Raw genomic sequence first — 144,179 nt, 5'->3', positions numbered from 1 at the left:
CCACTGTGTAGAGAAGGTAATGTTACTGAACGTAACTTCTGGAGCATAGGTAGCACAACCATAAAATTGGTTGCTGACAAGTGTAAACCATTTGGGTAGTGTCCTAACAATGTTTACATCATGTTAGCACATAGTAGTTATCAGCAAAATTGAACTGTACACTCCATTGAGTTGAATGCATTACTTTCTATTCAATGCATTCTGTGGTAACGTTTTGTACATAACTACTCAGGGTGATTTGGAACTGTATAGATATTGCATGTAGAGTGCTCAGTGTCATGGAATACTCCAATGCAAGCTGAATTCAGTAACCTACCTGGTACCATTTACAGTGGAACAGCCATTGACTTGGTTTAATTCTGTAAAGGCTAAAGTTCCACTGTGTAGAGAAGGTAATGTTACTGAACGTAACTTCTGGAGCATAGGTAGCACACCCATAAAATTGGTTGCTGACCAGTCTAAATAATATGGTTAGTGTACTAACAATGTTTACATCATGTTAGCAAATGGTAGTTATCTGCAAAATTGAATTATACACTCCATTGAGTTGAAAGCATTACTTTCTATTCAATGCATTCTGTTGTAAGGTTGTACACATAACTACTCAGGGTGATTTGGAACTGTATAGTTATTGCATGTAGAGTGCTCAGTGCCATGGAATACTCCAATGCAAGCTGAATTCAGTAACCTACCTGGTACCATTTTCAGTGGAACAGCCATTGACTTGGTTAAATTCTGCAGGCTAAAGTTCCACTGTGTAGAGAAAGTAATGTTACTGAAAGTAATTTCTGGAGCATAGGTAGCACACTCATAAAATTGGTTGCAGACAAGTGTAAACCATTTGGTTAGTGTCCTAACAATGTTTACATCATGTTAGCACATAGTAGTTATCAGCAAAATTGAACTGTACTCTCCTTTGAGTTGAAAGCATTCTTTCTATTCAATGCATTCTGTGGTAACGTTGTGTACATAACTACTCAGGGTGATTTGGAACTGTATAGATATTGCATGTAGAGTGCTCAGTGCATTGGAATACTCCAATGCAAGCTGAATTCAGGAACCTACCTGGTACCATTTACACTGGAACAGCCATTGACTTGGTTTAATTCAGTAAAGGCTAAAGTTCCACTGTGTAGAGAAGGTAATGTTACTGAACGTAACTTCTGGAGCATAGGTAGCACACCCATAAAACTGGTTGCTGACCACTCTAAATAATATGGTTAGTGTCCTAACAATGTTTACATCATGTTAGCACATAGTAGTTATCAGCAAAATTGAACTGTACACTCCATTGAGTTGAATGCATTACTTTCTATTCAATGCATTCTGTGGTAACGTTGTGTGCATAACTACTCAGGGTGATTTGGAACTGTATAGATATTGCATGTAGTGTGCTCAGCGCCATGGAATACTCCAATGCAAGCTGAATTCAGGAACCTACCTGGTACCATTTACAGTGGAACAGCCTTTGACATGGTTTAATTCTGACAAGGCTAAAGTTTCACTGTGTAGAGAAGGTAATGTTACTGAACGTAACTTCTGGAGCATAGGTAGCACACTCATAAAATTGGTTGCAGAAACCTCTAAATCATATGGTTAGTGTACTAACAATGTTTACATCATGTTAACAAATGGTAGTTATCTGCAAAATTGAATTGTACACTCCATTGAGTTGAAAGCATTACTTTCTATTCAATGCATTCTGTTGTAAGGTTGTATACATAACTACTCAGGGTGATTTGGAACTCTATAGTTATTGCATGTAGAGTGCTCAGTGTCATGGAATACTCCAATGCAAGCTGAATTCAGTAACCTACCTGGTACCATTTTCAGTGGAACAGCCATTGACTTGGTTAAATTCTGCAAAGGCTAAAGTTCCACTGTGTAGAGAAAGTAATGTTACTGAAAGTAATTTCTGGAGCATAGGTAGCACACTCATAAAATTGGTTGCAGACAAGTGTAAACCATTTGGTTAGTGTCCTAACAATGTTTACATCATGCTAGCACATAGTAGTTATCAGCAAAATTGAACTGTATTCTCCTTTGAGTTGAATGCATTCATTCTATTCAATGCATTCTGTGGTAACGTTGTGTACATAACTACTCAGGGTGATTTGGAACTGTATATATATTGCATGTAGAGTGCTCAGTGCATTGGAATACTCCAATGCAAGCTGAATTCAGGAACCTACCTGGTACCATTTACAGTGGAATAGCCATTGACTTGGTTTAATTCTGTAAAGGCTAAAGTTCCACTGTGTACAGAAGGTAATGTTACTGAACGTAACTTCGGGAGCATAGGTAGCACACCCATAAAACTGGTTGCTGACCACTCTAAATAATATGGTTAGTGTCCTAACAATGTTTACATCATGTTAGCACATAGTAGTTATCAGCAAAACTGAACTGTACACTCCATTGAGTTGAAAGCATTACTTTCTATTCAATGCATTCTGTTGTAAGTTTGTATACATAACTACTCAGGGTGATTTGGAACTGTATAGTTATTGCATGTAGAGTGCTCAGTGCCATGGAATACTCCAATGCAAGCTGAATTCAGTAACCTACCTGGTACCATTTTCAGTGGAACAGCCATTGACTTGGTTTAATTCTGTAAAGGCTAAAGTTCCACTGTGTAGAGAAGGTAATGTTACTGAACGTAACTTCTGGAGCATAGGTAGCACAACCATAAAATTGGTTGCTGACAAGTGTAAACCATTTGGGTAGTGTCCTAACAATGTTTACATCATGTTAGCACATAGTAGTTATCAGCAAAATTGAACTGTACACTCCATTGAGTTGAATGCAATACTTTCTATTCAATGCATTCTGTGGTAACGTTTTGTACATAACTACTCAGGGTGATTTGGAACTGTATAGATATTGCATGTAGAGTGCTCAGTGTCATGGAATACTCCAATGCAAGCTGAATTCAGTAACCTACCTGGTACCATTTTCAGTGGAACAGCCATTGACTTGGTTTAATTCTGTAAAGGCTAAAGTTCCACTGTGTAGAGAAGGTAATGTTACTGAACGTAACTTCTGGAGCATAGGTAGCACACCCATAAAATTGGTTGCTGACCACTCTAAATAATATGGTTAGTGTACTAACAATGTTTACATCATGTTAGCAAATGGTAGTTATCTGCAAAATTGAATTATACACTCCATTGAGTTGAAAGCATTACTTTCTATTCAATGCATTCTGTTGTAAGGTTGTACACATAACTACTCAGGGTGATTTGGAACTGTATAGTTATTGCATGTAGAGTGCTCAGTGTCATGGAATACTCCAATGCAAGCTGAATTCAGTAAGCTACCTGGTACCATTTTCAGTGGAACAGCCATTGACTTGGTTAAATTCTGCAGGCTAAAGTTCCACTGTGTAGAGAAAGTAATGTTACTGAAAGTAATTTCTGGAGCATAGGTAGCACACTCATAAAATTGGTTGCAGACAAGTGTAAACCATTTGGTTAGTGTCCTAACAATGTTTACATCATGTTAGCACATAGTAGTTATCAGCAAAATTGAACTGTACTCTCCTTTGAGTTGAAAGCATTCTTTCTATTCAATGCATTCTGTGGTAACGTTGTGTACATAACTACTCAGGGTGATTTGGAACTGTATAGATATTGCATGTAGAGTGCTCAGTGCATTGGAATACTCCAATGCAAGCTGAATTCAGGAACCTACCTGGTACCATTTACACTGGAACAGCCATTGACTTGGTTTAATTCAGTAAAGGCTAAAGTTCCACTGTGTAGAGAAGGTAATGTTACTGAACGTAACTTCTGGAGCATAGGTAGCACACCCATAAAACTGGTTGCTGACCACTCTAAATAATATGGTTAGTGTCCTAACAATGTTTACATCATGTTAGCACATAGTAGTTATCAGCAAAATTGAACTGTACACTCCATTGAGTTGAATGCATTACTTTCTATTCAATGCATTCTGTGGTAACGTTGTGTGCATAACTACTCAGGGTGATTTGGAACTGTATAGATATTGCATGTAGACTGCTCAGCGCCATGGAATACTCCAATGCAAGCTGAATTCAGGAACCTACCTGGTACCATTTACAGTGGAACAGCCTTTGACATGGTTTAATTCTGACAAGGCTAAAGTTTCACTGTGTAGAGAAGGTAATGTTACTGAACGTAACTTCTGGAGCATAGGTAGCACACTCATAAAATTGGTTGCAGAAACCTCTAAATCATATGGTTAGTGTACTAACAATGTTTACATCATGTTAGCACATAGTAGTTATCAGCAAAATTGAATTGTACACTCCATTGAGTTGAAAGCATTACTTTCTATTCAATGCATTCTGTTGTAAGGTTGTATACATAACTACTCAGGGTGATTTGGAACTGTATAGATATTGCATGTAGAGTGCTCAGTGTCATGGAATACTCCAATGCAAGCTGAATTCAGTAACCTACCTGATACCATTTTCAGTGGAACAGCCATTGACTTGGTTAAATTCTGCAAAGGCTAAAGTTCCACTGTGTAGAGAAAGTAATGTTACTGAAATTAATTTCTGGAGCATAGGTAGCACACTCATAAAATTGGTTGCAGACAAGTGTAAACCATTTGGTTAGTGTCCTAACAATGTTTACATCATGCTAGCACATAGTAGTTATCAGCAAAATTGAACTGTACTCTCCTTTGAGTTGAATGCATTCTTTCTATTCAATGCATTCTGTGGTAACGTTGTGTACATAACTACTCAGGGTGATTTGGAACTGTATAGATATTGCATGTAGAGTGCTCAGTGCATTGTAATACTCCAATGCAAGCTGAATTCAGGAACCTACCTGGTACCATTTACAGTGGAATAGCCATTGACTTGATAATTCTGTAAAGGCTAAAGTTCCACTGTGTAGAGAAGGTAATGTTACTGAACGTAACTTCTGGAGCATAGGTAGCACACCCATAAAACTGGTTGCTGACCACTCTAAATAATATGGTTAGTGTCCTAACAATGTTTACATCATGTTAGCACATAGTAGTTATCAGCAAAACTGAACTGTACACTCCATTGAGTTGAATGCATTACTTTCTATTCAATGCATTCTGTGGTAACGTTGTGTACATAACTACTCAGGGTGATTTGGAACTGTATAGATATTGCATGTAGTGTGCTCAGCGCCATGGAATACTCCAATGCAAGCTGAATTCAGGAACCTACCTGCCACCATTTACAGTGGAACAGCCTTTGACTTGGTTTAATTCTGACAAGGCTAAAGTTTCACTGTGTAGAGAAGGTAATGTTACTGAACGTAACTTCTGGAGCATAGGTAGCACACTCATAAAATTGGTTGCAGAAACCTCTAAATCATATGGTTAGTGTACTAACAATGTTTACATCATGTTAGCAAATGGTAGTTATCTGCAAAATTGAATTGTACACTCCATTGAGTTGAAAGCATTACTTTCTATTCAATGCATTCTGTGGTAACATTGTGTACATAACTACTCAGGGTGATTTGGAACTGTATAGATATTGCATGTAGAGTGCTCAGCGCCATGGAATACTCCAATGCAAGCTGAATTCAGGAACCTACCTGGTACCATTTACAGTGGAACAGCATTTGACTTGGTTTAATTCTGTCAAGGCTAAAGTTCTACTGTGTAGAGAAGGTAATGTTACTGAACGTAACTTCTGGAGCATAGGTAGCACACCCATAAAATTGGTTGCAGACCACTCTAAATCATATGGTTAGTGTACTGACAATGTTTACATCATGTTAGCACATTGTAGTTATCAGCAGAATTGAACTGTACACTCCATTGATTTGAATGCATTACTTTCTATTCAATGCATTCTGTGGTGGTTGTATAGATAACTACTCAGGGAGATTTGGAACTGTATAGATATTGCATGTAGAGTGCTCAGCGCCATGGAATACTGCAATGCAAGCTGAATTCAGGAACCTACCTGGTACCATTTACACTGGAACAGCCATTGACTTGGTTTAATTCTGTAAAGGCTAAAGTTCCACTGTGTAGAGAAGGTAATGTTACTGAACGTAACTTCTGGAGCATAGGTAGTACACCCATAAAATTGGTTGCTGACCACTCTAAATAATATGGTTACTGTCCTAACAATGTTTACATCATGTTAGCACATAGTAGTTATCAGCAAAATTGAACTGTACTCTCCTTTGAGTTGAATGCATTCTTTCTATTCAATGCATTCTGTGGTAACGTTGTGTACATAACTACTCAGAGTGATTTGGAACTGTATAGATATTGCATGTAGAGTGCTCAGCGCCATGGAGTACTGCAATGCAAGCTGAATTCAGGAACCTACCTGGTACCATTTACACTGGAACAGCCATTGACTTGGTTAAATTCTGCAAAGGCTAAAGTTCCACTGTGTAGAGAAAGTAATGTTACTGAAATTAATTTCTGGAGCATAGGTAGCACACTCATAAAATTGGTTGCAGACAAGTGTAAACCATTTGGTTAGTGTCCTAACAATGTTTACATCATGCTAGCACATAGTAGTTATCAGCAAAATTGAACTGTACTCTCCTTTGAGTTGAATGCATTCTTTCTATTCAATGCATTCTGTGGTAACGTTGTGTACATAACTACTCAGGGTGATTTGGAACTGTATAGATATTGCATGTAGAGTGCTCAGCGCCATGGAATACTCCAATGCAAGCTGAATTCAGGAACCTACCTGGTACCATTTACAGTGGAACAGCCTTTGACATGGTTTAATTCTGACAAGGATAAAGTTTCACTGTGTAGAGAAGGTAATGTTACTGAACGTAACTTCTGGAGCATAGGTAGCACACCCATAAAACTGGTTGCTGACCACTCTAAATCATATGGTTAGTGTACTAACAATGTTTACATCATGTTTGCAAATGGTAGTTATCTGCAAAATTGAATTGTACACTCCATTGAGTTGAAAGCATTACTTTCTATTCAATGCATTCTGTTGTAAGGTTGTATACATAACTACTCAGGGTGATTTGGAACTGTATAGTTATTGCATGTAGAGTGCTCAGCGCCATGGAATACTCCAATGCAAGCTGAATTCAGTAACCTACCTGGTACCATTTTCAGTGGAACAGCCATTGACTTGGTTTAATTCTGTAAAGGCTAAAGTTCCACTGTGTAGAGAAGGTAATGTTACTGAACGTAACTTCTGGAGCATAGGTAGCACAACCATAAAATTGGTTGCTGACAAGTGTAAACCATTTGGGTAGTGTCCTAACAATGTTTACAACATGTTAGCACATAGTAGTTATCAGCAAAATTGAACTGTACACTCCATTGAGTTGAATGCATTACTTTCTATTCAATGCATTCTGTGGTAACGTTTTGTACATAACTACTCAGGGTGATTTGGAACTGTATAGATATTGCATGTAGAGTGCTCAGTGTCATGGAATACTCCAATGCAAGCTGAATTCAGTAACCTACCTGGTACCATTTTCAGTGGAACAGCCATTGACTTGGTTTAATTCTGTAAAGGCTAAAGTTCCACTGTGTAGAGAAGGTAATGTTACTGAACGTAACTTCTGGAGCATAGGTAGCACACCCATAAAATTGGTTGCTGACCAGTCTAAATAATATGGTTAGTGTCCTAACAATGTTTACATCATGTTAGCACATAGTAGTTTTCAGCAAAATTGAACTGTACTCTCCTTTGAGTTGAAAGCATTCTTTCTATTCAATGCATTCTGTGGTAACGTTGTGTACATAACTACTCAGGGTGATTTGGAACTGTATAGATATTGCATGTAGAGTGCTCAGTGCATTGGAATACTCCAATGCAAGCTGAATTCAGGAACCTACCTGGTACCATTTACACTGGAACAGCCATTGACTTGGTTTAATTCAGTAAAGGCTAAAGTTCCACTGTGTAGAGAAGGTAATGTTACTGAACGTAACTTCTGGAGCATAGGTAGCACACCCATAAAACTGGTTGCTGACCACTCTAAATAATATGGTTAGTGTCCTAACAATGTTTACATCATGTTAGCACATAGTAGTTATCAGCAAAATTGAACTGTACACTCCATTGAGTTGAATGCATTACTTTCTATTCAATGCATTCTGTGGTAACGTTGTGTACATAACTACTCAGGGTGATTTGGAACTGTATAGATATTGCATGTAGTGTGCTCAGCGCCATGGAATACTCCAATGCAAGCTGAATTCAGGAACCTACCTGGTACCATTTACAGTGGAACAGCCTTTGACATGGTTTAATTCTGACAAGGCTAAAGTTTCACTGTGTAGAGAAGGTAATGTTACTGAACGTAACTTCTGGAGCATAGGTAGCACACTCATAAAATTGGTTGCAGAAACCTCTAAATCATATGGTTAGTGTACTAACAATGTTTACATCATGTTAACAAATGGTAGTTATCTGCAAAATTGAATTGTACACTCCATTGAGTTGAAAGCATTACTTTCTATTCAATGCATTCTGTTGTAAGGTTGTATACATAACTACTCAGGGTGATTTGGAACTCTATAGTTATTGCATGTAGAGTGCTCAGTGTCATGGAATACTCCAATGCAAGCTGAATTCAGTAACCTACCTGGTACCATTTTCAGTGGAACAGCCATTGACTTGGTTAAATTCTGCAAAGGCTAAAGTTCTACTGTGTAGAGAAGGTAATGTTACTGAACGTAACTTCTGGAGCATAGGTAGCACACCCATAAAATTGGTTGCAGACCACTCTAAATCATATGGTTAGTGTACTGACAATGTTTACATCATGTTAGCACATTGTAGTTATCAGCAGAATTGAACTGTACACTCCATTGATTTGAATGCATTACTTTCTATTCAATGCATTCTGTGGTGGTTGTATAGATAACTACTCAGGGAGATTTGGAACTGTATAGATATTGCATGTAGAGTGCTCAGCGCCATGGAATACTGCAATGCAAGCTGAATTCAGGAACCTACCTGGTACCATTTACACTGGAACAGCCATTGACTTGGTTTAATTCTGTAAAGGCTAAAGTTCCACTGTGTAGAGAAGGTAATGTTACTGAACGTAACTTCTGGAGCATAGGTAGTACACCCATAAAATTGGTTGCTGACCACTCTAAATAATATGGTTAGTGTCCTAACAATGTTTACATCATGTTAGCACATAGTAGTTATCAGCAAAATTGAACTGTACTCTCCTTTGAGTTGAATGCATTCTTTCTATTCAATGCATTCTGTGGTAACGTTGTGTACATAACTACTCAGAGTGATTTGGAACTGTATAGATATTGCATGTAGAGTGCTCAGCGCCATGGAGTACTGCAATGCAAGCTGAATTCAGGAACCTACCTGGTACCATTTACACTGGAACAGCCATTGACTTGGTTAAATTCTGCAAAGGCTAAAGTTCCACTGTGTAGAGAAAGTAATGTTACTGAAATTAATTTCTGGAGCATAGGTAGCACACTCATAAAATTGGTTGCAGACAAGTGTAAACCATTTGGTTAGTGTCCTAACAATGTTTACATCATGCTAGCACATAGTAGTTATCAGCAAAATTGAACTGTACTCTCCTTTGAGTTGAATGCATTCTTTCTATTCAATGCATTCTGTGGTAACGTTGTGTACATAACTACTCAGGGTGATTTGGAACTGTATAGATATTGCATGTAGAGTGCTCAGCGCCATGGAATACTCCAATGCAAGCTGAATTCAGGAACCTACCTGGTACCATTTACAGTGGAACAGCCTTTGACATGGTTTAATTCTGACAAGGATAAAGTTTCACTGTGTAGAGAAGGTAATGTTACTGAACGTAACTTCTGGAGCATAGGTAGCACACCCATAAAACTGGTTGCTGACCACTCTAAATCATATGGTTAGTGTACTAACAATGTTTACATCATGTTTGCAAATGGTAGTTATCTGCAAAATTGAATTGTACACTCCATTGAGTTGAAAGCATTACTTTCTATTCAATGCATTCTGTTGTAAGGTTGTATACATAACTACTCAGGGTGATTTGGAACTGTATAGTTATTGCATGTAGAGTGCTCAGCGCCATGGAATACTCCAATGCAAGCTGAATTCAGTAACCTACCTGGTACCATTTTCAGTGGAACAGCCATTGACTTGGTTTAATTCTGTAAAGGCTAAAGTTCCACTGTGTAGAGAAGGTAATGTTACTGAACGTAACTTCTGGAGCATAGGTAGCACAACCATAAAATTGGTTGCTGACAAGTGTAAACCATTTGGGTAGTGTCCTAACAATGTTTACAACATGTTAGCACATAGTAGTTATCAGCAAAATTGAACTGTACACTCCATTGAGTTGAATGCATTACTTTCTATTCAATGCATTCTGTGGTAACGTTTTGTACATAACTACTCAGGGTGATTTGGAACTGTATAGATATTGCATGTAGAGTGCTCAGTGTCATGGAATACTCCAATGCAAGCTGAATTCAGTAACCTACCTGGTACCATTTTCAGTGGAACAGCCATTGACTTGGTTTAATTCTGTAAAGGCTAAAGTTCCACTGTGTAGAGAAGGTAATGTTACTGAACGTAACTTCTGGAGCATAGGTAGCACACCCATAAAATTGGTTGCTGACCAGTCTAAATAATATGGTTAGTGTCCTAACAATGTTTACATCATGTTAGCACATAGTAGTTTTCAGCAAAATTGAACTGTACTCTCCTTTGAGTTGAAAGCATTCTTTCTATTCAATGCATTCTGTGGTAACGTTGTGTACATAACTACTCAGGGTGATTTGGAACTGTATAGATATTGCATGTAGAGTGCTCAGTGCATTGGAATACTCCAATGCAAGCTGAATTCAGGAACCTACCTGGTACCATTTACACTGGAACAGCCATTGACTTGGTTTAATTCAGTAAAGGCTAAAGTTCCACTGTGTAGAGAAGGTAATGTTACTGAACGTAACTTCTGGAGCATAGGTAGCACACCCATAAAACTGGTTGCTGACCACTCTAAATAATATGGTTAGTGTCCTAACAATGTTTACATCATGTTAGCACATAGTAGTTATCAGCAAAATTGAACTGTACACTCCATTGAGTTGAATGCATTACTTTCTATTCAATGCATTCTGTGGTAACGTTGTGTACATAACTACTCAGGGTGATTTGGAACTGTATAGATATTGCATGTAGTGTGCTCAGCGCCATGGAATACTCCAATGCAAGCTGAATTCAGGAACCTACCTGGTACCATTTACAGTGGAACAGCCTTTGACATGGTTTAATTCTGACAAGGCTAAAGTTTCACTGTGTAGAGAAGGTAATGTTACTGAACGTAACTTCTGGAGCATAGGTAGCACACTCATAAAATTGGTTGCAGAAACCTCTAAATCATATGGTTAGTGTACTAACAATGTTTACATCATGTTAACAAATGGTAGTTATCTGCAAAATTGAATTGTACACTCCATTGAGTTGAAAGCATTACTTTCTATTCAATGCATTCTGTTGTAAGGTTGTATACATAACTACTCAGGGTGATTTGGAACTCTATAGTTATTGCATGTAGAGTGCTCAGTGTCATGGAATACTCCAATGCAAGCTGAATTCAGTAACCTACCTGGTACCATTTTCAGTGGAACAGCCATTGACTTGGTTAAATTCTGCAAAGGCTAAAGTTCTACTGTGTAGAGAAGGTAATGTTACTGAACGTAACTTCTGGAGCATAGGTAGCACACCCATAAAATTGGTTGCAGACCACTCTAAATCATATGGTTAGTGTACTGACAATGTTTACATCATGTTAGCACATTGTAGTTATCAGCAGAATTGAACTGTACACTCCATTGATTTGAATGCATTACTTTCTATTCAATGCATTCTGTGGTGGTTGTATAGATAACTACTCAGGGAGATTTGGAACTGTATAGATATTGCATGTAGAGTGCTCAGCGCCATGGAATACTGCAATGCAAGCTGAATTCAGGAACCTACCTGGTACCATTTACACTGGAACAGCCATTGACTTGGTTTAATTCTGTAAAGGCTAAAGTTCCACTGTGTAGAGAAGGTAATGTTACTGAACGTAACTTCTGGAGCATAGGTAGTACACCCATAAAATTGGTTGCTGACCACTCTAAATAATATGGTTAGTGTCCTAACAATGTTTACATCATGTTAGCACATAGTAGTTATCAGCAAAATTGAACTGTACTCTCCTTTGAGTTGAATGCATTCTTTCTATTCAATGCATTCTGTGGTAACGTTGTGTACATAACTACTCAGAGTGATTTGGAACTGTATAGATATTGCATGTAGAGTGCTCAGCGCCATGGAGTACTGCAATGCAAGCTGAATTCAGGAACCTACCTGGTACCATTTACACTGGAACAGCCATTGACTTGGTTAAATTCTGCAAAGGCTAAAGTTCCACTGTGTAGAGAAAGTAATGTTACTGAAATTAATTTCTGGAGCATAGGTAGCACACTCATAAAATTGGTTGCAGACAAGTGTAAACCATTTGGTTAGTGTCCTAACAATGTTTACATCATGCTAGCACATAGTAGTTATCAGCAAAATTGAACTGTACTCTCCTTTGAGTTGAATGCATTCTTTCTATTCAATGCATTCTGTGGTAACGTTGTGTACATAACTACTCAGGGTGATTTGGAACTGTATAGATATTGCATGTAGAGTGCTCAGCGCCATGGAATACTCCAATGCAAGCTGAATTCAGGAACCTACCTGGTACCATTTACAGTGGAACAGCCTTTGACATGGTTTAATTCTGACAAGGATAAAGTTTCACTGTGTAGAGAAGGTAATGTTACTGAACGTAACTTCTGGAGCATAGGTAGCACACCCATAAAACTGGTTGCTGACCACTCTAAATCATATGGTTAGTGTACTAACAATGTTTACATCATGTTTGCAAATGGTAGTTATCTGCAAAATTGAATTGTACACTCCATTGAGTTGAAAGCATTACTTTCTATTCAATGCATTCTGTTGTAAGGTTGTATACATAACTACTCAGGGTGATTTGGAACTGTATAGTTATTGCATGTAGAGTGCTCAGCGCCATGGAATACTCCAATGCAAGCTGAATTCAGTAACCTACCTGGTACCATTTTCAGTGGAACAGCCATTGACTTGGTTTAATTCTGTAAAGGCTAAAGTTCCACTGTGTAGAGAAGGTAATGTTACTGAACGTAACTTCTGGAGCATAGGTAGCACAACCATAAAATTGGTTGCTGACAAGTGTAAACCATTTGGGTAGTGTCCTAACAATGTTTACAACATGTTAGCACATAGTAGTTATCAGCAAAATTGAACTGTACACTCCATTGAGTTGAATGCATTACTTTCTATTCAATGCATTCTGTGGTAACGTTTTGTACATAACTACTCAGGGTGATTTGGAACTGTATAGATATTGCATGTAGAGTGCTCAGTGTCATGGAATACTCCAATGCAAGCTGAATTCAGTAACCTACCTGGTACCATTTTCAGTGGAACAGCCATTGACTTGGTTTAATTCTGTAAAGGCTAAAGTTCCACTGTGTAGAGAAGGTAATGTTACTGAACGTAACTTCTGGAGCATAGGTAGCACACCCATAAAATTGGTTGCTGACCAGTCTAAATAATATGGTTAGTGTCCTAACAATGTTTACATCATGTTAGCACATAGTAGTTTTCAGCAAAATTGAACTGTACTCTCCTTTGAGTTGAAAGCATTCTTTCTATTCAATGCATTCTGTGGTAACGTTGTGTACATAACTACTCAGGGTGATTTGGAACTGTATAGATATTGCATGTAGAGTGCTCAGTGCATTGGAATACTCCAATGCAAGCTGAATTCAGGAACCTACCTGGTACCATTTACACTGGAACAGCCATTGACTTGGTTTAATTCAGTAAAGGCTAAAGTTCCACTGTGTAGAGAAGGTAATGTTACTGAACGTAACTTCTGGAGCATAGGTAGCACACCCATAAAACTGGTTGCTGACCACTCTAAATAATATGGTTAGTGTCCTAACAATGTTTACATCATGTTAGCACATAGTAGTTATCAGCAAAATTGAACTGTACTCTCCTTTGATTTGAATGCATTCTTTCTATTCAATGTATTCTGTGGTAACGTTGTATACATAACTACTCAGGGTGATTTGGAACTGTATAGATATTGCATGTAGTGTGCTCAGCGCCATGGAATACTCCAATGCAAGCTGAATTCAGGAACCTACCTGGTACCATTTACAGTGGAACAGCCTTTGACATGGTTTAATTCTGACAAGGCTAAAGTTTCACTGTGTAGAGAAGGTAATGTTACTGAACGTAACTTCTGGAGCATAGGTAGCACACTCATAAAATTGGTTGCAGAAACCTCTAAATCATATGGTTAGTGTACTAACAATGTTTACATCATGTTAACAAATGGTAGTTATCTGCAAAATTGAATTGTACACTCCATTGAGTTGAAAGCATTACTTTCTATTCAATGCATTCTGTTGTAAGGTTGTATACATAACTACTCAGGGTGATTTGGAACTCTATAGTTATTGCATGTAGAGTGCTCAGTGTCATGGAATACTCCAATGCAAGCTGAATTCAGTAACCTACCTGGTACCATTTTCAGTGGAACAGCCATTGACTTGGTTAAATTCTGCAAAGGCTAAAGTTCCACTGTGTAGAGAAAGTAATGTTACTGAAAGTAATTTCTGGAGCATAGGTAGCACACTCATAAAATTGGTTGCAGACAAGTGTAAACCATTTGGTTAGTGTCCTAACAATGTTTACATCATGCTAGCACATAGTAGTTATCAGCAAAATTGAACTGTACTCTCCTTTGAGTTGAATGCATTCATTCTATTCAATGCATTCTGTGGTAACGTTGTGTACATAACTACTCAGGGTGATTTGGAACTGTATAGATATTGCATGTAGAGTGCTCAGTGCATTGGAATACTCCAATGCAAGCTGAATTCAGGAACCTACCTGGTACCATTTACAGTGGAATAGCCATTGACTTGGTTTAATTCTGTAAAGGCTAAAGTTCCACTGTGTAGAGAAGGTAATGTTACTGAACGTAACTTCTGGAGCATAGGTAGCACACCCATAAAACTGGTTGCTGACCACTCTAAATAATATGGTTAGTGTCCTAACAATGTTTACATCATGTTAGCACATAGTAGGTATCAGCAAAACTGAACTGTACACTCCATTGAGTTGAATGCATTACTTTCTATTCAATGCATTCTGAGGTAACGTTGTGTACATAACTACTCAGGGTGATTTGGAACTGTATAGATATTGCATGTAGAGTGCTCAGTGCCATGGAATACTCCAATGCAAGCTTAATTCAGGAACCTACCTGGTACCATTTACAGTGGAACAGCCACTGACTTGGTTTAATTCTGTAAATTCTAAAGTTCCACTGTGTAGAGAAGGTAATGTTACTGAACGTAACTTCTGGAGCATAGGTAGCACACCCATAAAATTGGTTGCAGACCACTCTAAATCATATGGTTAGTGTCCGAACAATGTTTACATCATGTTAGCACATAGTAGTTAGCAGCAAAATTGAACTGTACGCTCCATTGAGTTGAATGCATTACTTTCTATTCAATGCATTCTGTGGTGGTTGTATAGATAACTGCACAGGGAGATTTGGAACTGTATAGATATTGCATGTAGAGTGCTCAGTGCCATGGAATACTGCAATGCAAGCTGAATTCAGGAACCTACCTGGTACCATTTACAGTGGAACAGCCAGTGAGTTGGTTTAATTCTGTAAAGGCTAAAGTTCCACTGTGTAGAGAAGGTAATGTTACTGAACGTAACTTCTGGAGCATAGGTAGCACACTCATAAAATTGGTTGCAGACAAGTGTAAACCATTTGGTTAGTGTCCTAACAATGTTTACATCATGTTAGCACATAGTAGTTATCAGCAAAATTGAACTGTACTCTCCATTGAGTTGAATGCATTACTTTCTATTCAATGCATTCTGTGGTAACGTTGTGTACATAACTACTCAGGGTGATTTGGAACTGTATAGATATTGCATGTAGAGTGCTCAGCGCATTGGAAAACTCCAATGCAAGCTGAATTCAGGAACCTACCTGGTACCATTTACAGTGGAACAGCCTTTGACTTGGTTTTATTCTGACAAGGCTAAAGTTTCACTGTGTAGAGAAGGTAATGTTACTGAACGTAACTTCTGGAGCATAAGTAGCACACTCATAAAATTGGTTGCAGACAAGTGTAAACCATTTGGTTAGTGTCCTAACAATGTTTACATCATGTTAGCACATAGTAGTTATCAGCAAAATTGAACTGTACTCTCCTTTGAGTTGAATGCATTCTTTCTATTCAATGCATTCTGTGGTAACGTTGTGTACATAACTACTCAGGGTGATTTGGAACTGTATAGATATTGCATGTAGAGTGCTCAGTGCATAGGAATACTCCAATGCAAGCTGAATTCAGGGACCTACCTGGTACCATTTACAGTGGAATAGCCATTGACTTGGTTTAATTCTGTAAAGGGTAAAGTTCCACTGTGTAGAGAAGGTAATGTTACTGAACGTAACTTCTGGAGCATAGGTAGCACACTCATAAAATTGGTTGCAGACAACTCTAAGTCATATGGTTAGTGTACTAACAATGTTTACATCATGTTAGCAAATGGTAGTTATCTGCAAAATTGAACTGTACTCTCCATTGAGTTGAAAGCATTACTTTCTATTCAATGCATTCTGTTGTAAGGTTGTGTACATAACTACTCAGGGTGATTTGGAACTGTATAGATATTGCATGTAGAGTGCTCAGTGCATAGGAATACTCCAATGCAAGCTGAATTCAGGGACCTACCTGGTACCATTTACAGTGGAATAGCCATTGACTTGGTTTAATTCTGTAAAGGCTAAAGTTCCACTGTGTAGAGAAGGTAATGTTACTGAACGTAACTTCTGGAGCATAGGTAGCACACTCATAAAATTGGTTGCAGACAACTCTAAGTCATATGGTTAGTGTACTAACAATGTTTACATCATGTTAGTAAATGGTAGTTATCTGCAAAATTGAACTGTACACTCCATTGAGTTGAAAGCATTACTTTCTATTCAATGCATTCTGTTGTAAGGTTGTATACATAACTACTCAGGGTGATTTGGAACTGTATAGTTATTGCATGTAGAGAGCTCAGTGCCATGGAATACTCCAATGCAAACTGAATTCAGTAACCTACATGGTACCATTTTCAGTGGAACAACCATTGACTTGGTAAAATTCTGCAAAGGCTAAAGTTCCACAGTGCAGAGAAAGTAATGTTACTGAAAGTAATTTCTGGAGCATAGGTAGCACACACATAAAATTGGTTGCTGACCACTCTAAATAATATGGTTAGTGTCCTAACAATGTTTACATCATGTTAGCACATAGTAGTTATCAGCAAAATTGAACTGTACACTCCATTGAGTTGAATGCATTACTTTCTATTCAATGCATTCTGTGGTAACGTTGTGTACATCACTACTCAGGGTGATTTGGAACTGTATAGATATTGCATGTAGTGTGCTCAGCGCCATGGAATACTCCAATGCAAGCTGAATTCAGGAACCTACCTGGTACCATTTACAGTGGAACAGCCTTTGACATGGTTTAATTCTGACAAGGCTAAAGTTTCACTGTGTAGAGAAGGTAATGTTACTGAACGTAACTTCTGGAGCATAGGTAGCACACTCATAAAATTGGTTGCAGAAACCTCTAAATCATATGGTTAGTGTACTAACAATGTTTACATCATGTTAACAAATGGTAGTTATCTGCAAAATTGAATTGTACACTCCATTGAGTTGAAAGCATTACTTTCTATTCAATGCATTCTGTTGTAAGGTTGTATACATAACTACTCAGGGTGATTTGGAACTCTATAGTTATTGCATGTAGAGTGCTCAGTGTCATGGAATACTCCAATGCAAGCTGAATTCAGTAACCTACCTGGTACCATTTTCAGTGGAACAGCCATTGACTTGGTTAAATTCTGCAAAGGCTAAAGTTCCACTGTGTAGAGAAAGTAATGTTACTGAAAGTAATTTCTGGAGCATAGGTAGCACACTCATAAAATTGGTTGCAGACAAGTGTAAACCATTTGGTTAGTGTCCTAACAATGTTTACATCATGCTAGCACATAGTAGTTATCAGCAAAATTGAACTGTACTCTCCTTTGAGTTGAATGCATTCATTCTATTCAATGCATTCTGTGGTAACGTTGTGTACATAACTACTCAGGGTGATTTGGAACTGTATAGATATTGCATGTAGAGTGCTCAGTGCATTGGAATACTCCAATGCAAGCTGAATTCAGGAACCTACCTGGTACCATTTACAGTGGAATAGCCATTGACTTGGTTTAATTCTGTAAAGGCTAAAGTTCCACTGTGTAGAGAAGGTAATGTTACTGAACGTAACTTCTGGAGCATAGGTAGCACACCCATAAAACTGGTTGCTGACCACTCTAAATAATATGGTTAGTGTCCTAACAATGTTTACATCATGTTAGCACATAGTAGGTATCAGCAAAACTGAACTGTACACTCCATTGAGTTGAATGCATTACTTTCTATTCAATGCATTCTGAGGTAACGTTGTGTACATATCTACTCAGGGTGATTTGGAACTGTGTAGATATTGCATGTAGAGTGCTCAGCGCCATGGAATACTCCAATGCAAGCTGAATTCAGGAACCTACCTGCTACCATTTACAGTGGAACAGCCTTTGACATGGTTTAATTCTGTCAAGGCTAAAGTTCTACTGTGTAGAGAAGGTAATGTTACTGAACGTAACTTCTGGAGCATAGGTAGCACACTCATAAAATTGGTTGCAGACACCTCTAAATCATATGGTTAGTGTACTAAGAATGTTTACATCATGTTAGCAAATGGTAGTCATCAGCAAAATTGAACTGTACACTCCTTTGAGTTGAATGCATTTCTTTATTCAATGCATTCTGTGGTAATGTTGTGTACATAACTACTCAGGGTGATTTGGAACTGTATAGATATTGCATGTAGAGTGCTCAGTGCCATGGAATACTCCAATGCAAGCTTAATTCAGGAACCTACCTGGTACCATTTACAGTGGAACAGCCACTGACTTGGTTTAATTCTGTAAATTCTAAAGTTCCACTGTGTAGAGAAGGTAATGTTACTGAACGTAACTTCTGGAGCATAGGTAGCACACCCATAAAATTGGTTGCAGACCACTCTAAATCATATGGTTAGTGTCCGAACAATGTTTACATCATGTTAGCACATAGTAGTTAGCAGCAAAATTGAACTGTACGCTCCATTGAGTTGAATGCATTACTTTCTATTCAATGCATTCTGTGGTGGTTGTATAGATAACTGCACAGGGAGATTTGGAACTGTATAGATATTGCATGTAGAGTGCTCAGTGCCATGGAATACTGCAATGCAAGCTGAATTCAGGAACCTACCTGGTACCATTTACAGTGGAACAGCCAGTGAGTTGGTTTAATTCTGTAAAGGCTAAAGTTCCACTGTGTAGAGAAGGTAATGTTACTGAACGTAACTTCTGGAGCATAGGTAGCACACTCATAAAATTGGTTGCAGACAAGTGTAAACCATTTGGTTAGTGTCCTAACAATGTTTACATCATGTTAGCACATAGTAGTTATCAGCAAAATTGAACTGTACTCTCCATTGAGTTGAATGCATTACTTTCTATTCAATGCATTCTGTGGTAACGTTGTGTACATAACTACTCAGGGTGATTTGGAACTGTATAGATATTGCATGTAGAGTGCTCAGCGCATTGGAAAACTCCAATGCAAGCTGAATTCAGGAACCTACCTGGTACCATTTACAGTGGAACAGCCTTTGACTTGGTTTTATTCTGACAAGGCTAAAGTTTCACTGTGTAGAGAAGGTAATGTTACTGAACGTAACTTCTGGAGCATAAGTAGCACACTCATAAAATTGGTTGCAGACAAGTGTAAACCATTTGGTTAGTGTCCTAACAATGTTTACATCATGTTAGCACATAGTAGTTATCAGCAAAATTGAACTGTACTCTCCTTTGAGTTGAATGCATTCTTTCTATTCAATGCATTCTGTGGTAACGTTGTGTACATAACTACTCAGGGTGATTTGGAACTGTATAGATATTGCATGTAGAGTGCTCAGTGCATAGGAATACTCCAATGCAAGCTGAATTCAGGGACCTACCTGGTACCATTTACAGTGGAATAGCCATTGACTTGGTTTAATTCTGTAAAGGGTAAAGTTCCACTGTGTAGAGAAGGTAATGTTACTGAACGTAACTTCTGGAGCATAGGTAGCACACTCATAAAATTGGTTGCAGACAACTCTAAGTCATATGGTTAGTGTACTAACAATGTTTACATCATGTTAGCAAATGGTAGTTATCTGCAAAATTGAACTGTACTCTCCATTGAGTTGAAAGCATTACTTTCTATTCAATGCATTCTGTTGTAAGGTTGTGTACATAACTACTCAGGGTGATTTGGAACTGTATAGATATTGCATGTAGAGTGCTCAGTGCATAGGAATACTCCAATGCAAGCTGAATTCAGGGACCTACCTGGTACCATTTACAGTGGAATAGCCATTGACTTGGTTTAATTCTGTAAAGGCTAAAGTTCCACTGTGTAGAGAAGGTAATGTTACTGAACGTAACTTCTGGAGCATAGGTAGCACACTCATAAAATTGGTTGCAGACAACTCTAAGTCATATGGTTAGTGTACTAACAATGTTTACATCATGTTAGTAAATGGTAGTTATCTGCAAAATTGAACTGTACACTCCATTGAGTTGAAAGCATTACTTTCTATTCAATGCATTCTGTTGTAAGGTTGTATACATAACTACTCAGGGTGATTTGGAACTGTATAGTTATTGCATGTAGAGAGCTCAGTGCCATGGAATACTCCAATGCAAACTGAATTCAGTAACCTACATGGTACCATTTTCAGTGGAACAACCATTGACTTGGTAAAATTCTGCAAAGGCTAAAGTTCCACAGTGCAGAGAAAGTAATGTTACTGAAAGTAATTTCTGGAGCATAGGTAGCACACACATAAAATTGGTTGCTGACCACTCTAAATAATATGGTTAGTGTCCTAACAATGTTTACATCATGTTAGCACATAGTAGTTATCAGCAAAATTGAACTGTACACTCCATTGAGTTGAATGCATTACTTTCTATTCAATGCATTCTGTGGTAACGTTGTGTACATCACTACTCAGGGTGATTTGGAACTGTATAGATATTGCATGTAGAGTGCTCAGCGCCATGGAATACTCCAATGCAAGCTGAATTCAGGAACCTACCTGGTACCATTTACAGTGGAACAGCCTTTGACTTGGTTTAATTCTGACAAGGCTAAAGTTTCACTGTGTAGAGAAGGTAATGTTACTGAACGTAACTTCTGGAGCATAGGTAGCACACTCATAAAATTGGTTGCAGACAAGTGTAAACCATTTGGTTAGTGTCCTAACAATGTTTACATCATGTTAGCACATAGTAGTTATCAGCAAAATTGAACTGTACTCTCCTTTGAGTTGAATGCATTCTTTCTATTCAATGCATTCTGTGGTAACGTTGTGTACATAACTACTCAGGGTGATTTGGAACTGTATAGATATTGCATGTAGAGTGCTCAGTGCATTGGAAGACTCCACTGCAAGCTGAATTCAGGAACCTACCTGGTACCATTTACAGTGGAATAGCCATTGACTTGGTTTAATTCTGTAAAGGCTAAAGTTCCACTGTGTAGAGAAGGTAATGTTACTGAACGTAACTTCTGGAGCATAGGTAGCACACCCATAAAATTGTTTGCAGACCACTCTAAATAATATGGTTAGTGTCCTAACAATGTTTACATCATGTTAGCACATAGTAGTTATCAGCAAAATTGAACTGTACTCTCCTTTGAGTTGAATGCATTCTTTCTATTCAATGCATTCTGTGGTAACGTTGTGTACATAACTACTCAGGGTGATTTGGAACTGTATAGATATTGCATGTAGAGTGCTCAGTGCAATGGAATACTCCAATGCAAGCTGAATTCAGGAACCTACCTGGTACCATTTACAGTGGAACAGCCACTGACTTGGTTTAATTCTGTCAAGGCTAAAGTTTCACTGTGTAGAGAAGGTAATGTTACTGAACGTAACTTCTGGAGCATAGGTAGCACACTCATAAAATTGGTTGCAGACACCTCTAAATCATATGGTTAGTGTACTAACAATGTTTACATCATGTTAGCAAATGGTAGTTATCTGCAAAATTGAACTGTACACTCCATTGAGTTGAAAGCATTACTTTCTATTCAATGCATTCTGTTGTAAGGTTGTATACATAACTACTCAGGGTGATTTGGAACTGTATAGTTATTGCATGTAGAGAGCTCAGTGCCATGGAATACACCAATGCAAACTGAATTCAGTAACCTACATGGTACCATTTTCAGTGGAACAACCATTGACTTGGTAAAATTCTGCAAAGGCTAAAGTTCCACTGTGCAGAGAAAGTAATGTTACTGAAAGTAATTTCTGGAGCATAGGTAGCACACTCATAAAATTTGTTGCAGACAAGTGTAAACCATTTGGTTAGTGTCCTAACAATGTTTACATCATGTTAGCACATAGTAGTTATCAGCAAAATTGAACTGTACTCTCCTTTGATTTGAATGCATTCTTTCTATTCAATGCATTCTGTGGTAACGTTGTGTACATCACTACTCAGGGTGATTTGGAACTGTATAGATATTGCATGTAGAGTGCTCAGCGCCATGGAATACTCCAATGCAAGCTGAATTCAGGAACCTACCTGGTACCATTTACAGTGGAACAGCCTTTGACTTGGTTTAATTCTGACAAGGCTAAAGTTTCACTGTGTAGAGAAGGTAATGTTACTGAACGTAACTTCTGGAGCATAGGTAGCACACTCATAAACTTGGTTGCAGACAAGTGTAAACCATTTGGTTAGTGTCCTAACAATGTTTACATCATGTTAGCACATAGTAGTTATCAGCAAAATTGAACTGTACTCTCCATTGAGTTGAATGCATTACTTTCTATTCAATGCATTCTGTGGTAACGTTGTGTACATAACTACTCAGGGTGATTTGGAACTGTATAGATATTGCATGTAGAGTGCTCAGCGCATTGGAAAACTCCAATGCAAGCTGAATTCAGGAACCTACCTGGTACCATTTACAGTGGAACAGCCTTTGACTTGGTTTTATTCTGACAAGGCTAAAGTTTCACTGTGTAGAGAAGGTAATGTTACTGAACGTAACTTCTGGAGCATAAGTAGCACACTCATAAAATTGGTTGCAGACAAGTGTAAACCATTTGGTTAGTGTCCTAACAATGTTTACATCATGTTAGCACATAGTAGTTATCAGCAAAATTGAACTGTACTCTCCTTTGAGTTGAATGCATTCTTTCTATTCAATGCATTCTGTGGTAACGTTGTGTACATAACTACTCAGGGTGATTTGGAACTGTATAGATATTGCATGTAGAGTGCTCAGTGCATAGGAATACTCCAATGCAAGCTGAATTCAGGGACCTACCTGGTACCATTTACAGTGGAATAGCCATTGACTTGGTTTAATTCTGTAAAGGCTAAAGTTCCACTGTGTAGAGAAGGTAATGTTACTGAACGTAACTTCTGGAGCATAGGTAGCACACTCATAAAATTGGTTGCAGACAACTCTAAGTCATATGGTTAGTGTACTAACAATGTTTACATCATGTTAGCAAATGGTAGTTATCTGCAAAATTGAACTGTACTCTCCATTGAGTTGAAAGCATTACTTTCTATTCAATGCATTCTGTTGTAAGGTTGTGTACATAACTACTCAGGGTGATTTGGAACTGTATAGATATTGCATGTAGAGTGCTCAGTGCATAGGAATACTCCAATGCAAGCTGAATTCAGGGACCTACCTGGTACCATTTACAGTGGAATAGCCATTGACTTGGTTTAATTCTGTAAAGGCTAAAGTTCCACTGTGTAGAGAAGGTAATGTTACTGAACGTAACTTCTGGAGCATAGGTAGCACACTCATAAAATTGGTTGCAGACAACTCTAAGTCATATGGTTAGTGTACTAACAATGTTTACATCATGTTAGTAAATGGTAGTTATCTGCAAAATTGAACTGTACACTCCATTGAGTTGAAAGCATTACTTTCTATTCAATGCATTCTGTTGTAAGGTTGTATACATAACTACTCAGGGTGATTTGGAACTGTATAGTTATTGCATGTAGAGAGCTCAGTGCCATGGAATACTCCAATGCAAACTGAATTCAGTAACCTACATGGTACCATTTTCAGTGGAACAACCATTGACTTGGTAAAATTCTGCAAAGGCTAAAGTTCCACAGTGCAGAGAAAGTAATGTTACTGAAAGTAATTTCTGGAGCATAGGTAGCACACACATAAAATTGGTTGCTGACCACTCTAAATAATATGGTTAGTGTCCTAACAATGTTTACATCATGTTAGCACATAGTAGTTATCAGCAAAATTGAACTGTACACTCCATTGAGTTGAATGCATTACTTTCTATTCAATGCATTCTGTGGTAACGTTGTGTACATCACTACTCAGGGTGATTTGGAACTGTATAGATATTGCATGTAGAGTGCTCAGCGCCATGGAATACTCCAATGCAAGCTGAATTCAGGAACCTACCTGGTACCATTTACAGTGGAACAGCCTTTGACTTGGTTTAATTCTGACAAGGCTAAAGTTTCACTGTGTAGAGAAGGTAATGTTACTGAACGTAACTTCTGGAGCATAGGTAGCACACTCATAAAATTGGTTGCAGACAAGTGTAAACCATTTGGTTAGTGTCCTAACAATGTTTACATCATGTTAGCACATAGTAGTTATCAGCAAAATTGAACTGTACTCTCCTTTGAGTTGAATGCATTCTTTCTATTCAATGCATTCTGTGGTAACGTTGTGTACATAACTACTCAGGGTGATTTGGAACTGTATAGATATTGCATGTAGAGTGCTCAGTGCATTGGAAGACTCCACTGCAGCTGAATTCAGGAACCTACCTGGTACCATTTACAGTGGAATAGCCATTGACTTGGTTTAATTCTGTAAAGGCTAAAGTTCCACTGTGTAGAGAAGGTAATGTTACTGAACGTAACTTCTGGAGCATAGGTAGCACACCCATAAAATTGTTTGCAGACCACTCTAAATAATATGGTTAGTGTCCTAACAATGTTTACATCATGTTAGCACATAGTAGTTATCAGCAAAATTGAACTGTACTCTCCTTTGAGTTGAATGCATTCTTTCTATTCAATGCATTCTGTGGTAACGTTGTGTACATAACTACTCAGGGTGATTTGGAACTGTATAGATATTGCATGTAGAGTGCTCAGTGCAATGGAATACTCCAATGCAAGCTGAATTCAGGAACCTACCTGGTACCATTTACAGTGGAACAGCCACTGACTTGGTTTAATTCTGTCAAGGCTAAAGTTTCACTGTGTAGAGAAGGTAATGTTACTGAACGTAACTTCTGGAGCATAGGTAGCACACTCATAAAATTGGTTGCAGACACCTCTAAATCATATGGTTAGTGTACTAACAATGTTTACATCATGTTAGCAAATGGTAGTTATCTGCAAAATTGAACTGTACACTCCATTGAGTTGAAAGCATTACTTTCTATTCAATGCATTCTGTTGTAAGGTTGTATACATAACTACTCAGGGTGATTTGGAACTGTATAGTTATTGCATGTAGAGAGCTCAGTGCCATGGAATACACCAATGCAAACTGAATTCAGTAACCTACATGGTACCATTTTCAGTGGAACAACCATTGACTTGGTAAAATTCTGCAAAGGCTAAAGTTCCACTGTGCAGAGAAAGTAATGTTACTGAAAGTAATTTCTGGAGCATAGGTAGCACACTCATAAAATTTGTTGCAGACAAGTGTAAACCATTTGGTTAGTGTCCTAACAATGTTTACATCATGTTAGCACATAGTAGTTATCAGCAAAATTGAACTGTACTCTCCTTTGATTTGAATGCATTCTTTCTATTCAATGCATTCTGTGGTAACGTTGTGTACATCACTACTCAGGGTGATTTGGAACTGTATAGATATTGCATGTAGAGTGCTCAGCGCCATGGAATACTCCAATGCAAGCTGAATTCAGGAACCTACCTGGTACCATTTACAGTGGAACAGCCTTTGACTTGGTTTAATTCTGACAAGGCTAAAGTTTCACTGTGTAGAGAAGGTAATGTTACTGAACGTAACTTCTGGAGCATAGGTAGCACACTCATAAACTTGGTTGCAGACAAGTGTAAACCATTTGGTTAGTGTCCTAACAATGTTTACATCATGTTAGCACATAGTAGTTATCAGCAAAATTGAACTGTACTCTCCTTTGAGTTGAATGCATTCTTTCTATTCAATGCATTCTGTGGTAACGTTGTGTACATAACTACTCAGGGTGATTTGGAACTGTATAGATATTGCATGTAGAGTGCTCAGTGCATTGGAATACTCCACTGCAAGCTGAATTCAGGAACCTACCTGGTACCATTTACAGTGGAATAGCCATTGACTTGGTTTAATTCTGTAAAGGCTAAAGTTCCACTGTGTAGAGAAGGTAATGTTACTGAACGTAACTTCTGGAGCATAGGTAGCACACCCATTAAATTGTTTGCAGACCACTCTAAATAATATGTTTAGTGTCCTAACAATGTTTACATCATGTTAGCACATAGTAGTTATCAGCAAAATTGAACTGTACACTCCATTGAGTTGAATGCATTACTTTCTATTCAATGCATTCTGTGGTTATGTTGTATAGATAACTACACAGGGAGATTTGGAACTGAATAGATATTGCATGTAGAGTGCTCAGCGCCATGGAATACACCAATGCAAGCTGAATTCAGGAACCTACCTGGTACCATTTACAGTGGAACAGCCTTTGACTTGGTTTAATTCTGTCAAGGCTAAAGTTCCACTGTGTAGAGAAGGTAATGTTACTGAACGTAACTTCTGGAGCATAGGTAGCACACCCATAAAATTGGTTGCAGACCACTCTAAATCATATGGTTAGTGTCCGAACAATGTTTACATCATGTTAGCACATAGTAGTTAGCAGCAAAATTGAACTGTACGCTCCATTGAGTTGAATGCATTACTTTCTATTCAATGCATTCTGTGGTGGTTGTATAGATAACTGCACAGGGAGATTTGGAACTGTATAGATATTGCATGTAGAGTGCTCAGTGCCATGGAATACTGCAATGCAAGCTGAATTCAGGAACCTACCTGGTACCATTTACAGTGGAACAGCCAGTGAGTTGGTTTAATTCTGTAAAGGCTAAAGTTCCACTGTGTAGAGAAGGTAATGTTACTGAACGTAACTTCTGGAGCATAGGTAGCACACTCATAAAATTGGTTGCAGACAAGTGTAAACCATTTGGTTAGTGTCCTAACAATGTTTACATCATGTTAGCACATAGTAGTTATCAGCAAAATTGAACTGTACTCTCCATTGAGTTGAATGCATTACTTTCTATTCAATGCATTCTGTGGTAACGTTGTGTACATAACTACTCAGGGTGATTTGGAACTGTATAGATATTGCATGTAGAGTGCTCAGCGCATTGGAAAACTCCAATGCAAGCTGAATTCAGGAACCTACCTGGTACCATTTACAGTGGAACAGCCTTTGACTTGGTTTTATTCTGACAAGGCTAAAGTTTCACTGTGTAGAGAAGGTAATGTTACTGAACGTAACTTCTGGAGCATAAGTAGCACACTCATAAAATTGGTTGCAGACAAGTGTAAACCATTTGGTTAGTGTCCTAACAATGTTTACATCATGTTAGCACATAGTAGTTATCAGCAAAATTGAACTGTACTCTCCTTTGAGTTGAATGCATTCTTTCTATTCAATGCATTCTGTGGTAACGTTGTGTACATAACTACTCAGGGTGATTTGGAACTGTATAGATATTGCATGTAGAGTGCTCAGTGCATAGGAATACTCCAATGCAAGCTGAATTCAGGGACCTACCTGGTACCATTTACAGTGGAATAGCCATTGACTTGGTTTAATTCTGTAAAGGGTAAAGTTCCACTGTGTAGAGAAGGTAATGTTACTGAACGTAACTTCTGGAGCATAGGTAGCACACTCATAAAATTGGTTGCAGACAACTCTAAGTCATATGGTTAGTGTACTAACAATGTTTACATCATGTTAGCAAATGGTAGTTATCTGCAAAATTGAACTGTACTCTCCATTGAGTTGAAAGCATTACTTTCTATTCAATGCATTCTGTTGTAAGGTTGTATACATAACTACTCAGGGTGATTTGGAACTGTATAGTTATTGCATGTAGAGAGCTCAGTGCCATGGAATACTCCAATGCAAACTGAATTCAGTAACCTACATGGTACCATTTTCAGTGGAACAACCATTGACTTGGTAAAATTCTGCAAAGGCTAAAGTTCCACAGTGCAGAGAAAGTAATGTTACTGAAAGTAATTTCTGGAGCATAGGTAGCACACACATAAAATTGGTTGCTGACCACTCTAAATAATATGGTTAGTGTCCTAACAATGTTTACATCATGTTAGCACATAGTAGTTATCAGCAAAATTGAACTGTACACTCCATTGAGTTGAATGCATTACTTTCTATTCAATGCATTCTGTGGTAACGTTGTGTACATCACTACTCAGGGTGATTTGGAACTGTATAGATATTGCATGTAGAGTGCTCAGCGCCATGGAATACTCCAATGCAAGCTGAATTCAGGAACCTACCTGGTACCATTTACAGTGGAACAGCCTTTGACTTGGTTTAATTCTGACAAGGCTAAAGTTTCACTGTGTAGAGAAGGTAATGTTACTGAACGTAACTTCTGGAGCATAGGTAGCACACTCATAAAATTGGTTGCAGACAAGTGTAAACCATTTGGTTAGTGTCCTAACAATGTTTACATCATGTTAGCACATAGTAGTTATCAGCAAAATTGAACTGTACTCTCCTTTGAGTTGAATGCATTCTTTCTATTCAATGCATTCTGTGGTAACGTTGTGTACATAACTACTCAGGGTGATTTGGAACTGTATAGATATTGCATGTAGAGTGCTCAGTGCATTGGAAGACTCCACTGCAAGCTGAATTCAGGAACCTACCTGGTACCATTTACAGTGGAATAGCCATTGACTTGGTTTAATTCTGTAAAGGCTAAAGTTCCACTGTGTAGAGAAGGTAATGTTACTGAACGTAACTTCTGGAGCATAGGTAGCACACCCATAAAATTGTTTGCAGACCACTCTAAATAATATGGTTAGTGTCCTAACAATGTTTACATCATGTTAGCACATAGTAGTTATCAGCAAAATTGAACTGTACTCTCCTTTGAGTTGAATGCATTCTTTCTATTCAATGCATTCTGTGGTAACGTTGTGTACATAACTACTCAGGGTGATTTGGAACTGTATAGATATTGCATGTAGAGTGCTCAGTGCAATGGAATACTCCAATGCAAGCTGAATTCAGGAACCTACCTGGTACCATTTACAGTGGAACAGCCACTGACTTGGTTTAATTCTGTCAAGGCTAAAGTTTCACTGTGTAGAGAAGGTAATGTTACTGAACGTAACTTCTGGAGCATAGGTAGCACACTCATAAAATTGGTTGCAGACACCTCTAAATCATATGGTTAGTGTACTAACAATGTTTACATCATGTTAGCAAATGGTAGTTATCTGCAAAATTGAACTGTACACTCCATTGAGTTGAAAGCATTACTTTCTATTCAATGCATTCTGTTGTAAGGTTGTATACATAACTACTCAGGGTGATTTGGAACTGTATAGTTATTGCATGTAGAGAGCTCAGTGCCATGGAATACACCAATGCAAACTGAATTCAGTAACCTACATGGTACCATTTTCAGTGGAACAACCATTGACTTGGTAAAATTCTGCAAAGGCTAAAGTTCCACTGTGCAGAGAAAGTAATGTTACTGAAAGTAATTTCTGGAGCATAGGTAGCACACTCATAAAATTTGTTGCAGACAAGTGTAAACCATTTGGTTAGTGTCCTAACAATGTTTACATCATGTTAGCACATAGTAGTTATCAGCAAAATTGAACTGTACTCTCCTTTGATTTGAATGCATTCTTTCTATTCAATGCATTCTGTGGTAACGTTGTGTACATCACTACTCAGGGTGATTTGGAACTGTATAGATATTGCATGTAGAGTGCTCAGCGCCATGGAATACTCCAATGCAAGCTGAATTCAGGAACCTACCTGGTACCATTTACAGTGGAACAGCCTTTGACTTGGTTTAATTCTGACAAGGCTAAAGTTTCACTGTGTAGAGAAGGTAATGTTACTGAACGTAACTTCTGGAGCATAGGTAGCACACTCATAAACTTGGTTGCAGACAAGTGTAAACCATTTGGTTAGTGTCCTAACAATGTTTACATCATGTTAGCACATAGTAGTTATCAGCAAAATTGAACTGTACTCTCCATTGAGTTGAATGCATTACTTTCTATTCAATGCATTCTGTGGTAACGTTGTGTACATAACTACTCAGGGTGATTTGGAACTGTATAGATATTGCATGTAGAGTGCTCAGCGCATTGGAAAACTCCAATGCAAGCTGAATTCAGGAACCTACCTGGTACCATTTACAGTGGAACAGCCTTTGACTTGGTTTTATTCTGACAAGGCTAAAGTTTCACTGTGTAGAGAAGGTAATGTTACTGAACGTAACTTCTGGAGCATAAGTAGCACACTCATAAAATTGGTTGCAGACAAGTGTAAACCATTTGGTTAGTGTCCTAACAATGTTTACATCATGTTAGCACATAGTAGTTATCAGCAAAATTGAACTGTACTCTCCTTTGAGTTGAATGCATTCTTTCTATTCAATGCATTCTGTGGTAACGTTGTGTACATAACTACTCAGGGTGATTTGGAACTGTATAGATATTGCATGTAGAGTGCTCAGTGCATAGGAATACTCCAATGCAAGCTGAATTCAGGGACCTACCTGGTACCATTTACAGTGGAATAGCCATTGACTTGGTTTAATTCTGTAAAGGCTAAAGTTCCACTGTGTAGAGAAGGTAATGTTACTGAACGTAACTTCTGGAGCATAGGTAGCACACTCATAAAATTGGTTGCAGACAACTCTAAGTCATATGGTTAGTGTACTAACAATGTTTACATCATGTTAGCAAATGGTAGTTATCTGCAAAATTGAACTGTACTCTCCATTGAGTTGAAAGCATTACTTTCTATTCAATGCATTCTGTTGTAAGGTTGTGTACATAACTACTCAGGGTGATTTGGAACTGTATAGATATTGCATGTAGAGTGCTCAGTGCATAGGAATACTCCAATGCAAGCTGAATTCAGGGACCTACCTGGTACCATTTACAGTGGAATAGCCATTGACTTGGTTTAATTCTGTAAAGGCTAAAGTTCCACTGTGTAGAGAAGGTAATGTTACTGAACGTAACTTCTGGAGCATAGGTAGCACACTCATAAAATTGGTTGCAGACAACTCTAAGTCATATGGTTAGTGTACTAACAATGTTTACATCATGTTAGTAAATGGTAGTTATCTGCAAAATTGAACTGTACACTCCATTGAGTTGAAAGCATTACTTTCTATTCAATGCATTCTGTTGTAAGGTTGTATACATAACTACTCAGGGTGATTTGGAACTGTATAGTTATTGCATGTAGAGAGCTCAGTGCCATGGAATACTCCAATGCAAACTGAATTCAGTAACCTACATGGTACCATTTTCAGTGGAACAACCATTGACTTGGTAAAATTCTGCAAAGGCTAAAGTTCCACAGTGCAGAGAAAGTAATGTTACTGAAAGTAATTTCTGGAGCATAGGTAGCACACACATAAAATTGGTTGCTGACCACTCTAAATAATATGGTTAGTGTCCTAACAATGTTTACATCATGTTAGCACATAGTAGTTATCAGCAAAATTGAACTGTACACTCCATTGAGTTGAATGCATTACTTTCTATTCAATGCATTCTGTGGTAACGTTGTGTACATCACTACTCAGGGTGATTTGGAACTGTATAGATATTGCATGTAGAGTGCTCAGCGCCATGGAATACTCCAATGCAAGCTGAATTCAGGAACCTACCTGGTACCATTTACAGTGGAACAGCCTTTGACTTGGTTTAATTCTGACAAGGCTAAAGTTTCACTGTGTAGAGAAGGTAATGTTACTGAACGTAACTTCTGGAGCATAGGTAGCACACTCATAAAATTGGTTGCAGACAAGTGTAAACCATTTGGTTAGTGTCCTAACAATGTTTACATCATGTTAGCACATAGTAGTTATCAGCAAAATTGAACTGTACTCTCCTTTGAGTTGAATGCATTCTTTCTATTCAATGCATTCTGTGGTAACGTTGTGTACATAACTACTCAGGGTGATTTGGAACTGTATAGATATTGCATGTAGAGTGCTCAGTGCATTGGAAGACTCCACTGCAAGCTGAATTCAGGAACCTACCTGGTACCATTTACAGTGGAATAGCCATTGACTTGGTTTAATTCTGTAAAGGCTAAAGTTCCACTGTGTAGAGAAGGTAATGTTACTGAACGTAACTTCTGGAGCATAGGTAGCACACCCATAAAATTGTTTGCAGACCACTCTAAATAATATGGTTAGTGTCCTAACAATGTTTACATCATGTTAGCACATAGTAGTTATCAGCAAAATTGAACTGTACTCTCCTTTGAGTTGAATGCATTCTTTCTATTCAATGCATTCTGTGGTAACGTTGTGTACATAACTACTCAGGGTGATTTGGAACTGTATAGATATTGCATGTAGAGTGCTCAGTGCAATGGAATACTCCAATGCAAGCTGAATTCAGGAACCTACCTGGTACCATTTACAGTGGAACAGCCACTGACTTGGTTTAATTCTGTCAAGGCTAAAGTTTCACTGTGTAGAGAAGGTAATGTTACTGAACGTAACTTCTGGAGCATAGGTAGCACACTCATAAAATTGGTTGCAGACACCTCTAAATCATATGGTTAGTGTACTAACAATGTTTACATCATTTTAGCAAATGGTAGTTATCTGCAAAATTGAACTGTACACTCCATTGAGTTGAAAGCATTACTTTCTATTCAATGCATTCTGTTGTAAGGTTGTATACATAACTACTCAGGGTGATTTGGAACTGTATAGTTATTGCATGTAGAGAGCTCAGTGCCATGGAATACACCAATGCAAACTGAATTCAGTAACCTACATGGTACCATTTTCAGTGGAACAACCATTGACTTGGTAAAATTCTGCAAAGGCTAAAGTTCCACTGTGCAGAGAAAGTAATGTTACTGAAAGTAATTTCTGGAGCATAGGTAGCACACTCATAAAATTTGTTGCAGACAAGTGTAAACCATTTGGTTAGTGTCCTAACAATGTTTACATCATGTTAGCACATAGTAGTTATCAGCAAAATTGAACTGTACTCTCCTTTGATTTGAATGCATTCTTTCTATTCAATGCATTCTGTGGTAACGTTGTGTACATCACTACTCAGGGTGATTTGGAACTGTATAGATATTGCATGTAGAGTGCTCAGCGCCATGGAATACTCCAATGCAAGCTGAATTCAGGAACCTACCTGGTACCATTTACAGTGGAACAGCCTTTGACTTGGTTTAATTCTGACAAGGCTAAAGTTTCACTGTGTAGAGAAGGTAATGTTACTGAACGTAACTTCTGGAGCATAGGTAGCACACTCATAAACTTGGTTGCAGACAAGTGTAAACCATTTGGTTAGTGTCCTAACAATGTTTACATCATGTTAGCACATAGTAGTTATCAGCAAAATTGAACTGTACTCTCCTTTGAGTTGAATGCATTCTTTCTATTCAATGCATTCTGTGGTAACGTTGTGTACATAACTACTCAGGGTGATTTGGAACTGTATAGATATTGCATGTAGAGTGCTCAGTGCATTGGAATACTCCACTGCAAGCTGAATTCAGGAACCTACCTGGTACCATTTACAGTGGAATAGCCATTGACTTGGTTTAATTCTGTAAAGGCTAAAGTTCCACTGTGTAGAGAAGGTAATGTTACTGAACGTAACTTCTGGAGCATAGGTAGCACACCCATTAAATTGTTTGCAGACCACTCTAAATAATATGTTTAGTGTCCTAACAATGTTTACATCATGTTAGCACATAGTAGTTATCAGCAAAATTGAACTGTACACTCCATTGAGTTGAATGCATTACTTTCTATTCAATGCATTCTGTGGTTATGTTGTATAGATAACTACACAGGGAGATTTGGAACTGAATAGATATTGCATGTAGAGTGCTCAGCGCCATGGAATACACCAATGCAAGCTGAATTCAGGAACCTACCTGGTACCATTTACAGTGGAACAGCCTTTGACTTGGTTTAATTCTGTCAAGGCTAAAGTTCCACTGTGTAGAGAAGGTAATGTTACTGAACGTAACTTCTGGAGCATAGGTAGCACACTCATAAAATTGGTTGCAGACACCTCTAACTCATACGGTTAGTGTCCTAACAATGTTTACATCATGTTAGCACATAGCAGTTATCAGGAAAATTGATCTGTACTCTCCTTTGAGTTGAATGCATTCTTTCTATTCAATGCATTCTGTGGTAACGTTGTGTACATAACTACTCAGGGTGATTTGGAACTGTATAGATATTGCATGTAGAGTGCTCAGTGCAATGGAATACTCCAATGCAAGCTGAATTCAGGAACCTACCTGGTACCATTTACAGTGGAACAGCCACTGACTTGGTTTAATTCTGTCAAGGCTAAAGTTTCACTGTGTAGAGAAGGTAATGTTACTGAACGTAACTTCTGGAGCATAGGTAGCACACTCATAAAATTGGTTGCAGACACCTCTAAATCATATGGTTAGTGTACTAACAATGTTTACATCATGTTAGCAAATGGTAGTTATCTGCAAAATTGAACTGTACACTCCATTGAGTTGAAAGCATTACTTTCTATTCAATGCATTCTGTTGTAAGGTTGTATACATAACTACTCAGGGTGATTTGGAACTGTATAGTAATTGCATGTAGAGAGCTCAGTGCCATGGAATACACCAATGCAAACTGAATTCAGTAACCTACATGGTACCATTTTCAGTGGAACAACCATTGACTTGGTAAAATTCTGCAAAGGCTAAAGTTCCACTGTGCAGAGAAAGTAATGTTACTGAAAGTAATTTCTGGAGCATAGGTAGCACACTCATAAAATTTGTTGCAGACAAGTGTAAACCATTTGGTTAGTGTCCTAACAATGTTTACATCATGTTAGCACATAGTAGTTATCAGCAAAATTGAACTGTACTCTCCTTTGATTTGAATGCATTCTTTCTATTCAATGCATTCTGTGGTAACGTTGTGTACATAACTACTCAGGGTGATTTGGAACTGTATAGATATTGCATGTAGAGTGCTCAGTGCCATGGAATACTCCAATGCAAGCTGAATTCAGGAACCTACCTGGTACCATTTACTGTGGAATAGCCATTGACTTGGTTTAATTCTGTAAAGGCTAAAGTTCCACTGTGTAGAGAAGGTAATGTTACTGAACGTAACTTCTGGAGCATAGGTAGCACACACATAAAATTGGTTGCTGACCACGCTAAATAATATGGTTAGTGTCCTAACAATGTTTACATCATGTTAGCACATAGTAGTTATCAGCAAAATTGAACTGTACACTCCATTGAGTTGAATGCATTACTTTCTATTCAATGCATTCTGTGGTAACGTTGTGTACATCACTACTCAGGGTGATTTGGAACTGTAGTTATTGCATGTAGAGTGCTCAGTGTCATGGAATACTCCAATGCAAGCTGAATTCAGTAACCTACCAGGTACCATTTACAGTGGAACAGCCATTGACTTAGTTTAATTCTGTAAAGGCTAAAGTTCCACTGTGTAGAGAAGGTAATGTTACTGAACGTAACTTCTGGAGCATAGGTAGCACACTCATAAAATTGGTTGCAGACAACTCTAAATCATATGGTTAGTGTACTAACAATGATTACATCATGTTAGCAAATGGTAGTTATCAGCAAAATTGAACTGTACACTCCATTGAGTTGAATGCATTACTTTCTATTCAATGCATTCTGTGGTAACATTGTGTACATAACTACTCAGGGTGATTTGGAACTGTATAGATATTGCATGTAGAGTGCTCAACGCCATGGAATACTCCAATGCCAGCTGAATTCAGGAACCTACCTGGTACCATTTACAGTGGAACAGCCATTGACTTGGTTTAATTCTGTAAAGGCTAAAGTTCCACTGTGTAGAGAAGGTAATGTTACTGAACGTAACTTCTGGAGCATAGGTAGCACACCCATAAAATTGGTTGCAGACAACTCTAAATCATATGCTTAGTGTTCTAACAATGTTTACATCATGTTACAAATGGTCGGTATCTGGAAAATTGAACTGTACACTCCTTTGAGTTGAATGCATTACTTTCTATTCAATGCATTCTGTGGTAACGTTGTGTACATAACTACTCAGGGTGATTTGGAACTGTATAGATATTGCATGCAGAGTGATCAGTGCCATGGAATACTCCAATGCAAGCTGAATTCAGGAACCTACCTGGTACCATTTACAGTGGAATAGCCATTGACTTGGTTTAATTCTGTAAAGGCTAAAGTTCCACTGTGTAGAGAAGGTAATGTTACTGAACGTAACTTCTGGAGCATAGGTAGCACACTCATAAAATTGGTTGCAGACAAGTGTAAACCATTTGGTTAGTGTCCTAACAATGTTTACATCATGCTAGCACATAGTAGTTATCAGCAAAATTGAACTGTACTCTCCTTTGAGTTGAATGCATTCATTCTATTCAATGCATTCTGTGGTAACGTTGTGTACATAACTACTCAGGGTGATTTGGAACTGTATAGATATTGCATGTAGAGTGCTCAGTGCCATGGAATACTCCAATGCAAGCTGAATTCAGGAACCTACCTGGTACCATTTACAGTGGAATAGCCATTGACTTGGTTTAATTCTGTAAAGGCTAAAGTTCCACTGTGTAGAGAAGGTAATGTTACTGAACGTAACTTCTGGAGCATAGGTAGCACACCCATAAAACTGGTTGCTGACCACTCTAAATAATATGGTTAGTGTCCTAACAATGTTTACATCATGTTAGCACATAGTAGTTATCAGCAAAACTGAACTGTACACTCCATTCAGTTGAATGCATTACTTTCTATTCAATGCATTCTGTGGTAACGTTGTGTACATAACTACTCAGGGTGATTTGGAACTGTATAGATATTGCATGTAGAGTGCTCAGCGCCAAGGAATACTCCAATGCAAGCTGAATTCAGGAACCTACCTGGTACCATTTACAGTGGAACAGCCTTTGACTTGTTTTAATTCTGACAAGGCTAAAGTTTCACTGTGTAGAGAAGGTAATGTTACTGAACGTAACTTCTGGAGCATAGGTAGCACACTGATAAAATTGGTTGCAGAAACCTCTAAATCATATGGTTAGTGTACTAACAATGTTTACATCATGTTAGCAAATGGTAGTTATCTGCAAAATTGAATTGTACACTCCATTGAGTTGAAAGCATTACTTTCTATTCAATGCATTCTGTGGTAACATTGTGTACATAACTACTCAGGGTGATTTGGAACTGTATAGAGATTGCATGTAGAGTGCTCAGCGCCATGGAATACTCCAATGCAAGCTGAATTCAGGAACCTACCTGGTACCATTTACAGTGGAACAGCCTTTGACTTGGTTTAATTCTGACAAGGCTAAAGTTTCACTGTGTAGAGAAGGTAATGTTACTGAACGTAACTTCTGGAGCATAGGTAGCACACTCATAAAATTGGTTGCAGACAAGTGTAAACCATTTGGTTAGTGTCCTAACAATGTTTACATCATGTTAGCACATAGTAGTTATCAGCAAAATTGAACTGTACTCTCCTTTGAGTTGAATGCATTCTTTCTATTCAATGCATTCTGTGGTAACGTTGTGTACATAACTACTCAGGGTGATTTGGAACTGTATAGATATTGCATGTAGAGTGCTCAGTGCATTGGAATACTCCACTGCAAGCTGAATTCAGGAACCTACCTGGTACCATTTACAGTGGAATAGCCATTGACTTGGTTTAATTCTGTAAAGGCTAAAGTTCCACTGTGTAGAGAAGGTAATGTTACTGAACGTAACTTCTGGAGCATAGGTAGCACACCCATAAAACTGGTTGCTGACCACTCTAAATAATATGGTTAGTGTCCTAACAATGTTTACATCATGTTAGCACATAGTAGTTATCAGCAAAACTGAACTGTACACTCCATTCAGTTGAATGCATTACTTTCTATTCAATGCATTCTGTGGTAACGTTGTGTACATAACTACTCAGGGTGATTTGGAACTGTATAGATATTGCATGTAGAGTGCTCAGCGCCATGGAATACTCCAATGCAAGCTGAATTCAGGAACCTACCTGGTACCATTTACAGTGGAACAGCCTTTGACTTGTTTTAATTCTGACAAGGCTAAAGTTTCACTGTGTAGAGAAGGTAATGTTACTGAACGTAACTTCTGGAGCATAGGTAGCACACTGATAAAATTGGTTGCAGAAACCTCTAAATCATATGGTTAGTGTACTAACAATGTTTACATCATGTTAGCAAATGGTAGTTATCTGCAAAATTGAATTGTACACTCCATTGAGTTGAAAGCATTACTTTCTATTCAATGCATTCTGTGGTAACACTGTGTACATAACTACTCAGGGTGATTTGGAACTGTATAGAGATTGCATGTAGAGTGCTCAGCGCCATGGAATACTCCAATGCAAGCTGAATTCAGGAACCTACCTGGTACCATTTACAGTGGAACAGCCTTTGACTTGGTTTAATTCTGACAAGGCTAAAGTTTCACTGTGTAGAGAAGGTAATGTTACTGAACGTAACTTCTGGAGCATAGGTAGCACACTCATAAAATTGGTTGCAGACAAGTGTAAACCATTTGGTTAGTGTCCTAACAATGTTTACATCATGTTAGCACATAGTAGTTATCAGCAAAATTGAACTGTACTCTCCTTTGAGTTGAATGCATTCTTTCTATTCAATGCATTCTGTGGTAACGTTGTGTACATAACTACTCAGGGTGATTTGGAACTGTATAGATATTGCATGTAGAGTGCTCAGTGCATTGGAATACTCCACTGCAAGCTGAATTCAGGAACCTACCTGGTACCATTTACAGTGGAATAGCCATTGACTTGGTTTAATTCTGTAAAGGCTAAAGTTCCACTGTGTAGAGAAGGTAATGTTACTGAACGTAACTTCTGGAGCATAGGTAGCACACCCATAAAACTGGTTGCTGACCACTCTGAATAATGTGGTTAGTGTCCTAACAATGTTTACATCATGTTAGCACATAGCAGTTATCAGCAAAATTGAACTGTACTCTCCTTTGAGTTGAATGCATTCTTTCTATTCAATGCATTCTGTGGTAACGTTGTGTACATAACTACTCAGGGTGATTTGGAACTGTATAGATATTGCATGTAGAGTGCTCAGTGCAATGGAATACTCCAATGCAAGCTGAATTCAGGAACCTACCTGGTACCATTTACAGTGGAACAGCCACTGACTTGGTTTAATTCTGTCAAGGCTAAAGTTTCACTGTGTAGAGAAGGTAATGTTACTGAACGTAACTTCTGGAGCATAGGTAGCACACTCATAAAATTGGTTGCAGACACCTCTAAATCATATGGTTAGTGTACTAACAATGTTTACATCATGTTAGCAAATGGTAGTTATCTGCAAAATTGAACTGTACACTCCATTGAGTTGAAAGCATTACTTTCTATTCAATGCATTCTGTTGTAAGGTTGTATACATAACTACTCAGGGTGATTTGGAACTGTATAGTTATTGCATGTAGAGAGCTCAGTGCCATGGAATACACCAATGCAAACTGAATTCAGTAACCTACATGGTACCATTTTCAGTGGAACAACCATTGACTTGGTAAAATTCTGCAAAGGCTAAAGTTCCACTGTGCAGAGAAAGTAATGTTACTGAAAGTAATTTCTGGAGCATAGGTAGCACACTCATAAAATTTGTTGCAGACAAGTGTAAACCATTTGGTTAGTGTCCTAACAATGTTTACATCATGTTAGCACATAGTAGTTATCAGCAAAATTGAACTGTACTCTCCTTTGATTTGAATGCATTCTTTCTATTCAATGCATTCTGTGGTAACGTTGTGTACATAACTACTCAGGGTGATTTGGAACTGTATAGATATTGCATGTAGAGTGCTCAGTGCCATGGAATACTCCAATGCAAGCTGAATTCAGGAACCTACCTGGTACCATTTACAGTGGAATAGCCATTGACTTGGTTTAATTCTGTAAAGGCTAAAGTTCCACTGTGTAGAGAAGGTAATGTTACTGAACGTAACTTCTGGAGCATAGGTAGCATACACATAAAATTGGTTGCTGACCACGCTAAATAATATGGTTAGTGTCCTAACAATGTTTACATCATGTTAGCACATAGTAGTTATCAGCAAAATTGAACTGTACACTCCATTGAGTTGAATGCATTACTTTCTATTCAATGCATTCTGTGGTAACATTGTGTACATAACTACTCAGGGTGATTTGGAACTGTATAGATATTGCATGTAGAGTGCTCAACGCCATGGAATACTCCAATGCCAGCTGAATTCAGGAACCTACCTGGTACCATTTACAGTGGAACAGCCATTGACTTGGTTTAATTCTGTAAAGGCTAAAGTTCCACTGTGTAGAGAAGGTAATGTTACTGAACGTAACTTCTGGAGCATAGGTAGCACACCCATAAAATTGGTTGCAGACAACTCTAAATCATATGCTTAGTGTTCTAACAATGTTTACATCATGTTAGCAAATGGTCGGTATCTGGAAAATTGAACTGTACACTCCTTTGAGTTGAATGCATTACTTTCTATTCAATGCATTCTGTGGTAACGTTGTGTACATAACTACTCAGGGTGATTTGGAACTGTATAGATATTGCATGCAGAGTGATCAGTGCCATGGAATACTCCAATGCAAGCTGAATTCAGGAACCTACCTGGTACCATTTACAGTGGAATAGCCATTGACTTGGTTTAATTCTGTAAAGGCTAAAGTTCCACTGTGTAGAGAAGGTAATGTTACTGAACGTAACTTCTGGAGCATAGGTAGCACACTCATAAAATTGGTTGCAGACAAGTGTAAACCATTTGGTTAGTGTCCTAACAATGTTTACATCATGCTAGCACATAGTAGTTATCAGCAAAATTGAACTGTACTCTCCTTTGAGTTGAATGCATTCATTCTATTCAATGCATTCTGTGGTAACGTTGTGTACATAACTACTCAGGGTGATTTGGAACTGTATAGATATTGCATGTAGAGTGCTCAGTGCATTGGAATACTCCAATGCAAGCTGAATTCAGGAACCTACCTGGTACCATTTACAGTGGAATAGCCATTGACTTGGTTTAATTCTGTAAAGGCTAAAGTTCCACTGTGTAGAGAAGGTAATGTTACTGAACGTAACTTGTGGAGCATAGGTAGCACACCCATAAAACTGGTTGCTGACCACTCTACATAATATGGTTAGTGTCCTAACAATGTTTACATCATGTTAGCACATAGTAGTTATCAGCAAAACTGAACTGTACACTCCATTCAGTTGAATGCATTACTTTCTATTCAATGCATTCTGTGGTAACGTTGTGTACATAACTACTCAGGGTGATTTGGAACTGTATAGATATTGCATGTAGAGTGCTCAGCGCCATGGAATACTCCAATGCAAGCTGAATTCAGGAACCTACCTGGTACCATTTACAGTGGAACAGCCTTTGACTTGTTTTAATTCTGACAAGGCTAAAGTTTCACTGTGTAGAGAAGGTAATGTTACTGAACGTAACTTCTGGAGCATAGGTAGCACACTGATAAAATTGGTTGCAGAAACCTCTAAATCATATGGTTAGTGTACTAACAATGTTTACATCATGTTAGCAAATGGTAGTTATCTGCAAAATTGAATTGTACACTCCATTGAGTTGAAAGCATTACTTTCTATTCAATGCATTCTGTGGTAACATTGTGTACATAACTACTCAGGGTGATTTGGAACTGTATAGATATTGCATGTAGAGTGCTCAGCGCCATGGAATACTCCAATGCAAGCTGAATTCAGGAACCTACCTGGTACCATTTACAGTGGAACAGCCTTTGACTTGGTTTAATTCTGACAAGGCTAAAGTTTCACTGTGTAGAGAAGGTAATGTTACTGAACGTAACTTCTGGAGCATAGGTAGCACACTCATAAAATTGGTTGCAGACAAGTGTAAACCATTTGGTTAGTGTCCTAACAATGTTTACATCATGTTAGCACATAGTAGTTATCAGCAAAATTGAACTGTACTCTCCTTTGAGTTGAATGCATTCTTTCTATTCAATGCATTCTGTGGTAACGTTGTGTACATAACTACTCAGGGTGATTTGGAACTGTATAGATATTGCATGTAGAGTGCTCAGTGCATTGGAATACTCCAATGCAAGCTGAATTCAGGAACCTACCTGGTACCATTTACAGTGGAATAGCCATTGACTTGGTTTAATTCTGTAAAGGCTAAAGTTCCACTGTGTAGAGAAGGTAATGTTACTGAACGTAACTTCTGGAGCATAGGTAGCACACCCATAAAATTGTTTGCAGACCACTCTAAATAATATGGTTAGTGTCCTAACAATGTTTACATCATGTTAGCACATAGTAGTTATCAGCAAAATTGAACTGTACACTCCATTGAGTTGAATGCATTACTTTCTATTCAATGCATTCTGTGGTTATGTTGTATAGATAACTACACAGGGAGATTTGGAACTGAATAGATATTGCATGTAGAGTGCTCAGCGCCATGGAATACACCAATGCAAGCTGAATTCAGGAACCTACCTGGTACCATTTACAGTGGAACAGCCTTTGACTTGGTTTAATTCTGTCAAGGCTAAAGTTCCACTGTGTAGAGAAGGTAATGTTACTGAACGTAACTTCTGGAGCATAGGTAGCACACTCATAAAATTGGTTGCAGACACCTCTAACTCATACGGTTAGTGTCCTAACAATGTTTACATCATGTTAGCACATAGCAGTTATCAGCAAAATTGAACTGTACTCTCCTTTGAGTTGAATGCATTCTTTCTATTCAATGCATTCTGTGGTAACGTTGTGTACATAACTACTCAGGGTGATTTGGAACTGTATAGATATTGCATGTAGAGTGCTCAGTGCACTGGAATACAATGCAAGCTGAATTCAGGAACCTACCTGGTACCATTTACAGTGGAACAGCCACTGACTTGGTTTAATTCTGTCAAGGCTAAAGTTTCACTGTGTAGAGAAGGTAATGTTACTGAACGTAACTTCTGGAGCATAGGTAGCACACTCATAAAATTGGTTGCAGACACCTCTAAATCATATGGTTAGTGTACTAACAATGTTTACATCATGTTAGCAAATGGTAGTTATCTGCAAAATTGAACTGTACACTCCATTGAGTTGAAAGCATTACTTTCTATTCAATGCATTCTGTTGTAAGGTTGTATACATAACTACTCAGGGTGATTTGGAACTGTATAGTTATTGCATGTAGAGAGCTCAGTGCCATGGAATACACCAATGCAAACTGAATTCAGTAACCTACATGGTACCATTTTCAGTGGAACAACCATTGACTTGGTAAAATTCTGCAAAGGCTAAAGTTCCACTGTGCAGAGAAAGTAATGTTACTGAAAGTAATTTCTGGAGCATAGGTAGCACACTCATAAAATTTGTTGCAGAGAAGTGTAAACCATTTGGTTAGTGTCCTAACAATGTTTACATCATGTTAGCACATAGTAGTTATCAGCAAAATTGAACTGTACTCTCCTTTGATTTGAATGCATTCTTTCTATTCAATGTATTCTGTGGTAACGTTGTGTACATAACTACTCAGGGTGATTTGGAACTGTATAGATATTGCATGTAGAGTGCTCAGTGCCATGGAATACACCAATGCAAGCTGAATTCAGGAACCTACCTGGTACCATTTACAGTGGAATAGCCATTGACTTGGTTTAATTCTGTAAAGGCTAAAGTTCCACTGTGTAGAGAAGGTAATGTTACTGAACATAACTTCTGGAGCATAGGTAGCACACCCATAAAATTGTTTGCAGACCACTCTAAATAATATGGTTAGTGTCCTAACAATGTTTACATCATGTTAGCACATAGTAGTTATCAGCAAAATTGAACTGTACACTCCATTGAGTTCAATGCATTACTTTCTATTCAATGCATTCTGTGGTTATGTTGTATAGATAACTACACAGGGAGATTTGGAACTGAATAGATATTGCATGTAGAGTGCTCAGCGCCATGGAATACACCAATGCAAGCTGAATTCAGGAACCTACCTGGTAGCATTTACAGTGGAACAGCCTTTGACTTGGTTTAATTCTGTCAAGGCTAAAGTTCCACTGTGTAGAGAAGGTAATGTTACTGAACGTAACTTCTGGAGCATAGGTAGCACACTCATAAAATTGGTTGCAGACAACTCTAAGTCATATGGTTAGTGTACTAACAATGTTTACATCATGTTAGCAAATGGTAGTTATCTGCAAAATTGAACTGTACACTCCATTGAGTTGAAAGCATTACTTTCTATTCAATGCATTCTGTGGTTATGTTGTATAGATAACTACACAGGGAGATTTGGAACTGAATAGATATTGCATGTAGAGTGCTCAGCGCCATGGAATACTGCAATGCAAGCTGAATTCAGGAACCTACCTGGTACCATTTACACTGGAACAGCCATTGACTTGGTTTAATTCTGTAAAGGCTAAAGTTCCACTGTGTAGAGAAGGTAATGTTACTGAACGTAACTTCTGGAGCATAGGTAGCACACCCATAAAATTGTTTGCAGACCACTCTAAATAATATGGTTAGTGTCCTAACAAAGTTTACATCATGTTAGCACATAGTAGTTATCAGCAAAATTGAACTGTACACTCCATTGAGTTGAATGCATTACTTTCTATTCAATGCATTCTGTGGTTATGTTGTATAGATAACTACACTGGGAGATTTGGAACTGAATAGATATTGCATGTAGAGTGCTCAGCGCCATGGAATACACCAATGCAAGCTGAATTCAGGAACCTACCTGGTACCATTTACAGTGGAACAGCCTTTGACTTGGTTTAATTCTGTCAAGGCTAAAGTTCCTCTGTGTAGAGAAGGTAATGTTACTGAACGTAACTTCTGGAGCATAGGTAGCACACTCATAAAATTGGTTGCAGACACCTCTAACTCATACGGTTAGTGTCCTAACAATGTTTAAATCATGTTAGCACATAGCAGTTATCAGCAAAATTGAACTGTACTCTCCTTTGAGTTGAATGCATTCTTTTTATTCAATGCATTCTGTGGTAACGTTGTGTACATAACTACTCAGGGTGATTTGGAACTGTATAGATATTGCATGTAGAGTGCTCAGTGCAATGGAATACTCCAATGCAAGCTGAATTCAGGAACCTACCTGGTACCATTTACAGTGGAACAGCCACTGACTTGGTTTAATTCTGTCAAGGCTAAAGTTTCACTGTGTAGAGAAGGTAATGTTACTGAACGTAACTTCTGGAGCATAGGTAGCACACTCATAAAATTGGTTGCAGACACCTCTAAATCATATGGTTAGTGTACTAACAATGCTTACATCATGTTAGCAAATGGTAGTTATCTGCAAAATTGAACTGTACACTCCATTGAGTTGAAAGCATTACTTTCTATTCAATGCATTCTGTTGTAAGGTTGTATACATAACTACTCAGGGTGATTTGGAACTGTATAGTTATTGCATGTAGAGAGCTCAGTGCCATGGAATACACCAATGCAAACTGAATTCAGTAACCTACATGGTACCATTTTCAGTGGAACAACCATTGACTTGGTAAAATTCTGCAAAGGCTAAAGTTCCACTGTGCAGAGAAAGTAATGTTACTGAAAGTAATTTCTGGAGCATAGGTAGCACACTCATAAAATTTGTTGCAGAGAAGTGTAAACCATTTGGTTAGTGTCCTAACAATGTTTACATCATGTTAGCACATAGTAGTTATCAGCAAAATTGAACTGTACTCTCCTTTGATTTGAATGCATTCTTTCTATTCAATGTATTCTGTGGTAACGTTGTATACATAACTACTCAGGGTGATTTGGAACTGTATAGTTATTGCATGTAGAGTGCTCAGTGTCATGGAATACTCCAATGCAAGCTGAATTCAGTAACCTACCAGGTACCATTTACAGTGGAACAGCCATTGACTTGGTTTAATTCTGTAAAGGCTAAAGTTCCACTGTGTAGAGAAGGTAATGTTACTGAACGTAACTTCTGGAGCATAGGTAGCACACCCATAAAATTGTTTGCAGACCACTCTAAATAATATGGTTAGAGTCCTAACAATGTTTACATCATGTTAGCACATAGTAGTTATCAGCAAAATTGAACTGTACACTCCATTGAGTTCAATGCATTACTTTCTATTCAATGCATTCTGTGGTTATGTTTTATAGATAACTACACAGGGAGATTTGGAACTGAATAGATATTGCATGTAGAGTGCTCAGCGCCATGGAATACACCAATGCAAGCTGAATTCAGGAACCTACCTGGTACCATTTACAGTGGAACAGCCTTTGACTTGGTTTAATTCTGTCAAGGCTAAAGTTCCACTGTGTAGAGAAGGTAATGTTACTGAACGTAACTTCTGGAGCATAGGTAGCACACTCATAAAATTGGTTGCAGACAACTCTAAGTCATATGGTTAGTGTACTAACAATGTTTACATCATGTTAGCAAATGGTAGTTATCTGCAAAATTGAACTGTACACTCCATTGAGTTGAAAGCATTACTTTCTATTCAATGCATTCTGTGGTTATGTTGTATAGATAACTACACAGGGAGATTTGGAACTGAATAGATATTGCATGTAGAGTGCTCAGCGCCATGGAATACACCAATGCAAGTTGAATTCAGGAACCTACCTGGTACCATTTACAGTGGAACAGCCTTTGACTTGGTTTAATTCTGTCAAGGCTAAAGTTCCACTGTGTAGAGAAGGTAATGTTACTGAACGTAACTTCTGGAGCATAGGTAGCACACTCATAAAATTGGTTGCAGACACCTCTAACTCATACGGTTAGTGTCCTAACAATGTTTACATCATGTTAGCACATAGCAGTTATCAGCAAAATTGAACTGTACTCTCCTTTGAGTTGAATGCATTCTTTCTATTTAATGCATTCTGTGGTAACGTTGTGTACATAACTACTCAGGGTGATTTGGAACTGTATAGATATTGCATGTAGAGTGCTCAGTGCAATGGAATACAATGCAAGCTGAATTCAGGAACCTACCTGGTACCATTTACAGTGGAACAGCCACTGACTTGGTTTAATTCTGTCAAGGCTAAAGTTTCACTGTGTTGAGAAGGTAATGTTACTGAACGTAACTTCTGGAGCATAGGTAGCACACTCATAAAATTGGTTGCAGACACCTCTAAATCATATGGTTAGTGTACTAACAATGTTTACATCATGTAAGCAAATGGTAGTTATCTGCAAAATTGAACTGTACACTCCATTGAGTTGAAAGCATTACTTTCTATTCAATGCATTCTGTTGTAAGGTTGTATACATAACTACTCAGGGTGATTTGGAACTGTATAGTTATTGCATGTAGAGAGCTCAGTGCCATGGAATACACCAATGCAAACTGAATTCAGTAACCTACATGGTACCATTTTCAGTGGAACAACCATTGACTTGGTAAAATTCTGCAAAGGCTAAAGTTCCACTGTGCAGAGAAAGTAATGTTACTGAAAGTAATTTCTGGAGCATAGGTAGCACACTCATAAAATTTGTTGCAGAGAAGTGTAAACCATTTGGTTAGTGTCCTAACAATGTTTACATCATGTTAGCACATAGTAGTTATCAGCAAAATTGAACTGTACTCTCCTTTGATTTGAATGCATTCTTTCTATTCAATGTATTCTGTGGTAACGTTGTGTACATAACTACTCAGGGTGATTTGGAACTGTATAGATATTGCATGTAGAGTGCTCAGTGCCATGGAATACTCCAATGCAAGCTGAATTCAGGAACCTACCTGGTACCATTTACAGTGGAATAGCCATTGACTTGGTTTAATTCTGTAAAGGCTAAAGTTCCACTGTGTAGAGAAGGTAATGTTACTGAACGTAACTTCTGGAGCATAGGTAGCACACCCATAAAATTGTTTGCAGACCACTCTAAATAATATGGTTAGTGTCCTAACAATGTTTACATCATGTTAGCACATAGTAGTTATCAGCAAAATTGAACTGTACACTCCATTGAGTTGAAAGCATTACTTTCTATTCAATGCATTCTGTTGTAAGGTTGTATAAATAACTACTCAGGGTGATTTGGAACTGTATAGTTATCGCATGTAGAGTGCTCAGTGTCATGGAATACTCCAATGCAAGCTGAATTCAGTAACCTACCTGGTACCATTTTCAGTGGAACAGCCTTTGACTTGGTTTAATTCTGACAAGGCTAAAGTTTCACTGTGTAGAGAAGGTAATGTTACTGAACGTAACTTCTGGAGCATAGGTAGCACACTCATAAAATTGGTTGCAGACACCTCTAAATCATATGGTTAGTGAACTAACAATGTTTACATCATGTTAGCAAATGGTAGTTATCTGCAAAATTGAATTGTACACTCCATTGAGTTGAAAGCATTACTTTCTATTCAATGCATTCTGTTGTAAGGTTGTATACATAACTACTCAGGGTGATTTGGAACTGTATAGTTATTGCATATAGAGTGCTCAGTGTCATGGAATACTCCAATGCAAGCTGAATTCAGTAACCTACCTGGTACCATTTACAGTGTAACAGCCATTGACTTGGTTTAATTCTGTAAAGGCTAAAGTTCCACTGTGTAGAGAAGGTAATGTTACTGAACGTAACTTCTGGAGCATAGGTAGCACACTCATAAAATTGGTTGCAGACAAGTGTAAACCATTTGGTTAGTGTCCTAACAATGTTTACATCATGTTAGCACATAGTAGTTATCAGGAAAATTGAACTGTACTCTCCATTGATTTGAATGCATTCTATCTATTCAATGCATTCTGTGGTAACGTTGTGTACATAACTACTCAGGGTGATTTGGAACTGTATAGATATTGCATGTAGAGTGCTCAGTGCCATGGAATACTCCAATGCAAGCTGAATTCAGGAACCTACCTGGTACCATTTACAGTGGAATAGCCATTGACTTGGTTTAATTCTGTAAAGGCTAAAGTTCCACTGTGTAGAGAAGGTAATGTTACTGAACGTAACTTCTGGAGCATACGTAGCACACTCATAAAATTGGTTGCAGACACCTCTAAATCATATGGTTAGTGAACTAACAATGTTTACATCATGTTAGCAAATGGTAGTTAGCTGCCAAATTGAATTGTACACTCCATTGAGTTGAAAGCATTACTTTCTATTCAATGCATTCTGTTGTAAGGTTATATACATAACTACTCAGGGTGATTTGGAACTGTATAGTTATTGCATGTAGAGTGCTCAGTGCCATGGAATACTCCAATGCAAGCTGAATTCAGTAACCTACCTGGTACCATTTTCAGTGGAACAGCCTTTGACTTGGTTTAATTCTGACAAGGCTAAAGTTTCACTGTGTAGAGAAGGTAATGTTACTGAACGTAACTTCTGGAGCATAGGTAGCACACTCATAAAATTGGTTGCAGACACCTCTAATTCATATGGTTAGTGAACTAATAATGTTTACATCATGTTAGCAAATGATAGTTATCTGCAAAATTGAATTGTACACTCCATTGAGTTGAAAGCATTACTTTCTATTCAATGCATTCTGTTGTAAGGTTGTATACATAACTACTCAGGGTGATTTGGAACTGTATAGTTATTGCATGTAGAGTGCTCAGTGTCATGGAATACTCCAATGCAAGCTGAATTCAGTAACCTACCAGGTACCATTTACAGTGGAACAGCCATTGACTTGGTTTAATTCTGTAAAGGCTAAAGTTCCACTGTGTAGAGAAGGTAATGTTACTGAACGTAACTTCAGGAGCATAGGTAGCACACTCATAAAATTGGTTGCAGACACCTCTAAATCATCTGGTTAGTGAACTAACAATGTTTACATCATGTTAGCAAATGGTAGTTATCTGCAAAATTGAATTGTACACTCCATTGAGTTGAAAGCATTACTTTCTATTCAATGCATTCTGTTGTAAGGTTGTATAAATAACTACTCAGGGTGATTTGTAACTGTATAGTTATCGCATGTAGAGTGCTCAGTGTCATGGAATACTCCAATGCAAGCTGAATTCAGTAACCTACCTGGTACCATTTTCAGTGGAACAGCCTTTGACTTGGTTTAATTCTGACAAGGCTAAAGTTTCACTGTGTAGAGAAGGTAATGTTACTGAACGTAACTTCTGGAGCATAGGTAGCACACTCATAAAATTGGTTGCAGACAAGTGTAAACCATTTGGTTAGTGTCCTAACAATGTTTACATCATGTTAGCACATAGTAGTTATCAGCAAAATTGAACTGTACTCTCCTTTGATTTGAATGCATTCTTTCTATTCAATGCATTCTGTGGTAACGTTGTGTACATAACTACTCAGGGTGATTTGGAACTGTATAGATATTGCATGTAGAGTGCTCAGCGCCATGGAGTACTGCAATGCAAGCTGAATTCAGGAACCTACCTGGTACCATTTACACTGGAACAGCCATTGACTTGGTTTAATTCTGTAAAGGCTAAAGTTCAACTGTGTAGAGAAGGTAATGTTACTGAACGTAACTTCTGGAGCCTAGGTAGCACACCCAGAAAACTGGTTGCTGACCACTCTAAATAATATGGTTAGTGTCCTAACAATGTTTACATCATGTTAGCACATAGTAGTTATCAGCAAAATTGAACTGTACACTCCATTGAGTTGAATGCATTACTTTCTATTCAATGCATTCTGTGGTAACGTTGTGTACATAACTACTCAGAGTGATTTGGAACTGTATAGATATTGCATGTAGAGTGCTCAGTGCCATGGAATACTCCAATGCAAGCTGAATTCAGGAACCTACCTGGTACCATTTACAGTGGAATAGCCATTGACTTGGTTTAATTCTGTAACGGCTAAAGTTCCACTGTGTAGAGAAGGTAATGTTACTGAACGTAACTTCTGGAGCATAGGTAGCACACTCATAAAATTGGTTGCAGACACCTCTAAATCATATGGTTAGTGAACTAACAATGTTTACATCATGTTAGCAAATGGTAGTTATCTGCCAAATTGAATTGTACACTCCATTGAGTTGAAAGCATTACTTTCTATTCAATGCATTCTGTTGTAAGGTTGTATACATAACTACTCAGGGTGATTTGGAACTGTATAGATATTGCATGTAGAGTGCTCAGTGTCATGGAATACTCCAATGCAAGCTGAATTCAGGAACCTACCTGGTACCATTTACAGTGGAACAGCATTTGACTTGGTTTAATTCTGTCAAGGCTAAAGTTCCACTGTGTAGAGAAGGTAATGTTACTGAACGTAACTTCTGGAGCATAGGTAGCACACTCATAAAATTGGTTGCAGACACCTCTAAATCATATGGTTAGTGTACTGACAATGTTTACATCATGTTAGCACATAGTAGTTATCAGCAAAATTGAACTGTACACTCCTTTGAGTTGAATGCATTCTTTCTATTCAATGCATTCTGTGGTAACGTTGTGTACATAACTACTCAGTGTGATTTGGAACTGGATAGATATTGCATGTAGAGTGCTCAGTGCCATGGAATACTCCAATGCAAGCTTAATTCAGGAACCTACCTGGTACCATTTACAGTGGAACAGCCACTGACCTGGTTTAATTCTGTAAAGTCTAAAGTTCCACAGTGTAGAGAAGGTAATGTTACTGAACGTAACTTCTGGAGCATAGGTAGTACACCCATAAATTTGGTTGCAGACCACTCTAAATCATATGGTTAGTGTCCGAACAATGTTTACATCATGTTAGCACATAGTAGTTATCAGCAAAATTGAACTGTACTCTCCTTTGATTTGAATGCATTCTTTCTATTCAATGCATTCTGTGGTAACGTTGTGTACATAACTACTCAGGGTGATTTGGAACTGTATAGATATTGCATGTAGAGTGCTCAGTGCCATGGAATACTCCAATGCAAGCTGAATTCAGGAACCTACCTGGTATCATTTACAGTGGAATAGCCATTGACTTGGTTTAATTCTGTAAAGGCTAAAGTTCCACTGTGTAGAGAAGGTAATGTTACTGAACGTAACTTCTGGAGCATAGGTAGCACACTCATAAAATTGGTTGCAGACACCTCTAAATCATATGGTTAGTGAACTAACAATGTTTACATCATGTTAGCAAATGGTAGTTATCTGCCAAATTGAATTGTACACTCCATTGAGTTGAAAGCATTACTTTCTATTCAATGCATTCTGTTGTAAGGTTGTATAAATAACTACTCAGGGTGATTTGTAACTGTATAGTTATCGCATGTAGAGTGCTCAGTGTCATGGAATACTCCAATGCAAGCTGAATTCAGTAACCTACCTGGTACCATTTTCAGTGGAACAGCCTTTGACTTGGTTTAATTCTGACAAGGCTAAAGTTTCACTGTGTAGAGAAGGTAATGTTACTGAACGTAACTTCTGGAGCATAGGTAGCACACTCATAAAATTGGTTGCAGACAAGTGTAAACCATTTGGTTAGTGTCCTAACAATGTTTACATCATGTCAGCACATAGTAGTTATCAGCAAAATTGAACTGTACTCTCCTTTGATTTGAATGCATTCTTTCTATTCAATGCATTCTGTGGTAACGTTGTGTACATAACTACTCAGGGTGATTTGGAACTGTATAGATATTGCATGTAGAGTGCTCAGCGCCATGGAGTACTGCAATGCAAGCTGAATTCAGGAACCTACCTGGTACCATTTACACTGGAACAGCCATTGACTTGGTTTAATTCTGTAAAGGCTAAAGTTCAACTGTGTAGAGAAGGTAATGTTACTGAACGTAACTTCTGGAGCCTAGGTAGCACACCCAGAAAACTGGTTGCTGACCACTCTAAATAATATGGTTAGTGTCCTAACAATGTTTACATCATGTTAGCACATAGTAGTTATCAGCAAAATTGAACTGTACACTCCATTGAGTTGAATGCATTACTTTCTATTCAATGCATTCTGTGGTAACGTTGTGTACATAACTACTCAGAGTGATTTGGAACTGTATAGATATTGCATGTAGAGTGCTCAGTGCCATGGAATACTCCAATGCAAGCTGAATTCAGGAACCTACCTGGTACCATTTACAGTGGAATAGCCATTGACTTGGTTTAATTCTGTAACGGCTAAAGTTCCACTGTGTAGAGAAGGTAATGTTACTGAACGTAACTTCTGGAGCATAGGTAGCACACTCATAAAATTGGTTGCAGACACCTCTAAATCATATGGTTAGTGAACTAACAATGTTTACATCATGTTAGCAAATGGTAGTTATCTGCCAAATTGAATTGTACACTCCATTGAGTTGAAAGCATTACTTTCTATTCAATGCATTCTGTTGTAAGGTTGTATACATAACTACTCAGGGTGATTTGGAACTGTATAGATATTGCATGTAGAGTGCTCAGTGTCATGGAATACTCCAATGCAAGCTGAATTCAGGAACCTACCTGGTACCATTTACAGTGGAACAGCATTTGACTTGGTTTAATTCTGTCAAGGCTAAAGTTCCACTGTGTAGAGAAGGTAATGTTACTGAACGTAACTTCTGGAGCATAGGTAGCACACTCATAAAATTGGTTGCAGACACCTCTAAATCATATGGTTAGTGTACTGACAATGTTTACATCATGTTAGCACATAGTAGTTATCAGCAAAATTGAACTGTACACTCCTTTGAGTTGAATGCATTCTTTCTATTCAATGCATTCTGTGGTAACGTTGTGTACATAACTACTCAGTGTGATTTGGAACTGGATAGATATTGCATGTAGAGTGCTCAGTGCCATGGAATACTCCAATGCAAGCTTAATTCAGGAACCTACCTGGTACCATTTACAGTGGAACAGCCACTGACCTGGTTTAATTCTGTAAAGTCTAAAGTTCCACAGTGTAGAGAAGGTAATGTTACTGAACGTAACTTCTGGAGCATAGGTAGTACACCCATAAATTTGGTTGCAGACCACTCTAAATCATATGGTTAGTGTCCGAACAATGTTTACATCATGTTAGCACATAGTAGTTATCAGCAAAATTGAACTGTACTCTCCTTTGATTTGAATGCATTCTTTCTATTCAATGCATTCTGTGGTAACGTTGTGTACATAACTACTCAGGGTGATTTGGAACTGTATAGATATTGCATGTAGAGTGCTCAGTGCCATGGAATACTCCAATGCAAGCTGAATTCAGGAACCTACCTGGTATCATTTACAGTGGAATAGCCATTGACTTGGTTTAATTCTGTAAAGGCTAAAGTTCCACTGTGTAGAGAAGGTAATGTTACTGAACGTAACTTCTGGAGCATAGGTAGCACACTCATAAAATTGGTTGCAGACACCTCTAAATCATATGGTTAGTGAACTAACAATGTTTACATCATGTTAGCAAATGGTAGTTATCTGCCAAATTGAATTGTACACTCCATTGAGTTGAAAGCATTACTTTCTATTCAATGCATTCTGTTGTAAGGTTGTATACATAACTACTCAGGGTGATTTGGAACTGTATAGATATTGCATGTAGAGGGCTCAGTGTCATGGAATACTCCAATGCAAGCTGAATTCAGGAACCTACCTGGTACCATTTACAGTGGAACAGCCTTTGACTTGGTTTAATTCTGTCAAGGCTAAAGTTCCACTGTGTAGAGAAGGTAATGTTACTGAACGTAACTTCTGGAGCATAGGTAGCACACTCATAAAATTGGTTGCAGACACCTCTAAATCATATGGTTAGTGAACTAACAATGTTTACATCATGTTAGCAAATGGTAGTTATCTGCCAAATTGAATTGTACACTCCATTGAGTTGAAAGCATTACTTTCTATTCAATGCATTCTGTTGTAAGGTTGTATACATAACTACTCAGGGTGATTTGGAACTGTATAGATATTGCATGTAGAGTGCTCAGTGTCATGGAATACTCCAATGCAAGCTGAATTCAGGAATCTACCTGGTACCATTTACAGTGGAACAGCCTTTGACTTGGTTTAATTCTGTCAAGGCTAAAGGTCCACTGTGTAGAGAAGGTAATGTTACTGAACGTAACTTCTGGAGCATAGGTAGCACACTCATAAAATTGGTTGCAGACACCTCTAAATCATATGGTTAGTGTACTGACAATGTTTACATCATGTTAGCACATAGTAGTTATCAGCAAAATTGAACTGTACACTCCTTTGAGTTGAATGCATTCTTTCTATTCAATGCATTCTGTGGTAACGTTGTGTACATAACTACTCAGTGTGATTTGGAACTGGATAGATATTGCATGTAGAGTGCTCAGTGCCATGGAATACTCCAATGCAAGCTTAATTCAGGAACCTACCTGGTACCATTTACAGTGGAACAGCCACTGACCTGGTTTAATTCTGTAAAGTCTAAAGTTCCACAGTGCAGAGAAGGTAATGTTACTGAACGTAACTTCTGGAGCATAGGTAGTACACCCATAAAATTGGTTGCAGACCACTCTAAATCATATGGTTAGTGTCCGAACAATGTTTACATCATGTTAGCACATAGTAGTTATCAGCAAAATTGAACTGTACTCTCCTTTGATTTGAATGCATTCTTTCTATTCAATGCATTCTGTGGTAACGTTGTGTACATAACTACTCAGGGTGATTTGGAACTGTATAGATATTGCATGTAGAGTGCTCAGTGCCATGGAATACTCCAATGCAAGCTGAATTCAGGAACCTACCTGGTACCATTTACAGTGGAATAGCCATTGACTTGGTTTAATTCTGTAAAGGCTAAAGTTCCACTGTGTAGAGAAGGTAATGTTACTGAACGTAACTTCTGGAGCATAGGTAGCACACTCATAAAATTGGTTGCAGACACCTCTAAATCATATGGTTAGTGAACTAACAATGTTTACATCATGTTAGCAAATGGTAGTTATCTGCCAAATTGAATTGTACACTCCATTGAGTTGAAAGCATTACTTTCTATTCAATGCATTCTGTTGTAAGGTTGTATACATAACTACTCAGGGTGATTTGGAACTGTATAGATATTGCATGTAGAGTGCTCAGTGTCATGGAATACTCCAATGCAAGCTGAATTCAGGAACCTACCTGGTACCATTTACAGTGGAACAGCCTTTGACTTGGTTTAATTCTGTCAAGGCTAAAGGTCCACTGTGTAGAGAAGGTAATGTTACTGAACGTAACTTCTGGAGCATAGGTAGCACACTCATAAAATTGTTTGCAGACACCTCTAAATCATATGGTTAGTGTACTGACAATGTTTACATCATGTTAGCACATAGTAGTTATCAGCAAAATTGAACTGTACACTCCTTTGAGTTGAATGCATTCTTTCTATTCAATGCATTCTGTGGTAACGTTGTGTACATAACTACTCAGTGTGATTTGGAACTGGATAGATATTGCATGTAGAGTGCTCAGTGCCATGGAATACTCCAATGCAAGCTTAATTCAGGAACCTACCTGGTACCATTTACAGTGGAACAGCCACTGACCTGGTTTAATTCTGTAAAGTCTAAAGTTCCACAGTGCAGAGAAGGTAATGTTACTGAACGTAACTTCTGGAGCATAGGTAGTACACCCATAAAATTGGTTGCAGACCACTCTAAATCATATGGTTAGTGTCCGAACAATGTTTACATCATGTTAGCACATAGTAGTTATCAGCAAAATTGAACTGTACTCTCCTTTGATTTGAATGCATTCTTTCTATTCAATGCATTCTGTGGTAACGTTGTGTACATAACTACTCAGGGTGATTTGGAACTGTATAGATATTGCATGTAGAGTGCTCAGTGCCATGGAATACTCCAATGCAAGCTGAATTCAGGAAACTACCTGGTACCATTTACAGTGGAATAGCCATTGACTTGGTTTAATTCTGTAAAGGCTAAAGTTCCACTGTGTAGAGAAGGTAATGTTACTGAACGTAACTTCTGGAGCATAGGTAGCACACTCATAAAATTGGTTGCAGACACCTCTAAATCATATGGTTAGTGAACTAACAATGTTTACATCATGTTAGCAAATGGTAGTTATCTGCCAAATTGAATTGTACACTCCATTGAGTTGAAAGCATTACTTTCTATTCAATGCATTCTGTTGTAAGGTTGTATACATAACTACTCAGGGTGATTTGGAACTGTATAGATATTGCATGTAGAGTGCTCAGTGTCATGGAATACTCCAATGCAAGCTGAATTCAGGAACCTACCTGGTACCATTTACAGTGGAACAGCCTTTGACTTGGTTTAATTCTGTCAAGGCTAAAGGTCCACTGTGTAGAGAAGGTAATGTTACTGAACGTAACTTCTGGAGCATAGGTAGCACACTCATAAAATTGGTTGCAGACACCTCTAAATCATATGGTTAGTGTACTGACAATGTTTACATCATGTTAGCACATAGTAGTTATCAGCAAAATTGAACTGTACACTCCTTTGAGTTGAATGCATTCTTTCTATTCAATGCATTCTGTGGTAACGTTGTGTACATAACTACTCAGTGTGATTTGGAACTGGATAGATATTGCATGTAGAGTGCTCAGTGCCATGGAATACTCCAATGCAAGCTTAATTCAGGAACCTACCTGGTACCATTTACAGTGGAACAGCCACTGACCTGGTTTAATTCTGTAAAGTCTAAAGTTCCACAGTGCAGAGAAGGTAATGTTACTGAACGTAACTTCTGGAGCATAGGAAGTACACCCATAAAATTGGTTGCAGACCACTCTAAATCATATGGTTAGTGTCCGAACAATGTTTACATCATGTTAGCACATAGTAGTTATCAGCAAAATTGAACTGTACTCTCCTTTGATTTGAATGCATTCTTTCTATTCAATGCATTCTGTGGTAACGTTGTGTACATAACTACTCAGGGTGATTTGGAACTGTATAGATATTGCATGTAGAGTGCTCAGTGCCATGGAATACTCCAATGCAAGCTGAATTCAGGAACCTACCTGGTACCATTTACAGTGGAATAGCCATTGACTTGGTTTAATTCTGTAAAGGCTAAAGTTCCACTGTGTAGAGAAGGTAATGTTACTGAACGTAACTTCTGGAGCATAGGTAGCACACTCATAAAATTGGTTGCAGACACCTCTAAATCATATGGTTAGTGAACTAACAATGTTTACATCATGTTAGCAAATGGTAGTTATCTGCCAAATTGAATTGTACACTCCATTGAGTTGAAAGCATTACTTTCTATTCAATGCATTCTGTTGTAAGGTTGTATACATAACTACTCAGGGTGATTTGGAACTGTATAGATATTGCATGTAGAGTGCTCAGTGTCATGGAATACTCCAATGCAAGCTGAATTCAGGAACCTACCTGGTACCATTTACAGTGGAACAGCCTTTGACTTGGTTTAATTCTGTCAAGGCTAAAGTTCCACTGTGTAGAGAAGGTAATGTTACTGAACGTAACTTCTGGAGCATAGGTAGCACACTCATAAAATTGGTTGCAGACACCTCTAAATCATATGGTTAGTGTACTGACAATGTTTACATCATGTTAGCACATAGTAGTTATCAGCAAAATTGAACTGTACACTCCTTTGAGTTGAATGCATTCTTTCTATTCAATGCATTCTGTGGTAACGTTGTGTACATAACTACTCAGTGTGATTTGGAACTGGATAGATATTGCATGTAGAGTGCTCAGTGCCATGGAATTCTCCAATGCAAGCTTAATTCAGGAACCTACCTGGTACCATTTACAGTGGAACAGCCTTTGACTTGGTTTAATTCTGACAAGGCTAAAGTTTCACTGTGTAGAGAAGGTAATGTTACTGAACGTAACTTCTGGAGCATAGGTAGCACACTCATAAAATTGGTTGCAGACACCTCTAATTCATATGGTTAGTGAACTAATAATGTTTACATCATGTTAGCAAATGATAGTTATCTGCAAAATTGAATTGTACACTCCATTGAGTTGAAAGCATTACTTTCTATTCAATGCATTCTGTTGTAAGGTTGTATACATAACTACTCAGGGTGATTTGGAACTGTATAGTTATTGCATGTAGAGTGCTCAGTGTCATGGAATACTCTAATGCAAGCTGAATTCAGTAACCTACCAGGTACCATTTACAGTGGAACAGCCATTGACTTGGTTTAATTCTGTAAAGGCTAAAGTTCCACTGTGTAGAGAAGGTAATGTTACTGAACGTAACTTCAGGAGCATAGGTAGCACACTCATAAAATTGGTTGCAGACACCTCTAAATCATCTGGTTAGTGAACTAACAATGTTTACATCATGTTAGCAAATGGTAGTTATCTGCAAAATTGAATTGTACACTCCATTGAGTTGAAAGCATTACTTTCTATTCAATGCATTCTGTTGTAAGGTTGTATAAATAACTACTCAGGGTGATTTGGAACTGTATAGTTATCGCATGTAGAGTGCTCAGTGTCATGGAATACTCCAATGCAAGCTGAATTCAGTAACCTACCTGGTACCATTTTCAGTGGAACAGCCTTTGACTTGGTTTAATTCTGACAAGGCTAAAGTTTCACTGTGTAGAGAAGGTAATGTTACTGAACGTAACTTCTGGAGCATAGGTAGCACACTCATAAAATTGGTTGCAGACACCTCTAAATCATATGGTTAGTGAACTAACAATGTTTACATCATGTTAGCAAATGGTAGTTATCTGCAAAATTGAATTGTACACTCCATTGAGTTGAAAGCATTACTTTCTATTCAATGCATTCTGTTGTAAGGTTGTATACATAACTACTCAGGGTGATTTGGAACTGTATAGTTATTGCATATAGAGTGCTCAGTGTCATGGAATACTCCAATGCAAGCTGAATTCAGTAACCTACCTGGTACCATTTACAGTGGAACAGCCATTGACTTGGTTTAATTCTGTAAAGGCTAAAGTTCCACTGTGTAGAGAAGGTAATGTTACTGAACGTAACTTCTTGAGCATAGGTAGCACACTCATAAAATTGGTTGCAGACAAGTGTAAACCATTTGGTTAGTGTCCTAACAATGTTTACATCATGTTAGCACATAGTAGTTGTCAGGAAAATTGAACTGTACTCTCCATTGATTTGAATGCATTCTATCTATTCAATGCATTCTGTGGTAACGTTGTGTACATAACTACTCAGGGTGATTTGGAACTGTATAGATATTGCATGTAGAGTGCTCAGTGCCATGGAATACTCCAATGCAAGCTGAATTCAGGAACCTACCTGGTACCATTTACAGTGGAATAGCCATTGACTTGGTTTAATTCTGTAAAGGCTAAAGTTCCACTGTGTAGAGAAGGTAATGTTACTGAACGTAACTTCTGGAGCATAGGTAGCACACTCATAAAATTGGTTGCAGACACCTCTGAATCATATGGTTAGTGAACTAACAATGTTTACATCATGTTAGCAAATGGTAGTTAGCTGCCAAATTGAATTGTACACTCCATTGAGTTGAAAGCATTACTTTCTATTCAATGCATTCTGTTGTAAGGTTATATACATAACTACTCAGGGTGATTTGGAACTGTATAGTTATTGCATGTAGAGTGCTCAGTGCCATGGAATACTCCAATGCAAGCTGAATTCAGTAACCTACCTGGTACCATTTTCAGTGGAACAGCCTTTGACTTGGTTTAATTCTGACAAGGCTAAAGTTTCACTGTGTAGAGAAGGTAATGTTACTGAACGTAACTTCTGGAGCATAGGTAGCACACTCATAAAATTGGTTGCAGACACCTCTAATTCATATGGTTAGTGAACTAATAATGTTTACATCATGTTAGCAAATGATAGTTATCTGCAAAATTGAATTGTACACTCCATTGAGTTGAAAGCATTACTTTCTATTCAATGCATTCTGTTGTAAGGTTGTATACATAACTACTCAGGGTGATTTGGAACTGTATAGTTATTGCATGTAGAGTGCTCAGTGTCATGGAATACTCCAATGCAAGCTGAATTCAGTAACCTACCAGGTACCATTTACAGTGGAACAGCCATTGACTTGGTTTAATTCTGTAAAGGCTAAAGTTCCACTGTGTAGAGAAGGTAATGTTACTGAACGTAACTTCAGGAGCATAGGTAGCACACTCATAAAATTGGTTGCAGACACCTCTAAATCATCTGGTTAGTGAACTAACAATGTTTACATCATGTTAGCAAATGGTAGTTATCTGCAAAATTGAATTGTACACTCCATTGAGTTGAAAGCATTACTTTCTATTCAATGCATTCTGTTGTAAGGTTGTATAAATAACTACTCAGGGTGATTTGGAACTGTATAGTTATCGCATGTAGAGTGCTCAGTGTCATGGAATACTCCAATGCAAGCTGAATTCAGGAACCTACCTGGTACCATTTACAGTGGAACAGCCTTTGACTTGGTTTAATTCTGTCAAGGCTAAAGGTCCACTGTGTAGAGAAGGTAATGTTACTGAACGTAACTTCTGGAGCATAGGTAGCACACTCATAAAATTGGTTGCAGACACCTCTAAATCATATGGTTAGTGTACTGACAATGTTTACATCATGTTTGCACATAGTAGTTATCAGCAAAATTGAACTGTACACTCCTTTGAGTTGAATGCATTCTTTCTATTCAATGCATTCTGTGGTAACGTTGTGTACATAACTACTCAGTGTGATTTGGAACTGGATAGATATTGCATGTAGAGTGCTCAGTGCCATGGAATACTCCAATGCAAGCTTAATTCAGGAACCTACCTGGTACCATTTACAGTGGAACAGCCACTGACCTGGTTTAATTCTGTAAAGTCTAAAGTTCCACAGTGCAGAGAAGGTAATGTTACTGAACGTAACTTCTGGAGCATAGGAAGTACACCCATAAAATTGGTTGCAGACCACTCTAAATCATATGGTTAGTGTCCGAACAATGTTTACATCATGTTAGCACATAGTAGTTATCAGCAAAATTGAACTGTACTCTCCTTTGATTTGAATGCATTCTTTCTATTCAATGCATTCTGTGGTAACGTTGTGTACATAACTACTCAGGGTGATTTGGAACTGTATAGATATTGCATGTAGAGTGCTCAGTGCCATGGAATACTCCAATGCAAGCTGAATTCAGGAACCTACCTGGTACCATTTACAGTGGAATAGCCATTGACTTGGTTTAATTCTGTAAAGGCTAAAGTTCCACTGTGTAGAGAAGGTAATGTTACTGAACGTAACTTCTGGAGCATAGGTAGCACACTCATAAAATTGGTTGCAGACACCTCTAAATCATATGGTTAGTGAACTAACAATGTTTACATCATGTTAGCAAATGGTAGTTATCTGCCAAATTGAATTGTACACTCCATTGAGTTGAAAGCATTACTTTCTATTCAATGCATTCTGTTGTAAGGTTGTATACATAACTACTCAGGGTGATTTGGAACTGTATAGATATTGCATGTAGAGTGCTCAGTGTCATGGAATACTCCAATGCAAGCTGAATTCAGGAACCTACCTGGTACCATTTACAGTGGAATAGCCTTTGACTTGGTTTAATTCTGTCAAGGCTAAAGTTCCACTGTGTAGAGAAGGTAATGTTACTGAACGTAACTTCTGGAGCATAGGTAGCACACTCATAAAATTGGTTGCAGACACCTCTAAATCATATGGTTAGTGTACTGACAATGTTTACATCATGTTAGCACATAGTAGTTATCAGCAAAATTGAACTGTACACTCCTTTGAGTTGAATGCATTCTTTCTATTCAATGCATTCTGTGGTAACGTTGTGTACATAACTACTCAGTGTGATTTGGAACTGGATAGATATTGCATGTAGAGTGCTCAGTGCCATGGAATACTCCAATGCAAGCTTAATTCAGGAACCTACCTGGTACCATTTACAGTGGAACAGCCTTTGACTTGGTTTAATTCTGACAAGGCTAAAGTTTCACTGTGTAGAGAAGGTAATGTTACTGAACGTAACTTCTGGAGCATAGGTAGCACACTCATAAAATTGGTTGCAGACACCTCTAATTCATATGGTTAGTGAACTAATAATGTTTACATCATGTTAGCAAATGATAGTTATCTGCAAAATTGAATTGTACACTCCATTGAGTTGAAAGCATTACTTTCTATTCAATGCATTCTGTTGTAAGGTTGTATACATAACTACTCAGGGTGATTTGGAACTGTATAGTTATTGCATGTAGAGTGCTCAGTGTCATGGAATACTCTAATGCAAGCTGAATTCAGTAACCTACCAGGTACCATTTACAGTGGAACAGCCATTGACTTGGTTTAATTCTGTAAAGGCTAAAGTTCCACTGTGTAGAGAAGGTAATGTTACTGAACGTAACTTCAGGAGCATAGGTAGCACACTCATAAATTTGGTTGCAGACACCTCTAAATCATCTGGTTAGTGAACTAACAATGTTTACATCATGTTAGCAAATGGTAGTTATCTGCAAAATTGAATTGTACACTCCATTGAGTTGAAAGCATTACTTTCTATTCAATGCATTCTGTTGTAAGGTTGTATAAATAACTACTCAGGGTGATTTGGAACTGTATAGTTATCGCATGTAGAGTGCTCAGTGTCATGGAATACTCCAATGCAAGCTGAATTCAGTAACCTACCTGGTACCATTTTCAGTGGAACAGCCTTTGACTTGGTTTAATTCTGACAAGGCTAAAGTTTCACTGTGTAGAGAAGGTAATGTTACTGAACGTAACTTCTGGAGCATAGGTAGCACACTCATAAAATTGGTTGCAGACACCTCTAAATCATATGGTTAGTGAACTAACAATGTTTACATCATGTTAGCAAATGGTAGTTATCTGCAAAATTGAATTGTACACTCCATTGAGTTGAAAGCATTACTTTCTATTCAATGCATTCTGTTGTAAGGTTGTATACATAACTACTCAGGGTGATTTGGAACTGTATAGATATTGCATGTAGAGTGCTCAGTGCCATGGAATACTCCAATGCAAGCTGAATTCAGGAACCTACCTGGTACCATTTACAGTGGAATAGCCATTGACTTGGTTTAATTCTGTAAAGGCTAAAGTTCCACTGTGTAGAGAAGGTAATGTTACTGAACGTAACTTCTGGAGCATAGGTAGCACACTCATAAAATTGGTTGCAGACACCTCTAATTCATATGGTTAGTGAACTAATAATGTTTACATCATGTTAGCAAATGATAGTTATCTGCAAAATTGAATTGTACACTCCATTGAGTTGAAAGCATTACTTTCTATTCAATGCATTCTGTTGTAAGGTTGTATACATAACTACTCAGGGTGATTTGGAACTGTATAGTTATTGCATGTAGAGTGCTCAGTGTCATGGAATACTCCAATGCAAGCTGAATTCAGTAACCTACCAGGTACCATTTACAGTGGAACAGCCATTGACTTGGTTTAATTCTGTAAAGGCTAAAGTTCCACTGTGTAGAGAAGGTAATGTTACTGAACGTAACTTCAGGAGCATAGGTAGCACACTCATAAAATTGGTTGCAGACACCTCTAAATCATCTGGTTAGTGAACTAACAATGTTTACATCATGTTAGCAAATGGTAGTTATCTGCAAAATTGAATTGTACACTCCATTGAGTTGAAAGCATTACTTTCTATTCAATGCATTCTGTTGTAAGGTTGTATAAATAACTACTCAGGGTGATTTGGAACTGTATAGTTATCGCATGTAGAGTGCTCAGTGTCATGGAATACTCCAATGCAAGCTGAATTCAGTAACCTACCTGGTACCATTTTCAGTGGAACAGCCTTTGACTTGGTTTAATTCTGACAAGGCTAAAGTTTCACTGTGTAGAGAAGGTAATGTTACTGAACGTAACTTCTGGAGCATAGGTAGCACACTCATAAAATTGGTTGCAGACAAGTGTAAACCATTTGGTTAGTGTCCTAACAATGTTTACATCATGTTAGCACATAGTAGTTATCAGCAAAATTGAACTGTACTCTCCTTTGATTTGAATGCATTCTTTCTATTCAATGCATTCTGTGGTAACGTTGTGTACATAACTACTCAGGGTGATTTGGAACTGTATAGATATTGCATGTAGAGTGCTCAGCGCCATGGAGTACTGCAATACAAGCTGAATTCAGGAACCTACCTGGTACCATTTACACTGGAACAGCCATTGACTTGGTTTAATTCTGTAAAGGCTAAAGTTCCACTGTGTAGAGAAGGTAATGTTACTGAACGTAACTTCTGGAGCCTAGGTAGCACACCCAGAAAACTGGTTGCTGACCACTCTAAATAATATGGTTAGTGTCCTAACAATGTTTACATCATGTTAGCACATAGTAGTTATCAGCAAAATTGAACTGTACACTCCATTGAGTTGAATGCATTACTTTCTATTCAATGCATTCTGTGGTAACGTTGTGTACATAACTACTCAGAGTGATTTGGAACTGTATAGATATTGCATGTAGAGTGCTCAGTGCCATGGAATACTCCAATGCAAGCTGAATTCAGGAACCTACCTGGTACCATTTACAGTGGAATAGCCATTGACTTGGTTTAATTCTGTAAAGGCTAAAGTTCCACTGTGTAGAGAAGGTAATGTTACTGAACGTAACTTCTGGAGCATAGGTAGCACACTCATAAAATTGGTTGCAGACACCTCTAAATCATATGGTTAGTGAACTAACAATGTTTACATCATGTTAGCAAATGGTAGTTATCTGCCAAATTGAATTGTACACTCCATTGAGTTGAAAGCATTACTTTCTATTCAATGCATTCTGTTGTAAGGTTGTATACATAACTACTCAGGGTGATTTGGAACTGTATAGATATTGCATGTAGAGTGCTCAGTGTCATGGAATACTCCAATGCAAGCTGAATTCAGGAACCTACCTGGTACCATTTACAGTGGAACAGCATTTGACTTGGTTTAATTCTGTCAAGGCTAAAGTTCCACTGTGTAGAGAAGGTAATGTTACTGATCGTAACTTCTGGAGCATAGGTAGCACACTCATAAAATTGGTTGCAGACACCTCTAAATCATATGGTTAGTGTACTGACAATGTTTACATCATGTTAGCACATAGTAGTTATCAGCAAAATTGAACTGTACACTCCTTTGAGTTGAATGCATTCTTTCTATTCAATGCATTCTGTGGTAACGTTGTGTACATAACTACTCAGTGTGATTTGGAACTGGATAGATATTGCATGTAGAGTGCTCAGTGCCATGGAATACTCCAATGCAAGCTTAATTCAGGAACCTACCTGGTACCATTTACAGTGGAACAGCCACTGACCTGGTTTAATTCTGTAAAGTCTAAAGTTCCACAGTGTAGAGAAGGTAATGTTACTGAACGTAACTTCTGGAGCATAGGTAGTACACCCATAAAATTGGTTGCAGACCACTCTAAATCATATGGTTAGTGTCCGAACAATGTTTACATCATGTTAGCACATAGTAGTTATCAGCAAAATTGAACTGTACTCTCCTTTGATTTGAATGCATTCTTTCTATTCAATGCATTCTGTGGTAACGTTGTGTACATAACTACTCAGGGTGATTTGGAACTGTATAGATATTGCATGTAGAGTGCTCAGTGCCATGGAATACTCCAATGCAAGCTGAATTCAGGAACCTACCTGGTACCATTTACAGTGGAATAGCCATTGACTTGGTTTAATTCTGTAAAGGCTAAAGTTCCACTGTGTAGAGAAGGTAATGTTACTGAACGTAACTTCTGGAGCATAGGTAGCACACTCATAAAATTGGTTGCAGACACCTCTAAATCATATGGTTAGTGAACTAACAATGTTTACATCATGTTAGCAAATGGTAGTTATCTGCCAAATTGAATTGTACACTCCATTGAGTTGAAAGCATTACTTTCTATTCAATGCATTCTGTTGTAAGGTTGTATAAATAACTACTCAGGGTGATTTGGAACTGTATAGTTATCGCATGTAGAGTGCTCAGTGTCATGGAATACTCCAATGCAAGCTGAATTCAGTAACCTACCTGGTACCATTTTCAGTGGAACAGCCTTTGACTTGGTTTAATTCTGACAAGGCTAAAGTTTCACTGTGTAGAGAAGGTAATGTTACTGAACGTAACTTCTGGAGCATAGGTAGCACACTCATAAAATTGGTTGCAGACAAGTGTAAACCATTTGGTTAGTGTCCTAACAATGTTTACATCATGTTAGCACATAGTAGTTATCAGCAAAATTGAACTGTACTCTCCTTTGATTTGAATGCATTCTTTCTATTCAATGCATTCTGTGGTAACGTTGTGTACATAACTACTCAGGGTGATTTGGAACTGTATAGATATTGCATGTAGAGTGCTCAGCGCCATGGAGTACTGCAATACAAGCTGAATTCAGGAACCTACCTGGTACCATTTACACTGGAACAGCCATTGACTTGGTTTAATTCTGTAAAGGCTAAAGTTCCACTGTGTAGAGAAGGTAATGTTACTGAACGTAACTTCTGGAGCCTAGGTAGCACACCCAGAAAACTGGTTGCTGACCACTCTAAATAATATGGTTAGTGTCCTAACAATGTTTACATCATGTTAGCACATAGTAGTTATCAGCAAAATTGAACTGTACACTCCATTGAGTTGAATGCATTACTTTCTATTCAATGCATTCTGTGGTAACGTTGTGTACATAACTACTCAGAGTGATTTGGAACTGTATAGATATTGCATGTAGAGTGCTCAGTGCCATGGAATACTCCAATGCAAGCTGAATTCAGGAACCTACCTGGTACCATTTACAGTGGAATAGCCATTGACTTGGTTTAATTCTGTAAAGGCTAAAGTTCCACTGTGTAGAGAAGGTAATGTTACTGAACGTAACTTCTGGAGCATAGGTAGCACACTCATAAAATTGGTTGCAGACACCTCTAAATCATATGGTTAGTGAACTAACAATGTTTACATCATGTTAGCAAATGGTAGTTATCTGCCAAATTGAATTGTACACTCCATTGAGTTGAAAGCATTACTTTCTATTCAATGCATTCTGTTGTAAGGTTGTATACATAACTACTCAGGGTGATTTGGAACTGTATAGATATTGCATGTAGAGTGCTCAGTGTCATGGAATACTCCAATGCAAGCTGAATTCAGGAACCTACCTGGTACCATTTACAGTGGAACAGCATTTGACTTGGTTTAATTCTGTCAAGGCTAAAGTTCCACTGTGTAGAGAAGGTAATGTTACTGATCGTAACTTCTGGAGCATAGGTAGCACACTCATAAAATTGGTTGCAGACACCTCTAAATCATATGGTTAGTGTACTGACAATGTTTACATCATGTTAGCACATAGTAGTTATCAGCAAAATTGAACTGTACACTCCTTTGAGTTGAATGCATTCTTTCTATTCAATGCATTCTGTGGTAACGTTGTGTACATAACTACTCAGTGTGATTTGGAACTGGATAGATATTGCATGTAGAGTGCTCAGTGCCATGGAATACTCCAATGCAAGCTTAATTCAGGAACCTACCTGGTACCATTTACAGTGGAACAGCCACTGACCTGGTTTAATTCTGTAAAGTCTAAAGTTCCACAGTGTAGAGAAGGTAATGTTACTGAACGTAACTTCTGGAGCATAGGTAGTACACCCATAAAATTGGTTGCAGACCACTCTAAATCATATGGTTAGTGTCCGAACAATGTTTACATCATGTTAGCACATAGTAGTTATCAGCAAAATTGAACTGTACTCTCCTTTGATTTGAATGCATTCTTTCTATTCAATGCATTCTGTGGTAACGTTGTGTACATAACTACTCAGGGTGATTTGGAACTGTATAGATATTGCATGTAGAGTGCTCAGTGCCATGGAATACTCCAATGCAAGCTGAATTCAGGAACCTACCTGGTATCATTTACAGTGGAATAGCCATTGACTTGGTTTAATTCTGTAAAGGCTAAAGTTCCACTGTGTAGCGAAGGTAATGTTACTGAACGTAACTTCTGGAGCATAGGTAGCACACTCATAAAATTGGTTGCAGAGACCTCTAAATCATATGGTTAGTGAACTAACAATGTTTACATCATGTTAGCAAATGGTACTTATCTGCCAAATTGAATTGTACACTCCATTGAGTTGAAAGCATTACTTTCTATTCAATGCATTCTGTTGTAAGGTTGTATACATAACTACTCAGGGTGATTTGGAACTGTATAGATATTGCATGTAGAGGGCTCAGTGTCATGGAATACTCCAATGCAAGCTGAATTCAGGAACCTACCTGGTACCATTTACAGTGGAACAGCCTTTGACTTGGTTTAATTCTGTCAAGGCTAAAGTTCCACTGTGTAGAGAAGGTAATGTTACTGAACGTAACTTCTGGAGCATAGGTAGCACACTCATAAAATTGGTTGCAGACACCTCTAAGTCATATGGTTAGTGTACTGACAATGTTTACATCATGTTAGCACATAGTAGTTATCAGCAAAATTGAACTGTACACTCCTTTCAGTTGAATGCATTCTTTCTATTCAATGCATTCTGTGGTAACGTTGTGTACATAACTACTCAGTGTGATTTGGAACTGGATAGATATTGCATGTAGAGTGCTCAGTGCCATGGAATACTCCAATGCAAGCTTAATTCAGGAACCTACCTGGTACCATTTACAGTGGAACAGCCACTGACTTGGTTTAATTCTGTAAAGTCTAAAGTTCCACAGTGTAGAGAAGGTAATGTTACTGAACGTAACTTCTGGAGCATAGATAGTACACCCATAAAATTGGTTGCAGACCACTCTAAATCATATGGCTAGTGTCCGAACAATGTTTACATCATGTTAGCACATAGTAGTTATCAGCAAAATTGAACTGTACTCTCCTTTGATTTGAATGCATTCTTTCTATTCAATGCATTCAGTGGTAACGTTGTGTACATAACTACTCAGGGTGATTTGGAACTGTATAGATATTGCATGTAGAGTGCTCAGTGCCATGGAATACTCCAATGCAAGCTGAATTCAGGAACCTACCTGGTACCATTTACAGTGGAATAGCCATTGACTTGGTTTAATTCTGTAAAGGCTAAAGTTCCACTGTGTAGAGAAGGTAATGTTACTGAACGTAACTTCTGGAGCATAGGTAGCACACTCATAAAATTGGTTGCAGACACCTCTAAATCATATGGTTAGTGAACTAACAATGTTTACATCATGTTAGCAAATGGTAGTTATCTGCCAAATTGAATTGTACACTCCATTGAGTTGAAAGCATTACTTTCTATTCAATGCATTCTGTTGTAAGGTTGTATACATAACTACTCAGGGTGATTTGGAACTGTATAGATATTGCATGTAGAGTGCTCAGTGTCATGGAATACTCCAATGCAAGCTGAATTCAGGAACCTACCTGGTACCATTTACAGTGGAACAGCCTTTGACTTGGTTTAATTCTGTCAAGGCTAAAGGTCCACTGTGTAGAGAAGGTAATGTTACTGAACGTAACTTCTGGAGCATAGGTAGCACACTCATAAAATTGGTTGCAGACACCTCTAAATCATATGGTTAGTGTACTGACAATGTTTACATCATGTTAGCACATAGTAGTTATCAGCAAAATTGAACTGTACACTCCTTTGAGTTGAATGCATTCTTTCTATTCAATGCATTCTGTGGTAACGTTGTGTACATAACTACTCAGTGTGATTTGGAACTGGATAGATATTGCATGTAGAGTGCTCAGTGCCATGGAATACTCCAATGCAAGCTTAATTCAGGAACCTACCTGGTACCATTTACAGTGGAACAGCCACTGACCTGGTTTAATTCTGTAAAGTCTAAAGTTCCACAGTGCAGAGAAGGTAATGTTACTGAACGTAACTTCTGGAGCATAGGTAGTACACCCATAAAATTGGTTGCAGACCACTCTAAATCATATGGTTAGTGTCCGAACAATGTTTACATCATGTTAGCACATAGTAGTTATCAGCAAAATTGAACTGTACTCTCCTTTGATTTGAATGCATTCTTTCTATTCAATGCATTCTGTGGTAACGTTGTGTACATAACTACTCAGGGTGATTTGGAACTGTATAGATATTGCATGTAGAGTGCTCAGTGCCATGGAATACTCCAATGCAAGCTGAATTCAGGAACCTACCTGGTATCATTTACAGTGGAATAGCCATTGACTTGGTTTAATTCTGTAAAGGCTAAAGTTCCACTGTGTAGAGAAGGTAATGTTACTGAACGTAACTTCTGGAGCATAGGTAGCACACTCATAAAATTGGTTGCAGACACCTCTAAATCATATGGTTAGTGAACTAACAATGTTTACATCATGTTAGCAAATGGTAGTTATCTGCCAAATTGAATTGTACACTCCATTGAGTTGAAAGCATTACTTTCTATTCAATGCATTCTGTTGTAAGGTTGTATACATAACTACTCAGGGTGATTTGGAACTGTATAGATATTGCATGTAGAGTGCTCAGTGTCATGGAATACTCCAATGCAAGCTGAATTCAGGAACCTACCTGGTACCATTTACAGTGGAACAGCCTTTGACTTGGTTTAATTCTGTCAAGGCTAAAGGTCCACTGTGTAGAGAAGGTAATGTTACTGAACGTAACTTCTGGAGCATAGGTAGCACACTCATAAAATTGGTTGCAGACACCTCTAAATCATATGGTTAGTGTACTGACAATGTTTACATCATGTTAGCACATAGTAGTTATCAGCAAAATTGAACTGTACACTCCTTTGAGTTGAATGCATTCTTTCTATTCAATGCATTCTGTGGTAACGTTGTGTACATAACTACTCAGTGTGATTTGGAACTGGATAGATATTGCATGTAGAGTGCTCAGTGCCATGGAATACTCCAATGCAAGCTTAATTCAGGAACCTACCTGGTACCATTTACAGTGGAACAGCCACTGACCTGGTTTAATTCTGTAAAGTCTAAAGTTCCACAGTGTAGAGAAGGTAATGTTACTGAACGTAACTTCTGGAGCATAGGTAGTACACCCATAAAATTGGTTGCAGACCACTCTAAATCATATGGTTAGTGTCCGAACAATGTTTACATCATGTTAGCACATAGTAGTTATCAGCAAAATTGAACTGTACTCTCCTTTGATTTGAATGCATTCTTTCTATTCAATGCATTCTGTGGTAACGTTGTGTACATAACTACTCAGGGTGATTTGGAACTGTATAGATATTGCATGTAGAGTGCTCAGTGCCATGGAATACTCCAATGCAAGCTGAATTCAGGAACCTACCTGGTATCATTTACAGTGGAATAGCCATTGACTTGGTTTAATTCTGTAAAGGCTAAAGTTCCACTGTGTAGCGAAGGTAATGTTACTGAACGTAACTTCTGGAGCATAGGTAGCACACTCATAAAATTGGTTGCAGAGACCTCTAAATCATATGGTTAGTGAACTAACAATGTTTACATCATGTTAGCAAATGGTACTTATCTGCCAAATTGAATTGTACACTCCATTGAGTTGAAAGCATTACTTTCTATTCAATGCATTCTGTTGTAAGGTTGTATACATAACTACTCAGGGTGATTTGGAACTGTATAGATATTGCATGTAGAGGGCTCAGTGTCATGGAATACTCCAATGCAAGCTGAATTCAGGAACCTACCTGGTACCATTTACAGTGGAACAGCCTTTGACTTGGTTTAATTCTGTCAAGGCTAAAGTTCCACTGTGTAGAGAAGGTAATGTTACTGAACGTAACTTCTGGAGCATAGGTAGCACACTCATAAAATTGGTTGCAGACACCTCTAAGTCATATGGTTAGTGTACTGACAATGTTTACATCATGTTAGCACATAGTAGTTATCAGCAAAATTGAACTGTACACTCCTTTCAGTTGAATGCATTCTTTCTATTCAATGCATTCTGTGGTAACGTTGTGTACATAACTACTCAGTGTGATTTGGAACTGGATAGATATTGCATGTAGAGTGCTCAGTGCCATGGAATACTCCAATGCAAGCTTAATTCAGGAACCTACCTGGTACCATTTACAGTGGAACAGCCACTGACTTGGTTTAATTCTGTAAAGTCTAAAGTTCCACAGTGTAGAGAAGGTAATGTTACTGAACGTAACTTCTGGAGCATAGATAGTACACCCATAAAATTGGTTGCAGACCACTCTAAATCATATGGCTAGTGTCCGAACAATGTTTACATCATGTTAGCACATAGTAGTTATCAGCAAAATTGAACTGTACTCTCCTTTGATTTGAATGCATTCTTTCTATTCAATGCATTCAGTGGTAACGTTGTGTACATAACTACTCAGGGTGATTTGGAACTGTATAGATATTGCATGTAGAGTGCTCAGTGCCATGGAATACTCCAATGCAAGCTGAATTCAGGAACCTACCTGGTACCATTTACAGTGGAATAGCCATTGACTTGGTTTAATTCTGTAAAGGCTAAAGTTCCACTGTGTAGAGAAGGTAATGTTACTGAACGTAACTTCTGGAGCATAGGTAGCACACTCATAAAATTGGTTGCAGACACCTCTAAATCATATGGTTAGTGAACTAACAATGTTTACATCATGTTAGCAAATGGTAGTTATCTGCCAAATTGAATTGTACACTCCATTGAGTTGAAAGCATTACTTTCTATTCAATGCATTCTGTTGTAAGGTTGTATACATAACTACTCAGGGTGATTTGGAACTGTATAGATATTGCATGTAGAGTGCTCAGTGTCATGGAATACTCCAATGCAAGCTGAATTCAGGAACCTACCTGGTACCATTTACAGTGGAACAGCCTTTGACTTGGTTTAATTCTGTCAAGGCTAAAGGTCCACTGTGTAGAGAAGGTAATGTTACTGAACGTAACTTCTGGAGCATAGGTAGCACACTCATAAAATTGGTTGCAGACACCTCTAAATCATATGGTTAGTGTACTGACAATGTTTACATCATGTTAGCACATAGTAGTTATCAGCAAAATTGAACTGTACACTCCTTTGAGTTGAATGCATTCTTTCTATTCAATGCATTCTGTGGTAACGTTGTGTACATAACTACTCAGTGTGATTTGGAACTGGATAGATATTGCATGTAGAGTGCTCAGTGCCATGGAATACTCCAATGCAAGCTTAATTCAGGAACCTACCTGGTACCATTTACAGTGGAACAGCCACTGACCTGGTTTAATTCTGTAAAGTCTAAAGTTCCACAGTGCAGAGAAGGTAATGTTACTGAACGTAACTTCTGGAGCATAGGTAGTACACCCATAAAATTGGTTGCAGACCACTCTAAATCATATGGTTAGTGTCCGAACAATGTTTACATCATGTTAGCACATAGTAGTTATCAGCAAAATTGAACTGTACTCTCCTTTGATTTGAATGCATTCTTTCTATTCAATGCATTCTGTGGTAACGTTGTGTACATAACTACTCAGGGTGATTTGGAACTGTATAGATATTGCATGTAGAGTGCTCAGTGCCATGGAATACTCCAATGCAAGCTGAATTCAGGAACCTACCTGGTACCATTTACAGTGGAATAGCCATTGACTTGGTTTAATTCTGTAAAGGCTAAAGGTCCACTGTGTAGAGAAGGTAATGTTACTGAACGTAACTTCTGGAGCATAGGTAGCACACTCATAAAATTGGTTGCAGACACCTCTAAATCATATGGTTAGTGAACTAACAATGTTTACATCATGTTAGCAAATGGTAGTTATCTGCCAAATTGAATTGTACACTCCATTGAGTTGAAAGCATTACTTTCTATTCAATGCATTCTGTTGTAAGGTTGTATACATAACTACTCAGGGTGATTTGGAACTGTATAGATATTGCATGTAGAGTGCTCAGTGTCATGGAATACTCCAATGCAAGCTGAATTCAGGAACCTACCTGGTACCATTTACAGTGGAACAGCCTTTGACTTGGTTTAATTCTGTCAAGGCTAAAGGTCCACTGTGTAGAGAAGGTAATGTTACTGAACGTAACTTCTGGAGCATAGGTAGCACACTCATAAAATTGGTTGCAGACACCTCTAAATCATATGGTTAGTGTACTGACAATGTTTACATCATGTTAGCACATAGTAGTTATCAGCAAAATTGAACTGTACACTCCTTTGAGTTGAATGCATTCTTTCTATTCAATGCATTCTGTGGTAACGTTGTGTACATAACTACTCAGTGTGATTTGGAACTGGATAGATATTGCATGTAGAGTGCTCAGTGCCATGGAATACTCCAATGCAAGCTTAATTCAGGAACCTACCTGGTACCATTTACAGTGGAACAGCCACTGACCTGGTTTAATTCTGTAAAGTCTAAAGTTCCACAGTGCAGAGAAGGTAATGTTACTGAACGTAACTTCTGGAGCATAGGTAGTACACCCATAAAATTGGTTGCAGACCACTCTAAATCATATGGTTAGTGTCCGAACAATGTTTACATCATGTTAGCACATAGTAGTTATCAGCAAAATTGAACTGTACTCTCCTTTGATTTGAATGCATTCTTTCTATTCAATGCATTCTGTGGTAACGTTGTGTACATAACTACTCAGGGTGATTTGGAACTGTATAGATATTGCATGTAGAGTGCTCAGTGCCATGGAATACTCCAATGCAAGCTGAATTCAGGAACCTACCTGGTACCATTTACAGTGGAATAGCCATTGACTTGGTTTAATTCTGTAAAGGCTAAAGTTCCACTGTGTAGAGAAGGTAATGTTACTGAACGTAACTTCTGGAGCATAGGTAGCACACTCATAAAATTGGTTGCAGACACCTCTAAATCATATGGTTAGTGAACTAACAATGTTTACATCATGTTAGCAAATGGTAGTTATCTGCCAAATTGAATTGTACACTCCATTGAGTTGAAAGCATTACTTTCTATTCAATGCATTCTGTTGTAAGGTTGTATACATAACTACTCAGGGTGATTTGGAACTGTATAGATATTGCATGTAGAGTGCTCAGTGTCATGGAATACTCCAATGCAAGCTGAATTCAGGAACCTACCTGGTACCATTTACAGTGGAACAGCCTTTGACTTGGTTTAATTCTGTCAAGGCTAAAGTTCCACTGTGTAGAGAAGGTAATGTTACTGAACGTAACTTCTGGAGCATAGGTAGCACACTCATAAAATTGGTTGCAGACACCTCTAAATCATATGGTTAGTGTACTGACAATGTTTACATCATGTTAGCACATAGTAGTTATCAGCAAAATTGAACTGTACACTCCTTTGAGTTGAATGCATTCTTTCTATTCAATGCATTCTGTGGTAACGTTGTGTACATAACTACTCAGTGTGATTTGGAACTGGATAGATATTGCATGTAGAGTGCTCAGTGCCATGGAATACTCCAATGCAAGCTTAATTCAGGAACCTACCTGGTACCATTTACAGTGGAACAGCCACTGACTTGGTTTAATTCTGTAAAGTCTAAAGTTCCACAGTGTAGAGAAGGTAATGTTACTGAACGTAACTTCTGGAGCATAGGTAGTACACCCATAAAATTGGTTGCAGACCACTCTAAATCATATGGTTAGTGTCCGAACAATGTTTACATCATGTTAGCACATAGTAGTTATCAGCAAAATTGAACTGTACTCTCCTTTGATTTGAATGCATTCTTTCTATTCAATGCATTCTGTGGTAACGTTGTGTACATAACTACTCAGGGTGATATGGAACTGTATAGATATTGCATGTAGAGTGCTCAGTGCCATGGAATACTCCAATGCAAGCTGAATTCAGGAACCTACCTGGTACCATTTACAGTGGAATAGCCATTGACTTGGTTTAATTCTGTAAAGGCTAAAGATCCACTGTGTAGAGAAGGTAATGTTACTGAACGTAACTTCTGGAGCATAGGTAGCACACTCATAAAATTGGTTGCAGACACCTCTAAATCATATGGTTAGTGAACTAACAATGTTTACATCATGTTAGCAAATGGTAGTTATCTGCCAAATTGAATTGTACACTCCATTGAGTTGAAAGCATTACTTTCTATTCAATGCATTCTGTTGTAAGGTTGTATACATAACTACTCAGGGAGATTTGGAACTGTATAGATATTGCATGTAGAGGGCTCAGTGTCATGGAATACTCCATTGCAAGCTGAATTCAGGAACCTACCTGGTACCATTTACAGTGGAACAGCCTTTGACTTGGTTTAATTCTGTCAAGGCTAAAGTTCCACTGTGTAGAGAAGGTAATGTTACTGAACGTAACTTCTGGAGCATAGGTAGCACACTCATAAAATTGGTTGCAGACACCTCTAAATCATATGGTTAGTGTACTGACAATGTTTACATCATGTTAGCACATAGTAGTTATCAGCAAAATTGAACTGTACACTCCTTTGAGTTGAATGCATTCTTTCTATTCAATGCATTCTGTGGTAACGTTGTGTACATAACTACTCAGTGTGATTTGGAACTGGATAGATATTGCATGTAGAGTGCTCAGTGCCATGGAATACTCCAATGCAAGCTTAATTCAGGAACCTACCTGGTACCATTTACAGTGGAACAGCCACTGACTTGGTTTAATTCTGTAAAGTCTAAAGTTCCACAGTGTAGAGAAGGTAATGTTACTGAACGTAACTTCTGGAGCATAGGTAGTACACCCATAAAATTGGTTGCAGACCACTCTAAATCATATGGTTAGTGTCCGAACAATGTTTACATCATGTTAGCACATAGTAGTTATCAGCAAAATTGAACTGTACTCTCCTTTGATTTGAATGCATTCTTTCTATTCAATGCATTCAGTGGTAACGTTGTTTACATAACTACTCAGGGTGATTTGGAACTGTATAGATATTGCATGTAGAGTGCTCAGTGCCATGGAATACTCCAATGCAAGCTGAATTCAGGAACCTACCTGGTACCATTTACAGTGGAATAGCCATTGACTTGGTTTAATTCTGTAAAGGCTAAAGTTCCACTGTGTAGAGAAGGTAATGTTACTGAACGTAACTTCTGGAGCATAGGTAGCACACTCATAAAAGTGGTTGCAGACACCTCTAAATCATATGGTTAGTGAACTAACAATGTTTACATCATGTTAGCAAATGGTAGTTATCTGCCAAATTGAATTGTACACTCCATTGAGTTGAAAGCATTACTTTCTATTCAATGCATTCTGTTGTAAGGTTGTATACATAACTACTCAGGGTGATTTGGAACTGTATAGATATCGCATGTAGAGTGCTCAGTGTCATGGAATACTCCAATGCAAGCTGAATTCAGCAACCTACCTGGTACCATTTACAGTGGAACAGCCTTTGACTTGGTTTAATTCTGTCAAGGCTAAAGTTGCACTGTGTAGAGAAGGTAATGTTACTGAACGTAACTTCTGGAGCATAGGTAGCACACTCATAAAATTGGTTGCAGACACCTCTAAATCATATGGTTAGTGTACTGACAATGTTTACATCATGTTAGCACATAGTAGTTATCAGCAAAATTGAACTGTACACTCCTTTGAGTTGAATGCATTCTTTCTATTCAATGCATTCTGTGGTAACGTTGTGTATATAACTACTCAGTGTGATTTGGAACTGGATAGATATTGCATGTAGAGTGCTCAGTGCCATGGAATACTCCAATGCAAGCTTAATTCAGGAACCTACCTGGTACCATTTACAGTGGAACAGCTACTGACTTGGTTTAATTCTGTAAAGTCTAAAGTACCACAGTGTAGAGAAGGTAATGTTACTGAACGTAACTTCTGGAGCATAGGTAGTACACCCATAAAATTGGTTGCAGACCACTCTAAATCATATGGTTAGTGTCCGAACAATGTTTACATCATGTTAGCACATAGCAGTTATCAGCAAAATTGAACTGTACTCTCCTTTGATTTGAATGCATTCTTTCTATTCAATGCATTCTGTGGTAACGTTGTGTACATAACTACTCAGGGTGATTTGGAACTGTATAGATATTGCATGTAGAGTGCTCAGTGCCATGGAATACTCCAATGCAAGCTGAATTCAGGAACCTACCTGGTACCATTTACAGTGGAATAGCCATTGACTTGGTTTAATTCTGTAAAGGCTAAAGTTCCACTGTGTAGAGAAGGTAATGTTACTGAACGTAACTTCTGGAGCATAGGTAGCACACTCATAAAATTGGTTGCAGACACCTCTAAATCATATGGTTAGTGAACTAACAATGTTTACATCATGTTAGCAAATGGTAGTTATCTGCCAAATTGAATTGTACACTGCATTGAGTTGAAAGCATTACTTTCTATTCAATGCATTCTGTTGTAAGGTTGTATACATAACTACTCAGGGTGATTTGGAACTGTATAGATATTGCATGTAGAGTGCTCAGTGTCATGGAATACTCCAATGCAAGCTGAATTCAGGAACCTACCTGGTACCATTTACAGTGGAACAGCCTTTGACTTGGTTTAATTCTGTCAAGGCTAAAGTTCCACTGTGTAGAGAAGGTAATGTTACTGAACGTAACTTCTGGAGCATAGGTAGCACACTCATAAAATTGGTTGCAGACACCTCTAAATCATATGGTTAGTGTACTGACAATGTTTACATCATGTTAGCACATAGTAGTTATCAGCAAAATTGAACTGTACACTCCTTTGAGTTGAATGCATTCTTTCTATTCAATGCATTCTGTGGTAACGTTGTGTACATAACTACTCAGTGTGATTTGGAACTATATAGATATTGCATGTAGAGTGCTCAGTGCCATGGAATACTCCAATGCAAGCTTAATTCAGGAACCTACCTGGTACCATTTACAGTGGAACAGCCACTGACTTGGTTTAATTCTGTAAAGTCTAAAGTTCCACAGTGTAGAGAAGGTAATGTTACTGAACGTAACTTCTGGAGCATAGGTAGTACACCCATAAAATTGGTTGCAGACCACTCTAAATCATATGGACAGTGTCCGAACAATGTTTACATCATGTTAGCACATAGTAGTTATCAGCAAAATTGAACTGTACACTCCATTGAGTTGAATGCATTACTTTCTATTCAATGCATTCTGTGGTGGTTGTATAGATAACTACACAGGGAGATTTGGAACTGGATAGATATTGCATGTAGAGTGCTCAGTGCCATGGAATACTCCAATGCAAGCTGAATTCAGGAACCTACCTGGTACCATTTACAGTGGAATAGCCATTGACTTGGTTTAATTCTGACAAGGCTAAAGTTCCACTGTGTAGAGAAGGTAATGTTACTGAACGTAACTTCTGGAGCATAGGTAGCACACTCATAAAATTGGTTGCAGACACCTCTAAATCATATGGTTAGTGAACTAACAATGTTTACATCATGTTAGCAAATGGTAGTTATCTGCCAAATTGAATTGTACACTCCATTGAGTTGAAAGCATTACTTTCTTTTCAATGCATTCTGTTGTAAGGTTGTATACATAACTACTCAGGGTGATTTGGAACTGTATAGATATTGCATGTAGAGTGCTCAGTGTCATGGAATACTCCAATGCAAGCTGAATTCAGGAACCTACCTGGTACCATTTACAGTGGAACAGCCTTTGACTTGGTTTAATTCTGTCAAGGCTAAAGTTCCACTGTGTAGAGAAGGTAATGTTACTGAACGTAACTTCTGGAGCATAGGTAGTACACCCATAAAATTGGTTGCAGACCACTCTAAATCATATGGTTAGTGTCCGAATAATGTTTACATCATGTTAGCACATAGTAGTTATCAGCAAAATTGAACTGTACTCTCCTTTGATTTGAATGCATTCTTTCTATTCAATGCATTCTGTGGTAACGTTGTGTACATAACTACTCAGGGTGATTTGGAACTGTATAGATATTGCATGTAGAGTGCTCAGTGTCATGGAATACTCCAATGCAAGCTGAATTCAGGAACCTACCTGGTACCATGTACAGTGGAACAGCCTTTGACTTGGTTTAATTCTGTCAAGGCTAAAGTTCCACTGTGTAGAGAAGGTAATGTTACTGGACGTAACTTCTGGAGCATAGGTAGCACACTCATAAAATTGGTTGCAGACACCTCTAAATCATATGGTTAGTGTACTGACAATGTTTACATCATGTTAGCACATAGTAGTTATCAGCAAAATTGAACTGTACACTCCTTTGAGTTGAATGCATTCTTTCTATTCAATGCATTCTGAGGTAACGTTGTGTACATAACTACTCAGTGTGATTTGGAACTGTATAGATATTGCATGTAGAGTGCTCAGTGCCATGGAATACTCCAATGCAAGCTTAATTCAGGAACCTACCTGGTACCATTTACAGTGGAACAGCCACTGACTTGGTTTAATTCTGTAAAGTCTAAAGTTCCACAGTGTAGAGAAGGTAATGTTACTGAACGTAACTTCTGGAGCATAGGTAGTACACCCATAAAATTGGTTGCAGACCACTCTAAATCATATGGTCAGTGTCCGAACAATGTTTACATCATGTTAGCACATAGTAGTTATCAGCAAAATTGAACTGTACACTCCATTGAGTTGAATGCATTACTTTCTATTCAATGCATTCTGTGGTGGTTGTATAGATAACTACACAGGGAGATTTGGAACTGGATAGATATTGCATGTAGAGTGCTCAGTGCCATGGAATACTCCAATGCAAGCTGAATTCAGGAACCTACCTGGTACCATTTACAGTGGAATAGCCATTGACTTGGTTTAATTCTGACAAGGCTAAAGTTCCACTGTGTAGAGAAGGTAATGTTACTGAACGTAACTTCTGGAGCATAGGTAGCACACTCATAAAATTGGTTGCAGACACCTCTAAATCATATGGTTAGTGAACTAACAATGTTTACATCATGTTAGCAAATGGTAGTTATCTGCCAAATTGAATTGTACACTCCATTGAGTTGAAAGCATTACTTTCTTTTCAATGCATTCTGTTGTAAGGTTGTATACATAACTACTCAGGGTGATTTGGAACTGTATAGATATTGCATGTAGAGTGCTCAGTGTCATGGAATACTCCAATGCAAGCTGAATTCAGGAACCTACCTGGTACCATTTACAGTGGAACAGCCTTTGACTTGGTTTAATTCTGTCAAGGCTAAAGTTCCACTGTGTAGAGAAGGTAATGTTACTGAACGTAACTTCTGGAGCATAGGTAGTACACCCATAAAATTGGTTGCAGACCACTCTAAATCATATGGTTAGTGTCCGAATAATGTTTACATCATGTTAGCACATAGTAGTTATCAGCAAAATTGAACTGTACTCTCCTTTGATTTGAATGCATTCTTTCTATTCAATGCATTCTGTGGTAACGTTGTGTACATAACTACTCAGGGTGATTTGGAACTGTATAGATATTGCATGTAGAGTGCTCAGTGTCATGGAATACTCCAATGCAAGCTGAATTCAGGAACCTACCTGGTACCATGTACAGTGGAACAGCCTTTGACTTGGTTTAATTCTGTCAAGGCTAAAGTTCCACTGTGTAGAGAAGGTAATGTTACTGGACGTAACTTCTGGAGCATAGGTAGCACACTCATAAAATTGGTTGCAGACACCTCTAAATCATATGGTTAGTGTACTGACAATGTTTACATCATGTTAGCACATAGTAGTTATCAGCAAAATTGAACTGTACACTCCTTTGAGTTGAATGCATTCTTTCTATTCAATGCATTCTGAGGTAACGTTGTGTACATAACTACTCAGTGTGATTTGGAACTGTATAGATATTGCATGTAGAGTGCTCAGTGCCATGGAATACTCCAATGCAAGCTTAATTCAGGAACCTACCTGGTACCATTTACAGTGGAACAGCCACTGACTTGGTTTAATTCTGTAAAGTCTAAAGTTCCACAGTGTAGAGAAGGTAATGTTACTGAACGTAACTTCTGGAGCATAGGTAGTACACCCATAAAGTTGGTTGCAGACCACTCTAAATCATATGGTTAGTGTCCGAACAATGTTTACATCATGTTAGCACATAGTAGTTATCAGCAAAATTGAACTGTACACTCCATTGAGTTGAATGCATTACTTTCTATTCAATGCATTCTGTGGTGGTTGTATAGATAACTACACAGGGAGATTTGGAACTGGATAGATATTGCATGTAGAGTGCTCAGTGCCATGTAATACTCCAATGCAAGCTGAATTCAGGAACCTACCTGGTACCATTTACAGTGGAATAGCCATTGACTTGGTTTAATTCTGTAAAGGCTAAAGTTCCACTGTGTAGAGAAGGTAATGTTACTGAACGTAACTTCTGGAGCATAGGTAGCACACTCATAAAATTGGTTGCAGACACCTCTAAATCATATGGTTAATGAACTAACAATGTTTACATCATGTTAGCCAATGGTAGTTATCTGCCAAATTGAATTGTACACTCCATTGAGTTGAAAGCATTACTTTCTATTCAATGCATTCTGTTGTAAGGTTGTATACATAACTACTCAGGGTGATTTGGAACTGTATAGATATTGCATGTAGAGTGCTCAGTGTCATGGAATACTCCAATGCAAGCTGAATTCAGGAACCTACCTGGTACCATTTACAGTGGAACATCCTTTGACTTGGTTTAATTCTGTCAAGGCTAAAGTTCCACTGTGTAGAGAAGGTAATGTTACTGAACGTAACTTCTGGAGCATAGGTAGCACACTCATAAAATTGGTTGCAGACACCTCTAAATCATATGGTTAGTGTACTGACAATGTTTACATCATGTTAGCACATAGTAGTTATCAGCAAAATTGAACTGTACACTCCTTTTAGTTGAATGCATTCTTTCTATTCAATTCATTCTGTGGTAATGTTGTGTACATAACTACTCAGTGTGATTTGGAACTGGATAGATATTGCATGTAGAGTGCTCAGTGCCATGGAATACTCCAATGCAAGCTTAATTCAGGAACATACCTGGTACCATTTACAGTGGAACAGCCACTGACTTGGTTTAATTCTGTAAAGTCTAAAGTACCACAGTGTAGAGAAGGTAATGTTACTGAACGTAACTTCTGGAGCATAGGTAGTACACCCATAAAATTGGTTGCAGACCACTCTAAATCATATGGTTAGTGTCCGAACAATGTTTACATCATGTTAGCACATAGTAGTTATCAGCAAAATTGAACTGTACTCTCCTTTGATTTGAATGCATTCTTTCTATGCAATGCATTCTGTGGTAACGTTGTGTACATAACTACTCAGGGTGATTTGGAACTGTATAGATATTGCATGTAGAGTGCTCAGTGTCATGGAATACTCCAATGCAAGCTGAATTCAGGAACCTACCTGGTACCATTTACAGTGGAACAGCCTTTGACTTGGTTTAATTCTGTCAAGGCTAAAGTTCCACTGTGTAGAGAAGGTAATGTTACTGAACGTAACTTCTGGAGCATAGGTAGCACACTCATAAAATTGGTTGCAGACACCTCTAAATTATATGGTTAGTGTACTGACAATGTTTACATCATGTTAGCACATAGTAGTTATCAGCAAAATTGAACTGTACACTCCTTTGAGTTGAATGCATTCTTTCTATTCAATGCATTCTGTGGTAACGTTGTGTACATAACTACTCAGTGTGATTTGGAACTGTATAGATATTGCATGTAGAGTGCTCAGTGCCATGGAATACTCCAATGCAAGCTTAATTCAGGAACCTACCTGGTACCATTTACAGTGGAACAGCCACTGACTTGGTTTAATTCTGTAAAGTCTAAAGTTCCACAGTGTAGAGAAGGTAATGTTACTGAACGTAACTTCTGGAGCATAGGTAGTACACCCATAAAATTGGTTGCAGACCACTCTAAATCATATGGTTAGTGTCCGAACAATGTTTACATCATGTTAGCACATAGCAGATATCAGCAAAATTGAACTGTACACTCCATTGAGTTGAATGCATTACTTTCTATTCAATGCATTCTGTGGTGGTTGTATAGATAACTACACAGGGAGATTTGGAACTGGATAGATATTGCATGTAGAGTGCTCAGTGCCATGGAATACTGCAATGCAAGCTGAATTCAGGAACCTACCTGGTACCATTTACAGTGGAACAGCCATTGACTTGGTTTAATTCTGTAAAGGCTAAAGTTCCACTGTGTAGAGAAAGTAATGTTACTGAAAGTAATTTCTGGAGCATAGGTAGCACACTGATAAAATTGGTTGCAGACAAGTGTAAACCATTTGGTTAGTGTTCTAACAATGTTTACATCATGTTAGTACATAGTAGTTATCAGCAAAATTGAACTGTATTCTCCTTTGATTTAAATGCATTTTTTCTATTCAATGCATTCTGTGGTAACGTTGTGCACATAACTACTCAGGGTGATTTGGAACTGTATAGATATTGCATGTAGAGTGCTCAGTGCCATGGAATACTCCAATGCAAGCTGAATTCAGGAACCTACCTGGTACCATTTACAGTGGAATAGCCATTGACTTGGTTTAATTCTGTAAAGGCTAAAGTTCCACTGTGTAGAGATTGTAATGTTACTGAACGTAACTTCTGGAGCAAAGGTAGCACACCCATAAAATTGGTTGCTGACCACTCTAAGTAATATGGTTAGTGTCCTAACAATGTTTACATCATGTTAGCACATAGTAGTTATCAGCAAAATTGAACTGTACACTCCATTGAGTTGAAAGCATTACTTTCTATTCAATGCATTCTGTGGTAACGTTGTGTACATCACTACTCAGGGTGATTTGGAACTGTATAGTTATTGCATGTAGAGTGCTCAGTGCCATGGAATACTCCAATGCAAGCTGAATTCAGTAACCTACCTGGTACCATTTTCAGTGGAACAGCCATTGACTTGGTTAAATTCTGCAAAGGCTAAAGTTCCACTGTGTAGAGAAAGTAATGTTACTGAAAGTAATTTCTGGAGCATAGGTATCACACTCATAAAATTGGTTGCAGACAAGTGTAAACCATTTGGTTAGTGTCCTAACAATGTTTACATCATGTTAGCACATAGTAGTTATCAGCAAAATTGAACTGTACTCTCCTTTGAGTTGAATGCATTCTTTCTATTCAATGCATTCTGTGGCTGAGTTGTGTACATCACTACTCAGTGTGATTTGGAACTGTATAGATATTGCATGTAGAGTGCTCAGCGCCATGGAATACTCCAATGCAAGCTGAATTCAGGAACCTACCTGGTACCATTTACAGTGGAACAGCCTTTGACTTGGTTTAATTCTGACAAGGCTAAAGTTTCACTGTGTAGAGAAGGTAATGTTACTGAACGTAACTTCTGGAGCATAGGTAGCACACTCATAAAATTGGTTGCAGACACCTCTAAATCATATGGTTAGTGAACTAACAATGTTTACATCATGTTAGCAAATGGTAGTTATCTGCAAAATTGAATTGTACACTCCATTGAGTTGAAAGCATTACTTTCTATTCAATGCATTCTGTTGTAAGGTTGTATACATAACTACTCAGGGTGATTTGGAACTGTATAGTTATTGCATGTAGAGTGCTCAGTGCCATGGAATACTCCAATGCAAGCTGAATTCAGTAACCTACCTGGTACCATTTTCAGTGGAACAGCCATTGACTTGGTTAAATTCTGCAAAGGCTAAAGTTCCACTGTGTAGAGAAAGTAATGTTACTGAAAGTAATTTCTGGAGCATAGGTATCACACTCATAAAATTGGTTGCAGACAAGTGTAAACCATTTGGTTAGTGTCCTAACAATGTTTACATCATGTTAGCACATAGTAGTTATCAGCAAAATTGAACTGTACTCTCCTTTGAGTTGAATGCATTCTTTCTATTCAATGCATTCTGTGGTAACGTTGTGTACATCACTACTCAGGGTGATTTGGAACTGTATAGATATTGCATGTAGAGTGCTCAGCGCCATGGAATACTCCAATGCAAGCTGAATTCAGGAACCTACCTGGTACCATTTACAGTGGAACAGCCTTTGACTTGGTTTAATTCTGACAAGGCTAAAGTTTCACTGTGTAGAGAAGGTAATGTTACTGAACGTAACTTCTGGAGCATAGGTAGCACACTCATAAAATTGGTTGCAGACACCTCTAAATCATATGGTTAGTGAACTAACAATGTTTACATCATGTTAGCAAATGGTAGTTATCTGCAAAATTGAATTGTACACTCCATTGAGTTGAAAGCATTACTTTCTATTCAATGCATTCTGTTGTAAGGTTGTATACATAACAACTCAGGGTGATTTGGAACTGTATAGTTATTGCATGTAGAGTGCTCAGTGCCATGGAATACTCCAATGCAAGCTGAATTCAGTAACCTACCTGGTACCATTTTCAGTGGAACAGCCATTGACTTGGTTAAATTCTGCAAAGGCTAAAGTTCCACTGTGTAGAGAAAGTAATGTTACTGAAAGTAATTTCTGGAGCATAGGTAGCACACTCATAAAATTGGTTGCAGACAAGTGTAAACCATTTGGTTAGTGTCCTAACAATGTTTACATCATGTTAGCACATAGTAGTTATCAGCAAAATTGAACTGTACTCTCCTTTGAGTTGAATGCATTCTTTCTATTCAATGCATTCTGTGGTAACGTTGTGTACATCACTACTCAGGGTGATTTGGAACTGTATAGATATTGCATGTAGAGTGCTCAGCGCCATGGAATACTCCAATGCAAGCTGAATTCAGGAACCTACCTGGTACCATTTACAGTGGAACAGCCTTTGACTTGGTTTAATTATGACAAGGCTAAAGTTTCACTGTGTAGAGAAGGTAATGTTACTGAACGTAACTTCTGGAGCATAGGTAGCACACTCATAAAATTGGTTGCAGACACCTCTAAATCATATGGTTAGTGAACTAACAATGTTTACATCATGTTAGCAAATGGTAGTTATCTGCAAAATTGAATTGTACACTCCATTGAGTTGAAAGCATTACTTTCTATTCAATGCATTCTGTTGTAAGGTTGTATACATAACTACTCAGGGTGATTTGGAACTGTATAGTTATTGCATGTAGAGAGCTCAGTGCCATGGAATACTCCAATGCAAGCTGAATTCAGTAACCTACCTGGTACCATTTTCAGTGGAACAGCCATTGACTTGGTTAAATTCTGCAAAGGCTAAAGTTCCACTGTGTAGAGAAAGTAATGTTACTGAAAGTAATTTCTGGAGCATAGGTAGCACACTCATAAAATTGGTTGCAGACAAGTGTAAACCATTTGGTTAGTGTCCTAACAATGTTTACATCATGTTAGCACATAGTAGTTATCAGCAAAATTGAACTGTACTCTCCTTTGAGTTGAATGCATTCTTTCAATTCAATGCATTCTGTGGTAACTTTGTGTACATAACTACTCAGTGTGATTTGGAACTGTATAGATATTGCATGTAGAGTGCTCAGTGCATTGGAATACTCCAATGCAAGCTGAATTCTGGAAACTACCTGGTACCATTTACAGTGGAATAGCCATTGACTTGGTTTAATTCTGTAAAGGCTAAAGTTCCACTGTGTAGAGAAGGTAATGTTACTGAACGTAATTTCTGGAGCATAGGTAGCACATCCATAAAACTGGTTGCAGACCACTCTAAATAATATGGTTAGTGTCCTAACAATGTTTACATCATGTTAGCACATAGTAGTTATCAGCAAAATTGAACTGTACACTCCATTGAGTTGAATGCATTACTTTCTATTCAATGCATTCTGTGGTAACATTGTGTACATAACTACTCAGGGTGATTTGGAACTGTATAGATATTGCATGTAGAGTGCTCAGCGCCATGGAATACTCCAATGCAAGCTGAATTCAGGAACCTACCTGGTACCATTTACAGTGGAACAGCCACTGACTTGGTTTAATTCTGTAAAGTCTAAAGTTCCACAGTGTAGAGAAGGTAATGTTACTGAACGTAACTTCTGGAGCATAGGTAGTACACCCATAAAATTGGTTGCAGACCACTCTAAATCATATGGTTAGTGTCCGAACAATGTTTACATCATGTTAGCACATAGTAGTTATCAGCAAAATTGAACTGTACACTCCATTGAGTTGAATGCATTACTTTCTATTCAATGCATTCTGTGGTGGTTGTATAGATAACTACACAGGGAGATTTGGAATTGGATAGATATTGCATGTAGAGTACTCAGTGCCATGGAATACTGCAATGCAAGCTGAATTCATGAACCTACCTGGTACCATTTACAGTGGAACAGCCATTGACTTGGTTTAATTCTGTAAAGGCTAAAGTTCCACTGTGTAGAGAAGGTAATGTTACTGAACGTAACTTCTGGAGCATAGGTAGCACACTCATAAAATTGGTTGCAGACAAGTGTAAACCATTTGGTTAGTGTCCTAACAATGTTTACATCATGTTAGCACATAGTAGTTATCAGCAAAATTGAACTGTACTCTCCTTTGATTTAAATGCATTTTTTCTATTCAATGCATTCTGTGGTAACGTTGTGTACATAACTACTCAGGGTGATTTGGAACTGTATAGATATTGCATGTAGAGTGCTCAGTGCCATGGAATACTCCAATGCAAGCTGAATTCAGGAACCTACCTGGTACCATTTACAGTGGAATAGCCATTGACTTGGTTTAATTCTGTAAAGGCTAAAGTTCCACTGTGTAGAGAAGGTAATGTTACTGAACGTAACTTCTGGAGCATAGGTAGCACACCCATAAAATTGGTTGCTGACCACTCTAAGTAATATGGTTAGTGTCCTAACAATGTTTACATCATGTTAGCACATAGTAGTTATCAGCCAAATTTAACTGTACACTCCATTGAGTTGAAAGCATTACTTTCTATTCAATGCATTCTGTGGTAACGTTGTGTACATAACTACTCAGGGTGATTTGGAACTGTATAGATATTGCATGTAGAGTGCTCAGTGCCATGGAATACTCCAATGCAAGCTGAATTCAGGAACCAACCTGGTACCATTTACAGTGGAACAGCCTTTGACTTGGTTTAATTCTGACAAGGCTAAAGTTTCACTGTGTAGAGAAGGTAATGTTACTGAACGTAACTTCTGGAGCATAGGTAGCACACTCATAAAATTGGTTGCAGACACCTCTAAATCATATGGTTAGTGAACTAACAATGTTTACATCATGTTAGCAAATGGTAGTTATCTGCAAAATTGAATTGTACACTCCATTGAGTTGAAAGGATTACTTTGTATTCAATGCATTCTGTTGTAAGGTTGTATACATAACTACTCAGGGTGATTTGGAACTGTATAGTTATTGCATGTAGAGTGCTCAGTGCCATGGAATACTCCAATGCAAGCTGAATTCAGTAACCTACCTGGTACCATTTTCGGTGGAACAGCCATTGACTTGGTTAAATTCTGTAAAGCCTAAAGTTCCACTGTGTAGAGAAAGTAATGTTACTGAAAGTAATTAATGGAGCATAGGTAGCACACTCATAAAATTGGTTGCAGACAAGTGTAAACCATTTGGTTAGTGTCCTAACAATGTTTACATCATGTTAGCACATAGTAGTTATCAGCAAAATTGAACTGTACTCTCCTTTGAGTTGAATGCATTCTTTCTATTCAATGCATTCTGTGGTAACGTTGTGTACATCACTACTCAGGGTGATTTGGAACTGTATAGATATTGCATGTAGAGTGCTGAGCGCCATGGAATACTCCAATGCAAGCTGAATTCAGGAACCTACCTGGTACCATTTACAGTGGAACAGCCTTTGACTTGGTTTAATTCTGACAAGGCTAAAGTTCCACTGTGTAGAGAAGGTAATGTTACTGAACGTAACTTCTGGAGCATAGGTAGCACACTCATAAAATTGGTTGCAGACACCTCTAAATCATATGGTTAGTGAACTAACAATGTTTACATCATGTTAGCAAATGGTAGTTATCTGCAAAATTGAATTGTACACTCCATTGAGTTGAAAGCATTACTTTCTATTCAATGCATTCTGTTGTAAGGTTGTATACATAACTACTCAGGGTGATTTGGAACTGTATAGTTATTGCATGTAGAGTGCTCAGTGCCATGGAATACTCCAATGCAAGCTGAATTCAGTAACCTACCTGGTACCATTTTCAGTGGAACAGCCATTGACTTGGTTAAATTCTGCAAAGGCTAAAGTTCCACTGTGTAGAGAAAGTAATGTTACTGAAAGTAATTTCTGGAGCATAGGTAGCACACTCATAAAATTGGTTGCAGACAAGTGTAAACCATTTGGTTAGTGTCCTAACAATGTTTACATCATGTTAGCACATAGTAGTTATCAGCAAAATTGAACTGTACACTCCTTTGAGTTGAATGCATTCTTTCAATTCAATGCATTCTGTGGTAACTTTGTGTACATAACTACTCAGGGTGATTTGGAACTGTATAGATATTGCATGTAGAGTGCTCAGTGCATTGGAATACTCCAATGCAAGCTGAATTCAGGAAACTACCTGGTACCATTTACAGTGGAATAGCCATTGACTTGGTTTAATTCTGTAAAGGCTAAAGTTCCACTGTGTAGAGAAGGTAATGTTACTGAACGTAATTTCTGGAGCATAGGTAGCACATCCATAAAATTGGTTGCAGACCACTCTAAATAATATGGTTAGTGTCCTAACAATGTTTACATCATGTTAGCACATAGTAGTTATCAGCAAAATTGAATTGTACACTCCATTGAGTTGAAAGCATTACTTTCTATTCAATGCATTCTGTTGTAAGGTTGTATACATAACTACTCAGGGTGATTTGGAACTGTATAGATATTGCATGTAGAGTGCTCAGTGTCATGGAGTACTCCAATGCAAGCTGAATTCAGTAACCTACCTGGTACCATTTTCAGTGGAACAGCCATTGACTTGGTTAAATTCTGCAAAGGCTAAAGTTCCACTGTGTAGAGAAAGTAATGTTACTGAACGTAACTTCTGGAGCATAGGTAGCACAACCATAAAATTGGTTGCTGACAAGTGTAAACCATTTGGTTAGTGTCCTAACAATGTTTACATCATGTTAGCACATAGTAGTTATCAGCAAAATTGAACTGTACACTCCATTGAGTGGAATGCATTACTTTCTATTCAATGCATTCTGTGGTAACGTTGTGTACATAACTACTCAGGGTGATTTGGAACTGTATAGATATTGCATGTAGAGTGCTCAGCGCCATGGAATACTCCAATGCAAGCTGAATTCAGGAACCTACCTGGTACCATTTACAGTGGAATAGCCATTGACTTGGTTTAATTCTGTAAAGGCTAAAGTTCCACTGTGTAGAGAAGGTAATGTTACTGAACGTAACTTCTGGAGCATAGGTAGCACACCCATAAAACTGGTTGCTGACCACTCTAAATAATATGGTTAGTGTCCTAACAATGTTTACATCATGTTAGCACATAGTAGTTATCAGCAAAATTGAACTGTACACTCCATTGAGTTGAATGCATTACTTTCTATTCAATGCATTCTGCGGTAACGTTGTGTACATAACTACTCAGGGTGATTTGGAACTGTATAGATATTGCATTTACAGTGCTCAGCGCCATGGAGTACTGCAATGCAAGCTGAATTCAGGAACCTACCTGGTACCATTTACACTGGAACAGCCATTGACTTGGTATAATTCTGTAAAGGCTAAAGTTCCACTGTGTAGAGAAGGTAATGTTACTGAACGTAACTTCTGGAGCATAGGTAGCACAACCATAAAATTGGTTGCTGACAAGTGTAAACCATTTGGTTAGTGTCCTAACAATGTTTACATCATGTTAGCACATAGTAGTTATCAGCAAAATTGAACTGTACACTCCATTGAGTTGAATGCATTACTTTCTATTCAATGCATTCTGTGGTAACGTTGTGTACATAACTACTCAGGGTGATTTGGAACTGTATAGATATTGCATGTAGAGTGCTCAGCGCCATGGAATACTCCAATGCAAGCTGAATTCAGGAACCTACCTGGTACCATTTACAGTGGAACAGCCTTTGACATGGTTTAATTCTGACAAGGCTAAAGTTTCACTGTGTAGAGAAGGTAATGTTACTGAACGTAACTTCTGGAGCATAGGTAGCACACTCATAAAATTGGTTGCAGAAACCTCTAAATCATATGGTCAGTGTACTAAGAATGTTTACATCATGTTAGCAAATGGTAGTTATCTGCAAAATTGAACTGTACACTCCTTTGAGTTGAATGCATTACTTTCTATTCAATGCATTCTGTGGTAACGTTGTGTACATAACTACTCAGGGTGATTTGGAACTGTATAGATATTGCATGTAGAGTGCTCAGCGCCATGGAGTACTGCAATGCAAGCTGAATTCAGGAACCTACCTGGTACCATTTACACTGGAACAGCCATTGACTTGGTTTAATTCTGTAAAGGCTAAAGTTCCACTGTGTAGAGAAGGTAATGTTACTGAACGTAGCATCTGGAGCATAGGTAGCACAACCATAAAATTGGTTGCTGACAAGTGTAAACCATTTGGTTAGTGTCCTAACAATGTTTACATCATGTTAGCACATAGTAGTTATCAGCAAAATTGAACTGTACACTCCATTGAGTTGAATGCATTACTTTCTATTCAATGCATTCTGTGGTAACGTTATGTACATAACTACTCAGGGTGATTTGGGACTGTATAGATATTGCATGTAGAGTGCTCAGCGCCATGGAATACTCCAATGCAAGCTGAATTCAGGAACCTACCTGGTACCATTTACAGTGGAACAGCCTTTGACATGGTTTAATTCTGACAAGGCTAAAGTTTCACTGTGTAGAGAAGGTAATGTTACTGAACGTAACTTCTGGAGCATAGGTAGCACACTCATAAAATTGGTTGCAGAAAACTCTAAATCATATGGTTAGTGTACTAAGAATGTTTACATCATGTTAGCAAATGGTAGTTATCTGCAAAATTGAACTGTACACTCCTTTGAGTTGAATGCATTACTTTCTATTCAATGCATTCTGTGGTAACGTTGTGTACATAACTACTCAGGGTGATTTGGAACTGTATAGATATTGCATGTAGAGTGCTCAGCGCCATGGAGTACTGCAATGCAAGCTGAATTCAGGAACCTACCTGGTACCATTTACACTGGCACAGCCATTGACTTGGTTTAATTCTGTAAAGGCTAAAGTTCCACTGTGTAGAGAAGGTAATGTTACTGAACGTAACTTCTGGAGCATAGGTAGCACAACCATAAAATTGGTTGCTGACAAGTGTAAACCATTTGGTTAGTGTCCTAACAATGTTTACATCATGTTAGCACATAGTAGTTATCAGCAAAATTGAACTGTACACTCCATTGAGTTGAATGCATTACTTTCTATTCAATGCATTCTGTGGTAACGTTGTGTACATAACTACTCAGGGTGATTTGGAACTGTATAGATATTGCATGTAGAGTGCTCAGCGCCATGGAATACTCCAATGCAAGCTGAATTCAGGAACCTACCTGGTACCATTTACAGTGGAACAGCCTTTGACATGGTTTAATTCTGACAAGGCTAAAGTTTCACTGTGTAGAGAAGGTAATGTTACTGAACGTAACTTCTGGAGCATAGGTAGCACACTCATAAAATTGGTTGCAGAAACCTCTAAATCATATGGTTAGTGTACTAAGTATGTTTACATCATGTTAGCAAATGGTAGTTATCTGCAAAATTGAACTGTACAGTCCAGTGAGTGTAATGCATTACTTTTTATTCAATGCATTCTGTGGTAAGTTTGTATACATAACTACTCAGGGTGATTTGGATCTGTATAGTTATTGCATGTAGAGTGCTCAGTGGCATGGAATACTCCAATGCAAGCTGAATTCAGGAACCTACCTGGTACCATTTACAGTTGAACAGCCATTGACTTGGTTAAATTCTGCAAAGGCTAAAGTTCCACTGTGTAGAGAAGGTAATGTTACTCAAGGTAACTTCTTGAGCATAGGTAGCACACTCATATAATTGGTTGCAGACAACTGTAAACCATTTGGTTAGTGTCCTAACAATGTTTACATCATGTTATCAAATGGTAGTTATCTGCAAAATAGAACTGCACACTCCATTGAATTGAATGCATTACTTTTTATTCAATGCATTCTGTGGTAAGTTTGTATACATAACTACTCAGGGTGATTTGGAACTGTATAGTTATTGCATGTAGAGTGCTCAGTGCCATGGAATACTCCAATGCAAGCTGAATTCAGTAACCTACCTGGTACCATTTACAGTGGAGCAGCCATTGACTTGATTGAATTCTGCAAAGTCTAAAGTTCCACTGTGTAGAGAAAGTAATGTTACTGAAAGTAATTTCTGGAGCATAGGTAGCACACTCATAAAATTGGTTGCAGACAAGTGTAAACCATTTGGTTAGTGTCCTAACAATGTTTACATCATGTTAGCACATAGTAGTTATCAGCAAAATTGAACTGTACTCTCCTTTGATTTGAATGCATTCTTTCTATTCAATGCATTCTGTGGTAACGTTGTGTACATAACTACTCAGGGTGATTTGGAACTGTATAGATATTGCATTTAGACTGCTCAGTGCCATGGAAAACTCCAATGCAAGCTGAATTCAGGAACCTACCTGGTACCATTTACAGTGGAACAGCAATTGACTTGGTTAAATTCTGTAAAGTCTAAAGTTCCACTGTGTAGAGAAGGTAATGTTACTGAACGTAACTTCTGGAGCATAGGTAGCACACCCATAAAATTGGTTGCAGACAACTCTAAATCATATGGTTAGTGTTCTAACAATGTTTACATCATGTTAGCACATGGTAGTTATCTGCAAAATTGAACTGTACACTCCATTGAGTTGAATGCATTACTTTCTATTCAATGCATTCTGTGGTAACATTGTGTACATAACTACTCAGGGTGATTTGGAACTGTATAGATATTGCATGTAGAGTGCTCAGTGCCATGGAATACTCCAATGCAAGCTGAATTCAGGAACCTACCTGGTACCATTTACAGTGGAACAGCCACTGACTTGGTTTAATTCTGTAAAGGCTAAAGTTCCACTGTGTAGAGAAGGTAATGTTACTGAACGTAACTTCTGGAGCATAGCTAGCACACCCATAAAATTGGTTGCTGACCACTCTAAATAATATGGTTAGTGTACTAACAATGTTTACATCATGTTAGCAAATGGTAGTTATCAGCAAAATTGAACTGTACACTCCATTGAGTTGAAAGCATTATTTTCTATTCAATGCATTCTTTTGTAAGGTTGTATACATAACTACTCAGGGTGATTTGGAACTGTATAGTTATTGCATGTAGAGAGCTCAGTGCCATGGAATACTCCAATGCAAGCTGAATTCAGTAACCTACCTGGTACCATTTTCAGTGGAACAGCCATTGACTTGATTAAATTCTGCAAAGGCTAAAGTTCCACTGTGTAGAGAAAGTAATGTTACTGAAAGTAATTTCTGGAGCATAGGTAGCACACTCATAAAATTGGTTGCAGACAAGTGTAAACTATTTGGTTAGTGTCCTAACAATGTTTACATCATGTTAGCACATAGTAGTTATCAGCAAAATTGAACTGTACTCTCCTTTGAGTTGAATGCATTCTTTCAATTCAATGCATTCTGCGGTAACTTTGTGTACATAACTACTCAGGGTGATTTGGAACTGTATATATATTGCATGTAGAGTGCTCAGTGCCATGGAATACTCCAATGCAAGCTGAATTCAGGAACTTACCTGGTACCATTTACAGTGGAACAGCCACTGACTTGGTTTAATTCTGTAAAGGCTAAAGTTCCACTGTGTAGAGAATGTAATGTTACTGAACGTAACTTCTGGAGCATAGGTAGCACACCCATAAAATTGGTTGCTGACCACTCTACATAATATGGTTAGTGTACTAACAATGTTTACATCATGTTAGCAAATGGTAGTTATCAGCAAAATTGAACTGTACACTCCATTGAGTTGAAAGCATTACTTTCTATTCAATGCATTCTTTTGTAAGGTTGTATACATAACTACTCAGGGTGATTTGGAACTGTATAGTTATTGCATGTAGAGAGCTCAGTGCCATGGAATACTCCAATGCAAGCTGAATTCAGTAACCTACCTGGTACCATTTTCAGTGGAACAGCCATTGACTTGATTAAATTCTGCAAAGGCTAAAGTTCCACTGTGTAGAGAAAGTAATGTTACTGAAAGTAATTTCTGGAGCATAGGTAGCACACTCATAAAATTGGTTGCAGACAAGTGTAAACCATTTGGTTAGTGTCCTAACAATGTTTACATCATGTTAGCACATAGTAGTTATCAGCAAAATTGAACTGTACTCTCCTTTGATTTGAATGCATTCTTTCTATTCAATGCATTCTGTGGTAACGTTGTGTACATAACTACTCAGGGTGATTTGGAACTGTATAGATATTGCATTTAGACTGCTCAGTGCCATGGAAAACTCCAATGCAAGCTGAATTCAGGAACCTACCTGGTACCATTTACAGTGGAACAGCAATTGACTTGGTTAAATTCTGTAAAGTCTAAAGTTCCACTGTGTAGAGAAGGTAATGTTACTGAACGTAACTTCTGGAGCATAGGTAGCACACCCATAAAATTGGTTGCAGACAACTCTAAATCATATGGTTAGTGTTCTAACAATGTTTACATCATGTTAGCACATGGTAGTTATCTGCAAAATTGAACTGTACACTCCATTGAGTTGAATGCATTACTTTCTATTCAATGCATTCTGTGGTAACATTGTGTACATAACTACTCAGGGTGATTTGGAACTGTATAGATATTGCATGTAGAGTGCTCAGTGCCATGGAATACTCCAATGCAAGCTGAATTCAGGAACCTACCTGGTACCATTTACAGTGGAACAGCCACTGACTTGGTTTAATTCTGTAAAGGCTAAAGTTCCACTGTGTAGAGAAGGTAATGTTACTGAACGTAACTTCTGGAGCATAGCTAGCACACCCATAAAATTGGTTGCTGACCACTCTAAATAATATGGTTAGTGTACTAACAATGTTTACATCATGTTAGCAAATGGTAGTTATCAGCAAAATTGAACTGTACACTCCATTGAGTTGAAAGCATTACTTTCTATTCAATGCATTCTTTTGTAAGGTTGTATACATAACTACTCAGGGTGATTTGGAACTGTATAGTTATTGCATGTAGAGAGCTCAGTGCCATGGAATACTCCAATGCAAGCTGAATTCAGTAACCTACCTGGTACCATTTTCAGTGGAACAGCCATTGACTTGATTAAATTCTGCAAAGGCTAAAGTTCCACTGTGTAGAGAAAGTAATGTTACTGAAAGTAATTTCTGGAGCATAGGTAGCACACTCATAAAATTGGTTGCAGACAAGTGTAAACTATTTGGTTAGTGTCCTAACAATGTTTACATCATGTTAGCACATAGTAGTTATCAGCAAAATTGAACTGTACTCTCCTTTGAGTTGAATGCATTCTTTCAATTCAATGCATTCTGCGGTAACTTTGTGTACATAACTACTCAGGGTGATTTGGAACTGTATATATATTGCATGTAGAGTGCTCAGTGCCATGGAATACTCCAATGCAAGCTGAATTCAGGAACTTACCTGGTACCATTTACAGTGGAACAGCCACTGACTTGGTTTAATTCTGTAAAGGCTAAAGTTCCACTGTGTAGAGAATGTAATGTTACTGAACGTAACTTCTGGAGCATAGGTAGCACACCCATAAAATTGGTTGCTGACCACTCTACATAATATGGTTAGTGTACTAACAATGTTTACATCATGTTAGCAAATGGTAGTTATCAGCAAAATTGAACTGTACACTCCATTGAGTTGAAAGCATTACTTTCTATTCAATGCATTCTTTTGTAAGGTTGTATACATAACTACTCAGGGTGATTTGGAACTGTATAGTTATTGCATGTAGAGAGCTCAGTGCCATGGAATACTCCAATGCAAGCTGAATTCAGTAACCTACCTGGTACCATTTTCAGTGGAACAGCCATTGACTTGATTAAATTCTGCAAAGGCTAAAGTTCCACTGTGTAGAGAAAGTAATGTTACTGAAAGTAATTTCTGGAGCATAGGTAGCACACTCATAAAATTGGTTGCAGACAAGTGTAAACTATTTGGTTAGTGTCCTAACAATGTTTACATCATGTTAGCACATAGTAGTTATCAGCAAAATTGAACTGTACTCTCCTTTGAGTTGAATGCATTCTTTCAATTCAATGCATTCTGTGGTAACTTTGTGTACATAACTACTCAGGGTGATTTGGAACTGTATAGATATTGCATGTAGAGTGCTCAGTGCCATGGAATACTCCAATGCAAGCTGAATTCAGGAACCTACCTGGTACCATTTACAGTTGAACAGCCATTGACTTGGTTAAATTCTGCAAAGGCTAAAGTTCCACTGTGTAGAGAAGGTAATGTTACTGAACGTAACTTCTGGAGCATAGGTAGCACACCCATAAAATTGGTTGCTGACCACTCTACATAATATGGTTAGTGTACTAACAATGTTTACATCATGTTAGCACATGGTAGGTATCTGCAAAATTGAACTGTACACTCCATTCAGTTGAATGCATTACTTTCTATTCAATGCATTCTGTGGTAAGTTTGTATAGATAACTACACAGGGAGATTTGGAACTGTATAGATATTGCATGTAGAGTGCTCAGTGCCATGGAATACTCCAATGCAAGCTGAATTCAGGAACCTACCTGGTACCATTTACAGTGGAACAGCCATTGACTTGGTTTAATTCTGTAAAGGCTAAAGTTCCACTGTGTAGAGAAGGTAATGTTACTGAACGTAACTTCTGGAGCATAGGTAGCACACTCATAAAATTGGTTGCAGACAACTCTAAATCATATGGTTAGTGTACTAACAATGATTGCATCATGTTAGCAAATGGTAGTTATCAGCAAAATTGAACTGTACACTCCATTGAGTTGAATGCATTACTTTCTATTCAATGCATTCTGTGGTAACGTTGTGTACATAACTACTCAGGGTGATTTGGAAGTGCATAGATATTACATGTAGAGTGCTCAGTGCCATGGAATACTCCAATGCAAGCTGAATTCAGGAACCTACCTGGTACCATTTACAGTGGAACAGCCATTGACTTGGTTGAATTCTGCAATGGCTAAAGTTTCACTGTGCAGACAAGGTAATGTTACTGAACGTAACTTCTGGAGCATAGGTAGCACACTCATAAAATTGGTTGCAGACAACTCTAAATCATATGGTTAGTGTACTAACAATGTTTACATCATGTTAGCAAATGGTAGTTATCTGCAAAATTGAACTGTACACTCCAGTGAGTGTAATGCATTACTTTTTTTTCAATGCATTCTGTGGTAAGTTTGTATACATAACTACTCAGGGTGATTTGGATCTGTATAGTTATTGCATGTAGAGTGCTCAGTGGCATGGAATACTCCAATGCAAGCTGAATTCAGTAACCTACCTGGTACCATTTACAGTGGAACAGCCTTTGACTTGGTTGAATTCTGCAAAGGCTAAAGTTCCACTGTGTAGAGAAAGTAATGTTACTGAAAGTAATTTCTGGAGCATAGGTAGCACACTGATAAAACTGGTGGCAGACAACTGTAAACCATATGGTTAGTATAATAACAATCTTTACATCCTGTTAGCACATGGTAGTTATCTGCAAAATTGAACTGTACACTCCATAGAGTTGAATGGACTACTTTCTATTCAATGCATTCTGTGGTAATGTTGTGTACATAACTACTCAGGGTGATTTGGAACTGTATAGATATTGCATGTAGAGTGCACAGTGCCATGGAACACTCCAATGCAACCTGAATTCAGTAACCTACCTGGTACCATTTTCAGTGGAACAGCCATTGTCTTGGTTAAATTCTGCAAAGGCTAAAGTTCCAATGTGTAAAGTAACGTTACTGAAAGTAATTTCTGGAGCATAGGTAGCACACTCATAAAATTGGTTGCAGACAACTCTAAATCATATGTTTAGTGTACTAACAATGTTTACATCATGTTAGCAAATGGTAGTTATCTGCAAAATTGAACTGTACACTCCAGTGAGTGTAATGCATTACTTTTTATTCAATGCATTCTGTGGTAAGTTTGTATACATAACTACTCAGGGTGATTTGGATCTGTATAGTTATTGCATGTAGAGTGCTCAGTGGCATGGAATACACCAATGCAAGCTGAATTCAGGAACCTACCTGGTACCATTTACAGTTGAACAGCCATTGACTTGGTTAAATTCTGCAAAGGCTAAAGTTCCACTGTGTAGAGAAGGTAATGTTACTCAACGTAACTTCTGGAGCATAGGTAGCACACTCATATAATTGGTTGCAGACAACTGTAAACCATTTGGTTAGTGTCCTAACAATGTTTACATCATGTTATCAAATGGTAGTTATCTGCAAAATAGAACTGCACACTCCATTGAATTGAATGCATTACTTTTTATTCAATGCATTCTGTGGTAAGTTTGTATACATAACTACTCAGGGTGATTTGGAACTGTATAGTTATTGCATGTAGAGTGCTCAGTGCCATGGAATACTCCAATGCAAGCTGAATTCAGTAACCTACCTGGTACCATTTACAGTGAAACAGCTATTGACGTGTTTCAATTCTGCAAAGGCTAAAGTTCCACTGTGTAGAGAAAGTAATGTTACTGAAAGTAATTTCTGGAGCATAGGTAGCACACTCATAAAATTGGTTGCAGACAAGTGTAAACCATTTGGTTAGTGTCCTAACAATGTTTACATCATGTTAGCACATAGTAGTTATCAGCAAAATTGAACTGTACTCTCCTTTGATTTGAATGCATTCTTTCTATTCAATGCATTCTGTGGTAACGTTGTGTACATAACTACTCAGGGTGATTTGGAACTGTATAGATATTGCATTTAGACTGCTCAGTGCCATGGAATACTCCAATGCAAGCTGAATTCAGGAACCTACCTGGTACCATTTACAGTGGAACAGCCATTGACTTGGTTAAATTCTGTAAAGTCTAAAGTTCAACTGTGTAGAGAAGGTAATGTTACTGAACGTAACTTCTGGAGCATAGGTAGCACACCCATAAAATTGGTTGCAGACAACTCTAAATCATATGGTTAGTGTTCTAACAATGTTTACATCATGTTAGCACATGGTAGTTATCTGCAAAATTGAACTGTACACTCCATTCAGTTGAATGCATTACTTTCAATTCAATGCATTCTGTGGTAAGTTTGTATAGATAACTACACAGGGAGATTTGGAACTGTATAGATATTGCATGTAGAGTGCTCAGTGCCATGGAATACTCCAATGCAAGCTGAATTCAGGAACCTACCTGGTACCATTTACAGTGGAACAGCCATTGACTTGGTTTAATTCTGTAAAGGCTAAAGTTCCACTGTGAAGAGAAGGAAATGTTACTGAACGTAACTTCTGGAGCATAGGTAGCACACTCATAAAATTGGTTGCAGACAACTGTAAACCATATGGTTAGTATAATAACAAACTTTACATCATGTTAGCACATGGTAGTTATCTGCAAAATTGAACTGTACACTCCATAGAGTTGAATGGATTACTTTCTATTCAATGCATTCTGTGGTAATGTTGTGTACATAACTACTCAGGGTGATTTGGAACTGTATAGATATTGCATGTAGAGTGCACAGTGCCAAGGAACACTCCAATGCAAGCTGAATTCAGTAACCTACCTTGTACCATTTTCAGTGGAACAGCCATTGACTTGGTTAAACTCTTCAAAGGCTAAAGTTCCAATGTGTAAAGTAACGTTACTGAAAGTAATTTCTGGAGCATAGGTAGCACACTCATAAAATTGGTTGCAGACAACTCTAAGTCATATGGTTAGTGTCCAAACAATGTTTACATCATGTTAGCACATAGTAGTTATCAGCAAAATTGAACTCTGCACTCCATTGAGTTGAATGCATTACTTTCTATTCAATGCATTCTGTGGTAAGGTTGTATAGATAACTACACAGGGAGATTTGGAACTGTATAGATATTGCATGTAGTGTGCTCAGTGCCATGGAATACTCCAATGCAAGCTGAATTCAGGAACCTACCTGGTACCATTTACAATGTAACAGCCATTGATTTGGTTTAATTCTGTAAAGGCTAAAGTTCCACTGTGTAGAGAAGGTAATGTAACTGAACGTAACTTCGGGAGCATAGGTAGCACACTCATAAAATTGATTGCAGACAACTCTAAATCATATGGTTAGTGTACTAACAATGATTACATCATGTTAGCAAATGGTAGTTATCAGCAAAATTGAACTGTACACTCCTTTGAGTTGAATGCATTACTTTATTCAATGCATTCTGTGGTAACGTTGTGTACATAACTACTCAGGGTGATTTGGAACTGTATAGATATTGCATGTAGAGTGCTCAGTGCCATGGAATACTCCCATGCAAGCTGAATTCAGGAACCTACCTGGTGCCATTTACAGTGGAACAGCCATTGACTTGGTTTAATTCTGTAAAGCCTAAAGTTCCACTGTGTAGAGAAGGTAATGTTACTGAACGTAACTTCTGGAGCATAGGTAGCACACCCATAAAATTGGTTGCAGACCACTCTAGATCATATGGTTAGTGTCCTAACAATGTTTACATCATGTTAGCACATAGCAGTTATCAGCAACATTGAACTGTACACTCCATTGAGTTGAATGCATTACTTTCTATTCAATGCATTCTGTGGTAACGTTGTGAACATAACTACTCAGGGTGATTTGGAACTGTATAGATATTGCATGTAGAGTGCTCAGTGCCATGGAATACTCCAATGCAAGCTGAATTCAGGAACCTACCTGGTACCATTAACAGTTGAACAGCCATTGACTTGGTTAAATTCTGCAAAGGCTAAAGTTCCACTGTGTAGAGAAGGTAATGTTACTGAACGTAACTTCTGGAGCATAGGTAGCACACTCATATAATTGGTTGCAGACAACTGTAAACCATTTGGTTAGTGTCCTAACAATGTTTACATCATGTTATCAAATGGTAGTTATCTGCAAAATAGAACTGCACACTCCATTGAATTGAATGCATTACTTTTTATTCAATGCATTCTGTGGTAAGTTTGTATACATAACTACTCAGGGTGATTTGGAACTGTATAGTTATTGCATGTAGAGTGCTCAGTGCCATGGAATACTCCAATGCAAGCTGAATTCAGTAACCTACCTGGTACCATTTACAGTGGAGCAGCCATTGACTTGATTGAATTCTGCAAAGTCTAAAGTTCCACTGTGTAGAGAAAGTAATGTTACTGAAAGTAATTTCTGGAGCATAGGTAGCACACTCATAAAATTGGTTGCAGACAAGTGTAAACCATTTGGTTAGTGTCCTAACAATGTTTACATCATGTTAGCACATAGTAGTTATCAGCAAAATTGAACTGTACTCTGATTTGAATGCATTCTTTCTATTCAATGCATTCTGTGGTAACGTTGTGTACATAACTACTCAGGGTGATTTCGAACTGTATAGATATTGCATGTAGAGTCCTCAGTGCCATGGAATACTCCAATGCAAGCTGAATTCAGGAACCTACCTGGTACCATTTACAGTGGAACAGCCACTGACTTGGTTTAATTCTGTAAAGTCTAAAGTTCCACTGTGTAGAGAAGGTAATGTTACTGAACGTAACTTCTGGAGCATAGGTAGCACACCCATAAAATTGGTTGCAGACAACTCTAAATCATATGGTTAGTGTTCTAACAATGTTTACATCATGTTAGCACATGGTAGTTATCTGCAAAATTGAACTGTACACTCCATTGAGTTGAATGCATTACTTTCTATTCAATGCATTCTGTGGTAACGTTGTGTACATAACAACTCAGGGTGATTTGGAACTGTATAGATATTGCATGTAGAGTGCTCAGCTCCATGGAATACTCCAATGCAAGCTGAATTCAGGAACCTACCTGGTACCATTTACAGTGGAGCAGCCTTTGACGGTTTAATTCTGTCAAGGCTAAAGTTTCACTGTGTAGAGAAGGTAATGTTACTGAACGTAACTTCTGGAGCATAGGTAGCACACTGATAAAATTGGTTGCAGACACCTCTAAATCATATGATTAGTGTACTAACAATGTTTACATCATGTTAGCAAATGGTAGTTATCTGCAAAATTGAAATGTACACTCCATTGAGTTGAAAGCATTACTTTCTATTCAATGCATTCTGTTGTAAGGTTGTATATATAACTACTCAGGGTGATTTGGAACTGTATAGTTATTGCATGTAGAGTGCTCAGTGCCATGGAATACTCCAATGCAAGCTGAATTCAGTAACCTACCTGGTACCATTTTCAGTGGAACAGCCATTGACTTGGTTAAATTCTGCAAAGTCTAAAGTTCCACTGTGTAGAGAAAGTAATGTTACTGAAAGTAATTTCTGGAGGATAGGTAGCACACTCATAAAATTGGTTGCAGACAACTGTAAACCATTCGGTCAGTGTCCTAACAATGTGTACATCATGTTAGCACATAGTAGTTATCGGCAAAATTGAACTGCACACTCCTTTGAGTTGAATGCATTACTTTCTATTCAATGCATTCTGTGGTAACATTGTGTACATAACTACTCAGGGTGATTTGGAACTGTATAGATATTGCATGTAGAGTGCTCAGTGCCATGGAATACTCCAATGCAAGCTGAATTCAGGAACCTACCTGGTACCATTTACAGTGGAACAGCCACTGACTTGGTTTAATTCTGTAAAGGCTAAAGTTCCACTGTGTAGAGAAGGTAATGTTACTCAACGTAACTTCTGGAGCATAGGTAGCACACTCATATAATTGGTTGCAGACAACTCTAAATCATATGGTTAGTGTACTAACAATGTTTACATCATGTTAGCAAATGGTAGTTATCTGCAAAATTCAACTGTACACTCCAGTGAGTGTAATGCATTACTTTTTATTCAATGCATTCTGTGGTAAGTTTGTATACATAACTACTCAGGGTGATTTGGAACTGTATAGTTATTGCATGTAGAGTGCTCAGTGCCATGGAATACTCCAATGCAAGCTGAATTCAGGAACCTACCTGGTACCATTTACAGTGGAGCAGCCTTTGACGGTTTAATTCTGTCAAGGCTAAAGTTTCACTGTGTAGAGAAGGTAATGTTACTGAACGTAACTTCTGGAGCATAGGTAGCACACTGATAAAATTGGTTGCAGACACCTCTAAATCATATGATTAGTGTACTAACAATGTTTACATCATGTTAGCAAATGGTAGTTATCTGCAAAATTGAACTGTACACTCCATTGAGTTGAATGCATTACTTTCTATTCAATGCATTCTGTGGTAAGTTTGTATACATAACTACTCAGGGTGATTTGGAACTGTATAGTTATTGCATGTAGAGTGCTCAGTGCCATGGAATACTCCAATGCAAGCTGAATTCAGTAACCTACCTGGTACCATTTACAGTGGAGCAGCCATTGACTTGATTGAATTCTTAAAGTCTGAAGTTCCACTGTGTAGAGAAAGTAATGTTACTGAAAGTAATTTCTGGAGCATAGGTAGCACACTCATAAAATTGGTTGCAGACAAGTGTAAACCATTTGGTTAGTGTCCTAACAATGTTTACATCATGTTAGCACATAGTAGTTATCAGCAAAATTGAACTGTACTCTCCTTTGATTTGAATGCATTCTTTCTATTCAATGCATTCTGTGGTAACGTTGTGTACATAACTACTCAGGGTGATTTGGAACTGTATAGATATTGCATGTAGACTGCTCAGTGCCATGGAATACTCCAATGCAAGCTGAATTCAGGAACCTACCTGGTACCATTTACAGTGGAACAGCCATTGACTTGGTTAAATTCTGTAAAGTCTAAAGTTCCACTGTGTAGAGAAGGTAATGTTACTGAACGTAACTTCTGGAGCATAGGTAGCACACCCATAAAATTGATTGCAGACAACTCTAAATCATATGGTTAGTGTTCTAACAATGTTTACATCATGTTAGCACATGGTAGGTATCTGCAAAATTGAACTGTACACTCCATTCAGTTGAATGCATTACTTTCTATTCAATGCATTCTGTGGTAAGTTTGTATAGATAACTACACAGGGAGATTTGGAACTGTATAGATATTGCATGTAGAGTGCTCAGTGCCATGGAATACTCCAATGCAAGCTGAATTCAGGAACCTACCTGGTACCATTTACAGTGGAACAGACATTGACTTAGTTTAATTCTGTAAAGGCTAAAGTTCCACTGTGTAGAGAAGGTAATGTTACTGAACGTAACTTCTGGAGCATAGGTAGCACACTCATAAAATTGGTTGCAGACAACTCTAAATCATATGGTTAGTGTACTAACAATGATTGCATCATGTTAGCAAATGGTAGTTATCAGCAAAATTGAACTGTACACTCCAGTGAGTGTAATGCATTACTTTTTATTCAATGCATTCTGTGGTAAGTTTGTATACATAACTACTCAGGGTGATTTCGAACTGTATAGATATTGCATGTAGAGTGCTCAGTGCCATGGAATACTCCAATGCAAGCTGAATTCAGGAACCTACCTGGTACCATTTACAGTGGAACAGCCACTGACTTGGTTTAATTCTGTAAAGTCTAAAGTTCCACTGTGTAGAGAAGGTAATGTTACTGAACGTAACTTCTGGAGCATAGGTAGCACACCCATAAAATTGGTTGCAGACAACTCTAAATCATATGGTTAGTGTTCTAACAATGTTTACATCATGTTAGCACATGGTAGTTATCTGCAAAATTGAACTGTACACTCCATTGAGTTGAATGCATTACTTTCTATTCAATGCATTCTGTGGTAACGTTGTGTACATAACTACTCAGGGTGATTTGGAATTGTATAGATATTGCATGTAGAGTGCTCAGCGCCATGGAATACTCCTATGCAAGCTGAATTCAGGAACCTACCTGGTACCATTTACAGTGGAGCAGCCTTTGACGGTTTAATTCTGTCAAGGCTAAAGTTTCACTGTGTAGAGAAGGTAATGTTACTGAACGTAACTTCTGGAGCATAGGTAGCACACTGATAAAATTGGTTGCAGACACCTCTAAATCATATGATTAGTGTACTAACAATGTTTACATCATGTTAGCAAATGGTAGTTATCTGCAAAATTGAAATGTACACTCCATTGAGTTGAAAGCATTACTTTCTATTCAATGCATTCTGTTGTAAGGTTGTATATATAACTACTCAGGGTGATTTGGAACTGTATAGTTATTGCATGTAGAGTGCTCAGTGCCATGGAATACTCCAATGCAAGCTGAATTCAGTAACCTACCTGGTACCATTTTCAGTGGAACAGCCATTGACTTGGTTAAATTCTGCAAAGTCTTAAGTTCCACTGTGTAGAGAAAGTAATGTTACTGAAACTAATTTCTCTAGCATAGGTAGCACACTCATAAAATTGGTTGCAGACAACTGTAAACCATTCGGTCAGTGTCCTAACAATGTGTTCATCATGTTAGCACATAGCAGTTATCGGCAAAATTGAACTGCACACTCCTTTGAGTTGAATGCATTACTTTCTATTCAATGCATTGTGTGGTAACGTTGTGTACATAACTACTCAGGGTGATTTGGAAGTGCATAGATATTACATGTAGAGTGCTCAGTGCCATGGAATACTCCAATGCAAGCTGAATTCAGGAACCTACCTGGTACCATTTACAGTGGAACAGCCATTGACTTGGTTGAATTCTGCAAAGGCTAAAGTTCCACTGTGTAGAGAAGGTAATGTTACTCAACGTAACTTCTGGAGCATAGGTAGCACACTCATATAATTGGTTGCAGACAACTGTAAACCATTTGGTTAGTGTCCTAACAATGTTTACATCATGTTATCAAATGGTAGTTATCTGCAAAATAGAACTGCACACTCCATTGAATTGAATGCATTACTTTTTATTCAATGCATTCTGTGGTAAGTTTGTATACATAACTACTCAGGGTGATTTGGAACTGTATAGTTATTGCATGTAGAGTGCTCAGTGCCATGGAATACTCCAATGCAAGCTGAATTCAGTAACCTACATGGTACCATTTACAGTGGAGCAGCCATTGACTTGATTGAATTCTTAAAGTCTGAAATTCCACTGTGTAGAGAAAGTAATGTTACTGAAAGTAATTTCTGGAGCATAGGTAGCACACTCATAAAATTGGATGCAGACAAGTGTAAACCATTTGGTTAGTGTCCTAACAATGCTCACATCATGTTAGCACATAGTAGTTATCAGCAAAATTGAACTGTACTCTCCTTTGATTTGAATGCATTCTTTCTATTCAACGCATTCTGTGGTAACGTTGTGTACATAACTACTCAGGGTGATTTGGAACTGTATAGATATTGCATGTAGACTGCTCAGTGCCATGGAATACTCCAATGCAAGCTGAATTCAGGAACCTACCTGGTACCATTTACAGTGGAACAGCCATTGACTTGGTTAAATTCTGTAAAGTCTAAAGTTCCACTGTGTAGAGAAGGTAATGTTACTGAACGTAACTTCTGGAGCATAGGTAGCACACCCATAAAATTGATTGCAGACAACTCTAAATCATATGGTTAGTGTTCTAACAATGTTTACATCATGTTAGCACATGGTAGGTATCTGCAAAATTGAACTGTACACTCAATTCAGTTGAATGCATTACTTTCTATTCAATGCATTCTGTGGTAACGTTGTGTACATAACTACTCAGGGTGATTTGGAAGTGCATAGATATTACATGTAGAGTGCTCAGTGCCATGGAATACTCCAATGCAAGCTGAATTCAGGAACCTACCTGGTACCATTTACAGTGGAACAGCCATTGACTTGGTTGAATTCTGCAATGGCTAAAGTTTCACTGTGCAGAGAAGGTAATGTTACTGAACGTAACTTCTGGAGCATAGGTAGCACACTCATAAAATTGGATGCAGACAACTCTAAATCATATGGTTAGTGTACTAACAATGTTTACATCATGTTAGCAAATGGTAGTTATCTGCAAAATTGAACTGTACACTCCAGTGAGTGTAATGCATTACTTTTTATTCAATGCATTCTGTGGTAAGTTTGTATACATAACTACTCAGGGTGATTTGGATCTGTATAGTTATTGCATGTAGAGTGCTCAGTGGCATGGAATACTCCAATGCAAGCTGAATTCAGTAACCTACCTGGTACCATTTACAGTGGAACAGCCATTGACTTGGTTGAATTCTGCAATGGCTAAAGTTTCACTGTGCAGAGAAGGTAATGTTACTGAACGTAACTTCTGGAGCATAGGTAGCACACTCATAAAATTGGTTGCAGACAACTCTAAATCATATGGTTAGTGTACTAACAATGTTTACATCATGTTAGCAAATGGTAGTTATCTGCCAAATTGAACTGTACACTCCAGTGCGTGTAATGCATTACTTTTTATTCAATGCATTCTGTGGTAAGTTTGTATACATAACTACTCAGGGTGATTTGGATCTGTATAGTTATTGTATGTAGAGTGCTCAGTGGCATGGAATACTCCAATGCAAGCTGAATTTAGTAACCTACCTGGTACCATTTACAGTGGAACAGACATCGCATTGGTTAAATTCTGCAAAGGCTAAAGTACCACTGTGTAGAGAAAGTAATGTTACTGAGAGTAATTTTTGGAGCATAGGTAGCACACTCATAAAATTGGTTGCAGACAACTGTAAACCATTTGGTTAGTGTCCTAACAATGTTTACATCATATTAGCACATAGTAGTTATCAGCAAAATTGAACTGTACAATCCTTTGAGTTGAATGCATTACTTTCTATTCAATGCATTCTGTGGTAAGGTTGTATACATAACTACTCAGGGTGATTTGGAACTGTATAGATATTGCATGTAGAGTGCACAGTGCCATGGAACACTCCAATGCAAGCTGAATTCAGTAACCTACCTGGTACCATTTACAGTGGAACTGCCATTGTCTTTGTTAAATTCTGCAAAGGCTAAAGTTCCACTGTGTAGAGAAGGTAATGTTACTGAACGTAACTTCTGGAGCCTAGGTAGGACACTCATAAAATTGGTTGCAGACAACTCTAAATCATATGGTTAGTGTTCTAACAATGTTTACATCATGTTAGCACATGGTAGTTATCTGCAAAATTGAACTGAACACTCCATTCAGTTGAATGCATTACTTTCTATTCAATGCATTCTGTGGTAATGTTGTGTACATAACTACTCAGGGTGATTTGGAACTGTATAGATATTGCATGTAGAGTGCACAGTGCCATGGAACACTCCAATGCAAGCTGAATTCAGTAACCTACCTTGTACCATTTTCAGTGGAACAGCCATTGACTTGGTTAAATTCTGCAAAGGCTAAAGTTCCAATGTGTAAAGTAACGTTACTGAAAGTAATTTCTGGAGCATAGGTAGCACACTCATAAAATTGATTGCAGACAACTCTAAGTCATATGGTTAGTGTCCTAACAATGTTTACATCATGTTAGCACATAGTAGTTATGAGCAAAATTGAACTCTGCACTCCATTGAGTTGAATGCATTACTTTCTATTCAATGCATTCTGTGGTAAGGTTGTATAGATAACTACACAGGGAGATTTGGAACTGTATAGATATTGCATGTAGAGTGCTCAGTGCCATGGAATACTCCAATGCAAGCTGAATTCAGGAACCTACCTGGTACCATTTACACTGGAACAGCCATTGATTCGGTTTAATTCTGTAAAGGCTAAAGTTCCACTGTGTAGAGAAGGTAATGTAACTGAACGTAACTTCTGGAGCATAGGTAGCACACTCATAAAATTGGTTGCAGACAACTCTAAATCATATGGTTAGTGTACTAACAATGAGTACATCATGTTAGCAAATGGTAGTTATCAGCAAAATTGAACTGTACACTACTTTGAGTTGAATGCATTACTTTATTCAATGCATTCTGTGGTAACGTTGTGTACATAACTACTCAGGGTGATTTGGAACTGTATAGATATTGCATGTAGAGTCGTCAGTGCCATGGAATACTCCCATGCAAGCTGAATTCAGGAACCTACCTGGTGCCATTTACAGTGGAACAGCCATTGACTTGGTTTAATTCTGTAAAGCCTAAAGTTCCACTGTGTAGAGAAGGTAATGTTACTGAACGTAACTTCTGGAGCATAGGTAGCACACCCATAAAATTGGTTGCAGACCACTCTAGATCATATGGTTAGTGTCCTAATAATGTTTACATCATGTTAGCACATAGCAGTTATCAGCAACATTGAACTGTACACTCCATTGAGTTGAATGCATTACTTTCTATTCAATGCATTCTGTGGTAACGTTGTGAACATAACTACTCAGGGTGATTTGGAACTGTATAGATATTGCATGTAGAGTGCTCAGTGCCATGGAATACTCCAATGCATGCTGAATTCAGGAACCTACCTGGTACCATTTACAGTTGAACAGCCATTGACTTGGTTAAATTCTGCAAAGGCTAAAGTTCCACTGTGTAGAGAAGGTAATGTTACTGAACGTAACTTCTGGAGCATAGGTAGCACACTCATATAATTGGTTGCAGACAACTGTAAACCATTTGGTTAGTGTCCTAACAATGTTTACATCATGTTATCAAATGGTAGTTATCTGCAAAATAGAACTGCACACTCCATTGAATTGAATGCATTACTTTTTATTCAATGCATTCTGTGGTAAGTTTGTATACATAACTACTCAGGGTGATTTGGAACTGTATAGTTATTGCATGTAGTGTGCTCAGTGCCATGGAATACTCCAATGCAAGCTGAATTCAGGAACCTACCTGGTACCATTTACAGTGGAACAGCCACTGACTTGGTTTAATTCTGTAAAGTCTAAAGTTCCACTGTGTAGAGAAGGTAATGTTACTGAACGTAACTTCTGGAGCATAGGTAGCACACCCATAAAATTGGTTGCAGACAACTCTAAATCATATGGTTAGTGTTCTAACAATGTTTACATCATGTTAGCACATGGTAGTTATCTGCAAAATTGAACTGTACACTCCATTGAGTTGAATGCATTACTTTCTATTCAATGCATTCTGTGGTAACGTTGTATACATAACTACTCAGGGTGATTTGGAACTGTATAGATATTGCATGTAGAGTGCTCAGTGCCATGGAATACTCCAATGCAAGCTGAATTCAGGAACCTACCTGGTACCATTTACAGTGGAACAGCCATTGACTTGGTTGAATTCTGCAAAGGCTAAAGTTTCACTGTGCAGAGAAGGTAATGTTACTGAACGTAACTTCTGGAGCATAGGTAGCACACTCATAAAATTGGTTGCAGACAACTCTAAATCATATGGTTAGTGTACTAACAATGTTTACATCATGTTAGCAAATGGTAGTTATCTGCAAAATTGAACTGTACACTCCAGTGAGTGTAATGCATTACTTTTTATTCAATGCATTCTGTGGTAAGTTTGTATACATAACTACTCAGGGTGATTTGGATCTGTATAGTTATTGCATGTAGAGTGCTCAGTGGCATGGAATACTCCAATGCAAGCTGAATTCAGGAACCTACCTGGTACCATTTACATTTGAACAGCCATTGACTTGGTTAAATTCTGCAAAGGCTAAAGTTCCACTGTGTAGAGAAGGTAATGTTACTCAACGTAACTTCTGGAGCATAGGTAGCGCACTCATATAATTGGTTGCAGACAACTGTAAACCATTTGGTTAGTGTCCTAACAATGTTTACATCATGTTATCAAATGGTAGTTATCTGCAAAATAGAACTGCACACTCCATTGAATTGAATGCATTACTTTTTATTCAATGCATTCTGTGGTAAGTTTGTATACATAACTACTCAGGGTGATTCGGAACTGTATAGTTATTGCATGTAGAGTGCTCAGTGCCATGGAATACTCCAATGCAAGCTGAATCCAGTAACCTACCTGGTACCATTTACAGTGGAGCAGCCATTGACTTGATTGAATTCTTAAAGTCTGAAGTTCCACTGTGTAGAGAAAGTAATGTTACTGAAAGTAATTTCTGGAGCATAGGTAGCACACTCATAAAATTGGTTGCAGACAAGTGTAAACCATTTGGTTAGTGTCCTAACAATGTTTACATCATGTTAGCACATAGTAGTTATCAGCAAAATTGAACTGTACTCTCCTTTGATTTGAATGCATTGTTTCTATTCAATGCATTCTGTGGTAACGTTGTGTACATAACTACTCAGGGTGATTTGGAACTGTATAGATATTGCATGTAGACTGCTCAGTGCCATGGAATACTCCAATGCAAGCTGAATTCAGGAACCTACCTGGTACCATTTACAGTGGAATAGCCATTGACTTGGTTAAATTCTGTAAAGGCTAAAGTTCCACTGTGTAGAGAAGGTAATGTTACTGAACGTAACTTCTGGAGCATAGGTAGCACACTCATAAAATTGGTTGCAGACAACTGTAAACCATATGGTTAGTATAATAACAATCTTTACATCATGTTTGCACATGGTAGTTATCTGCAAAATTGAACTGTACACTCCATTCAGTTGAATGCATTACTTTCTATTCAATGCATTCTGTGGTATGTTTGTATAGATAACTACACAGGGTGATTTGGAACTGTATAGATATTGCATGTAGAGTGCTCAGTGCCATGGAATACTCCAATGCAAGCTGAATTCAGGAACCTACCTGGTACCATTTACAGTGGAACAGCCATTGACTTAGTTTAATTCAGTAAAGGCTAAAGTTCCACTGTGTAGAGAAGGTAATGTTACTGAACGTAACTTCTGGAGCATAGGTAGCACACTCATAAAATTGGTTGCAGACAACTCTAAATCATATGGTTAGTGTACTAACAATGATTGCATCATGTTAGCAAATGGTAGTTATCAGCAAAATTGAACTGTACACTCCATTGAGATGAATGCATTACTTTATATTCAATGCATTCTGTGGTAACGTTGTGTACATAACTACTCAGGGTGATTTGGAAGTGCATAGATATTACATGTAGAGTGCTCAGTGCCATGGAATACTCCAATGCAAGCTGAATTCAGGAACCTACCTGGTACCATTTACAGTGGAACAGCCATTGACTTGGTTTAATTCTGTAAAGGCTAAAGTTCCACTGTGTAGAGAAGGTAATGTTACTGAACGTAACTTCTGGAGCATAGGTAGCACACTCATAAAATTGGTTGCAGACAACTCTAAATCATATGGTTAGTGTACTAACAATGTTTACATCATGTTAGCAAATGGTAGTTATCTGCAAAATTGAACTGTACACTCCAGTGAGTGTAATGCATTACTCTTTATTCAATGCATTCTGTGGTAAGTTTGTATACATAACTACTCAGGGTGATTTGGATCTGTATAGTTATTGCATGTAGAGTGCTCAGTGGCATGGAATACTCCAATGCAAGCTGAATTCAGTAACCTACCTGGTACCATTTACAGTTGAACAGCCATTGACTTGGTTGAATTCTGCAATAGCTAAAGTTTCACTGTGCAGAGAAGGTAATGTTACTGAACGTAACTTCTGGAGCATAGGTAGCACACTCATAAAATTGGTTGCAGACAACTCTAAATCATATGGTTAGTGTACTTCAATGTTTACATCATGTTAGCAAATGGTAGTTATCTGCAAAATTGAACTGTACACTCCAGTGAGTGTAATGCATTACTTTTTATTCAATGCATTCTGTGGTAAGTTTGTATACATAACTACTCAGGGTGATTTGGATCTGTATAGTTATTGCATGTAGAGTGCTCAGTGGCATGGAATACTCCAATGCAAGCTGAATTTAGTAACCTACCTGGTACCATTTACAGTGGAACAGCCATTGACTTGGTTGAATTCTGCAAAGGCTAAAGTTCCACTGTGTAGAGAAAGTAATGTTACTGAAAGTAATTTCTGGAGCATAGGTAGCACACTGATAAAACTGGTGGCAGACAACTGTAAACCATATGGTTAGTATAATAACAATCTTTACATCATGTTAGCACATGGTAGTTATCTGCAAAATTGAACTGTACACTCCATAGAGTTGAATGCATTCCTTTCTATTGAATGCATTCTGTGGTAAAGTTGTATACATGACTACTCAGGCTGTTTTGGAACTGTATAGATCTTGCATGTAGAGTGCTAGGTGCCATAGAATACTCCAATGCAAGCTGAATTCAGGAACCTACCTGGTACCATTTACAGTGGAACAGCCTTTGACTTGGTTTAATTCTGTAAAGGCTAAAGTTCCACTGTGTAGAGAAGGTAATGTTACTCAACGTAACGTCTGGAGCATAGGTAGCACACCGATAAAATTGGTTGCAGACAACTCTAAATCATATGGTTAGTGTTCTAACAATGTTTACATCATGTTAGCACATGGTCGGTATCTGCAAAATTGAACAGTACACTCCATTGGGTTGAATGCATTACTTTCTATGCAATGCATTCTGTGGTAAGGTTGTATACATAACTACTCAGGGTGGTTTGGAACTGTATAGATATTGCATGTAGAGTGCTCAGTGCCATGGAATACTCCAATGCAAGCTGAATTCAGTAACCTACCTGGTACCATTTACAGTGGAACACCCATTGACTTGGTTGAATTCTGCAAAGGCTGAAGTTCCACTGTGTAGAGAAAGTAATGTTACTGAAAGTAATTTCTGGAGCATAGGTAGCACACTGATAAAATTGGTGGCAGACAACTGTAAACCATTCGGTTAGTATAATAACAATCTTTACATCATGTTAGCACATGGTAGTTATCTGCAAAATTGAACTGTACACTCCATAGAGTTGAATGCATTACTTTCTATTCAATGCATTCTGTGGTAAGGTTGAGTACATAACTACTCAGGGTGATTTAAAACTGTATAGATATTGCATGTAGAGTGTTGTCCCATGGAATACTCCAATGCAAGCTGTATTGAGGAACCTACCTGGTACCATTTACAGTGGAACAGCCTTTGACTTGGTTTAATTCTGTAAAGGCTAAAGTTCCACTGTGCAGAGAAGGTAATGTTACTGAACGTAACTTCTGGAGCATAGGTAGCACACTCATAAAATTGGTTGCAGACAACTCTAAATCATATGGTTAGTGTACTAACAATGTTTACATCATGTTAGCAAATGGTAGTTATCTCCAAAATTGAACTGTACACTCCAGTGAGTGTAATGCATTACTTTTTATTCAATGCATTCTGTGGTAAGTTTGTATACATAACTACTCAGGGTGATTTGGATCTGTATAGTTATTGCATGTAGAGTGCTCAGTGGCATGGAATACTCCAATGCAAGCTGAATTCAGTGACCTACCTGGTACCATTTACAGTGGAACAGCCATTGACTTGGTTGAATTCTGCAATGGCTAAAGTTTCACTGTGCAGAGAAGGTAATGTTACTGAACGTAACTTCTGGAGCATAGGTAGCACACTCATAAAATTGGTTGCAGACAACTCTAAATCATATGGTTAGTGTACTTCAATGTTTACATCATGTTAGCAAATGGTAGTTACCTGCAAAATTGAACTGTACACTCCAGTGAGTGTAATGCATTACTTTTTATTCAATGCATTCTGTGGTAAGTTTGTATACATAACTACTCAGGGTGATTTGGATCTGTATAGTTATTGCATGTAGAGTGCTCAGTGGCATGGAATACTCCAATGCAAGCTGAATTTAGTAACCTACCTGGTACCATTTACAGTGGAACAGCCATTGACTTGGTTGAATTCTGCAAAGGCTAAAGTTCCACTGTGTAGAGAAAGTAATGTTACTGAAAGTAACTTCTGGAGCATAGCTAGCACACTCATAAAATTGGTTGCAGACAACTCTAAATCATATGGTTAGTGTACTAACAATGATTACATCATGTTAGCAAATGGTAGTTATCAGCAAAATTGAACTGTACACTCCTTTGAGTTGAATGCATTACTTTATTCAATGCATTCTGTGGTAACGTTGTATACATAACTACTCAGCGTGATTTGGAAATGTATAGATATTGCATGTAGAGTGCTCAGTGCCATGGAATACTCCAATGCAAGCTGAATTCAGGAACCTACCTGGTACCATTTACAGTTGAACAGCCATTGACTTGGTTAAATTCTGCAAAGGCTAAAGTTCCACTGTGTAGAGAAGGTAATGTTACTGAACGTAACTTCTGGAGCATAGGTAGCACATAAAATTGGTTGCAGACAACTGTAAACAATTTGGTTAGTGTCCTAACAATGTTTACATCATGTTAGCACATAGTAGTTATCAGCAAAATTGAACTGTACTCTCCTTTGAGTTGAATGCACTTTCTATTCAATGCATTCTGTGGTAAGGTTGTATAGATAACTACACAGGGAGATTTGGAACTGTATAGATATTGCATGTAGAGTGCTCAGTGCCATGGAATTCTCCAATGCAAGCTGAATTCAGGAACCTATCTGGTACCATTTACAGTGGAACAGCCATTGACTTGGTTTAATTCTGTAAAGGCTAAAGTTCCACTGTGTAGAGAAGGTAATGTTACTGAACGTAACTTCTGGAGCATAGGTAGCACACTCATAAAATTGGTTGCAGACAACTCTAAATCATGTGGTTAGTGTACTAACAATGATTACATCATGTTAGCAAATGGTAGTTATCAGCAAAATTGAACTGTACACTCCTTTGAGTTGAATGCATTACTTTATTCAATGCATTCTGTGGTAACGTTGTATACATAACTACTCAGGGTGATTTGGAACTGTATAGATATTGCATGTAGAATGCTCAGTGCCATGGAATACTCCAATGCAAGCTGAATTCAGGAACCTACCTGGTACCATTTACAGTGGAACAGCCATTGACTTGGTTTAATTCTGTAAAGGCTAAAGTTCCACTGTGTAGAGAAGGTAATGTTACTGAACGTAACTTCTGGAGCATAGGTAGTACACCCATAAAATTGGTAGCAGACAACTCTAAATCATATGGTTAGTGTTCTAAGAATGTTTACATCATGTTAGCACATGGTAGTTATCTGCAAAATTGAACTGTACACTCCATTGAGTTGAATGCATTACTTTCTATTCAATGCATTCTGTGGTAACGTTGTGTACATAACTATTCAGGGTGATTTGGAACTGTATAGATATTGCATGTAGAGTGCTCAGTGCCATGGAATACTCCAATGCAAGCTGAATTCAGGAACCTACCTGGTACCATTTACAGTTGAACAGCCATTGACTTGGTTAAATTCTGCAAAGGCTAAAGTTCCACTGTGTAGAGAAGGTAATGTTACTGAACGTAACTTCTGGAGCATAGGTAGCACACTCATAAAATTGGTTGCAGACAACTGTAAACAATTTGGTTAGTGTCCTAACAATGTTTACATCATGTTAGCACATAGTAGTTATCAGCAAAATTGAACTGTACTCTCCTTTGAGTTGAATGCACTTTCTATTCAATGCATTCTGTGGTAAGGTTGTATAGATAACTACACAGGGAGATTTGGAACTGTATAGATATTGCATGTAGAGTGCTCAGTGCCATGGAATACTCCAATGCAAGCTGAATTCAGGAACCTACCTGGTACCATTTACAGTGGAACAGCCTTTGACTTGGTATAATTCTGTAAAGGCTAAAGTTCCACTGTGTAGAGAAGGTAATGTTACTGAACGTAACTTCTGGAGCATAGGTAGCACACTCATAAAATTGGTTGCAGACAACTCTAAATCATATGGTTAGTGTACTAACAATGATTACATCATGTTAGCAAATGGTAGTTATCAGCAAAATTGAACTGTACACTCCTTTGAGTTGAATGCATTACTTTATTCAATGCATTCTGTGGTATGTTTGTATACATAACTACTCAGGGTGATTTGGAACTGTATAGTTATTGCATGTAGAGTGCTCAGTGCCATGGAATACTCCAATGCAAGCTGAATTCAGTAACCTACCTGGTACCATTTACAGTGGAACAGCCATTGATTTGATTGAATTCTGCAAAGGCTAAAGTTCCACTTTGTAGAGAAAGTAATGTTACTGAAAGTAATTTCTGGAGCATAGGTAGCGCACTGATAAAATTGGTGGCAGACAACTATAAACCATATGGTTAGTATAATAACAATCTTTACATCATGTTAGCACATGGTAGTTATCAGCAAAATTGAACTGTACACTCCATTGAGTTGAATGCATTACTTTCTATTCAATGCATTCTGTGGTAAGGTTGTATAGACAACTACACAGGGAGATTTGGAACTGTATAGATATTGCATGAAGAGTGCTCAGTGCCATGGAATACTCCAATGCAAGCTGAATTCAGGAACCTACCTGGTACCATTTACAGTTGAACAGCCATTGACTTGGTTTAATTCTGTAAAGGCTAAAGTTCCACTGTGTAGAGAAAGTAATGTTACTGAAAGTAATTTCTGGATCATATGTAGCACACTCATAAAATTGGTTGCAGACAAGTGTAAACCATTTGGTTAGTGTCCAAACAATGTTTACATCATGTTAGCACATAGTAGTTATCAGCAAAATTGAACTGTACACTCCATTGAGTTGAATGCATACTTTCTATTCAATGCATTCTGTGGTAACGTTGTGTACATAACTACTCAGGGTGATTTGGAACTGTATAGATATTGCAAGTAGAGTGCTCAGTACCATGGAATACTCCAATGCAAGCTGAATTCAGGAACCTACCTGGTACCATTTGCAGTTGAACAGCCATTGACTTGGTGAAATTCTGCAAAGGCTAAAGTTCCACTGTGTAGAGAAGGTAATGATACTGAACGTAACTTCTGGAGCATTGGTAGCACACTCATAAAATTGGTTGCAGACACCTCTAAATCATATGGTTAGTGTACTAACAATGTTTACATCATGTTAGCAAATGGTAGTTATCTGCAAAATTGAACTGTACACTCCGTTGATTTGAAAGCATTACTTTCTATTCAATGCATTCTGTCGTAAGGTTGTATACATAACTACTCAGGGTGATTTCGAACTGTATAGTTATTGCATGTAGAGTGCTCAGTGCCATGGAATACTCCAATGCAAGCTGAATTCAGTAACCTACCTGGTACCATTCTCAGTGGAACAGACATTGACTTGGTTAAATTCTGCAAAGGCTAAAGTTCCACTGTGTAGAGAAAGTAATGTTACTGAAAGTAATTTCTGGAGAATAGGTAGCACACTCATAAAATTGGTTGCAGACAAGTGTAAACCATTCGGTTCGTGTCCTAACAATGTTTATATCATGTTAGCACGTAGTAGTTATCAGCAAAATTGAACTGTACTCTCCTTTGAGTTGAATGCATTCTTTCTATTCAATGCATTCTGTGGTAATGTTGTGTACATAACTACTCAGGGTGATTTGGAACTGTATAGATATTGCATGTAGAGTGCACAGTGCCATGGAATACTCCAATGCAAGCTGAATTCAGGAACCTACCTGGTACCATTTACAGTGGAACAGCCACTGTCTTGGTTTAATTCTGTAAAGTCTAAAGTTCCACTGTGTAGAGAAGGTAATGTTACTGAACGTAACTTCTGGAGCATAGGTAGCACACCCATAAAATTGGTTGCAGACCACTCTAGACCATATGGTTAGTGTCCTAACAATGTTTACATCATGTTAGCACATAGCAGTTATCAGCAACATTGAACTGTACACTCCATTGAGTTGAATGCATACTTTCTATTCAATGCATTCTGTGGAAACGTTGTGTACATAACTACTCAGGGTGATTTGGAACTGTATAGATATTGCATGTAGAGTGCTCAGTGCCATGGAATACTCCAATGCAAGCTGAATTCAGGAACCTACCTGGTACCATTTACAGTGGAACAGCCACTGACTTGGTTTAATTCTGTAAAGTCTAAAGTATCACTGTGTAGAGAAGGTAATGTTACTGAACGTAACTTCTGGAGCATAGGTAGCACACCCATAAAATTGGTTGCAGACAACTCTAAATCATATGGGTAGTGTTCTAACAATGTTTACATCATGTTAGCACATGGTAGTTATCTGCAAAATTGAACTGTACACTCCATTGAGTTGAATGCATTACTTTCTATTCAATGCATTCTGTGGTAACGTTGTGTACATAACTATTCAGGGTGATTTGGAACTGTATAGATATTGCATGTAGAGTGCTCAGTGCCATGGAATACTCCAATGCAAGCTGAATTCAGGAACCTACCTGGTACCATTTACAGTGGAACAGCCATTGACTTGGTTTAATTCTGTAAAGGCTAAAGTTCCACTGTGTAGAGAAGGTAATGTTACTGAACGTAACTTCTGGAGCATAGGTAGCACACTCATAAAATTGGTTGCAGACAACTCTAAATCATATGGTTAGTGTACTAACAATGTTTACATCATGTTAGCAAATGGTAGTTATCTCCAAAATTGAACTGTACACTCCAGTGAGTGTAATGCATTACTTTTTATTCAATGCATTCTGTGGTAAGTTTGTATACATAACTACTCAGGGTGATTTGGATCTGTATAGTTATTGCATGTAGAGTGCTCAGTGGCATGGAATACTCCAATGCAAGCTGAATTCAGTGACCTACCTGGTACCATTTACAGTGGAACAGCCATTGACTTGGTTGAATTCTGCAATGGCTAAAGTTTCACTGTGCAGAGAAGGTAATGTTACTGAACGTAACTTCTGGAGCATAGGTAGCACACTCATAAAATTGGTTGCAGACAACTCTAAATCATATGGTTAGTGTACTTCAATGTTTACATCATGTTAGCAAATGGTAGTTACCTGCAAAATTGAACTGTACACTCCAGTGAGTGTAATGCATTACTTTTTATTCAATGCATTCTGTGGTAAGTTTGTATACATAACTACTCAGGGTGATTTGGATCTGTATAGTTATTGCATGTAGAGTGCTCAGTGGCATGGAATACTCCAATGCAAGCTGAATTTAGTAACCTACCTGGTACCATTTACAGTGGAACAGCCATTGACTTGGTTGAATTCTGCAAAGGCTAAAGTTCCACTGTGTAGAGAAAGTAATGTTACTGAAAGTAACTTCTGGAGCATAGCTAGCACACTCATAAAATTGGTTGCAGACAACTCTAAATCATATGGTTAGTGTACTAACAATGATTACATCATGTTAGCAAATGGTAGTTATCAGCAAAATTGAACTGTACACTCCTTTGAGTTGAATGCATTACTTTATTCAATGCATTCTGTGGTAACGTTGTATACATAACTACTCAGCGTGATTTGGAAATGTATAGATATTGCATGTAGAGTGCTCAGTGCCATGGAATACTCCAATGCAAGCTGAATTCAGGAACCTACCTGGTACCATTTACAGTTGAACAGCCATTGACTTGGTTAAATTCTGCAAAGGCTAAAGTTCCACTGTGTAGAGAAGGTAATGTTACTGAACGTAACTTCTGGAGCATAGGTAGCACATAAAATTGGTTGCAGACAACTGTAAACAATTTGGTTAGTGTCCTAACAATGTTTACATCATGTTAGCACATAGTAGTTATCAGCAAAATTGAACTGTACTCTCCTTTGAGTTGAATGCACTTTCTATTCAATGCATTCTGTGGTAAGGTTGTATAGATAACTACACAGGGAGATTTGGAACTGTATAGATATTGCATGTAGAGTGCTCAGTGCCATGGAATTCTCCAATGCAAGCTGAATTCAGGAACCTATCTGGTACCATTTACAGTGGAACAGCCATTGACTTGGTTTAATTCTGTAAAGGCTAAAGTTCCACTGTGTAGAGAAGGTAATGTTACTGAACGTAACTTCTGGAGCATAGGTAGCACACTCATAAAATTGGTTGCAGACAACTCTAAATCATGTGGTTAGTGTACTAACAATGATTACATCATGTTAGCAAATGGTAGTTATCAGCAAAATTGAACTGTACACTCCTTTGAGTTGAATGCATTACTTTATTCAATGCATTCTGTGGTAACGTTGTATACATAACTACTCAGGGTGATTTGGAACTGTATAGATATTGCATGTAGAATGCTCAGTGCCATGGAATACTCCAATGCAAGCTGAATTCAGGAACCTACCTGGTACCATTTACAGTGGAACAGCCATTGACTTGGTTTAATTCTGTAAAGGCTAAAGTTCCACTGTGTAGAGAAGGTAATGTTACTGAACGTAACTTCTGGAGCATAGGTAGTACACCCATAAAATTGGTAGCAGACAACTCTAAATCATATGGTTAGTGTTCTAAGAATGTTTACATCATGTTAGCACATGGTAGTTATCTGCAAAATTGAACTGTACACTCCATTGAGTTGAATGCATTACTTTCTATTCAATGCATTCTGTGGTAACGTTGTGTACATAACTATTCAGGGTGATTTGGAACTGTATAGATATTGCATGTAGAGTGCTCAGTGCCATGGAATACTCCAATGCAAGCTGAATTCAGGAACCTACCTGGTACCATTTACAGTTGAACAGCCATTGACTTGGTTAAATTCTGCAAAGGCTAAAGTTCCACTGTGTAGAGAAGGTAATGTTACTGAACGTAACTTCTGGAGCATAGGTAGCACACTCATAAAATTGGTTGCAGACAACTGTAAACAATTTGGTTAGTGTCCTAACAATGTTTACATCATGTTAGCACATAGTAGTTATCAGCAAAATTGAACTGTACTCTCCTTTGAGTTGAATGCACTTTCTATTCAATGCATTCTGTGGTAAGGTTGTATAGATAACTACACAGGGAGATTTGGAACTGTATAGATATTGCATGTAGAGTGCTCAGTGCCATGGAATACTCCAATGCAAGCTGAATTCAGGAACCTACCTGGTACCATTTACAGTGGAACAGCCTTTGACTTGGTATAATTCTGTAAAGGCTAAAGTTCCACTGTGTAGAGAAGGTAATGTTACTGAACGTAACTTCTGGAGCATAGGTAGCACACTCATAAAATTGGTTGCAGACAACTCTAAATCATATGGTTAGTGTACTAACAATGATTACATCATGTTAGCAAATGGTAGTTATCAGCAAAATTGAACTGTACACTCCTTTGAGTTGAATGCATTACTTTATTCAATGCATTCTGTGGTATGTTTGTATACATAACTACTCAGGGTGATTTGGAACTGTATAGTTATTGCATGTAGAGTGCTCAGTGCCATGGAATACTCCAATGCAAGCTGAATTCAGTAACCTACCTGGTACCATTTACAGTGGAACAGCCATTGATTTGATTGAATTCTGCAAAGGCTAAAGTTCCACTTTGTAGAGAAAGTAATGTTACTGAAAGTAATTTCTGGAGCATAGGTAGCGCACTGATAAAATTGGTGGCAGACAACTATAAACCATATGGTTAGTATAATAACAATCTTTACATCATGTTAGCACATGGTAGTTATCAGCAAAATTGAACTGTACACTCCATTGAGTTGAATGCATTACTTTCTATTCAATGCATTCTGTGGTAAGGTTGTATAGACAACTACACAGGGAGATTTGGAACTGTATAGATATTGCATGAAGAGTGCTCAGTGCCATGGAATACTCCAATGCAAGCTGAATTCAGGAACCTACCTGGTACCATTTACAGTTGAACAGCCATTGACTTGGTTTAATTCTGTAAAGGTTAAAGTTCCACTGTGTAGAGAAAGTAATGTTACTGAAAGTAATTTCTGGATCATATGTAGCACACTCATAAAATTGGTTGCAGACAAGTGTAAACCATTTGGTTAGTGTCCAAACAATGTTTACATCATGTTAGCACATAGTAGTTATCAGCAAAATTGAACTGTACACTCCATTGAGTTGAATGCATACTTTCTATTCAATGCATTCTGTGGTAACGTTGTGTACATAACTACTCAGGGTGATTTGGAACTGTATAGATATTGCAAGTAGAGTGCTCAGTACCATGGAATACTCCAATGCAAGCTGAATTCAGGAACCTACCTGGTACCATTTGCAGTTGAACAGCCATTGACTTGGTGAAATTCTGCAAAGGCTAAAGTTCCACTGTGTAGAGAAGGTAATGATACTGAACGTAACTTCTGGAGCATTGGTAGCACACTCATAAAATTGGTTGCAGACACCTCTAAATCATATGGTTAGTGTACTAACAATGTTTACATCATGTTAGCAAATGGTAGTTATCTGCAAAATTGAACTGTACACTCCGTTGATTTGAAAGCATTACTTTCTATTCAATGCATTCTGTCGTAAGGTTGTATACATAACTACTCAGGGTGATTTCGAACTGTATAGTTATTGCATGTAGAGTGCTCAGTGCCATGGAATACTCCAATGCAAGCTGAATTCAGTAACCTACCTGGTACCATTCTCAGTGGAACAGACATTGACTTGGTTAAATTCTGCAAAGGCTAAAGTTCCACTGTGTAGAGAAAGTAATGTTACTGAAAGTAATTTCTGGAGAATAGGTAGCACACTCATAAAATTGGTTGCAGACAAGTGTAAAACATTCGGTTCGTGTCCTAACAATGTTTATATCATGTTAGCACGTAGTAGTTATCAGCAAAATTGAACTGTACTCTCCTTTGAGTTGAATGCATTCTTTCTATTCAATGCATTCTGTGGTAATGTTGTGTACATAACTACTCAGGGTGATTTGGAACTGTATAGATATTGCATGTAGAGTGCACAGTGCCATGGAATACTCCAATGCAAGCTGAATTCAGGAACCTACCTGGTACCATTTACAGTGGAACAGCCACTGTCTTGGTTTAATTCTGTAAAGTCTAAAGTTCCACTGTGTAGAGAAGGTAATGTTACTGAACGTAACTTCTGGAGCATAGGTAGCACACCCATAAAATTGGTTGCAGACCACTCTAGACCATATGGTTAGTGTCCTAACAATGTTTACATCATGTTAGCACATAGCAGTTATCAGCAACATTGAACTGTACACTCCATTGAGTTGAATGCATACTTTCTATTCAATGCATTCTGTGGAAACGTTGTGTACATAACTACTCAGGGTGATTTGGAACTGTATAGATATTGCATGTAGAGTGCTCAGTGCCATGGAATACTCCAATGCAAGCTGAATTCAGGAACCTACCTGGTACCATTTACAGTGGAACAGCCACTGACTTGGTTTAATTCTGTAAAGTCTAAAGTATCACTGTGTAGAGAAGGTAATGTTACTGAACGTAACTTCTGGAGCATAGGTAGCACACCCATAAAATTGGTTGCAGACAACTCTAAATCATATGGGTAGTGTTCTAACAATGTTTACATCATGTTAGCACATGGTAGTTATCTGCAAAATTGAACTGTACACTCCATTGAGTTGAATGCATTACTTTCTATTCAATGCATTCTGTGGTAACGTTGTGTACATAACTATTCAGGGTGATTTGGAACTGTATAGATATTGCATGTAGAGTGCTCAGTGCCATGGAATACTCCAATGCAAGCTGAATTCAGGAACCTACCTGGTACCATTTACAGTGGAACAGCCATTGACTTGGTTTAATTCTGTAAAGGCTAAAGTTCCACTGTGTAGAGAAGGTAATGTTACTGAACGTAACTTCTGGAGCATAGGTAGCACACTCATAAAATTGGTTGCAGACAACTCTAAATCATATGGTTAGTGTACTAACAATGATTACATCATGTTAGCAAATGGTAGTTATCAGCAAAATTGAACTGTACACTCCTTTGAGTTGAATGCATTACTTTATTCAATGCATTCTGTGGTAAGTTTGTATACATAACTACTCAGGGTGATTTGGAACTGTATAGTTATTGCATGTAGAGTGCTCAGTGCCATGGAATACTCCAATGCAAGCTGAATTCAGTAACCTACCTGGTACCATTTACAGTGGAACAGCCATTGACTTGATTGAATTCTGCAAAGGCTAAAGTTCCACTTTGTAGAGAAAGTAATGTTACTGAAAGTAATTTCTGGAGCATAGGTAGCGCACTGATAAAATTGGTGGCAGACAACTATAAACCATATGGTTAGTAGAATAACAATCTTTACATCATGTTAGCACATGGTAGTTATCAGCAAAATTGAACTGTACACTCCATTGAGTTGAATGCATTACTTTCTATTCAATGCATTCTGTGGTAACGTTGTGTACATAACTACTCAGGGTGATTTGGAACTGTATAGATATTGCATGTAGAGTGCTCAGTACCATGGTATACTCCAATGCAAGCTGAATTCAGGAACCTACCTGGTACCAGTTACAGTGGAACAGCCACTGACTTGGTTTAATTCTGTAAAGTCTAAAGTACCACTGTGTAGAGAAGGTAATGTTACTGAACGTAACTTCTGGAGCATAGGTAGCAGACCCATAAAATTGGTTGCAGACAACTCTAAATCATATGGTTAGTGTTCTAACAATGTTTACATCATGTTAGCACATGGTAGTTATCTGCAAAATTGATCTGTACACTCCATTGAGTTGAATGCATTACTTTCTATTCAATGCATTCTGTGGTAACGTTGTGTACATAACTACTCAGGGTGATTTGGAACTGTATAGATATTGCATGTAGAGTGCTCAGTGCCATGGAATACTCCAATGCAAGCTGAATTCAGGAACCTACCTGGTACCATTTGCAGTTGAACAGCCATTGACTTGGTGAAATTCTGCAAAGGCTAAAGTTCCACTGTGTAGAGAAGGTAATGATACTGAACGTAACTTCTGGAGCATTGGTAGCACACTCATAAAATTGGTTGCAGACACCTCTAAATCATATGGTTAGTGTACTAACAATGTTTACATCATGTTAGCAAATGGTAGTTATCTGCAAAATTGAACTGTACACTCCATTGATTTGAAAGCTTTACTTTCTATTCAATGCATTCTGTCGTAAGGTTGTACACATAACTACTCAGGGTGATTTCGAACTGTATAGTTATTGCATGTAGAGTGCTCAGTGCCATGGAATACTCCAATGCAAGCTGAATTCAGTGTCCTACCTGGTACCATTCTCAGTGGAACAGCCATTGACTTGGTTAAATTCTGCAAAGGCTAAAGTTCCACTGTGTAGAGAAAGTAATGTTACTGAAAGTAATTTCTGGAGAATAGGTAGCACACTCATAAAATTGGTTGCAGACAAGTGTAAACCATTCGGTTCGTGTCCTAACAATGTTTATATCATGTTAGCACATAGTAGTTATCAGCAAAATTGAACTGTACTCTCCTTTGAGTTGAATGCATTCTTTCTATTCAATGCATTCTGTGGTAATGTTGTGTACATAACTACTCAAGGTGATTTGGAACTGTATAGATATTGCATGTAGAGTGCTCAGTGCCATGGAATACTCCAATGCAAGCTGAATTCAGGAACCTACCTGGTACCATTTACAGTGGAACAGCCACTGTCTTGGTTTAATTCTGTAAAGTCTAAAGTTCCACTGTGTAGAGAAGGTAATGTTACTGAACGTAACTTCTGGAGCATAGGTAGCACACCCATAAAATTGGTTGCAGACAACTCTAAATCATATGGGTAGTGTTCTAACAATGTTTACATCATGTTAGCACATGGTAGTTATCTGCAAAATTGAACTGTACACTCCATTGAGTTGAATGCATTACTTTCTATTCAATGCATTCTGTGGTAACGTTGTGTACATAACTATTCAGGGTGATTTGGAACTGTATAGATATTGCATGTAGAGTGCTCAGTGCCATGGAATTCTCCAATGCAAGCTGAATTCAGGAACCTACCTGGTACCATTTACAGTGGAACAGCCATTGACTTGGTTTAATTCTGTAAAGGCTAAAGTTCCACTGTGTAGAGAAGGTAATGTTACTGAACGTAACTTCTGGAGCATAGGTAGCACACTCATAAAATTGGTTGCAGACTACTCTAAATCATATGATTAGTGTACTAACAATGATTACATCATGTTAGCAAATGGTAGTTATCAGCAAAATTGAACTGTACACTCCTTTGAGTTGAATGCATTACTTTATTCAATGCATTCTGTGGTAAGTTTGTATACATAACTACTCAGGGTGATTTGGAACTGTATAGTTATTGCATGTAGAGTGCTCAGTGCCATGGAATACTCCAATGCAAGCTGAATTCAGTAACCTACCTGGTACCATTTACAGTGGAACAGCCATTGACTTGATTGAATTCTGCAAAGGCTAAAGTTCCACTTTGTAGAGAAAGTAATGTTACTGAAAGTAATTTCTGGAGCATAGGTAGCGCACTGATAAAATTGGTGGCAGACAACTATAAACCATATGTTTAGTATAATAACAATCTTTACATCATGTTAGCACATGGTAGTTATCAGCAAAATTGAACTGTACACTCCATTCAGTTGAATGCATTACTTTCTATTCAATGCATTCTGTGGTAAGGTTGTATAGACAACCACACAGGGAGATTTGGAACTGTATAGATATTGCATGTAGAGTGCTCAGTGCCATGGAATACTCCAATGCAAGCTGAATTCAGGAACCTATCTGGTACCATTTACAGTTGAACAGCCATTGACTTGGTTTAATTCTGTAAAGGCTAAAGTTCCATTGTGTAGAGAAAGTAATGTTACTGCAAGTAATTTCTGGATCATATGTAGCACACTCATAAAATTGGTTGCAGACAAGTGTAAACCATTTGGTTAGTGTCCTAACAATGTTTACATCATGTTAGCACATAGTAGTTATCAGCAAAATTGAACTGTACACTCCATTGAGTTGAATGCATACTTTCTATTCAATGCATTCTGTGGTAACGTTGTGTACATAACTACTCAGGGTGATTTGGAACTGTATAGATATTGCATGTAGAGTGCTCAGTACCATGGTATACTCCAATGCAAGCTGAATTCAGGAACCTACCTGGTACCATTTACAGTGGAACAGCCACTGACTTGGTTTAATTCTGTAAAGTCTAAAGTACCACTGTGTAGAGAAGGTAATGTTACTGAACGTAACTTCTGGAGCATAGGTAGCAGACCCATAAAATTGGTTGCAGACAACTCTAAATCATATGGTTAGTGTTCTAACAATGTTTACATCATGTTAGCACATGGTAGTTATCTGCAAAATTGATCTGTACACTCCATTGAGTTGAATGCATTACTTTCTATTCAATGCATTCTGTGGTAACGTTGTGTACATAACTACTCAGGGTGATTTGGAACTGTATAGATATTGCATGTAGAGTGCTCAGTGCCATGGAATACTCCAATGCAAGCTGAATTCAGGAACCTACCTGGTACCATTTGCAGTTGAACAGCCATTGACTTGGTTAAATTCTGCAAAGGCTAAAGTTCCACTGTGTAGAGAAGGTAATGATACGGAACGTAACTTCTGGAGCATTGGTAGCACACTCATAAAATTGGTTGCAGACACCTCTAAATCATATGGTTAGTGTACTAACAATGTTTACATCATGTTAGCAAATGGTAGTTATCTGCAAAATTGAACTGTACACTCCATTGATTTGAAAGCTTTACTTTCTATTCAATGCATTCTGTCGTAAGGTTGTACACATAACTACTCAGGGTGATTTCGAACTGTATAGTTATTGCATGTAGAGTGCTCAGTGCCATGGAATACTCCAATGCAAGCTGAATTCAGTAACCTACCTGGTACCATTCTCAGTGGAACAGCCATTGACTTGGTTAAATTCTGCAAAGGCTAAAGTTCCACTGTGTAGAGAAAGTAATGTTACTGAAAGTAATTTCTGGAGAATAGGTAGCACACTCATAAAATTGGTTGCAGACAAGTGTAAACCATTCGGTTCGTGTCCTAACAATGTTTATATCATGTTAGCACATAGTAGTTATCAGCAAAATTGAACTGTACTCTCCTTTGAGTTGAATGCATTCTTTCTATTCAATGCATTCTGTGGTAATGTTGTGTACATAACTACTCAGGGTGATTTGGAACTGTATAGATATTGCATGTAGAGTGCTCAGTGCCATGGAATACTCCAATGCAAGCTGAATTCAGGAACCTACCTGGTACCATTTACAGTGGAACAGCCACTGTCTTGGTTTAATTCTGTAAAGTCTAAAGTTCCACTGTGTAGAGAAGGTAATGTTACTGAACGTAACTTCTGGAGCATAGGTAGCACACTCATAAAATTGGTTGCAGACAACTCTAAATCATATGGTTAGTGTACTAACAATGATTACATCATGTTAGCAAATGGTAGTTATCAGCAAAATTGAACTGTACACTCCATTGAGTTGATTGCATTACTTTCTATTCAATGCATTCTGTGGTAACGTTGTCTACATAACTACTCAGGGTGATTTGGAACTGTATAGATGTTGCATGTAGAGTGCTCAGCGCCATGGAATACTCCAATGCAAGCTGAATTCAGGAACCTACCTGGTACCATTTACAGTGGAACAGCCATTGACTTGGTTTAATTCTGTAAAGGCTAAAGTTCCACTGTGTAGAGAAGGTAATGTTACTGAACGTAACTTCTGGAGCATAGGTAGCACACCCATAAAATTGGTTGCAGACCACTCTAGACCATATGGTTAGTGTCCTAACAATGTTTACATCATGTTAGCACATAGCAGTTATCAGCAACATTGAACTGTACACTCCATTGAGTTGAATGCATACTTTCTATTCAATGCATTCTGTGGTAACGTTGTGTACATAACTACTCAGGGTGATTTGGAACTGTATAGATATTGCATGTAGAGTGCTCAGTGCCATGGAATACTCCAATGCAAGCTGAATTCAGGAACCTACCTGGTACCATTTACAGTGGAACAGCCACTGAATTGGTTTAATTCTGTAAAGTCTAAAGTATCACTGTGTAGAGAAGGTAATGTTACTGAACGTAACTTCTGGAGCATAGGTAGCACACCCATAAAATTGGTTGCAGACAACTCTAAATCATATGGTTAGTGTTCTAACAATGTTTACATCATGTTAGCACATGGTAGTTATCTGCAAAATTGAACTGTACAGTCCATTGAGTTGAATGCATTACTTTCTATTCAATGCATTCTGTGGTAACGTTGTGTACATAACTATTCAGGGTGATTTGGAACTGTATAGATATTGCATGTAGAGTGCTCAGTGCCATGGAATACTCCAATGCAAGCTGAATTCAGGAACCTACCTGGTACCATTTACAGTTGAACAGCCATTGACTTGGTTAAATTCTGCAAAGGCTAAAGTTCCACTGTGTAGAGAAGGTAATGTTACTGAACGTAACTTCTGGAGCATAGGTAGCACACTGATAAAATTGGTTGCAGACAACTCTAAATCATATGGTTAGTGTACTAACAATGATTACATCATGTTAGCAAATGGTAGTTATCAGCAAAATTGAACTGTACACTCCTTTGAGTTGAATGCATTAATTTATTCAATGCATTCTGTGGTAAGTTTGTATACATAACTACTCAGGGTGATTTGGAACTGTATAGTTATTGCATGTAGAGTGCTCAGTGCCATGGAATACTCTAATGCAAGCTGAATTCAGTAACCTACCTGGTACCATTTACAGTGGAACAGCCATTGACTTGATTGAATTCTGCAAAGGCTAAAGTTCCACTTTGTAGAGAAAGTAATGTTACTGAAAGTAATTTCTGGAGCATAGGTAGCGCACTGATAAAATTGGTGGCAGACAACTATAAACCATATGGTTAGTATAATAACAATCTTTACATCATGTTAGCACATGGTAGTTATCAGCAAAATTGAACTGTACACTCCATTGAGTTGAATGCATTACTTTCTATTCAATGCATTCTGTGGTAAGGTTGTATAGACAACTACACAGGGAGATTTGGAACTGTATAGATATTGCATGTAGAGTGCTCAGTGCCATGGAATACTCCAATGCAAGCTGAATTCAGGAACCTACCTGGTACCATTTACAGTTGAACAGCCATTGACTTGGTTTAATTCTGTAAAGGCTAAAGTTCCACTGTGTATAGAAAATAATGTTACTGAAAGTAATTTCTGGATCATATGTAGCACACTCATAAAATTGGTTGCAGACAAGTGTAAACCATTTGGTTAGTGTCCTAACAATGTTTACATCATGTTAGCACATAGTAGTTATCAGCAAAATTGAACTGTACACTCCATTGAGGTGAATGCATACTTTCTATTCAATGCATTCTGTGGTAACGTTGTGTACATAACTACTCAGGGTGATTTGGAACTGTATAGATATTGCATGTAGAGTGCTCAGTGCCATGGAATACTCCAATGCAAGCTGAATTCAGGAACCTACCTGGTACCATTTACAGTGGAACAGCCACTGACTTGGTTTAATTCTGTAAAGTCTAAAGTACCACTGTGTAGAGAAGGTAATGTTACTAAACGTAACTTCTGGAGCATAGGTAGCAGACCCATAAAATTGGTTGCAGACTACTCTAAATCATATGGTTAGTGTTCTAACAATGTTTACATCATGTTAGCACATGGTAGTTATCTGCAAAATTGATCTGTACACTCCATTGAGTTGAATGCATTACTTTCTATTCAATGCATTCTGTGGTAACGTTGTGTACATAACTACTCAGGGTGATTTGGAACTGTTTAGATATTGCATGTAGAGTGCTCAGTGCCATGGAATACTCCAATGCAAGCTGAATTCAGGAACCTACCTGGTACCATTTGCAGTTGAACAGCCACTGACTTGGTTAAATTCTGCAAAGGCTAAAGTTCCGCTGTGTAGAGAAGGTAATGTTACTGAACGTAACTTCTTGAGCATTGGTAGCACACTCATAAAATTGGTTGCAGACACCTCTAAATCATATGGTTAGTGTACTAACAATGTTTACATCATGTTAGCAAATGGTAGTTATCAGCAAAATTGAACTGTACACTCCATTGATTTGAAAGTATTACTTTCTATTCAATGCATTCTGTCGTAAGGTTGAATACATAACTACTCAGGGTGATTTGGAACTGTATAGTTATTGCATGTAGAGTGCTCAGTGCCATGGAGTACTCCAATGCAAGCTGAATTCAGTAACCTACCTGGTACCATTCTCAGTGGAACAGCCATTGACTTGGTTAAATTCTGCAAAGGCTAAAGTTCCACTGTGTAGAGAAAGTAATGTTACTGAAAGTAATTTCTGGAGCATAGGTAGCACACTCATAAAATTGGTTGTAGACAAGTGTAAACCATTTGGTTCGTGACCTAACAATGTTTATATCATGTTAGCACATAGTAGTTATCAGCAAAATTGAACTGTACTCTCCTTTGAGTTGAATGCATTACTTTCTATTCAATGCATTCTGTGGTAACGTTGTGTACATAACTATTCAGGGTGATTTGGAACTGTATAGATATTGCATGTAGAGTGCTCAGTGCCATGGAATACTCCAATGCAAGCTGAATTCAGGAACCTACCTGGTACCATTTACAGTGGAACAGCCACTGTCTTGGTTTAATTCTGTAAAGTCTAAAGTTCCACTGTGTAGAGAAGGTAATGTTACTGAACGTAACTTCTGGAGCATAGGTAGCACACCCATAAAATTGGTTGCAGACAACTCTAAATCATATGGGTAGTGTTCTAACAATGTTTACATCATGTTAGCACATGGTAGTTATCTGCAAAATTGAACTGTACACTCCATTGAGTTGAATGCATTACTTTCTATTCAATGCATTCTGTGGTAAGGTTGTATAGACAACCACACAGGGAGATTTGGAACTGTATAGATATTGCATGTAGAGGGCTCAGTGCCATGGAATACTCCAATGCAAGCTGAATTCAGGAACCTACCTGGTACCATTTACAGTTGAACAGCCATTGACTTGGTTTAATTCTGTAAAGGCTAAAGTTCCACTGTGTAGAGAAAGTAATGTTACTGCAAGTAATTTCTGGATCATATGTAGCACACTCATAAAATTGGTTGCAGACAAGTGTAAACCATTTGGTTAGTGTCCTAACAATGTTTACATCATGTTAGCACATAGTAGTTATCAGCAAAATTGAACTGTACACTCCATTGAGTTGAATGCATACTTTCTATTCAATGCATTCTGTGGTAACGTTGTGTACATAACTACTCAGGGTGATTTGGAACTGTATAGATATTGCATGTAGAGTGCTCAGTACCATGGTATACTCCAATGCAAGCTGAATTCAGGAACCTACCTGGTACCATTTACAGTGGAACAGCCACTGACTTGGTTTAATTCTGTAAAGTCTAAAGTACCACTGTGTAGAGAAGGTAATGTTACTGAACGTAACTTCTGGAGCATAGGTAGCAGACCCATAAAATTGGTTGCAGACAACTCTAAATCATATGGTTAGTGTTCTAACAATGTTTACATCATGTTAGCACATGGTAGTTATCTGCAAAATTGATCTGTACACTCCATTGAGTTGAATGTATTACTTTCTATTCAATGCATTCTGTGGTAACGTTGTGTACATAACTACTCAGGGTGATTTGGAACTGTATAGATATTGCATGTAGAGTGCTCAGTGCCATGGAATACTCCAATGCAAGCTGAATTCAGGAACCTACCTGGTACCATTTGCAGTTGAACAGCCATTGACTTGGTTAAATTCTGCAAAGGCTAAAGTTCCACTGTGTAGAGAAGGTAATGATACTGAACGTAACTTCTGGAGCATTGGTAGCACACTCATAAAATTGGTTGCAGACACCTCTAAATCATATGGTTAGTGTACTAACAATGTTTACATCATGTTAGCAAATGGTAGTTATCTGCAAAATTGAACTGTACACTCCATTGATTTGAAAGCTTTACTTTCTATTCAATGCATTCTGTCGTAAGGTTGTACACATAACTACTCAGTGTGATTTCGAACTGTATAGTTATTGCATGTAGAGTGCTCAGTGCCATGGAATACTCCAATGCAAGCTGAATTCAGTAACCTACCTGGTACCATTTTCAGTGGAACAGCCATTGACTTGGTTAAATTCTGCAAAGGCTAAAGTTCCACTGTGTAGAGAAAGTAATGTTACTGAAAGTAATTTCTGGAGAATAGGTAGCACACTCATAAAATTGGTTGCAGACAAGTGTAAACCATTCGGTTCGTGTCCTAACAATGTTTATATCATGTTAGCACATAGTAGTTATCAGCAAAATTGAACTGTACTCTCCTTTGAGTTGAATGCATTCTTTCTATTCAATGCATTCTGTGGTAATGTTGTGTACATAACTACTCAGGGTGATTTGGAACTGTACAGATATTGCATGTAGAGTGCTCAGTGCCATGGAATACTCCAATGCAAGCTGAATTCAGGAACCTACCTGGTACCATTTACAGTGGAACAGCCACTGTCTTGGTTTAATTCTGTAAAGTCTAAAGTTCCACTGTGTAGAGAAGGTAATGTTACTGAACGTAACTTCTGGAGCATAGGTAGCACACTCATAAAATTGGTTGCAGACAACTCTAAATCATATGGTTAGTGTACTAACAATGATTACATCATGTTAGCAAATGGTAGTTATCAGCAAAATTGAACTGTACACTCCATTGAGTTGATTGCATTACTTTCTATTCAATGCATTCTGTGGTAACGTTGTCTACATAACTACTCAGGGTGATTTGGAACTGTATAGATATTGCATGTAGAGTGCTCAGTACCATGGTATACTCCAATGCAAGCTGAATTCAGGAACCTACCTGGTACCATTTACAGTGGAACAGCCACTGACTTGGTTTAATTCTGTAAAGTCTAAAGTACCACTGTGTAGAGAAGGTAATGTTACTGAACGTAACTTCTGGAGCATAGGTAGCAGACCCATAAAATTGGTTGCAGACAACTCTAAATCATATGGTTAGTGTTCTAACAATGTTTACATCATGTTAGCACATGGTAGTTATCTGCAAAATTGATCTGTACACTCCATTGAGTTGAATGCATTACTTTCTATTCAATGCATTCTGTGGTAACGTTGTGTACATAACTACTCAGGGTGATTTGGAACTGTATAGATATTGCATGTAGAGTGCTCAGTGCCATGGAATACTCCAATGCAAGCTGAATTCAGGAACCTACATGGTACCATTTGCAGTTGAACAGCCATTGACTTGGTTAAATTCTGCAAAGGCTAAAGTTCCACTGTGTAGAGAAGGTAATGATACTGAACGTAACTTCTGGAGCATTGGTAGCACACTCATAAAATTGGGTGCAGACACCTCTAAATCATATGGTTAGTGTACTAACAATGTTTACATCATGTTAGCAAATGGTAGTTATCTGCAAAATTGAACTGTACACTCCATTGATTTGAAAGCTTTACTTTCTATTCAATGCATTCTGTCGTAAGGTTGTACACATAACTACTCAGGGTGATTTCGAACTGTATAGTTATTGCATGTAGAGTGCTCAGTGCCATGGAATACTCCAATGCAAGCTGAATTCAGTAACCTACCTGGTACCATTCTCAGTGGAACAGCCATTGACTTGGTTAAATTCTGCAAAGGCTAAAGTTCCACTGTGTAGAGAAAGTAATGTTACTGAAAGTAATTTCTGGAGAATAGGTAGCACACTCATAAAATTGGTTGCAGACAAGTGTAAACCATTCGGTTCGTGTCCTAACAATGTTTATATCATGTTAGCACATAGTAGTTATCAGCAAAATTGAACTGTACTCTCCTTTGAGTTGAATGCATTCTTTCTATTCAATGCATTCTGTGGTAATGTTGTGTACATAACTACTCAGGGTGATTTGGAACTGTACAGATATTGCATGTAGAGTGCTCAGTGCCATGGAATACTCCAATGCAAGCTGAATTCAGGAACCTACCTGGTACCATTTACAGTGGAACAGCCACTGTCTTGGTTTAATTCTGTAAAGTCTAAAGTTCCACTGTGTAGAGAAGGTAATGTTACTGAACGTAACTTCTGGAGCATAGGTAGCACACTCATAAAATTGGTTGCAGACAACTCTAAATCATATGGTTAGTGTACTAACAATGATTACATCATGTTAGCAAATGGTAGTTATCAGCAAAATTGAACTGTACACTCCATTGAGTTGATTGCATTACTTTCTATTCAATGCATTCTGTGGTAACGTTGTCTACATAACTACTCAGGGTGATTTGGAACTGTATAGATATTGCATGTAGAGTGCTCAGTACCATGGTATACTCCAATGCAAGCTGAATTCAGGAACCTACCTGGTACCATTTACAGTGGAACAGCCACTGACTTGGTTTAATTCTGTAAAGTCTAAAGTACCACTGTGTAGAGAAGGTAATGTTACTGAACGTAACTTCTGGAGCATAGGTAGCAGACCCATAAAATTGGTTGCAGACAACTCTAAATCATATGGTTAGTGTTCTAACAATGTTTACATCATGTTAGCACATGGTAGTTATCTGCAAAATTGATCTGTACACTCCATTGAGTTGAATGCATTACTTTCTATTCAATGCATTCTGTGGTAACGTTGTGTACATAACTACTCAGGGTGATTTGGAACTGTATAGATATTGCATGTAGAGTGCTCAGTGCCATGGAATACTCCAATGCAAGCTGAATTCAGGAACCTACCTGGTACCATTTGCAGTTGAACAGACATTGACTTGGTTAAATTCTGCAAAGGCTAAAGTTCCACTGTGTAGAGAAGGTAATGATACTGAACGTAACTTCTGGAGCATTGGTAGCACACTCATAAAATTGGTTGCAGACACCTCTAAATCATATGGTTAGTGTACTAACAATGTTTACATCATGTTAGCAAATGGTAGTTATCTGCAAAATTGAACTGTACACTCCATTGATTTGAAAGCTTTACTTTCTATTCAATGCATTCTGTCGTAAGGTTGTACACATAACTACTCAGGGTGATTTCGAACTGTATAGTTATTGCATGTAGAGTGCTCAGTGCCATGGAATACTCCAATGCAAGCTGAATTCAGTAACCTACCTGGTACCATTCTCAGTGGAACAGCCATTGACTTGGTTAAATTCTGCAAAGGCTAAAGTTCCACTGTGTAGAGAAAGTAATGTTACTGAAAGTAATTTCTGGAGAATAGGTAGCACACTCATAAAATTGGTTGCAGACAAGTGTAAACCATTCGGTTCGTGTCCTAACAATGTTTATATCATGTTAGCACATAGTAGTTATCAGCAAAATTGAACTGTACTCTCCTTTGAGTTGAATGCATTCTTTCTATTCAATGCATTCTGTGGTAATGTTGTGTACATAACTACTCAGGGTGATTTGGAACTGTACAGATATTGCATGTAGAGTGCTCAGTGCCATGGAATACTCCAATGCAAGCTGAATTCAGGAACCTACCTGGTACCATTTACAGTGGAACAACCACTGTCTTGGTTTAATTCTGTAAAGTCTAAAGTTCCACTGTGTAGAGAAGGTAATGTTACTGAACGTAACTTCTGGAGCATAGGTAGCACACTCATAAAATTGGTTGCAGACAACTCTAAATCATATGGTTAGTGTACTAACAATGATTACATCATGTTAGCAAATGGTAGTTATCAGCAAAATTGAACTGTACACTCCATTGAGTTGATTGCATTACTTTCTATTCAATGCATTCTGTGGTAACGTTGTCTACATAACTACTCAGGGTGATTTGGAACTGTATAGATGTTGCATGTAGAGTGCTCAGCGCCATGGAATACTCCAATGCAAGCTGAATTCAGGAACCTACCTGGTACCATTTACAGTGGAACAGCCATTGACTTGGTTTAATTCTGTAAAGGCTAAAGTTCCACTGTGTAGAGAAGGTAATGTTACTGAACGTAACTTCTGGAGCATAGGTAGCACACCCATAAAATTGGTTGCAGACCACTCTAGACCATATGGTTAGTGTCCTAACAATGTTTACATCATGTTAGCACATAGCAGTTATCAGCAACATTGAACTGTACACTCCATTGAGTTGAATGCATACTTTCTATTCAATGCATTCTGTGGTAACGTTGTGTACATAACTACTCAGGGTGATTTGGAACTGTATAGATATTGCATGTAGAGTGCTCAGTGCCATGGAATACTCCAATGCAAGCTGAATTCAGGAACCTACCTGGTACCATTTACAGTGGAACAGCCACTGACTTGGTTTAATTCTGTAAAGTCTAAAGTATCACTGTGTAGAGAAGGTAATGTTACTGAACGTAACTTCTGGAGCATAGGTAGCACACCCATAAAATTGGTTGCAGACAACTCTAAATCATATGGTTAGTGTTCTAACAATGTTTACATCATGTTAGCACATGGTAGTTATCTGCAAAATTGAACTGTACTCTCCTTTGAGTTGAATGCACTTTCTATTCAATGCATTCTGTGGTAAGGTTGTATAGATAACTACACAGGGAGATTTGGATCTGTATAGATATTGCATGTAGAGTGCTCAGTGCCATGGAATACTCCAATGCAAGCTGAATTCAGGAACCTACCTGGTACCATTTACAGTGGAACAGCCATTGACTTGGTTTAATTCTGTAAAGGCTAAAGTTCCACTGTGTAGAGAAGGTAATGTTACTGAACGTAACTTCTGGAGCATAGGTAGCACCCTCATAAAATTGGTTGCAGACAACTCTAAATCATATGGTTAGTGTACTAACAATGATTACATCATGTTAGCAAATGGTAGTTGTCAGCAAAATTGAACTGTACACTCCTTTGAGTTGAATGCATTAATTTATTCAATGCATTCTGTGGTAAGTTTGTATACATAACTACTCAGGGTGATTTGGAACTGTATAGTTATTGCATGTAGAGTGCTCAGTGCCATGGAATACTCTAATGCAAGCTGAATTCAGTAACCTACCTGGTACCATTTACAGTGGAACAGCCATTGACTTGATTGAATTCTGCAAAGGCTAAAGTTCCACTTTGTAGAGAAAGTAATGTTACTGAAAGTAATTTCTGGAGCATAGGTAGCGCACTGATAAAATTGGTGGCAGACAACTATAAACCATATGGTTAGTATAATAACAATCTTTACATCATGTTAGCACATGGTAGTTATCAGCAAAATTGAACTGTACACTCCATTGAGTTGAATGCATTACTTTCTATTCAATGCATTCTGTGGTAAGGTTGTATAGACAACTACACAGGGAGATTTGGAACTGTATAGATATTGCATGTAGAGTGCTCAGTGCCATGGAATACTCCAATGCAAGCTGAATTCAGGAACCTACCTGGTACCAGTTACAGTTGAACAGCCATTGACTTGGTTTAATTCTGTAAAGGCTAAAGTTCCACTGTGTATAGAAAGTAATGTTACTGAAAGTAATTTCTGGATCATATGTAGCACACTCATAAAATTGGTTGCAGACAAGTGTAAACCATTTGGTTAGTGTCCTAACAATGTTTACATCATGTTAGCACATAGTAGTTATCAGCAAAATTGAACTGTACACTCCATTGAGGTGAATGCATACTTTCTATTCAATGCATTCTGTGGTAACGTTGTGTACATAACTACTCAGGGTGATTTGGAACTGTATAGATATTGCATGTAGAGTGCTCAGTGCCATGGAATACTCCAATGCAAGCTGAATTCAGGAACCTACCTGGTACCATTTACAGTGGAACAGCCACTGACTTGGTTTAATTCTGTAAAGTCTAAAGTACCACTGTGTAGAGAAGGTAATGTTACTGAACGTAACTTCTGGAGCATAGGTAGCAGACCCATAAAATTGGTTGCAGACTACTCTAAATCATATGGTTAGTGTCCTAACAATGTTTATATCATGTTAGCACATAGTAGTTATCAGCAAAATTGAACTGTACTCTCCTTTGAGTTGAATGCATTCTTTCTATTCAATGCATTCTGTGGTAATGTTGTGTACATAACTACTCAGGGTGATTTGGAACTGTACAGATATTGCATGTAGAGTGCTCAGTGCCATGGAATACTCCAATGCAAGCTGAATTCAGGAACCTACCTGGTACCATTTACAGTGGAACAACCACTGTCTTGGTTTAATTCTGTAAAGTCTAAAGTTCCACTGTGTAGAGAAGGTAATGTTACTGAACGTAACTTCTGGAGCATAGGTAGCACACTCATAAAATTGGTTGCAGACAACTCTAAATCATATGGTTAGTGTACTAACAATGTTTACATCATGTTAGCAAATGGTAGTTATCTGCAAAATTGAACTGTACACTCCATTGATTTGAAAGCATTACTTTCTATTCAATGCATTCTGTCGTAAGGTTGAATACATAACTACTCAGGGTGATTTGGAACTGTATAGTTATTGCATGTAGAGTGCTCAGTGCCATGGAGTACTCCAATGCAAGCTGAATTCAGTAACCTACCTGGTACCATTCTCAGTGGAACAGCCATTGACTTGGTTAAATTCTGCAAAGGCTAAAGTTCCACTGTGTAGAGAAAGTAATGTTACTGAAAGTAATTTCTGGAGCATAGGTAGCACACTCATAAAATTGGTTGTAGACAAGTGTAAACCATTTGGTTCGTGACCTAACAATGTTTATATCATGTTAGCACATAGTAGTTATCAGCAAAATTGAACTGTACTCTCCTTTGAGTTGAATGCATTCTTTCTATTCAATGCATTCTGTGGTAATGTTGTGTACATAACTACTCAGGGTGATTTGGAACTGTATAGATATTGCATGTAGAGTGCTCAGTGCCATGGAATACTCCAATGCAAGCTGAATTCAGGAACCTACCTGGTACCATTTACAGTGGAACAGCCACTGTCTTGGTTTAATTCTGTAAAGTCTAAAGTTCCACTGTGTAGAGAAGATAATGTTACTGAACGTAACTTCTGGAGCATAGG

Source organism: Hypanus sabinus, chromosome 31 (assembly GCF_030144855.1).
Source record: "Hypanus sabinus isolate sHypSab1 chromosome 31, sHypSab1.hap1, whole genome shotgun sequence".
Classification (NCBI taxonomy): domain Eukaryota; kingdom Metazoa; phylum Chordata; class Chondrichthyes; order Myliobatiformes; family Dasyatidae; genus Hypanus; species Hypanus sabinus.
The sequence above is the reverse complement of the archived record's forward strand: the minus strand, read 5'-3'. Positions refer to the sequence as shown.